Genomic DNA, 140,824 nt, shown 5'->3' with positions numbered 1-140,824 from the left:
CTGGATGAGCCTCTAGAAACGGGGGTGTAAGTGGGTTTCACTCCCCCAGTTAATCCTCTCTGTGTGCTGTGTACAATAAAATACCTAGGAAGCTTTCCACATAATTAATGCATATATCAAATATACACACTACTGGATTATGTGGGGGAGGGGAAGGGTCGTCAAAGAGCATATTTAATGGACACATGGACAGAGCTAAAGGCAAGCAGGATCGAGGGGGGAGGTGGGGATGGGTGGGGTGGGGGGAGTAGTGAGGAGGAAATGGAGACAACTGTACTTGGACAACATTTTAAAAATTAAAAAAAATAAATATACACACTACCTACACTAATAACAGGAATTCGTCAGCCCACATGTACTTTCAATTCATCAAAAATTCATGAAGTGCTTACTAAGTTTCAGATGCTGAGCGAGGTCTTGACGATTCAAAATCGCCCCAGGTACCCCTCCCAGCTTTCAGAGCCCACATACTAGGAGACCTGGGGCGGGACAGCCGAAGAAGTTGAAGGTAGGTGAAAATAGTACTATTACTCCAGGGAGGGATCCCTTTTGAACAGTCTCTCTCTGTCCGCCTTGAGACAGCTGCGCCGTGACGCCCGATCACTCTAAACGGATCTAAGCACCTAGGCCACCCCGCACTCCCCGCGCCCCTGCTTGGGGTCCTTTCCCGTGACCCTCACTCACTGAGTCTTCCTGCGACCCTGGTTTTGATGCAGCTCCCGCAGGTCCACCTCGGCGCGGCCCAGGAACTTGTCGAGGCCGAGCAGCGCGCGGTGCAGCACGGTCAGTTGCAGGGTGACGGCGGCAGCGGGCGCAGCCCCGGCGGACAACAGCGGCGGCAGCTCGAAGGTGGCCTCCTCCCGCCACACCGGCGCGCCCAGGCTGCGCTCTGACACCGAGGTGGCGTACTTCTCTTTGCCCACCTGGATCACGGCGTACGCATCGCTTGTGCCCCCAGGGCCCTTGGCCCTCAGACCTCGCGCCTGCAGCACCGTCACCTGCACGTGTGTTGGGGACCACACGGTTCCCGAGCCCCGGCCCGCCGAAGCCGCCAGGGACATGGTGACAGCGCTGTGACCAGCTCCAAAGCGAGGAGAAGATTGCCGCGGCTCGCGGCCTCTACGGCCCGCCCCGCCGCCCCAGCCGCTTTAAGGCTTCCGGCCACGCCCCCGCCTGGGCCCGCCTCTCCCAGGCAGCCCCGCCCCACCCACGCTACCCGCCCCAACTGCTGCGGGGCAAGCGGGGCGGTGCCCCGAGCTCCGGGGGCGGGGCTGGCGGGCCGAGGGAGGGGCGGGGCTTGGAGGATTCTGGTCTGTGAGGTGGTAGGTAGGTGAGGGATGGAATCCACAACCTCCCAACCGGAACTGGACAGAGAACTGACTTGGGAATCAGACCTCATTTCCAGTTTGGCATTGCCCACTGCCATGTGTGACTTTGCACAGATTACAGAATATCTTTTGGTCTCAGTCTCTCCATCTGTAAAATGAGTTAACAATCACCTCCTAGAACTGCTGCAAAAAAACTAACGTAGTCTGGCACGTGGTGAGTTCTTAGTAAACACTAGCTATGAGAGTAATAAATGAACACGATCAAAAATTCACTGCTCTTTCTACTTTGACCTCCCGGGTGGTTACCATGGAGGACAGTAGTTCTGGAATGGTGCCAGGTGGGTGGGGAAGGAGGAGGATCATTTCAAAGACTGAAAAGGGGAAGGTAAAGCGGGCGCAGTGGGGGGGACGTTATGAGGTGGTGTGGGGTGTCCTATTTTGCCCTGCCCTCACCAAATATGGTGCGGTTAAAAGGCTAAGTTAGGGAAGGAGAAGAAAGGGGGAACTGAACGTGGATTGCCAAACCAGAAGTCAGGAGTGGAGGGTCCGCCCACCCCCATTTCCCCATTTTTTTCCTGATGGACCCTCTTTGGTTCCCCTGCTCTTTATCTCTGGACTCCTAGTGAGTCACTTCCTTGTTCCAAATGTCCATGAGAGTGGCATCTTCCCTTCATTCCCAATATCCTGCTTCAAAGGCTCAACTGTGGATCTTTGAAGGTTTTTTGGTTTTATAGTTAAGAAAAGGCCCAGAACAGATAAGTGACTGGTTCAAGGCCCCACAACAAAGCCAGGACTCGAACCCAACTGTCCTGACTCTTATCCAATGTTTCTGTTGGCTGGAATTCTCAGAACCCCAATCTTGCATTTCTGTTAGTATCCCCCAATCTCTGGGCTCTCCTCCCTCCATTCCACACTGTGTATCGTTGCCCTGATTAACCTGCTTGAAATCCTACAATATTGCCTCGCCTGTATTAACTTCAGATAGAGATTTAAGGACATTCCAATTTTGACCCCATTCTGAGTCATTGTCCTCTAGTTCCTGAACAAATTGTAACCCAGATAATCTTCCCACGTCCAGGTCTTTAGCACTTGGCTGTCCTGTGGCTGCCCTGCCAACCTCTGCCTAGCCAAGTTCTTCCCACTGCAAGGCTTCACTCAGATTTCTCGACGGTTTGGCTTCTGATATCCCTCTTTAGGGTAGGGACCAGGTGGTGACTTATTTGACTTGTCTCTGCCACAGCCCCGTGCAGAAACCTGGGTACACAGTAGGTTCTCGGAAAGTGCTGTGGAATTGAAGAGTTGCAGGTTATTCCAGACAACCATTGCACAATGTTCTCTTTTACCATGTAGGAAATTACAAAGCAGACATTATACCTCAGGTTTGACCCTGAGGGCGGCTACAGTGTGGGAAAAGCCAATTTATTACGTTGTAAACATTTAATATGATCGGTAGGGAAAAGGAAAGGAGGCACCAGACACATAAGAGGCAGGAAAGCTTAACAGAACTTTGTTGTTTTTGTGCTGTTTTCCCTTCCTGGCCATCTGTCAACCTCACTCAACCTCATGGCTCCATTGATTACTGTAAAGATTTATTGAGAACTTACTTCATGCTAGGTGCTGCCTCCAAAGAGACTCAGTTCCAAGCAATGACAAATACTATAAGAAGTCCTGTATTCCTGGCTGGTATAGCTCAGTGGATTGAGCATGGGCCTGTGAAGCAAAGGGTTGCTGGTTCAATTCCCAGTCAAGGCACATGCCCGGGTTGCAGGCCAGGTCCCTAGTAGGGGACACATGAGAGGCAACCACACATTAATGTTTCTCTCCCACTCTTTCTCCTTCCCATCCTCTCTCTTTAAAAATAAATAAATAAATATTATTTTTTTAAAAGTCCCGTATTAATATAATGCTTTGGATGCTTTAAGGAGAAAGTGACTACTCTAAGCAAGTGGATTTCTATGAAGGAAGGAGTAGTGACCTGTGTCTTAAAGGATATACCAGAATTGAGGGGCAGAGAAGATGATGGCAGAAGAATACTTCGGAAGGAGAGAACAGACCAACCTTAGCAAGGGGTGGGGTCCAGCGAGTTCATGGCATGTTTAGGGGTTATGAGTCCATTGAGGCTGGAGTGTGGAATAATTTAGGAAGGCACTGGGGACAGATGGTGGAGATGAGACAGCCAAGGAACGGGTGCCCAGATCATGTAAATCATGAACTCCAGGCTAAGGAGTTTATACTACAGTGTTAACAAGGTGAGCCAGCTTTCGGAGCATCTTGGGCAGTGGCTGTGCTGTAGGTTAAAAGGCAGGTATAAGGAGTAGTTCAGCAGCAAATAGCATCGCAGGTCACAGCCAGATACCTTCTTCATTTTCACCTGGGGACATCTCCCCCATTCTGTCCCAGCCCTTATCCACCCTTGGTGTCTCTTGTGTGCTGATATTGTATTAAATAAAGAATATTCTTCCCCTTTGGTTGTCCTACCTGTCTACTGCTCCACTCCATCCCAGCTGGACAAAGTCAGAGATCTGGAGTCACAGTTTTTCAGCTCTGGCCTCCCCTCCCCACTCCCGACACTCAACTATTAGTACAGCGCTCACAGTAGAGTCAGGAATGAAACCTACCTGGACAGCCTCACGGGCTGAGCATGGCATGAAGCATTCCTTCCAGTCATGGAAAGGATTAGAGGACAAAGTGGAGGAAGGGCTCCATAGTGAGGGGAGGAAAAATGATAGTACCTGTGACCTCATCTGTTTGGGTTTCTGTCAGACACGCATAGGTTCTGTGGTTAAAGCAGAGGTGGTAGGTTGGGGGAGTGCAGGGCTACCTGGCCACCCCTGACAAATCGAGATCCAGAACTTTCTCTGTGGACACTGGGCAGGGGTAAACTCAGAGGAGTGGGGGTCTCTAGAGGCAGGAATTAGACATTTGTCCGAGAAGAGAGACACCGGGAGCTCCAGAGCAGGGCATGTTTGGGCTCCCTGGATTCCTGGAGAGTCCTCAATCCTGCTCCCTGGATTCCTGGAGAGTCCTCTTCTCTGCTCCTCCAGCCAGAGCGCATTGTCCCCTAAGACCCACACACACTGACTGCTCTGGGGTGAGAATCTGTCTTCTCCCCGCTTTACAGACCCACTGTCGTAGGCCCTGGGGCAGTGGACCCTGAAGGTTCGCTGAAAGCCCTGAGTGTTTGCAAACACCTCCCACAGCCAGGGCGCGGCCAGATGACTGCTCCTTCCTCTCACCCCGCCCCGCCTCTAGCTCCGACTGAAAGAGGAAAAGAGTTTCACTCGGCCCACAGCACTCTGACAAGGTGTCGGGCAGGTTAGACTGGACAAGTTAGCCACCTGTCCTCTCCCAAAGCAGCAGAACCCAGAGCACCAGGACTCCAGTCTGCAGGCCCAACCTTCGGCCTGCCTCTCCACAGGCAGCACTCACCTGTGCGGTTAGACAATGAGCAGATTGTCCTGCAGGCGCAGTTGGGAAGAATTCCCCTCCAGGACATTGTGTGGAGCCATGCATGCCTAGGGAGGGATTTCGACAGCCTCGCCACCTGCCAATCACTCCTTCCCACAGCTCCCCAGTACCCCCCAACTGCAGGAACACTAACTTAAAATCTCCTCTGGGGACTCTGGAGGGGCGAATGTGCTCTCCCAGAAAGGGGCTGGGAATGGCTGCTTGTCTTTCTCCTCTGCCTCAGACTGTGAGGTGTGGCGACAAAAGTCCGCACGCATGACTCATTCATTGCTGAGCTTGGTAAACAGCCTTCTGGCTTGTCCAGGCTCACTGGGCTGACCAAGGAGACTACCTTCCAGGTGTCGTCTCTAGGAGCAAGGAGTGAGGGTTTCCTGCCTCATGGACATAGGATGGGTCTCTACAGGCAAATGGCTCCCTATTTCCCATACACTCTTGTGGACGGCATTGTTTGTTAAGGAAACTTGCAGCACTGATAACACAAAGGTATTCTCTTCCCAATTTGTCAAGTCCCTTCCAAGAAGGCACTTGAATCCCACAATTTAAATGCCGTAGGGAATTTGTACCCCATTCCCTTCCCACTTTCTGCATAAGGCCTTCCCTCTGCCTCTTCCTCCAGAATTGTTCTTCTTTCTTAACTTTTCTCTTTCTTTTTTATTGTCACCTGGGGACAAGCTTACTGACTCTAGAAAGAGGGGAAGGAACTGTGCTTGAACAACAATTAAAAATGTGAAAAGAATAGCTAAAAAAAAGAAAGAGGTTTGGGTGGGGAGAGAGAGGGAGAGAAACACCTATGCAAAAAAGAAACATTGATAAGTTGCCTCTTGCACACGTACCTGGAATAGGGAATCAAACCCACAACTCAGCTATGTGCCCTGACTGGGAGTTGAACCTGTGACCTTTTGGTTTGCAGGACAATAACCAACTGTCCAGGGCCTAGCTCATTTCTTCTACTTGATTCAGCAATTGCTTTATTCACTTGTAAACATCTTAAAGGCAGTAAGTATGGTCCTCACCATTTTTAGCTCTCCCATTCCTTGCAAATAAAAAGCAGTTCAAGTTAAGCAGAAGAGGTATAAATGACTTTTAAGCCATCAATATTAACCCATTCATTTCTGCTACCACCACAATTAGCACTACCCTGCATAACCACCTTTTAAAAATATAAGGTGTAGCCCTGGGTGCCATGGCTCAGTGGATTGGGTGACAGCCTGCGAGGCAAGGGGTCGGTGGCTCAGTTCCTGGTCAGTTCCTGGTCAGGGCACATGCCTGGGCTGTGGGTCAGGTCCCAGTGGGGGTGTGCATGAGAGGTGACCACACACTGGTGTTTCTCTCCCTCTCTTTCTCTCTCCCTTCCCTTCTAAAAATAAATAAATATTTTTAAAGGACATAAGGTTTATTTTGTCTGGGTATAAAAGAAATATACGTTCATTGTATGCAAGCTATACTCCACCTTTTAAGAGTAAGTTTCACGGCATACGGAGGGAAAGCAGACGTTTTGAGTACACATTCCTCCTTGAATTTTCCCGTTAGAGTCTACCTCTCAGGCTCTTGTTCTTGGCCTCTCCTATACATGCCATTGAGCTTCCACCTTTTCAACTGCTGGGACTTCTGGACACGGACCCCACTGCAGCAGAGCTGGCCAAGGGCTGGGTGTGAGCAGACCCACCACCCCTTCACTCCTCTTCCCTTTTGATGCTACAATATGTAGCACAGAGATGACGAATCCACTGGCTTTTTCTTTAAGTATAGTTGGCATATAATCTTATATTAGTTTCAGGTATACAACATAATGATTCAACATTTCTATACCTTACGATATGATCACCACGGTACGTCTGGTAACCATCTATCACCATGAAGTTATCACTATATTGTTGACAATTTTCCTTTGCTCTGCTTACCTCTCCACGTCTTCCTTATTTTATAACTGGAAGTTTATAGCTCTTTTTCCCCTTCACCTTTCTCATCCACCCCCCAGCCCCGCCCTCCCCGCCGGCAACCAGGTTGTTCTCTGTATCTGAGTCTGTTTCTATTTTGCTCGGTTTGGTAGGTGGACTTTCGACCCTAAGGAATTACAAAGTGGGCCTAAAAGCTTAAAGCTGAGATCGATAGGACATTTCACCAAGTCCAAGGGGGAGAACCAGAAAAAGACTCTTTACCTAGGGGTCCCCTGGGGGAGGCACCACCAGGAGAGGAGAAGTGCCCTCTTCTTACCTGCCGCTGTAGTCCCTCTTACGACCACCTTCAAGAAACCTACCCTTGCCCACCCTAGTAGGCATAACACCTTTCCTAAGTCCGAATCAGTCACCCTGGAGCACTGTTTCCCACCGCCACCCCAACCACCCACACTCCAAGTTTCAGTAGGGAAGGTCGGGGACACTGAGTCTCATAGAGCAGTTCAGGACCAAAGTACAGCACAGCCCGCTCCATGCCCCAGTTGGGTCCTCCAATTCTACTTTTCTCCAAAATCTGTTAGGCTGAAAATATATACCCACATCCCAAAATCAAACGTTCCTGATAGGTGGTATCACCTAAACCCATGAGAAAATGTTATAACCATTCATAATTTTTAATACATATATGTATTGAAATCTAATATATTAAGCAAATGGAAGAAAAATGTTTGTATAACAGGGAGAGATTTTTAAAATCAACTTTATTAGAGTTTTACAGCATAGCTGTGATAAAGGCAAGGAGATGAAAAGAAAAAAGGGGTTTAACCATTATATGAGGAAAACCGTACAGAAGTGTTCAGCTCAGTGATTTTCCACCACTCAGCTCAAGAAGTGGAACGGTGTCAGCACCTGCAGAAATCTCTCTCGAGTCCTCCCAGTCACTAGGTGCCCATATTTCCAAAAGCAGCCACTGTCCAAACTTCTCTCTGCATAGATCAGACTTGCTACTTTTGAGCGTTATAGAAATGAATCGGACATTAGGTATTTATTTGGGTCTGGCTCCTTTCACTCACTATTATCTTTATGAGCAACACCAATGGTGTTCTTATAGCAGTAATTTATTCCTCTTTATTGTTTTATAGTTCTCTGTGATATAAATACACCACAGTTTATCTTTCATTCTACAGCTGATAGACGTTTAGACTGTTTCTACTTTGCAGCTTCTAGTGGGTTGAATGTTGGCTCCACAAAAGATACCTGCACATCCTAGTCCCTGGGGCCTGCGCATATTACTTTGTTTAGGAAAAAAAGACTCTTCGCAAATGTAATTAAGTTAAGAATCTTGAGATGAGGAGATCATCCTGGATTATCCAAGTGGGCTCTAGATCCAATGACGAGAGTCCCTAAAAGAATGAGGCAGAAGGAGACTTCAGACACAGAAAGGGGAAAAAAGGGCCAGGAGCAGGTGGGGGCAGAGATTGGAGTGACATTGCCACAAACCAAAAAGTGCTAAAAGAGACTAGGAACAGAACCTTGCCTGGAGCTTCTGGAGGGAGCTCAGCCCTGAGCACACTGGATTTCAGACCGCTGGCCTCCAGGACTGACAGCCAGACGCAAAATCACTGTTGTGTTAGGCAGCCAAGTTTCTGGTAATTTGTTATGATAGCCACAGGAGACTAATACAGGGCTACTAGGAATAAATTTGCTATGCATTTTGGTGTATATTGTTGGTACAACACATATGCATAATAAACACACACCTAAGAATGGAATTGCTGGATGATAGGGTGGCTATATGCTTAGCACTAAGAGACATTGTCAAACAGTTTTCCCGAGTGGTTACCAATTTACACTCCCACCAGCAACACTTGACAGATCCAGTTTCTCCACATCTTTGTCAGCCTTGGAATTGTGGGTCTTTTCTATTTTGCCCCCCTGGTGGATGTGCAGAGCTTTTAATTTGCATCTTCCCAAGGACTAATGGGGTGTGCGCTTGTTTACTAGCCATTGGAATATGATCTTCTGTGATGTGCCTACTCATTTTTTGTCAATTTTTCCAGTGTTCTGTCTTATTGATTTGTTATAATATATATGATACTTTTTTCATTAAATATTTGATATATATGTGTATATGTATATATATATATATATATATATGTGTACACACACACATAATACCTTTGTCAAAAATGTAATGCAAATATCTTCTCTCACCCTATGACTTACCTTTTCATTCTCTTCGAGAAGTTTTGGGGTGAAAGGAAGTTCTAATTTTTTATGATATCTGCGTTACTATTCTTTTCTTTTATGGTTAGTGCTCTTGTGTCTTGTTTTAAGAAATCTTTGCTGCTTGTGGAGATGAACAAGTGTGGTGACTGAGGGGGGTGGGGAGTGGGTGGAGGTAGGGGGAGAAATGGAAATGGAAAAAAACGATAAGAATGTAAAAAATATTTTTCATACCAAAAATCATTTAAAAAAATCTTTGCTGCTCCGAAGTCATGAGCACATTTTCATAATCTTCTAGAAGCCTTATTTACTTTATCCTTCACATTTAGATTAGCAATTTATCTAGAATTAATTCTGTGTATTGTTAAAATATAACTTTCCAATAAAAAAATAAAATCATGACTCATACCAATATAAAAAGAAATGTTAGCATTTTGTTTAATGTATTAATAAGGAAAACTGGCAAGGTATTTTCACCTGTTCAAAGGTGAATCCAAAGAACAGACACATTTATAGAGCAAGAATATTGAAATGAATATGCAAATTGAGGCAAAACTGGTTTTTGCATGACTGGAACAAGATTATCCCCCCACCAGACAGAATTTATTTTCATGAATTTGCATTGATCCCAATTATGCACAAGTTACAGAGTTATAAAATAGTTGCCAGAAAGTCAAAATTAGATAACCCGGAGGGTATGCTACAAAAAATGAAGTTTTCCATTGAAGCACAAAATTTTCTTGTCATATGGTATCAGATAGGGGTCAGGGTTCTTCATATATATTTTTTAAATAGACCTTGTGTCATTTATTGAAAAACCCAGCCTTCCTCCACCGTCTCTTCACTATCACCATTTCTCCACACATGTGGATTCACTTATGAACACTGTTTAGTTCCACTGGCCAGTAAGTCTATTCCTAAACTAACACCGTGATGTCTTAGCCCTCACAGCTTTATAATACATCTTGATATCTAGTCATGTAAAACCTTTGGTTTTGTCCCTCCTCCATCTAGATTTTTTGTCTATCCTTGGTCCTTTGCATTTTCATATGTATATTTTAGAATCAATTGTTAATTTCTAAAATTTAAATAACTGCTCAAATTTTGGTTGAGACTGCATTGAATTTATAGGACGATTTGGGGAAATTTCATATGTTTATAATATTGAATCTTACAAACAATGCACAAAGTATGTTCTTTTTAAATTGAATTTATTTCAATGTTTGTAATTTTTTAGATAGAGGTCTTATATGTCTTTTGTCGTTTGTTAGATTTATTTCTAAGTATTTGATATTTTAAATATTATAAATAGTATCACTGTATGTTTTCATTTTTTAATAACCTTTTATAATGTGCAAAACATCTCTCGTCCTAAGAGGAGCCCATCGGTCACAAAACACAGTGGTGTTTGGTTGTTCTCTCTCCTTCTCCCTCTTCCTCTTTTCTTCTTTGGCAGACACACCGCTCGGCGAGGTCCTTTGGGCCTTACCAGGAACAAGAAAGAAGGCTCCCTTAAGAACACAAAGAAATTAGCATTTGAAAATGGGCTCTATTAAATTCTCAACCTACAGCCCTCATTCCCCTCAGTGTCTCTCTGTTTTTTAAATCTCAAGCTTCTTTTTATTTACTTTATTGAGCTATACTTTACACAATATAGAATTCACCATTTTAAAATATGCAATTCAGCCCTGGCTGGTGTAGCTCAGTGGATTGAGCGCGGGCCTGCGAACCACACGATCACGGTTCGATTCCCAGTCAGGGCACATGCCTGAGTTGCAGGCCAGTTCCCTGCAGGCCAGTTCCCTGCAGGCCAGTTCCCAGCAGGGGACGCACAAAAGGCAACCATACATTGATGTTTCTCTCCCTCTCTCCTTCCCCCACTTCCCCTCTAAAGATAAATAAATAATAAAATATTTTTAAAAAATATGCAATTCAATGGTTTTTAGTATCTCACTATGCTGTACAATCACCATTGTATCATTCCAGAACATTTCCATTACAAGAAAAAGAAACCCCATGCTTCTTAGCCATCAGTCCCAATTCCTCTTCCCCCCACCCCTCAGTTAGCACTGATCTGCTTTGTGTCTCTGTAGCTTTGCCTGTTCAAAACATTTCCTGTGAATGGAATATATGTGGCTTTTGTGTCTGGCTTTTTTTACTTATCCTACAGTTTTCAACGTTCATCCAGGCTGTAGCATGTAACAGAACTTCATTTGTTTTTATGGCATTTCTTCTGTTTTAATCCAGGAAAGGAGAGAAAATTGGTTCATAGGAGACCTGGAAAATAAGAAAAGTAGAAAAAAGTGTCTAAAAATCACATATTCCATCTTGGAAAAATAACAACTGTTATCATTTCAGTGTATGTTTTCCAATACTTTTTCTGTGTACACATTAAATGCAGTTGGCATTATACTGTGTACAAAACAAATACAATTGTATGTCCTATTTTCCCCATGTTTTCTCATTTTATTAGACAATTTCATTTATTTAACTTCCACTGGTTGCTTAATTTCATTATGAGAATGTAAACTGGTATTTTTAACCATCTCCCTATTACCAAACATAATACTATAACACTTACATGAAAATCTTTGTGCATAAAACACTGTCTGCATTTAGCCCTGGCAGGGTAGCACAATTGGTTAAAGGTGGCCGGTTTGGTCCTGGTCAGGGCACCTGCAGGAATCAACCAATGAATGCATAAACGAGTAGAACAACAACTCTCTCTCTCTCCCTTTCTCTCTCCCCCCTCCTCTCTCTCTCTCTAAAACTCAATTAAAAAACACGTACATATTTAGATTTATTTCCTTAAAATAGAGTCTGGAAAATGGGTTAAATGTGGTAAACATTCTTAATGTTTATTATCCATCATGACAAATATCACTCCCTCAGTAATGTACTGGAAAAGCTATTTCACCCAACCTTTACCAATATCATACATTTTTATATGTGTTAATCTGATAGATTGAGTGGTAATTTCTGTGTTTATGCAACTGCAAAACAGTGTAATTTGCATTTCTTGGATGTCTAGCAGGGTTTAATATTTTCATGTCTGTCAATCAATTATTTTGTCTTACATGTTAACTATTCATTTGTAGCCTTTTTTTTAACTTCTCTGTTGGGGTCTTAGTACTTTTTTACTAATTTATAAATACCCTTATGTAGACATTGACCCTTTTTATAGCTTCTGATAATCTACTTTTTCCTCCCTTTTTGTCATTTACCTTTAATTCAGTCATTAATGTCTTATTTCTGTATAGACAGAAAGGTTCTTTATGGGGGGAGGAGGTGATGTTTCCCACCGCTCTAAGCTTAGACCTCCTTCCCTTTGGAGATCAAGTAAAATATTTGCTTTATCTGATTCTTTTTCACCTAGTCTGTTTTGGCTGGAATTTTTACTATTTTATGCTTTAATCTCTGAAATTTATATTGGTATATGATGTGGTATAATGATAAATTTTACTTTTTTCCACAAAATTCTTTTTTTAAAGATTTTACTTACTCATTTTTAGAGAGAGGGGAAGAGAAGGAGAATGAGAGAGTTATCAATGTGCAGTTGCCTCTTGCATGCCCCCATCCTAGGGACCCGGCCCACAACCCAGGCATGTGCCCTGACTGGGAATCGAACTGGCAACCCTTTGGTTCACAGCCCACGCTCAGTCCACTGAGATACACCAGCCAGGGCTACAAAGTTCTAATTAAATATTAAAACATAATTTATTGAATAACCTCACCCTCTGCTTATTGGATTTATGATCATTTTAATTGTATAATAAGTTCTTATATATACAGACAGGGTCTGTTTGAGACATCTAGTCTTCCCATGTGATTCTAACCATCTGATTACATAAGATCAGGTCAACCTATTTCTGTACATTCCAAGAAAAGAGAAGAATGTATATATCCCGGAAAGCCTCCTCTTTGCTCAGTTTTACTGAATCCAGATACCACAGGGTAAGAAAAAACTTTGAAAGGTCCATACCTGTCTTCAGGCTGAACTACACTTAAACCACCCCATAAGGCCTTCACGAGCTAAGAAGGACCTCACAGTCTACCACCATGGGGCACTTTTATCAAATATTATTAAACATTCATATTGTACTAAGGAAGAATCTTTATAAACTTTGATCCAGAAATAGAGTGGGATCTATATTTTGAGGATTTATATTCCATAGAAAAAATACAGTTAAATATATTTGATGTCACTTTCCAAACATACGTGAAGAGAGAAAGACTGACATATTTTAATGGCCCTTGACTAGATCCTTGACCTCCTATAGAAAGAGACAAAATCTCTAACAAATAGTGAAAAGTTTTATGCAGAAAATTGTTATACAGACAAAGATAAACATAAAACCATGACAAGTGCTATTAAGGTATCTCAGCATTTTTCGACTTGTTTTGACTATGACATCTTCACCAAATGCACTTGACATCAGGACATCAAATGCAGCTGAGCTTCTCCGAGAGTGGCACTGGAGGGTGGTAGAAGTTACGTGAGTGAAGAGGGGAAGAACCATCCTAACAGAGGAAGAAGTGTGTGCAAAGGCCCTGTGGCAGGAGGGAGCAGAAATAGGAGGCAGTGTCAAAAGTCTAACAACTAGATCCAAAGATAAGGCCGGGAGAATGGTAAGACACAGACCATGCACAACCCTGGAGGCCATAGCAAGAACGCTTGTTCTTAGGAACGTGTTGGGAACCCTACACCTGGCTTCTAGCTAAAAACATTGCATTGATTACAGGAACCTGTGCGCTCCACAAAGCCAATCGGCTACAGGCACATGAGGTGTGCATGTGCTCCCCAAGCCAATTGGCTACAGGCACATGAGGTGTCCACGAGTACCAGTTGCACCCAAGTAATCAATAAGCGGGCCCTTCTTTGTCTCAAGCTAGCCAATAGCAAGCAACCTAATCTCCTTCCTCTCCCTCCCCCCTATATATATACCCAGTTCGGAAAAATAAAAGTTTGCAGCTTGATCAGAATCTTTTGTCTTGCTGCCATTCTTCGCGCCTCTTGTCCCCCCAACTCATTTGTTCTAGGTAGGTGGTCGAGCCCCAGTTGATTGCTCCGCGGGCTGGAGCAGGAACGGATCTGTGTTTTGAAAAGATCACTGGCTGAAGGGTGGACACACAACAGGGCGGAGCATGGGTGAAGGGAGATGAGTTAGAAGGCTGGGGCTGAGTAGTAATGGTGAGAAGGAAGAAAAAGAGTGCAATCTGGAGACTGCAGGCTGTGATTCCACGGGGCTTATGAAATACCCACACTGCGCATGTGCTGTTGTAAATCTTGAAGCTGCAGCAGAAGACAAGAGAGAAGATTATGTTCCTTCTCTGGGTTTCTGGCTTGCATACTGCAGACAATGATGCCATTAACTAACACAGGGAACACTGGAAGGAAGATCAGGTTCCATTTTGGTCATGTTGAGCTTTGGGTACCTTTGAGACACCCAAGACGATGGCAAACAGACCGTGGGGTTTATGGGTCTGGAGCTCAGAGCAGAGGTTTGTACTGAGAATATTATCTACTTCATCAGAACCAAACCAAGAGATAGGAGACATGCCATTAAAATATCTTTGTGTAGGTAAAGCTGAGCTGGAAGTTGCACAAGAATTCATTCCAGCCCCGGTTGGGTGGCCCGGTGTCATCCCCTACACCAAAAGGTTGTGGGTTCAATCCCCCCAGTGAAGGTACATACCTAGGTTGCAGGTTCAGTCCCCAGTCGGGGCACATAATGAAGGCAACCAATCGATGTTTCTCTCTTGCATCTCTTTCTCTCTCCCTCTCCCTTCCACTTTCTCTAAAATCAATAAATATATCCTCAGGTGAGGAGTAATGAAAAAAATTTTTTCATTCCAAATGCCACCATCTCATGGTCTTTTTAGAAGTTATTTCAAATATTCCAATCTTACGAGTTTAGGGATTTAGAAGCTCTAAGGGGATTACTAGGGGAAAGGTCATGCATGAGTCCATCATAGCCCAACAGTTAAAGGGACGGAGCCTCCTCAGCCCCCACCTCGGCATCCTAAAGCTTGGTGAGGCGTCAGGAAGGCCAGGGGTCAAAAGTCAAGGCTGTGTGGTTCTGTCGCCTTTTCCCGTAAGGAGATGCTTTTCCTACCATGGTCTTGGAAGATTCCGGATGTTACGGTCACAAAGGAGGTGGTCATTTTCTTACATTAGGACAAGGTTCAGTCAATATCAAAATATCTAACCTTTCAGAGTCATGTTTTTCTTTCTATTTATTTCTACCCTGCCCTGTTTCAAAGAGAATTTAACGTGGTTTACAAAACCGCATAAATGAAGTTGAACGACATAAATCAGAGCAGCTCCAGGAAGGCGAGGCAGAGGGAAAACACGGGCAGGACTGAAACTGGGCTGGGAGGGAGGCCAACCTGCCGCAGAGTCCCAAAGGCACGTGGGGCCCCGGACTGTCGGGCTTTCTAAAACTTGCTGAAGCTGTCGAACCAGTGTCGTGTTTTCATTCTCCAGAATCCTAGCATTGTTGGGGACAAAGCCCAGTGGAACAATCAAACCCGGCTTCACAGGCCAGAAGGAGGCCTCCCACCTAATTCTGTGCCCTCACGCAGGTGGTGAGCACCACAGCTCACCAGCTGGTCCTCCCGTGTGCTTCCTGGAACCCGGACTCACCGGATACGCACCTGCGATTGAAAAGTCCCTGTAAGGAGATGTTTGTCCAGGTGTTTGGTCTGTTGGCTGTGGAGTCCCAGATTCCTAACAGCAGTTTGAGCTTCCAAGGACAAGGGGCTCCTAGGAGCAGCAGGAGCAGGCAAAGCCATTATACTACCTCCACGTGCGTGCCCACATACACACACGCACACAGCTGGGTGGACGGAGAGTCAGCCTGGCTGATGCTGGGGTGTGGAAGAATGCCTTTGAATTTCTTTACCCCTCCCAGACAAATACTCGTGGCCACCACCCAGGACTTCACCTGAGCCACATTCCAAAGACACTTGGGATACCAAGGCACGTGGGAAACGCACACAAGAGCAGATCTCAGCCCTCCCTCCTCCTCTGCTCTGACCCAGGCAAAGGGAAGGAGTTACCAGGGCAGAGGTGCCCTACTGCTCAATTCAAGCTCAGGTTTCCTCTTCCCAGCTCCCAAGTTTGCTAAACAGCGCCACCTGCTGCCTCAAAATGAGGAACCCCAAGAAAGTTTGTGTTTGTGTCAGACTTACAGGTTCTCATTCCCACCGTGCACGAGACTCAGAAAAGGCAGAGGGAGGGCAGGACATCCCACCCACACCCGCCTTATGCCCTCTCCTGCCCAGCCCCCGCCCACTCCACTCCAGCCCCACCCCTCTGTTCAACCACCAGCTTCCCACAGCTTTACACTAACTCCGCCATAATATCAGCCATCCCCCCAAAAACAGCTTACCACTGATAAAAACAGGTCCTGAACCCAGACTCTGCCATTGCGCCTCTGCACACCCAGACAGGAAGGGACTGGTGTGCTCTGGGTCTGTAGGACAAACCCTTCAAAGTTCTCATAGAAGACATGCTGCTCGGTCAGTGTTTAAAATTGTGGTAAAACACGAGTAACACAGAGCTTACATTTTTAAGTGTCCAGTTCGGTACTGTTAAGTAATTCACATTCTGGTGCAACCAGTATCCCATAAGTCTTTTCGTCTGAAATCCAGTCACATTTTCAACACCACTCTCCCCCCAGTTCTGACCACGTCCCCTCTCATACCTCAAGTTCTTCTTGATTACCACACATTTGTTTCACTGACGCCACGAATCCCTGTGGAGCTCACAGAATGTAGCCCACTAGCTCAGCCATTTCTCATTTCCCCACGGGCTGTCTATAAACACTGGTTTGTTTAGTTTCTGTCTCTACCCCTCCTTGAAGCAGTTTTTATTTCCTGGTTTTGGCACCTCCTGACAAAGAGAAGGCAGGAAAAAGGACAGCAGTTGAGGTTGGATTGTCGGCCTGCAGCTGCAGCTGGGAGGCACTGACCAGGAAAGGACTGAGCACTGTCGGCTGAGCTGCCTGAATCTCAGGGACACATAGGGGGGACTGGACGGGCTCTCGGAGCCCCACACCCCCGAAAGTGTATGCGAATTTCATGTGCGTGGGGGAACATATGTTTTTCCAGGGAGATTTTCTCTACCACTCCCCAGATTCTCAAGGGGTCCCGGACCTAGAAAAAGCTGAGACCACAGGAGGCGCCCTTGGCAAGTAGCATCTGGGCTTTCGTGGATGTATCCAGATCCTTTCTTGGACAATCAAGGCCTGTGAACCACAGGATGTTCAACAGTCTCCCTGCCCGTGTGTGACCACAGCTGTGGACCGAAGGGGCAAGGACATCACAGGAGGACAACTGGAGCCTCGCACTAGGAAGAAAGACTGAAGTGGAATCGTGAGGGAAGGGTGACAAATCTGCAGACACTCTCGGGAAGCCAGAGACACGAGGAGGCCACAGAGAAAGTGGTTCACGTTCTCCTGCAACCAGGCTCCCAAAACTCTTTCCATCTGAACCCCAGTAACACTTTCAACACCTTCTCCCCCCAGTTCCGACCATGTCCCTTCTCATGTCTCAAGCCCTTCTTGATTGCCATACATTTTTCTTTTCAGCGACACCGTGAATCCTCGTGGGGTCTTTCATAACCCACTCTGGCCTTGGGCGACTCCTTGAGTTCTCTCCTGGGGACTTGAGTGACCACAGAACTTTCCAGAAGACTTCCAATAATAACACTCATTATGCTCTTTGCAGACATGATCTTACCACAACCCATAAAAGTGGGTATTTCAATCCCCATTTTACAGAGGAAAAAACAGAGCCTTGAGGATAATAAGCAACTTTCCCTAAGTCAGATAAATGCAGAGCACAGATTCAAACTCAGTTCTGCCTCACCCCAAAGGGCATTCTCCTAACCATAAAATTATCCTTATTTTCAAAAATTGTGATACATTGGAGAAAAGCTCATTTTTCTTAAGTACAGAATATACCTTCCCTCCTCCCCATGCCATCCAAGGAAATCCCTTTTCTTTGGGGAAATAAGCTGCTCAGGTGTGTGGAGGGGGCGACACCCCCAGAGGGTGTGCTCCCACACCGAGAGGTGCTCTCTGCACTGCCTTCTAAGGCTGGACTGTGCTGAGTGCAGGGTATAAGTCTGGGCTCTGGACTGAGTTGCTCAAGGTCATTAAGAGGTTTGAGAGGTTGTAAACAGGTGAGAGGAAGGGGAGGAAAATGAGGGAGCTGGTAGCCAGCCAGGGACTTTGGGGGAACAGCAGGCAGGCCTACTGGGGATTTTACTGAGTGTGCCATGTTGGATAATTTCCCTTCCCCATGACCCCATGACAGCTTCGGCTTTGTGGGGTGAGAGGGATGTCAGAGGAATGCAGGGACACGCTGAGTTTGCCTCGAAGGGAGACGAGGAGGAGTCAAGGCTGTGACTGGAGGCTTACCTGCACTCAGCATCCCACAGTTACTGAGCTCCCGAGTGCCGGGCCCTGTGTGAGGGCCCAGGAACACCGCCCTGCAGGGGCAGCTGCCTCTTAGGCCTCAGAGGGAGGATTCGTGAAGGAAGACTGTGCTTCGGTGCCAGCCTTAGGCTGAAATGAACGGCAGATTCCCGAAAAGCTGAGTAGACCACCCGATCCCCAGAGGCATTTTCTGGCTCTAATGCGGTATGGAGCAGGGAGTCAATTACTTAATAAAAGTACCATCACGACAATTTGAGAACCTATTCAGTGAGGGTTCCAGGCTTGAGATGGCAATATGTCCCCTGCCCTATTTTACATTAAATTGTCAAAATCAGAGAATGACACAGAATAAATGCAAAGTGTGACAAGAGGTACGAAGGAAACCAGAAAGACAGGAGATAAATGTTAGTGTGGGAGGGGAGAACTTACTTGGTAAAAGGGCTAGATAAAAGCCTCTCTGGGGGGACATATTTGTGCTAAGAGCTGAGACTCACTCAATGAGACAGAGCTAACCTGGCAAAAAGCAGAGAAAGTGTTATTGGCAGAAGAGACAACCCGTGCAAAGGCCCTGAGACAGGAAGACCTGTTTGTATTGGAGGAACTGGAAGAAGACCAGTGTGGCTGGAGTGTGGTGAGCAAGCAGAAAAACAACACTTAGATCTTACGTCGTGCGGTAGGGTGAGGGTGTCTGTCGCATGTGCATGGGAGAAGCGCGGGCAAGAACGCGAGATTCGGCTGCTCTGGAAAACCCAGAGCCAGGAGAGGCTGAAACCCGCCAGGAGAGGCTATGGCCCGCTGGGAGCGCTCCAGAGTAGTTCCAAGTCCCCCTCCACCCACTCCAACCAACCCCTACCTCCATCCCACCCAGGTAAGATGCCTAGGTATCGCCTTTCTCTCCCCTCTGGGCTCCCACCTGGGGGGCAAGCTGGTCGTTGGCCCCATAACCCCGGCACCTGCGGTGGAAAGCGAGACCGTGGTTACTGCCCCGGGTCTCCGCGGTCCGTTCGGTTCGGGAGGCTGCACGCGTGGCGCGCCACAGGACACCATACTGGACTTTGCTCAGACGAAGCTGGGACGTCCTTCCGACCCTGGGCTCCCCATCCACCCTCCCACACACGCCCGGATTTGAGGCCGACCCTGAAGCCATCTCTGCCCGAAGAAATCAGAGAACAGGGCGTCCTGGACGAAGCGCCCTGGTGCCCGGGCTTACAGTGCATCTCCAGCGACCCGCCAACCAGGGCTGGCCTACCTAACCTCCCCACCCCCGTTTTCTTTTCATTTACTACCAGGTCTTGTGGGACCCACAGCCGATGGAAAAGGGGAGAAGGCAGCCCAAGAAACGCACCACAAAGTGCGCGCCACACACCGCTGGGCTCGGGCGCCCGCCCCCACCAGTAGACGCTGGGACACAGGTCCCTAGGATTCTCTGGGGCCTTCCCCCGCCACCCCCTGGCATCCCAGCGTGCCCCCGCGAGGAGAACCTCCGAGCTGCCAGGCACCTTCAGAGGCCGATGCACTGGACCACCCGAGATCCCAGAGGGCAGGTCGCGGCGCGGGGCGGGCCATGGGTTACAGCGTTTGGGAATTCCTGGTCCTCCGCAGGCGTCCTCTCCCCCAACAAGACATTTAAAGAAGCCTGGGCCGGCCGAGGTCGCGTCGGCCTGCGGTCAGCAACGACGGCGAGAAACCTGATTGTCACAGCAAAAACGGAGACGCCGTGTCTTGGGCACAAACCGCCTGCAGCCCCGGCCGGCCGCCCGCGGGACCTGGCCTCTCTGCAGCCCAGCTGGCCCGCGATTACTTTCGTGCACCTGGTGGCGCCTCACGTCCTTTCCCAGGACTTTCCCAGCCATCAGAAAAGCTGTCGACCGGTTCCTTCGTCCTGCGGTCCCTTCTCTCCTTGTGATACCAGCCCCACAGTGGGCAAGTTTTCCTCCCGGCAAAGAACAGTATCTGCTCCGCGGGGACGCAGTTCTGCAGCTCTGCATTCTCCCCGGATCTGGAGGCTCCTCTGGGCCTGCTCGGGGCGTGCATTGCCTCCCCAGGGTTAGGGTCAAGAGCCCCGGGGGGGCGAGGATGAAGGGGGGATGGGAGCAGCCTGGGTGGAGGGCGGCAGCACGGTGCCAGGGGGCAGCACCCAGCAGGTCGACCCCGGCCCTCTACTGTGGCTATGAACGTGGTTGGTCAGGTTCCTGATGCTCCCAAGATTGTAAAGCGAAGATGATAATATCAATAACCTACTTCTCTGACCTGTTAGGAAGGTTGAATGAGATGATGGAGGTGAAGCTCTTAGAACAGTACAGCTCCGGATAAGCACTCGACCGCCATGAGCTGCAATAGTAATAATGACAGTCTGACCCCTCGGAAGCGTCAGGGGCGTTTACTGAGGACTCACTCAGCCTAAGCCACCATGTCGCCAGTGTCCCAGGCTGGTTTGCAAAGGAGGGCAGGCACTCAACGTATTTTATCTTACTGAAAAGAGCTGGAAATAACGGCCAATCGAGTTCCAACAAGCACCTTAACAGCCCAGACTGTGGCTTATAAAAACTTTTATCTGCCAAAAGTGATTAGCGCTCCTCTGAGAGAGGGCTGATTCTAGGTCTGGGGTAGAAAATATTCAAAATTTTCTTGGAACTTTTTCTCATGCCAGAAAGTAAAGAAGCTATCAAAGAGTACTGTATGAAAAGATCTCACAAACGAATTTAAACTGGCTCCTACAGCTCAAAGTTCAGACATTAAAATTTTTTTAAATGTACTCAAGCAAGGTATCAGTCAGACATACTTCTGGTAATGTGATAGTCTCTGACTTACTATTCACTGTATTTTTTTTTTAATTTTAGATAGAGAGCAAGGAAGGGAAAAATTGAGGGAGAGAAACATCACACCCCAAAGCACAGAGACCGCAACCCAGGTACGTGTCCTGACCTGGAATTGAACAGGCCATCCTTCATTTTTCGGGGTACCACCATGCAGGCCAGGGCAAAGGCCACACAGTTTTTTTAAATTTCTTTAAAGATTTTATTTATTTATTTTAGACAGAGGGGAAAGGGGGTAAGAGAGGGAGAGAAACATCAATGTGTGGTTGCCTTGTGCATGTCCCCTACTGGGGGCCTGGCCTGGAACCCAGGCATGTGCCGTGACTGGGAATTGAACCTGCCTCCCCTTTGGCTCACAGGCAGGCACTTAATCCACTGAGCCACACCTGCCAGGGCTAATTTAGATTTTTATTTTTCAAAAATACAGAGAGAATGAAGAACATGTTAATGACACCATGGGGATGAAATTGGCAAAATTCATTCTGTGAGAAACATTACAGGATGAAAAATCCAGTTCTCAAATTTACAAAAAAAATTGCAGGATTAAAAAGATAGAGGAAGAAACTACAGATTAAAGGAAACACAAAAGATAAAATAATTGTTCCAGCTATTTAAACTCGTGTCACAAATCACTCCCAAACTTAGTGTCTTAAAACAGCAGCAACATTAAATTTTCTCATGAGTCTGGAATTTGAGAAGAGCTCTTCAGGACAATTCACCTTTACTCCACTGGAATGACATCAAGGTTCGGGACTGGAACCTTCACATCTACATAATCTGCTGCCACGTTTTATTACAGTCGGCCCTGAAATGTCACTTAACTGTTTCACGTGACCAAGGCTGTCTCCCAATAAGCTGCTGGAGAAAAAGGGCTGGACTACCCTTGATTTTTTACATTTGCTGGATGCCCAGGCACGATGGTCTAAATGTGCTTCCCTCCGATTCAGATGTTGAAACCTAGTCACCAAGATGATGGTATTTGGACATGGGCAGGTCATGAAGGAAGAACCCTCATGAATGGAACTAGTGCTCTCATAAAAGAAGCCCCAGAAAGATCCCTCACCCTTTCTGCCATGTGAAGTTACAGTAGAAGATGCTGGTTAGGAGACACGTGGTAGGCCTTCACCAGACTCTGAATCTGTTGGCGCCGTGCTCTTGGCCTGCCCAGCCTTCAGAAATGTGACAAATAAATTTGTTATTTAGAAACCACCCGGTCTATAGTATTTTGTTACAGCAGCCCGGATGAACTAAGACACCAGAGCAGGGTTTTAACGTAGTAAGTGTTCAATAGATATGAGATGGTATGTTAAGGTAGACATCCCCTTCTTCTCTAAACCTTTTCCCCCTCCCTCGTTGCTGAAGCCAGACCAGTGCTTTATAAGAAGATGGAGAGACAGAGTGCTTTGCAAAGTGCTTTGCAGTTCATTTCTCTGTTGTAGTGAATAATCAGCACAGGATTTTTGCAGAAGCTAAAGCTTTTATTCTAACTAGGAGTCATTTACTTTCTGAAGATAGTTCCCTGAGCCCTTAGTGAAGAGAATAGCCTCGTTGATGCTCTCAGTGATGTAATCTATGTTGCAGGCATTGATGCAGGTGAAGTTAATCCGACCATTCTTGGGGATGTAGATATGTTTCTTCTTGACCATGTATTCCACCTGTTGGACTGGTGATAATCATAGGCTCTCTCAGATCCTGGGGTGGCCACCTCTAAATCCCCTCTAGCCCAAGATGGATTGCGGGGGGATAGGGAATGTCAGCATTTCTGGGGGGCACAGCCAGAAGGGTCTTCGAAGCAGCTTCACTTTCCTCAAGGAAGAATCAAAATCTGGTGTGAAGCTAGAGATTGGTCACCTAATCAGCAAAGTTTAATATTCAAATATAAGCCCAAGGTCAGGAGAGGAAGAGCTGTCCCCTCCTAGACACTTACGGTCAAGTCCAAGGTAGCAATGGGTCCCACTCTGGTTGGTGATGTGGTCCCAGCAGCCAGGGGTTCCCAGGAGCCGGAGCTTCTCCTTGACCTTTTCTTTAATCAGCATGATGTCTTCTACAACCTCTTTCAGACTCTGCTTCCTGCCAAAGGAAGGACAGCAAGGAATCAGAGTGTGAGGTCTTTCCCTGCTCCCAACCTCCCTTGCCCTTCCACTCCTCCTGGCCCTTCAGAAGCCCCCAGCCAGAGTGCCTCAGGGCACACTGGTGGAGCCAGTGATCTGAGTCAGTTATGAATAGGAGAAAAGCGTCAGCCTGTAGACTTGTAGATTCAAGCAAGCCAAGCAGACTCTTAGCAGACTTTACCAGAGTAGCAAGCCCAAGAGGCTTCCTAATCTCCTGCGATCTGGAAGGCTTCAAATAATTTATCAGCCTGTGTCCCAACAGAATGTCCTATTACTTACTCCCCTATAATAGGGGAGTAAGTGTTGGCATAGTCGCTGTCGGAACACAGTGGGTCCTCAGTAAACGTTGATGGATGAATGGAGTGAAGGGGCAACAGTGGCAGGAAGAGAAGCCCCCAGCAGAACCAGGAAGTCTATAGGTATCCAGAGGCTCTGCCCATCCCTGCCTGCCCCCACCCTTCACCCTTACCAGGCTTCCTGCACAGCAGAGTTACAGAGGATGGAGGTGATGATGCGGGCACCGGAGGTAGGAGGGTTTAGCCACAGGGCCAGAGCTAATTTCACCAGCTGGGAGAGGACGCACAGCAGGAGCTGGTTGTTGAGCGCCACCACGACCAGGAGCCCCACTCCTTCATCTGCAGCATTGAGAGAGACAGCTTCGTTCTCAGCGTCCTCCACCCCCACCAGGGCTTTCCCTGTTGCTCTGCCTCCAGCCTTGAAGAAGAGCAAGGTACCCTACAGGGCCGTCAGCCCAGCCAAGCTGGTGTCCGGGCCCCAAGAAGTCGCCAGAGGCTCTTCTTCCAGAAAGAGTAGTGGTAAGTAAGAGTCTCAGGTGGAAGGGACTAGAAAGATAACTAATCTTAACCCCTCATCTTATAGATGGGAAACGAGGCCTAAGGGGGGGAAACAGCATAATGGGCGCCAGTTTAACTGACTGCGCTAAAATGATACCAAGAAGCCGCAGTCCACCTCTTCTCTTGGGTCTCCATGCTGCTCTCTCTCTGGAGGTCTCAGCTCTCCCCACAGGGTAAGGGATGTCAGACAGCACTGTCGCCAAGGGTGTGACACCCCTTTAGCACCAGACGCCCCTTCCCCCTCCATGCATGCCATACCGTAAATGCCAAAATTCTTGGACAGCGACTGGCTGCAGAAGAACTCCAAGCCTCCAGACACGAAGTATTTTAAGAATCCAGTATCTTCTTCTAGGTCACCAGTGAATAAACCTTGATTGGGAATGTCAAAAAATGGAAATATCTGCTTCTTCTGTAGGAGAAAGGAGAATGGGGGGGATGAGACTGAGGAAGGTGACGGTAGAGGGAGAGGAGAGTCGGGAGAGACATCGGGCTCACCTTCATGGCGGCTATCAACTTTTCCCACTGATACTGGCTCAGCTTGCAGCTGGCAATGTTCCCGATCACAAAGACACAGCCACCAGGGGCCTGCTGCAGGTGGAGACTGTCGCGTCAGGCACCGCCCCCCACCGAGCGGCAGTGGCACCAGGGGGTTTGGAGGAGAAGTGACCCTCCACGTTGGTTCCTACCAAAGGGCTAGACAAATCCAAGCCTAGGAAAGGCCTTGGATTATCAGGGGGGTGGGGAGGAAAGGAAAATAAAACTGTGAGTCAGGTCTGGGGACCAGATTCTGAGGGGGGCCCTCTACCTTCACCACATTGAGGAGCACGTTGGGGTCCATGCACAGCTGCTTGGAGTCCCAGAAGCAGTGTTCGTAAACTGTAAAGCCCATTTCCTGGAAGATGAGTCCATGCGGTTCTGTGGGAACACGGCGCCCCGCCAGCTGGTTCATGGGCAAAGGAGAGATGGAGGCAGACATGCCAGAGAACCGGCCTGAGGGTCACTGGGCGAAAGTGGGGCGATGGCGGGACAAGCGTACCTTGGCTCGTCCCCCAGTTGTCATGAGAGGGAGTGAGGAGGACAACAGAGAAGATCGTAAATGGGGTGGGAATTAGAAACAGGGGACAGGGATCTTCTGTCACCCTCATCTTGCATAACACTCACCTTTTTGAGAAGAAATGATGTAAACTATTTGAGAATCCTGACGCCAAGTTTTGAGGAACTGGGCCCCAAGTTGGAAAGCGCCACTGTCACCAACAGTGTGTATACCCCCTACCTGCCGGTAAACAGAAACAACGTTTTAAAAGAGTAATGGTGCCCCAGCTAGTGTGGCTCAGTGGACTGAGCCCCAGCCTGGGAACCAAAGGGTCACAGGTTCGATTCCCAGTCAGAGCACATGCCTGGGTGGTGGGCCAGGTCCCCAATGGGGTGTGCGTGAGAGGAAACCACACACTGATGTTTCTCTCCCTCTCTTTTTCCCTCCCCTCTCTCTAAAAAAATTTAATCTAAAAAAAAAAAGTAGTGGTGATACTAGTGCCACCTTAGATTCAGGGCCATTTTTTCCAGCAAGAGCTTGCACATCCACAGTGTGGGCTGGTGCCAGCAGGAGCATGGGCCTCGGCTTCCGATGCTGTCTCTGCCCTTCAGTGACAACCTTTGTGAGCCTCAGGTGTCTCCCTTGTCAATGTCAGGGGGCCCTCCACAGTCCCTTTCAGGTTTAAGACGGTGCCATCTCTGACCTCCACTCCGTGTGGCTGGGCGAGCAAAGAACAGGCCCTTCTTCTCACCCTGTTTTCCATAATGACTTCGCTGTGCTTTCCAAAGAGGAGTTCCAAGCAGGCCTGGATGAATGATTTCATGCCCTTCACCGGCACGTACTCATAGTTCAGCGAGGGATCCTGTGCAATCTGCAGGCGGGTCTTGTGCACCACGGAAGAAACCCAGGGCTGGCCTTCGCTGGTCATGCAGACTGTGACAAGAACCGTAGAGGGCGCTCTGGAGGCCGGGCCTGGGGGCTCGGCAGGCAGCCCGCAAACACTTCATCTGTCCTGGCTTTCTGGGGGCTTTGGAAAGTTGCCTAGGAAAAGACAACTTTCCTTTTTTCGTCTCTTTTATAAAAATAATGCACCATTAGTCAATACGTATAATTTTTGTCTTTTTAAAGAAGACAGCTGAAACCTATGCCATTTTAAAGGGTAAAAATGATATACACAGCCTGGGAGTTATAGATACCTGAGATTAAACAAAGGTAACATTGACGTTCACAGTGGCAAGGGCTGGCTGTGCATCTTGTGTCCATTTTGGGAACCATTATTGGCTGAGGAACAGAGCAGGGGTGGAGGAAGAGGCAGAAGAAAAGTGTAGGGCCCGTGCAAGCCCCACACAGAGCCGGGGGAGTAGACATGCCAGAGCGTATATCAAGTATCTAGAAGCCCCCAGAGAAAGGCAGAATGACCCAGGACATTTTCTGCTCTTTTCCCCAGTGGGCAATTTTGTTAACAAGAGCAGACTTACATCCTGATTCCTCTGCCGCAATGGAGTACTGCCCCCTAAAGGCAAGTACGATGTACTAAGTCTTAGGCATCTACCTCTATAGGCCAGGAATAGCTTGTCAGGGCAATCGTCTTGTTTGTAGGCCCTTAACAAGCAGCCGTCCAGCTTCTGGGCTGCAGGCACATCCAAGAATACTGAAAGGGTGGACATCGCCGGGATGAAAGTAGAACCAAGACTATGATTCCATTCCTATGTTCTATCCCACTTCTGGCCGAAGCCTTCCTCTAACCCGGAGCCACACAGGCCTTCCTCTCTCCAGAAGCCCCAGACAACTGGTCACCAGAGCAACAGAACCCAACTCCCAGTCCCCATGGTGGCGAGCCTCAAGGACTATGGGGATGCTCTATGGCACTGGAGGAGAATCCCCTGAAAGGTGACTGGGGCAGGGAGTAGAGAGGACCCGGAATTCCCAGGTCCTAAATCATTGCCTTCTCTTCTCCGGCTGCAAGTCACCCAATCCAAAATAACAAGTCAGTTTAGAAGGTTAGGGCAGCCCTGGCTGGTGTGGCTCAGTGCACTGAGTGCTGGACTGTGAGGCAAAGAGCACTGGTTTGATTTCCAGTCCGGGTACATCTGGTCTGGGTTGCGGGCCAGATCCCTGGTATGGGGTGCACGAGGGGCAACCACACATTGATGCTTCTCCCCCTTTCTCCTCTCTCCCCTCCCATCTCTCTATCAATAAATACACAGAATCTTTTAAAATATATATTTTAAAAAAGAACAGGAAGAAGATAGAGCAAGGCAGGCAGGCAATGAGCCAGGTGAGGGTCCCTCCAGCAAAAGTGAAAACCTTAGATCCGGTGAATCGAGGGACTGATTGATTGATGATTGACTATTCAACTATTCCCCCTACCACTCTCCTCCACCTTACCCACAAGGGATACATTTAAAAAGCTTCTACTTTCATTTTGCTAAGGGCTCCTGATTTTAACAAATTTTTTCCATGTGTTTTTAAGATTTTATTTATTTTTAGAGAGAGAGGAAGGGAGGGAGAAAGAGAAACATCAATGTGTGGTTGCCTCTCACACGCCCCCCCAACTGGGGTTCCTGGCCCACAACTCAGGCATGTTCCCTGACTGGGAATCAAACCCACAACTCTGTTTTCCAGGCCAGCACTCAATCCACCAGCCAGAGCTCCACAGTTATTTTAATAAAGGGTCCTAGGTTTAGGAACAGTATAACTTACAATCAAAGGAAGCCAGCCTGTTTCTCTCACCTATCTAGAGTCAAGACTTGTGCACTATGAACTGTTTCGGTGGTGGCCAAGCAGCAGGTTAAAAGGCAAAGGTCAAGGGTGGAAAGAGTCAGCCCCTGGAGGATCAATCTTGAATTTTTCTTCCTTTTTCTTTTACTTTTTTAAAAATAACTTCATAACCCTGGCTAGTGTGAGTGCCAACCTGCACTCAACCCATTGAACCGCACTAGCCAGGGTTATGAAGTTATTTTTAAATAACTGGTCACTGGTTTGATTCCCAGTCCGGGCACGTGTCTGGACTGCAGGCCAGGTCCCCAGTCGGGGGCTACGTGAGAAGCAACCTCACATCGATATTTCTGTCCCTCCCTTTCTCCCTCCCTTCCCCTCTCTCTAAGAGTAAATAAATAAAATCTTTTACCAAAATGTAAAAATAAAATAAAAATAACTTGAAATGTAAAAATAAAAATAAAGGGTTGTTGGAGTCTCACCAGAGGCCCTTTCCCAGCCCCGCTGGTGGGTTCAGCTTCATCTTCCAGATCCACTTTCTCTGGAGTATTGCCTTTGGCTGACAGGAGCCAACTGGCCTAAAAATTGCCTGGCAGATCACAGCCCCACCAAGACAGGTAGCCAATGACGGATCTAGGTGTCCAAAAGGCCAGCCCTTTGTCTTGGGGTAACTCTTGGGGTAACAATTTGTATTCCAGGGCCCATCCACATATCAGGTCAAAACTTGACTCGGGCCCCGGGACCCCCTCCTTGCAGGCCTCGTCCCCTTCACAGGTCTGCCCCCCTCACTCCCCCAGAGCCCCCTTCCGCAGGGGACGGCTCCTTCTGCAGATCGTGAGCCTGAATCCCTTCCCAGGCCTTGCTGCCAGGGAGCCCGCCTTGAGTCAAACGATTATGAAAGTAATCCCCATTGTTGTAGAAAACGTCCAAACTTTGAAAAACTCCAACGAAGAACACAGATTTCCTACCATTGATCCATAACCACAGTTAACATTTTGGTGGCCCCCTTCCAAGTTTTAAAAAATAATTTTATATTTAAGATAATTAGCACCAAATTGACATAGCATTTTCATTGTGCTTTCTTTGCATTTCACATGTGAGAATTTTAATATGTGTACCCATGAGAACTTTCTATGCTACAAATAATTTAAAATGCCTGACTCAGACTGCCTGGAGCTAGAGGGAGAATTTATTGGCTCTATCACTGGGCAGGCCCAGGGACATGCGACTTCATTCCCGGGCCAGTCCACTGTGTCACAGCGTCATCAGGGTTCCAGCTTCATTCTCTCTGGTCCCCTCGTCTCTGCTCTTCTGGATGCTTCAGCTTTGGTCTCTGGCTGACTCTGGGCATGGAGCGAAAGCAAGTGTAGCATATGTGCAAAATGATATGCATTGGAGGAATTTTCGTTGCAACTATGTGCAAATCAACTACATGCCAACCACTGAAAGAATGCTTCCATTAATAAGGGGCTATCCACAAAAAGGAATCCTGTGCCGCTGTTCCAGGCAGACCTTTATGTATAACGGTGAAAACTCTCCAAGAACATCAGTAAGTAAAAACAAGAGAGGCAGAGAGTAGAGAGCCAAGAGGGGACACTTGGGGAGGGATACAGGACATGGGCAGGGAAGAAGGCGGACTTGCTTTTCACTGTATATTCCCTTGTGCCTTTGGAATGTTAAACCGCATGAAGAGATTTCCCATTTAAAAACAGTGTTTATGTTTTTTAAAAAATGGCTGCAGCCTTTCCAGACATCACCTCCTTATTATCCAGAGGAAGACAGAGCATCTCTCCTCTTTGATCCCGGGGAAAGCAAGGTCGTTTCCTCTCCGGAAGCCCCAAGCCTTCCTTCCCCCTTCCTTTGGCTGCAGTGACTGCCGGCGCATCCCCGACCTTACCACGGCAGAGCATGGGATCCTCCAGTGAGTTTAACCCAACTGCCTAGAGCCGAGGGTGGTGTCCATCCCTCCCAAATTGCACAGTCAGGAATGGAACCTTGATTCCTGAATCCTGAGCCAGTGTTTGCTCTGAGAAGGGGAATGTGGTTGAGTCCGTTTGGAGAAGAGCCTTTCATTGCTCTCTAGTCATGCAGTTCTAAGGAAATGATCCTAACTAAAGCTTCCAGAAGTCACTACTTCTGATATGGAGGCAATTCCCCCCAAATGATGCCAACTGCCTGGAGAGAGAAGCTGGAAAGAACGTTAGCTGAATCAAGCCTTTAATTCCTGCCAGTATCAGTTTGAGCTCCTGGTTGTGAGCAGCAGAAACTGCCTCGCTGATTTGAGCATAAGAGGGATTCAGTAAAAGGATATCTGATAGCTCACATAATTGACAGGGAAGCTGGAGATTTTGGAGCAGAAGGAAGCAGGTGAGGGTGCCACTTCTGAACAACAGACAACACTGTGACCGGCTCTACCCGTATGTCCCTCTGCTGGCCCCAGTGCCGTTGCATGTCCGACAGACAGGGTTTTATTTCCACAGCTGCTGTGTCACACTGTGCTCCCTTCTAACTTCACCTGCCAGGCGCACGGTTGAGAAAATCTGTGTCTGATTGGCTGAACCTGCTCATGTGACCTGCTGGCCCCTCCCCGTGCTCTCACTAGGGGCTGGTAGGACTGAGGGTCTGACTATTTCAGCTCCAGTTGTGATGGGTGGGCTCTGTCTCCCATCAAGATTCAGAAAACACAGAATTCCCCAAAGGCTAGAAAGAGGTTCACAGGCGAGGCAGCCCCTAAAAGGACAAATATTCACAATCACATCACACCTTTCTCTTTCTCCCCCCCAGTAGATTCATCTACTGCTGGCACTTCTTTCACGAAGACAAGAAACGCAATTGAAAGAGGCTTCCACGTGGCCCCATTGTAACTGCCCGTCTACACAGGCACCCACCTACTCCGTCTTCCCTCTTGGTGCAATGTCTGAGCCGCCTCTCCTGTGGCCCTATCTCAACGCAGCCTTCCCCTTTGTGCCCTGGGTCCCGGCTACCACACTCCTGACGTTGCCCTTTTTCTTCTCTGTCATCAATTCCTCTTCTTCCCCGAACACTCTCTCAAGCACACAAACAAGCGGCGAAACTCCCATCTTAAAAACAAACAACACTCCTTTGGCCTCACATCCCCTCTGCAGCTATCACCCCGCGTGTCCACCCGTGTTCAGCCCAGGAAACATTTGCTGGGAGCCCCGCGGGTATTGCAGGAATCGGGCCTCACACCATTGGAGAAGGGCCTGGGGAAGTGAGTGTCCAGAGGAGGGAGCTAAAGAATCAGAGAAAAGTCATTCGTCAGGCTTCCTGAAGCACCGGGGTGTGGACAAATCAAGGCTTGTAGGAAAATTCAAGAAGCCAGATACACCCCGCTGCAGGAATGGCACCGAGGAGGGGAAATGCATGGAGAGGTCTACAGGGAAGATACAGCTTCTGGCGGCTGCCCCGCCTGTGGGTCTGCAGCCGTGTGGCTGGTGGTGGGCCCCGGTGCTCGGTGCTCGGAGGAATGGCGGGCGGACAGTCCCACAGGGACGTGGACGGAGGGCTGTCCAGAGACAAGCCGGAGCCTGCCTACCACCTCTGCCTCCAGGTCTCACCCCGACTCCTTCAGGTATCAGTGGGGACTCTGTTCACTTCTGCCTCTCAAATCTTGAGCAAGATCCTCTTTTAGAGAATCTCTGACCTGGAATCCAACAAGGATTCTTAGAAACAGAGTGCCCAGATTGATCATCGACCACACCACATTTCTCCGGCCTCCTTCAGAGCAATCGCTGCTGACAGAACGTCTTATATTCTCTGCCTCCACTTCTTCACCCCCCAAGTTCCGTGGAACCCTCTACGATCAGCATTTCATCGCCTCCACACCATCCAGTTGCTCTTGTGAAGGTAACAAATTATAGATCTTCGTTCTGTTAGTACGAAGGTGTATCGTCAGGTCTCCTCTCATTTGATGTTTCAGCAGCATGTGTCCAAACCGACCGCTTCCTCCTGAAAGCACCTTCTTCCCGTGGTGCCCAGGCTGCGGTTTGTTTTGCTTCTCCTCTCCCCTCACTGCTGCCACTTCTCGGTGGCATTCCTGGTTCCTTCTATTACCAACCTCTAACGGTTACCATGTGCCAGGGCTCAGTCCCTTGAATTCTTTTTTTTTTAATGCCTCAAGTCATTTTAGTTTATTTTTTTCCAGCTTTATTGAGGTATCATCGACATACAACATTGTGAGTTTGAGGTGTACAACTTGTTGATGTGACACAGCCTGAATTCTCCATCTGCGGTCGCCATGCAGGTGTGCTCAGCCACCTCCACAAGCTTCAATACCCTTCTGCCAACTTTGTGAATCCATCTCCCATGTCCCTTCTAACCTGCAGGCTTGGAAATCTAAGTGCCTACTTGATATTCTAAGACATAATTAATAGACTTTTCAAATGTACTATGTCCAAAAACTAACTCATGGTTTCCTGACCCCCGCACCTTTTCCCCATTTTAGTAAGTGGCGAGTCCACTCTGCCAGGTGCTCGGGCCAGAAATCTCGGACACACCCCTGACTCCTCCCTTTTTCTCTTATATGCCACATCCAAGCCATGTACAGACCTTGTCGGTTTTACATGGCAACACATCTAGAGCCTGTTCTCTGGATAAAAACTTATTGCTGGGACGAAGGGATGGGCGCATAGCAGGGTGTGTGACCTGTGTTTGGATGCACGACAGAGGGCGTGCTCTGTGTGCAGGTGCAGAGACAGCAAAAAGTAGAACAAGTTCTCTAGTGAATTTAAGCCTGGATGGAATCCAAAGTGGGCAGGGGAGGAGGGCGGGGGTGAAATCGGGTTAGGGAGGTAGGCATTGCCCATCTACTGCCAGACTTCTATGCTAAGGGGTCTGAATCCTACCCCAAACGCTTCAGCAAGCCACTGAGTGAGTTTTAAGAAGGGAATGACATTATCAGATTTGTATTTTAGAACACCCCCCCCCCCCACCAGCGCCTGTGGAGGATGAATTAGAGCACAGGCGGCAAACACAAGGCCCACTGGCCAAATTCCGCTCTCCACCTTGTTTTACCCGGCCTGGTACCTTGTTTCTACCCAGCGGCAGTGCCGAGCTCTCCCTTAACTGTTAAGGGATGGTTACATCTGTACAGTCCTAAAAATACATTCGGCCCTTTGAAGGCAACCACAAGGCTGATGCAGCCCCTGGTGAAAATGGGTTTGACGCCCCTGAATTAGAGAGAAGTCAGAACTAGGCAGGAAGGCCAAGTGGGGACTATTCTGGTTAACTCAGAAGTGATGAAAACCTCAGGCTATGGCAGCGGCTACTGGGGAGACTTGCCAGATGTCCTCCGTGAAAACACCAGGCACCAGACCAGGCCTGGAGGGAGATGCAGGTGTGGGGTGGTTCTGAAAAATATCTGCTTACTCTAAACAGTATCCAATAGTTACCACTTATTATTGCACCACTTGCACACCTCAGTTTTGTTTTTTCAAGAAACAGACATTCCTTCATTACAACTTACAAAGAAAGCCGGGTCGGAAGTCCAGTACCAGACCACCCAGGTCAATTTCAGCGAGCCAGCAACCCTACCAAGAGGATGGACATGAGAGTGGGTTAGGGGTAAGAATGAGTTTGCTGATACGATTAGTTCTTCCCTCAGTCAGTGAGGGGAAGCGGCCACAAGGCTAGCCTCTGAGGCCTGAGGTGGCTGGAGTAGTGAAGTTCCCCATCAGCCCGCGGGTTTCTCCTTCCCCAGAAATGACAGGAATTTCTCCATTGGAGAAGCAGCTGCCTATGCATCTGTCCTCCCAGCCCCTCTCCCTGATGTTCTGGGAGAGTGTTCTAATGCCTCTTAGCCTCAGGCGTGGGCCCAAGGGGAGGTCTGAGAAGAAGGGCGTGCTCACACGATGCAGAGACTAGGAGGGAAACTCGAGACACTGCGGGGGGTGCTGAGCGGATGCAGAACTCTCCTATTCCCACTTCTCTCCTCTCTGGGAGGAAGTGACCCATTTCTGCCCCCTTCTGGGAATGCCAACAGTGGAAGCAATAATATTTCATCTTGTTTTTCGCTAAACAAATTTTGAGAACTATGTTTGCATGCCTTTGCGTTGTAAAGTGTGGCACCTCACTAGCAATTTAGAAATGAAAACTGTAGTAAATGGGTTCTGAACCTTTAGCTCCTAATCTTAAAAATCTGTGAGGGGTGAGGTCAAGGTATAATGGGATGATTGCTCATTGCCTCAATGAAGTGAAGGATGGAGATGGAGAGACCCCGCCCCTGGGACACCCAATCAGAAGTCCCCAGGAAGCCTTTGGCAAGAATAGTAGGCCATGGCAGATCACGGGGTCTTCCTCAGTTCTTGGTCCCATGGTATTTTCATTTCTGATGGGGAACCTTTTCAAACACCACAGGACTGTTAGAAAGAATAGGCTTAGGTAGAATTGTGCAGTGAGTCTATACTCATTTTCTAATGTTGTGTAACAAATTACCACGACCTTAGCAGTTTACAACAACACACATTTATTATCTCACAATTTTCGTGCGTCATGAGTCTGCACATGGGTTAGCTGGGTCTTCCGCTCAGGGTCTAACCAGGCTGCAGTGGAGATGTCAGCCAAGGCCACGGTCCCATCTGAGGTTCAGGGTCCTCTTCCCACTCACATAGTTGTTGGCAGGATCCACTCCTTGCGGTTGCAGAACTCGTGGTGGCTGGCTTCCTGAAGGCCAGTAGGCTTGTCCCTCTGACTTCTTTCATCTCTGACCTCTGACTTTCTTCTAAAGGTCTCACCTCATTAGGTCAGGCCCACCCAGGATTATCTTCCTTTCTATTAATGTAAGTCAACTGATTGGGACCTTAATGGCATCTTAGAAATCCCCTCACCTCTTTCCTATAACATATCAAACAGGCAACATCCCTTCACTGTTGCCATATCCTGTTTGTGAGATTACAGGATCCACCCACATTCCAGGGGAGGGGGTTATCCAAGGACATGGCTTATTGGGGGTCATTTCAGAATTCTGCCTACTACCTTGTCCGAGAGAGTAGCCCTTCCCTGAGGGGTGCCTGGTGTGGATAATAATCTTATGAGACCAGGGCTTTTAGTTAAAGGGCTCATAAGTGTCTCTCGCTGTAGTGGGCTGGATGGTGGCCCCTAAAAGATATGTCCACCTGGACCCTCAGAATGTGACCTTATTTGGAATAAGGCTACTTGCAGATACAATTGAAATGAAATCATTCTGGATTAAGACAGGTCCCCAATTCAATGATGCATGTCCTTATAAGAGAAGGAGAAGACACACAAGGACACAGGGGGAAGTATAAGGAAGACAGGGATGAGAGGTATGTGGAAGTCAAGGAACGCCAAGAATCGCTGGAGCCGCCAGAAGGCAGGAAAGAAGCGTGGCCCAGATTCTCCTTGAGAGTCTGCAGAAGGAGCCAGCCTTACAGAAGTCCGACACCTGATTTCAGACTTCTGGCCTCCAGGATTAGGAAAGGACAAATTTCTGTTGTTTGAAGCCACCAAGGCTGTGGTCATTTTTGTGGAAGCCTTGGAAAACCAGTACACTTACTGATCCTTACCTCCGTACGAATCAGTGTCAAGGAGATCGACTTGGTGGTCTCAGTTACAACACCAACTCAGACTACAGAGATGCCAGTTCCCGGAGATCAGAGGTACCCTCAGAGGTACCACAGCAAGGCAGCTCTGCAACCCAACCTCCACCAATCACAGAATGTAGGCAGGTGCCCATTCATACTCTCTTTTATCATCTCCTCACTGATGTATTTGTTTGATTCTGCTGCTGTTTTTAAAAAGGTTAAAATAACTGTGGCTTACTTAAGATAAAAGTTTATTTCTCTCTTACTTAAGAGCCTTAAAAAATAAGCAGTCAGGGCCAAAATGCTGGCTCCACACCACTGGACACCCAGGCTCCTCCCCCTACCCGTTTTTTCTTCCATCTGCAACACATGGTTGCCGTCTTAGGACTCAAGGTGGCTGCATCAGTTCTCACTGTCACACCTGCCTTCCAGGCATCAGGAAAGGGGGAGGTGGATGTGGGGGATCTGCCTTCCCTCTTTCATGGCAAACCTGGGACCTACCCACTGCGGCTGGCCCGAACTTATTATATAATCACACCCAGCTGCAAGTGAGGCTGCAATATGACTACCATGAGACCATGTGCCCAGCTGAAACCTAAGGGATCTATCACTAAAGGATGGAGAGAAGCATGGAGAATGAGTGGCAACTTCAGCCCACAGGAGACAACAGACAGAGGTTTGACTTCTCAGTGGCCTCTCTAATCTGGGGCCCAGAGCGATGGGAGGAAAGGCCTAGAAATGGAAATCCAGGAATGGAAGCATCCACCACACTTCTGACTGAGTACAGGTTGGAACAGAGCCTTGGAGATGTGGGAACAGCAGGACTAAGATGAGCATGAAAAGGCTGGACATAATAGTGTTCTTCCTCCCCCATCACACCCCCTGTTGTGGGTTGAATTGTGTCCCCCTAACACATGATGCAGTCCTAACCTCCGGAACTTGTGAATGTGACCTTATTTGGAATTAAGGTTTTTGTAGATGTAATCATGTTAAAACTAAGTCTAATTGCCCTGGCTGGTGTGGCTCAGTGGATTGAGCACTGGCCTGCAAACCAAAGGGTCACCGGTTGGATTCCCAGTCAGGGCACAGGCCCGGGTTGCAGCCCAGGTCTCCAGTAGGGGGCGTGCAAGAGGCAGCCACACACTGATGTTTCTCTCCCTCTCTTCTTCCCTTCTCCTCTCTCTGAAAATAAATAAATAAAATGTTTTTTAAAAAAGCCACTAACAACTAATGTTTGAAAAAAAGTTAGGCCTTACGGATTAAGTTAGACCCTGATCCAATAACTGGTGGGTTTTTTTTTTAATCCTCATCCAAGGATGTTTTTATTGATTTTTGAGAGAGAGAGAGAAACACAGATTTAATAGAGAAACATCAATCAGTTGCCTTCCATACGTTCCCAGACTGGGGATTGAACCTGCAACCTAGGTATGTGCCCTGACCAGGGATCAAAACTGCAACTTTATTGGTGTGTGGGACGATGTTCCAACCAACTGAGCCACCCAGCCAGGGATGATGTTCTTCTAAGAAGAGGTAAAACTGGATACAGACATATAGGTGAAGAAGGCCATGTGAAAATGGCGGCAGAATTGGAGTAATGCAGCTACAAGCCAAGCAAACAAGGATGGCCCCAAACACCAGAAACAGCAAGAGGCAAAGAGAGATTCATCCCCTAGAACCTTCAGAGAGCACAATCCAGCCAACACCATGACTTTGGACTTCTAGCTTCTAGAACTACAAGAGAATACATGAATGTTTGGGGTCATTCATTACGGCAGCCCTAGCAAACTAGTCCACTATCTTTTTTTTTCCTGGCTCTCTAGGGCCCCTTTCTCACAAACCTGACCGTGTCCCATAAAGCACAGACATCTGGAAGTGTTCTCTATCCTAAACCTTCCATCCAACCTTAAAATTTAGCTCATTATAAATGCTGCGTGGGCAATGATAGGGTGAATTGGACCGGAACCACAACGTCAGGCACAGGCCAGACCAGGGTCTGAACGTGAAAAGAGAGCCAGAGGGGAAGATGTATATGATGACGTGAGTAAGGACCCAGCAGAATTAGCGTGAGGTGGGGAGGGGCTATAGAGACCAACGGCAGGTGGGTCCGAGATCCAGGCTGTGGACAGAAGCAGGGCCACACAAGAGTCAAAACCAGGTGACTGAAAACTAGTCCCAGCCCCATACTCTAATGATACCACTTACACTGGAGAAGCCCTCTCAGTTTCCAAACCGTCTTTACATCCAGTCCCTCCTTCAGTCTTCAAACACAGTCTGCGTGAGCTGAGTGGAGCACCAATAAAATCTCTGTTTGATTCACTGGCAGACAGAGTATTGGAGGTGCAAGGAACATGCTCAGTGTCACATGACTGATTATTAGCAGTGTGTGTAGAGGAAGGAAAACAAACTCTGGAGTCTGACAGACGGTCCTTTGAACTGAGACAAGCCAGCTATTTGATTTCTATGAGGCTCTGGTTTTTATTTGTGTCACTACAACACAACATTTCTGGTGACACCAAATAAAACAGTCGTATTTATTTGTGTTCAATGAATGATGATTTCTTTCCCTCCTCCCTTTCTTACTTGTTTTTCAGCTGTGAATTCTCTGCTCTTTCTACTACCAACCACAGTGTTGCATTCACTTACTAATCTTGGCTTCTCACAATTCGCATCTCAAGAAGTCAGTTTCTTCATCCATTTTATCAAAGGATTGCACTAAATCATTTCTGTGGTCTCTCCCAATTGGCTTAGGCAGGACGAGTTTGAGGGGTAGGGTGGACCACCCCGATTTATGTTTTCCCCAGATCAACCTTGACAAGCCCACACCTGTTGTACCTCACATCTCCATCAGGGGGCGCCTAGCATCACTTATGCCTTGGGTGGAGAAGATGCTAAAGGTGCTAAGCTCTGCCTAGGACTTCACAGAACTTTAGGAGAGAGAGCCAGTCATCCCAGAAATGCTCATTCCCCTTCTGAAGGCAAGAGAGGGGAGAAAGTTTTAGTCTCCATTTACTTTCTAGATAGGGGAAAGCATTTTGATTTTCTTTAATCTCATAATAAGATGAGCTCATGAAAGATTAGATTGCCTTCTGGAGTGTCTGCTAATCAAACTGAGTTATGCATTGTGCTCCAACCGCTCACTAATTAGCCCGAGGCCAATGATATTTAGGACTTTTTGCTTGGGGTGGGGGAGAGCATTAGCAGCACTCCCCACACCAGGCACCCACTTCCCCTCTGGGCAGATATGCAAACACAGATGTAGGCTACCAAGAGGCCCGAGAGGAGCCTAGATCTTTGGTTTTCAGGATGGAAAGATAAAAAAACACTATTTCTGTGGCCTTCACCTGTGCCCCCAGACAAAAGGGAGAAGCTGCTTCTGAATGGAGCTGGTGTGGAATTATAGCTGAGGACCACAGTCAGAACTTACCACCATTCCCCAGAAGAATCTACCATGAAGAGACACTCTGAAGAGAATCTGTTGTCAGCCTCCCCCTTGCCCTCATTCTGCCTGTTTCTTAGCAATTTCTCTGGAAAATGCAATCACTCCTCCTTTCCTCTCCTCCAACTCAGCCCCCTTCTCCCTGTCATTTCTGCCCCACACCCATCTCCTGCTAACGGACTCTGGCGAGGCCAGGGTTCCACGGGCTCCTTCATTCTCACTGGCCTGTAAGTCTTCACATCTCTAGGTTCAGAGGATGGTTGTTTGTCTTCCACAGTTCAAGTGCTCAGGCCTTATGCTAACACAAGCAGCCTGCTCCCCATCCAAGAATGTAAATCTCCCTTGGCCTGACACCTGGCCATGAGTTGCTGGAGATATGACCAGAGCGGCTGCTTCTCTGTCTGTCAGATACACTGGTGACAATTCACAGATGGAGCCCACAGCCCCAGTGCAAGTCTAAACACTCCAAAGCAGTCTGACAGCTGGCACACGGGTACATGTCAAGCAAGAGTCAAGCAGTATGAGTTCCTGGATAATGTTCAAGGACATTGCCACAAACCAGAATCCAGCTCCACTCCACCCCCCTGCCCCAAATCATCCTTCCCCCAGTGCCTAGGACTGACTGGGCAGCTTTCCTCAGTGATGTTGGGGAAATATTCAGAGATGGGGAGAGGAGGCTCTCTTATTTATTCTCAGGCTAAAGCAAGCCTTCCTTCTCCTGTAAGAGTTCAAAAGTTGAGCCCGTGCCCAGAAACCTTCTAACCTCAAACGGCAGAGATCTCGCACTGCTCTGGGTTGAAGATGAGAAGTCAACTTTGGTATGCAAACATCCTAAGAAATAAAACCTGGGCCCCCGGAGAAAAGAGAGCAGCCCAGGTCAGGCCCCATTCACAGGGAACACCCTTATGTGGAAATCCACCAGGCTTATCCTCAGGGCAGATCACGGTTTATAGGCCTGGAGCCCCTGGACCAGACCGAGGCATTGTGTGCTGCTGTCGTGCATCACATTAAACTCTCTATGATTTACAAGCTACCCTGTAAATCAGCCCGGACAATGGCCTCTGCTCATGGAGTTTAGAGAAGAACTCACAAAAACGATCCCGTGATTTCCATAGACATTTCCTTTCCATAGAAAACTGCCTGATAAGATTCATAAAAATTGGAATAAGAAAAAACCAAGTGATCAACTGGTTCGAACTTGTAACTCCAGTTTTTTACTCTCAGAGGATAAGATAGATTTCGGCAGCCCAGGAAAGGGAGTGAGAAGGTAGAGGTTATGAAGAGAATGGGAAACGTCAGAATATATTTATAACCCAAGGCATTTGCCCAACACAATGCTCTGTGCCTCCAGAAATGCACACGTACAGTGCAGAACAAAGCTGGCCCCTGCTGGCAACGGGCTCCTACGAAGCCACCACCGGCTTATAGCACGGGAGCTGACACGTGCCCCATGTGTCCCGAGCCCAGCAAACCCAAACCTAAGGACACTTTGCTCAAGTCCTGTGGGTACCGTGGCTTTGCTACTCACTTGAAGTGGATTCCAGGAGTTTGGGAAAGGATGGGGAGGCAGGCGTGTCAAAGGTTCAAGCTTGGTCCCCTTTACCCAAGCCGATGTTTCATTTTTGTTTCATGAGGATTAGGAAGAAAGGGACAAGGATTAGTCCTGATTTATTGCCTCTGTTAAAAGCCAGCTCTAAAAAGGGGGTAAGTGGATTATGAAAAGAAAACCAATGGAGAAAAAAGAGGGTGTAGATGAACTGCATTCAATAGTATTTATTAAGTTGACTTTAAAAAGTAAAGAAGGGATCCATTCTAATGGTTCGCCTTCCTATGAACCTCAGAGTCCCCCAGGCCCTTTTTTGAAGAAGCCCTTCCGACACATTTGTGAGGTAGATCAGAGCTGTTCCGTGACTACAGTGAGGCTGGGGCTCAGCCTCACTGAGCTGCGGTGAGAAAGCCAGGGACACGAGTGCCAAACCTTGACTTTTTTTTAGCTTCCTGCTCTCAGCCTGGGCTGCCGAGCCTAGAGAACACTGGTTCATCAGGTCTTGGGGGGGCAGGGTGGGGGTGCGGGCAATAGGTAGAGAACGAGGGGTGCTCTCCCTGCCCTAAGCACACGCACACCAGTGAGCAAGGTGCTGGCCCAAGCTATCCCCACTCCTCCGAGAACGCAGCTGAGCGCCGGCAGCTGGACTCTCCAGCTGCTGAGGTATTGGTGAAGTTCAGGGGTGGGGTTTAGGAAACCTCTCTCAGAAAGAAAGAGAGGGAATGGTAAAAACCTGCTCGGTAAGGGTTCCCCTCCCCCTCAGTCCCCACTTCCCCTTCAGGTGGCCCAGTCACCAGGTTCTGGAGGGCAGAGTGTTTCAGTTGGGAAGTTCCACGGGGCTCATTCTAAACAGAGGCCAGAGCTTTCCAAGGGTTCTGGATCAACGGAGCTGTGGTTTCTTGTCCTTCAAGGCCTAAGAAATCCCCCAGGAAGCCCTGGAAAAAATGAAGAAGGCAAATCTTGGGGTGGGACACACGGGGTGGGGACACACGGGATGGGGACAGGGAAACTATGGGGGAGGAGGGTCAGAGACCCTGGAAAACACATAGCTGTACAAACGCACCCAGGCCCCACCCACACCCACTGGTTCTTCACTCCCCTCTGTCCTTCATACCGTAAGTGGATTCTCACCTTCAGAGCTATCAGACCTTTCAAAGAAACCAGAACTGAGGCCAAGGACTTGGGAGGGGCTCCAGTCGTCTCTGCGAGCCCAAAGCCAGCCCAAAACGTGGCCGGGAATCCGGGTGACCACAGAGCTAAGGTAGAAACTCGAAACTTGACTGACCAGGCAGGCCAGAGGCCTCGGGCACAGCAGCACTTTCCTGGCGCTCACACGGGACGCTGGGGTGGAGAACAACTCGCTCGTCCTCCTCCGTTTCAGTCCTAGGGCCGAATGGATCGGATTCGAGAAAAGAATGGACCGTGGTTTCCATTTTTGTTCCCTAATCCATGTATCCCCTTCTTTAAATGCAGAGTCCCTCCCAGCTCCACCTTCTCCCACCAAACTCCAAACTCATAAAAGGACCCGAGGAGACACTCAGTGCTTCCTGATCCCGAGCTGTCCCCCACCCCCACCCCCACCCCTTTGCCTCGGTTACCTACCTGTCGAGCGGTGGGAACTGCCTGGACTCCGCGGAGCTGGTCAGGGGCGCAGGGGTGCGAGAAGCCGAGACAGCGGCGGGGTGCTCCTCCGGCCGGCAGCCGCACAGCAAGCGGCGGAAGGCGCGGCGAAAGTCGGGGCTGCGGCAGTAGATGAAAGGGTTGAAGGCAGAGTTGGCATAACCTAGCCAATTAAGGGCGAGGAAAGCCCTATTGGGAACCAGAGAGGGGCCCCCGAGGGCGCGCACCACGTTGGATACAAAGAAGGGCAACCAGCAAAGAGTGAAGGTACCCATGATAAGACCCAAGGTGCGCAGGGCCCGGTGTTCCCGGAGAGAGAGGAGGCGCGCCGGCCTGCGATCGTAGGAGGGCGCCGCTGCCGGCGGAGCGCACGGCCCCGCGGGGGCTGGGGATGGAGACCGAGACGCAGCCGGCGGAGACTCCTCTGACGGGAAGCGGCCCAGCTCGCGACGCAGCAAGCGCAGTTGGCGCCTAGCCACAACGAAAACTCGCGCGTAGACGAAGAGCATCACAAGCAGTGGAACATAGAAGGAGACGGAGGAGGAAAGCAGCGCATAGGGCATGTTGGCGGCGAAGGAGCAGCAGCTCGGGTTGGCCTGGCAACTCAGCGTCTCAGCGTCGGCCCCTGCGCGCCACCATTTGCTCATGATGGGCGCAAATGACACGGCGGCGGACACGACCCACACGAAGACCACGGCTGCCCGGGCTCGGCGTTTGGTGACCAGGGCGCGGTAGCGCAGTGGGTTGGTCACGGCCAGGTATCGGTCTACCGCCAGGGCGCACAAAGTTTCGATGCTGGCGGTAACGCACAGCACGTCCACCGAAGTCCACAGCTCGCAACAAGTGGCGCCTAGGGGCCAGTGGTCAGTCAGCCCCAAGGTGGCCCCCGGTGGCACTACCAGGAGTCCTACCACCAGGTCCGCTGAGGCCAGAGAAGTTACGAACACGTTGGTCATGGTCTGGAGTCTCGGTGTCCGCGCGATGGCCACGATAACCAACAGGTTGCCTCCCACGGTGGCCAGCACGGCCAGAGTCAACAGCGCCCCCGCTAGTGCTACTGCCCACGGCACCCCTGACAGCCCACTCGCGTTGGCAGTACTGGGTGCCAGGGTGGGGACATATGGCCACGAGGGCAGAGAGCTGTTCCCGTCTGGCCGCGGAGCCATTCCCACGTCGTGCACCGAGCAGGAGGGGAAGAGGGAAAGGAGCTCCCAGCTCATGCGACTCAGGGGAGGGGACAGCGGGGCGTGGGAGCGATCTCCCTGGCCTGGGCCATCTTCCCTAGTTGACTGGGAAAGAAAACTTAGCTTACCCAGACCCTCCCTACCCGCCACCCCACTCGGTGCCACCACTAGGGCGGGGGGCGGGGGCGGGGAGTGGCGGCCCTTAAAGGGGCAGCGGCCCATAGTATCAACTCTCGGCGTCCGGAGGGGAATTGGAGGGGAGGGAGGGAAGCGAGATGGATGCCTGACTTCTCCTTTAGCCAAATCTGGAGTACGGAGGCCCTGACTTCTCTGCCAGGATGTGCGCACTCCTGCCATGACCAGTCCCACGCACCCAGCACGGCGTTGGTCGGCCCTGGTCTCCTGGCCTCCTCACTTGCTGTGTCAGAGGAAAAAGGTAACCCTTTCCATGCGCAGGAGCCCTCAGCTACTTGGGAGCCCTCCCCTAAGATACAGTAAGTTAAGCAAGAGAAAGCAGTCAATATCCCCTCTTCTCTGGAGAGGTCATTTCAGTGAAATTCGTCCCCTTTCCTTCTATTTCACTTACCCTCCCCGCCCTTCCGTTATTCTGTTCTAGCTTCCCTCCCCCCCCCCACCCCGGCTACTGGTGAAATTTGTCGTTTTTTTCTAGCCCCCTCATTTGAATTTTGATTTGGCCTCCTGGAGCCTGGGATGCTAAGAGTTTCGATTTCTCCACCTCCCCCAGTTCACAGTGCTCCTCCACACACATTTCCATCTGGACATTTTCTAGATGGGCCCTTTCTCTGAAAAATCTGTCGTGCCCTAACCGGTGTGGCTCCCACTGTTCAGGGTTGGATTCCTGGTCAGGGCACATGCCTGGGTTACAGGTTCCCCAGTCAGGGCCCAGTGAGAGGCAGCCACTGCACGCTGATGTCTCCCTCCCTCTCTTTCTCCCTCCCTTTCCCTCTCTCCCAGAATAAATAAATACAATTTTTCAAAAAAAAAACAAGTAAATAAAACCTTTACATTTTTTTAAGTCTTCCACTGTAAAGATGTGTTAAAAACAAATGAATGGGTTTGAGGTTGAGGCTGCCTACATAGCCACCAACTATAACTACCCACAAATATCCCATCACCGTCATCCCAGTGGGGATGTGTCCACTCTACTTACTTGAAGATTTTATTTACGAACTTTGAAAAATTAAAAGACATTGAGTGGAGGAATTCACATGTGGCATGTTTGGGTGGACTGAATAAAAGGCCTGGTATCTGAATGCTCTGGAAGTCTCTCATGCAAAGCCCAGAGCTGACTTCCCCTCACCCAGGTTTATAGCTGATTCTCCCAGCAAAACTATTCCAATCTCTAAGCCAGTTCCTCTGAAATTGGGTGTGGGGAGGTGAGGCTGGAAAATAAGCCCCAGGGTTCAAGGTCAGGGCCAGGAAGATATAATACCTTTATTAAGTCCTATCAGAACCTGACTTGAGCTGTCTTGCTTCCTCCCCTGAAACAATGAGACAAAAAGGGGAAAAATTATCATGGAAAATGCCTGCAGGGCCATGCCTTAGCGTGTCTCTTTTGAACAGCACTATATTTCAAAAGAGCGCTGTATAGTCACTGGTCTAAGTAGTCCCTCTGGGAGGCTGAGCCAGGGGTTGGGAGTTTGAAAGCCTGGACGGCAAGTGAGGACCTAAAATTATCCCTGAGGAAAAAGAACCAGTTTCATCTCCCAGGGACCCAGCAGCTCACCCATGAGCAGGCTTTGTCACTGGCTCCCAAGCAAATGACTTCCGTGCCCATGCAGTACCCCAAGCAGACCTTGGGCTCCAAGGAAACGCCTAGAGGCTGGAGGTGGAGAGACTCAGCCCCAGCCCCTGCTCCAGGTCTGAGGGATGGAGGCCCCACTTGGCCTGAGTCTTGGCTCGGGCCTCCTGCTGATCCCCAACTCCCAAGTTGTTTTTGCAACACCCCAGAGTGTTGCCAGTTATCTCAAAGGGGTGTCATAAGATTCTTAAAGAGTAACCTCTAAAACAAATGCATGCCATTCTGCAATGTTTCCCCCCCAGGACATCAGGCTTGGTGGGGGAAGGGAAAGCCGTGCCAGGAAGTCAAGCAACTTGGAAGGATGTCGGTGTTTTACAGGTTGACCTTGTTATTCTGAAGAAGCATATAAAAATGTTTACATTAAAAAAAAATTCCTTAACCACGTGAGTGTGCCTGAGTTTGGGGAATGGTTATGCCGGTAACCACAGGAGGCCGTGAGGCTGTGAGGCAATTCCAGGCCTCGGTGAGTGGAGGCTCTTCTGAGCCGGCAGGGACACCTGGCCCTTCCTCCTCTGCTGGGGCGGGGTCCTTCCTCCCGGAATCCTCTGTCAGGCCTCCCCCCAGCTCACACTGATGGCGGGGTGAAAGGCTCTTCTTTTTGCCACTTTGGTTTCTTTTTAAATTTAATCTTTCAAATAGGTCATGCAGTCACATATCCAACCATCAAACTCTAAAAAAATGCCTTCCTCCTGGTTCGTCTGGCCCAAACAGGTAACTACCATTCCTCTCTTGTTTATCCTTCCAGTAATATTTGACATAAAAATAAGTCAATACAAATGCATATGCTTTTGTCCTTTCTTTTCTACACTGATAGTAGTAAAATGTACCCAATTTTCTGCACCTTAATTATTTTATTTTATTTTTTAAAAGACTTTATTTATTTATCTTTAGAGGGGAAGGGAAGGAGAGAAATATCAAAGTATGGTTGCCTCTCATGTGTCCCCTCCTGAGAACTGGCCTGCAACCCAGGCATGTGCCCTGGCTGGGAATTGAACCTCGATCTTTTGGTTTGCAGTCCTGCACTCAATCCCCTGAGCTACACCAGCCAGGGCTAATCATTTATTTTTTAAAGATTTTATTTATTTATTTTTAGAGAGAGGGGATGGGAGAAAGAAAGAGAGAAAGAGGAGCATCAATGTGTGGTTGCTTCTCACACCCTCCCTACTGGGGACCTGGCCCGAAACCCAGGCATGTGCCCTGACTGGGAATCAAAACCACGACCCTTTGTTTTCCAGGCCAGCACTTAATCCACAGCCACATTAGTGAGGGCTGCACCTTAACTGTTTTAATTTAACAATCTATATCGGTGACCCTTTCATACCAATACACAAAAGCTTCCCATTCTTAGTATTCTGCTGTATGGATATACCATAACCCATGAAACTGGTTGACTACTGATGGACATCCAATTTTCTGCCAATCTTTACTAATGAATGATGTTGCAGTGAATAACTTGTTCACGTGTTATTTCATATGTGCGTAGTATATTTGTAGAGCAAATTCCTACAAATAGAATCACTAGATCATAAGGCATCCACTTTTGTAAATTTAAAAGGTCTTACCAAATCACCCTTCCTGGGCAAAATACTGATTTGCACTCTTGCCTTCTGACCATTTTCCGATGGCCAGCCGGGGTTCGGAGGCAAATAACCTGCTGCTTTGGGAAGTCATCCTAATGACTGGCCCCAGGGATATAGTGCTGCCTGGCCTGTGGAGGTCATCCAACTCTGGACAGGAGCACATGTTGCCCAGAGGGAGTTTTATCCTGGCCCTGGGCCCCCAGATGACCTTTGTTCTGTGCCCCGGGAAACAGACAGTGAACCAGGGCCACTGAATCTACTGAGTTCAGGCCTCCAGGCCGCAGTCTATTTGTTGGGAGCCTCAAAGATGCAAGCCCTCCCACTGCATCAGGGGCGATTGTATGATGGTCTGTGACTCAGTATATGTGGTCAGCAGAGTCAGAAGAGGCAGCAGCCTCCTGGCGGGTGGAAGTTCCAGGAGCACAGGAGTTGTAGCTTGTGGCTGCTGTTATGCTTCTTACAACTGACTGCATGTACGTGTGCATCTGTGTGCATGTTCACGTAACAAGGCAGGAAGAAACGCAGGGGAGTTCAGGTGACTGCAGCCTGGTGCCTCATCTGAGACAACTTGTGTTAGAGGTATTACTGTCTATAATTATAACTTTCTCCTCTAGCTTTAAAGTTCTTGGAAGGGAGCAAAAACTAAGTGGAAGTCCTCCCCATACGCCACCCCCCCACCCCCGTACACTCTGTGCCCCTTCTCCACAGCAGCTATTGGTCTACTTTCTTTGAATAATCATCAAAATCCTTGACTATTGGAGAAGCTGCTCCCCAAGGGCCGGGACATGCAACACATCTACCAGCAGACCAGACAAGACTATCTTGGGGTTCAGTAAGGCACCCTCTCCCTCAGAGGGTGCCTCAGGGAGGGAGATCAAACCAGTGGGACAGGGAGAGAGCTGGAGAGGGTGCCCAGCAACCTGCAGATAAGCTTCTCTCATCGCCTTCGGAGTCACCCATGAGTGCTGCTGTGTGGCTGGTTTCTTTGTCAGGCCCTTTCTCTGACTGGGAGGAAGAGGCCATGTCCGCCATGCTGCTTCAAGCCACGGGCTCTCCTCCACTCTCCCCTGGGAGGGAGAGTTCATGCAAGCCTGGAGCCTGTCTGGGTCAGGAGGAGGTTGGTCCTCATGCTGAACACACTCCGGTCCCTCCTCTCCCATCGACCCACATCTTTCCCCCTGGAAAGCAGGTGCTGAGGGAAGGTGGCTGGAACTGGGAAGGAAAGAGTACAAAACACAGGACAGTTTCTCCTCCAACAGAGAAACCAAGACCTTGAGTAAGGAACTTCTGTGGCTGAAGGAGGAGGAAGTCAAGCCCCACAAACCCTTTTGGATAGACAAAAGCCCACTAGGAAACGAGGGGGCAGTCAGGGCCCAGATACCAGTGGAGAGGGGGAAAAGGGAAGTGTTTCCTGTTTTTGAAGAAGTCGCGATGGGGAAAATGCCACTCGGTTTTGCTTATTTGTTTGTTTGTTTGATTGTGAATCTCAAGAGAGACAACGTATTTGTTTCTAGTCAGGAGAGGACTGTCTTCCCCTGTCGTGACAGAGGCGAAATGGGAGAAGGAGGAGATCCCCTGGGGCCTGCCATTCAGCCTAAGTCACCACACGAGGACCTTGCCAGTGGGGCGCCAGCTCTTCAGTCACCACTGCGCACACTCTTCTCCTCTCCAGTCTCCATACTAAGCATGTTGATGGAGAGGCGACTAGGACGCAGCCCCTGCCCGCAGATAGGAGACTCCCAGCCTCATAGAGGGAGTGGGCTTCACTCTGTTCTCCCAGAGCACTCCTGCCAGTGCTGTGGGGGGCAGCTTTGTCTGAGATGGAGACGAGAAGGAACCAAGACGGGCACACCCAGGTGACATCTTTGAGGAGAGCCTGCTGTACTTTTTACTCAGCTCCCCTTGCCACACAGGCCCTTTCCCGCTACTAGTAAGATCATCGCATTACACGGTCTGTCTTCCCAGTCCTGGGTCTCTCATCCTGCCCTCTCTCACACCTGAGCTTGTTCCCAGCAGCCCTGTGACAATGTTGCTCCACAGATGCTTGGTAGCAGCCAGAGGCTGTCGTGATCCTGTCCCTTCTACAGATCATGCCGTTAAGATTTAGTGAGGAGACTGTTCAGGGTCACAGAGAGAATGGGCTGATGAAGCTGGGAAGAGAAGCCAGTTCTCTTGGGTCTTCAGCCTGACGATGTTCTCCTCTGGCCTTAGCTGGCAGTTCGTTCTTCCTTCTGGGCGGGAGAGGGGAGTGGCGTGTAGGGCAGTGAGGGGGAGATGCAGGGAGGGCTGAAGACAAAAAGCAAGAAGTTAACGCTGACCTCCTCTGCTTTCTGGAGGAGATGAAAGGGTTAATCCGGCAGTGAAGGAGGGTAGAAGAATGGGTGAAGGAAGCTAGACTTCTGAGCTGTGGCCGGCCAGGGCGTGGCCGGGCTCCCCCAGAGCTGGGAAGGACGGCTGTGTTTGTAGGGACACAGTTTATCTACAGGCCCAAAGGAAGGAGGTCCTGAAAAGGGTGGGGACCAGGGAGGCAAGGAGGCAAAGAGCGTAAACAGTGTTGGGAATGTCCGCCCTGTCCTGGGAGGTGGGGGAGTGGAAGGCAGCCCTGGGTTTCTAAAAAGGTTCTCCTTTAAGCCCTGGCAGGTGTAGCTCAGTGGGTTGAGTGCCGGCCTTCAAACCAGAGAATTGTGGTTCAATTCCCAGTCAGGGCACATGCCTGGGTTGCCGGCCATCTCCCAACAGAGAACACACGAGAGGCAACCATCCTTTGATGCTTCTCTTCCTCTCTCCTTCCCTTCCCCTCTAAAGAAAAATAAGTAAAATCTTTTTTAAAAAAGGTCCTCCTTTAATTAATTAATTAATATGAAAATAAAAAGATGCCATTTCTTTTTGGCACCTAGATCCCACTGAAATATTCCAAAGGATGCCATGGACACTCAAGGCCCAGGGCTCCTGTGGTTCCCCAGCCCGATCAGGACCACAAAGTACCAAAAAGAAATGGCATTATGAAGGCAAAGAGCCCTGGCGAGGGGCAGCACCGGCCTCCTCCATGCCTTCATCCTCATCTCAAGAAGAAGGACGCCAATGAACCAATTGAAATATGTTTCATGTGGTCAAAGTTAGGGTTTGAGGACAAGAAGGAACGAGCAGGAGAGACACTTCGAATGGCCATACATATACACGCAAAGGTGAGACACACTGATGCACACACCCAGCATGGCAGAAACTCAGATGGGAGAGCTGTCACATATGGTCACACACAAAGAAGGGCGAAAGTGTCACACCCACACGGCACACACATGTGCGGATACGGACCCCCCACCATCAGACACACAAACTCAGGGCTGCATCCACACAGTGGACAGAAACTCAGAGACTCAGATGTATGCCCCTCCCACTGAAAGAGTCGTCGCATTCATATGCCTAGACACGTGCGCCCAGCCCAAGTCCTTACCCGCTTAGAGATGCAAGCCCACGCCCTGCACCAAAGCCCAGCTAGTACCCACTGGGCACGCTCCATGGGTTGAGCTGGGAATGAAACACCAACCCCCTTGCTGCAAAAAGCGCAGAGCGGAACCAGGTCAGAGGTTGGCGCGCTTGGCTGCATCTCTCACCACTCATCGCTCAGTAGTGGTGCCGATGGCACCGAACCTCAGGTCCTGAGTGTGTCATGGGAAAGTCATTCTAAAGCAAGACAGGCAGAGCAGCCTAAGCCCAGCAGCAGCCCCCTTTGCTCAGGGGGAACAAGTCACTGACTAGCCAGTTCTCCATGTTCACTGTCATTGTCCCAGGGAAACTCCTCAAGCAAGTCCTTTTTTTGGAAGAGGACAGCTGAGAAAGAATGCCTGCCCTGTTGCATTGACTAGTTACTCATCATCAGCCCTCACTGCACACAACCATGTGCGGGGCACCAGGCTGGGTCCTGGGGGTACCAGGAGGCATCAGGCACGATTGCTACCTTCAAACAGATCCCACTTTAGAAGACAAGACCTAACACAGGAAAATCACTGCCGAATGACAAGGACAGTAGAAGGGAAATGAGCATCTGTGATAGCCGGATCCCGAGAAAGAAGAAATCACTTCCAGATGAGGGTAATCAGAAAAAAACTTCACGGATATGGGAATTGAAGTTGAGTGTTAACAAATGATTAGGACTTGGAAAAGCGTTGGAAAAACAAAACAAAACAGCCTCCCAGATGCTGGGACTATCATACACAAAAGTGTAGATAGATATTTGCCAGATTGGTGTGGTTTCTTTAAGCTGCCGGGTCTGCTTTGCTTAATATACAGGGACCTCAGAAAAGGGGCCCATTGGCATTTACTCACCATTCTCAGCCTCAGTCCGGGGCACTTCACCTTCACTTATTCATTCCTAGTTACATTCAAATGTACAGGCTTAATACTCATTATATTGGGTTCTCACCTCTCATTTTAAAGTTGACCAATGTAACCCCTTCCTAGTGAAAGGTTTTCTTATTCCCAAGACCAGTTATTCTACCACAAACTTCCTGGAACACGCTCTTTCCCTAACTGACTTGCCCCTGGGACTCATCCACTACCACCTTCTCTAAGGGTAGTTTTCTCCCCTGATTCACCAGCCTAACTTGACCGCGATGAGCCCTCTCTGGAGACATTTAAAGGCGATCTTTCTTTCATACAGCTTCCAAGAGGCTATAGAACACTGGGAAGAACAGTGGATTAAAAAATGTTGTTAGAGCCCTGACCAGTGTGGCTCAGCTGTTTGGGCATTTTACTACAAGGCAAGGGGTCACTGGTTCAATTCCCAGTCAGGGCACATGTCTGGGTTTTGGGCTCGGTCTCCCATCACTGTGGCACATGTGAGAGACAACTGATCGATATTTCTCTCTCACGTCAATATTTCTCTCCCTCTCTTTCTTCCCGTCTTCCCCTCTCTAAAAACAATTTTTTAAAATGTTGTTAGAAAACAAACTCATAGACGTAGATAACAGGGTGGTGGTTATAAGAGGGAAGGGGGTTAGGAGAGGATGGAGAGGTTAAGGAGGTCAAATATGTATTGTTGGAAGGAGACTTCGAATGGTGAGTGTACAGTAAAATATACAGATGATATAAAATTGTATCTGAAACTTACATGATATTATTAACCAGTTACCCCAATAAATTTAACTTTAAGAAAATGTTGTCAGCCATGGCTGGTGTGGCTCAGGAGACTGAGTGCCAGACTACAAACCAAAGAGTTGCCAGTTCTATTCCTAGTCAGAGCACATGCCTGGGTTGCAGGCCAGGTCCCTAGTAAGGCAGCATGGGAGAGGCAACTACACATTGATGTTTCTTACCTTCTCTTTCTCCCTCCCTCCCCTCTCTCTAAAAATAAGTAAATAAACTTTTTTTAAAAAAGGACCCTTTAAAAAAATGTTGGCAGAACCATTGTCAGGCACACTGTTTTAAAGATGATGTAGCATATGATTGGAGGGAGATAGAAAGATGTCTTACTCCAAGAAAATAAATTCTCCTTAAAATTCCACCATTATACAGTCACACTTTTTACTGCAGGTTTTATCCCTTACTCAAATGAAAAGACCTCTGAAAGAGAAGGTCTAGGTCAATTACACCTCAGAATGAATGACTTTACCAGACCCTTCCCTGAGAAGAGTTTGCCCAAGGTGGAGAACATGTGAGGACACTAGATGCTCTCGGGAGAGTGGAAGGAATTTCTGCCCAACCCAAGTGTAGGCAGTGCTTTAGGGAATGAGCCCTTTGATAAAAGGAGGGGTGGTCCCTTTGAGCAGCTTGCCTGGGATGACGTCTCCTGTGATAAGTATAAACACTGAAGTGCAATGAATTGGACCAGAATTCTTGCAAGAAAAATGCCACTCATTTTACAAGGAACATTTTTTAAAATAAAATGAGTGGCAGGAACTAAGGGGTAGGTGTCTTGAAAGCTGACCAGTCATAACTGTGATTACATGTTAAGTTAAAGGAATAGCTCTGGCTGGTGTGGCTCAGGGGGTTGAGTACCAGGCTGCAACTGTGAACCAAAAGGTCCTGGTTAGAGTCCCAGTCAGGGCACACGCCTGGGTTGTGGGCCAGGTCCCCAGTAGTGGGCAACCACACACTGATGTTTCTCACCCTCTCTTTTCTCCTTCCCTTCCCCTTTCTAAAAATGAATAAATAAGATCTTTTAAAAAAATTACCATCTTAACCATTTTAAAGAATAGACCTCTGAAGGAACTTGGACAGGTCATCTTGTCCAGTGACCTACTTGTGGAGACGGTAGCTTAAAGAGCCAAGTAATTAATCTAAGATCTTACCCATGTGGCTGGTCTCCATGCTCTTGGCTGTTGGATGTGTTTCTTTTCTACCACATCAATCTTCAGAACTGGAAAGCTGGATATGGAAAATGCATCTTTCATTCTACCTTGGCATGTCTGATCAGTTCATTGAAATATGTTCTTCAAAACTTCAGCATCCCCCTATGAAATAATAGATGTGGGCAGTGATCATCAAAAGCTATGAAAACCATTAGGTGAAAGCTAACAGAGAGTTTTATAATGAATGGGTCAGGCTGACAACACCCAAACCCCACTGAGCAATTTTAATATCACCAAAAGAAAGACAGCCAGATTTTACATGCCTCCCAATGTAATGTAATGTAAAAGTACATGGCACCTTGACTAAGGAAAACACAAAAGACTCAAATTATTAAAATGAGAAATAAAAGAAAAAACATTATTACCAACTTTACAGAAATAAAAATGATTAAAAAGAATAGTATCAATGCCAACAGAATGGATAATCTAAATTAAATGGGCAAACTCTTAGAAACACAAATTTCTACCAAAAGTGACTCAAAAAGAAATAGAAAATTTAAACAGATCTGTAATAAGTAAGGAAACTGAATCAGTAATCAAAACCTCCCAACAAAGAAAGAAACTACATGGGTTCACTGGTGAATTCCACCAAACATTAAAGAAGAATTGCTCCCAATTCTTATCAAACTCCTCTAAAAAATTGAAGAGGAGGGAACACTTCCTAACTCATCCTGACACCACAGATAAAAATACTACAAGAAAAAAAAACTGTACATCAATGTCCCTTATGAACATAGTTGCAAAAAATCCTCAGCAAAATACCAGCAAACCAAATTCAGCAGCATATTTAAAGAATTATACACCAGGACCAAGTGAGACTTCTCCTAGGACTGAAACATACGAAGTCAATGTAATGTGTGACGTTAATAGAATGAAGGGGAGAAAACGCATAATCATTTCAACTGATGCAGAAAGGTTAGATGTGGACAAAATCTAATATGCACATGTTTTTATAGTAAAAAACATTCAATAAAGTAGTGGTAGAAGGGAACTGCCTCACCATGATAAATGCTTTGTGTGAAAAACATCAGACTCAATGGTGTTTTTCCTCCCTAAGATCAGGAACAAGACAAGAATGCCCACTTTTGCCACTTCTTTTCAACATGTAACTAGAACAATGTGGGGGGAAAAAGAAATAAAAGGTATCCAAACTGGAAAAGGAAAACTATCTCTAATACCCTAAAGAATCCACACAAAAAATTATTAGTGCTAATAAGCAAACTCAACAAAGTTGTAGGATACAAAATATAAAATCAGTTGTATTTCTATACACTACCACTGAACAATCTAGACAGGAAATTGTGAAAATAATTTCATTTGCAATAGCATTGAAAAGAATAAAATATTTAGGAATAACTTTAACCAAGGCGGCCCAAGACATGTACACGGAAAACTACAAATTACTGAAAGAAAATAAATGGGAAAACACCCCATGTTCCTGGATTGGAAGACTTAATATTGTTAAGATGACAATACTACCCCAAGCAATATACAGACTCATTGCAATCTATATCAAAATCCCAGTAGATTTTGTCATCATCAACCTTTTTCTGCAGCAGTTAAAATGATCACATTTCTTTCTCCTTCATTCTATTATTGTCACATGTTACATTGATTTTATATGTTGCATATGTAGGCATTTTTTTTTGCAGAGATGGAAAACCCCATCTTAAAATTTAGATGAAATCTGAAGGCATAGCAAATAGCCAAAACAATCTTGAAAAAAAACCAAGTTGGAGAACTCATACTTCTTCATTTCAAAACTTACTACAAAGCAACAATAATCAAAACTGTGTGGCCTTGCCCAGGTAGCTTGGTTGATTAGAGTGTCATCCTGATATGCCAAATTTGCAGGTTCCATTTCCGATCAGGGCACAAACAAGAAGCAATCAATGAATGCATAAATAAGTGGAACAGCAAATCAATTTCTCTCTCTCTTTCTCTCTCCCTTCTCCTTCCTCTCTCTTTCTCTAAAATCAATAAGTTAAAAATTAAAAAAAAAACAGTGTGATACTAACATAAGGATTAGTATATAGACCAATAGAATAAAATTGAGAGCCCAGAAATAAACCCTCGCAAGGTCAAATGGTAGTCAAGAAGGGGGACAATCATTCAATAGGAAGAGAATAGTCTCAACAAATGGTCCTAGGAAAACTGGATATTCACATGGAAAAGCACAATGTCGGGCCTTTACATTACACCTGTTAAAATCAAACACAAACAAAGACCAGATCTGAAAATTTCCTGAGCAGACAAAGCCAGGTTAGTCACACAGCAAAGTTTAATTTAGTTTATTTTGCAAGAAAAGCAAGACTAACTTGACCTGTATCACTTCTTGCTCATGCCTCTGAAAACCATAAGTGAAATTTAAACTGTTTCCTAAAATTTATATGAGGTGACCGCTAACCAATTTGCTATCATTTAAGAAAATTCAATAATTTTCTTAAAAATTATAGAATTATTATTGATTGTATTAAATTATATAACTGAAGATAGAATTATAACTGATTATAACCAGTCACTGCAAAGAATAAACGGTCACTGTCTCCTCACTATATAAGCTGCTTTATAACAATATACTTCTGAGCCTCATTCCATAGATAACAATTAATTAAAAATAGATAAGTTTAAGAAATAAAACTACAAAACCCTTACAAGAAAACAAAGAGGCAGGTCTTCACAACCTTAGATTTGACAACCATTTTTAAAATATTACACTTAAAAAGCATAAGCATCAAAGGAAAAAGATAAATTGGACTTCATTGAAATAAAAAATTTTTGTGCATCAAAGAAAACCATCAAGAAAGTGGAATGACAATCCTCAGTATGGAAGAAAATATTTGTAAATCATATGTTTAATAAAGGTTTAAGCCCTGGCTGGTGTAGCTCAGTGGATTGAGCACGGGCCTGTGAACCAGATAATCGCGGTTCGATTTCCAGTCAGGGCACATGCCTGGGTTGCAGACCAGTTCCCTGCAGGCCAGTTCCCAGCAGGGGACGCATGAAAGGCAACCATACATTGATGTTTCTCTCCCTCTCTCCTTCCCTTCCCCTCTAAAGATAAATAAATAAAATCTTTAAAATAAATAAATAAATAAATAAAGGTTTAACATCCAGAATATATAAAGAACTCCTGCAACTCAACAACAAAAAGACAAACAGATAAACAACCCAATTTAAAAATGGGCAAAGGACTTGAGTAAATATTAATAGAAATATCAAATAGATATTTCATGCTCATACCCAGTAAGAACATGAAAAGATGGTCACTATCAGGGAAATGCAAGTGAAAACCACAATGAGCTATGACTTCACACCAACTAGACTATAGTCATTCACATGACTATAACTTTTTGAAAATAGAAAAGTAAGTGTTGGAGGAGATGTGGAGAAATTGGGACCCTTCCATCACTATGGTAAACAGTTTGTCCACTCCTCAAAAAGTTAAACGGAGATTATCATATGGCCCAGCACTCCCCTGCCTAGCTATGTACCCCGAAGAACTGAAAACGGGGCTCAAACAGGCATTTGTTCACCAGTGTTCACTGAAGCATTATTCACAATGACGATGGAGTGTAAACAACCCAGTGTCCATCAGCAGAAGAATGGATAAGCAAAATGTGATATATACGTACAATGGAATATCACTCAGCTTTACAGCACAATAAGTTCTGATACATGTTAAAATATGGATGAAACTTGAGAATGTGATGCTAAGTAAAATAAGCAACATGAATAATGATAAATACAGTATGGCTCGACTTATATGAAATATCTAGAATAAGTAAATTCAAATTATCAGGGCTGAGGTCAAGGGGAAGGGAGACTTATTGCTTAATGGGTATGAAATTTCTGTTTCAGATGATGAAAAAATTTTCAGAAATAGTGGAATGATTGCACAACATTGTGAGTATGATTAGTGCCACTGAGTTGTACACTTAAAAGTGGTTCAGATGGCAAATTTCGTGTTATATATGTTTTACCACAATAAAGTTTTATAAAACATAATAAAAATGAGACAATCTAAGTAAGATACTATAAGTGAGGCAAGATTGGCCATATACTGACCATTCTGGCAGTATGGGAAGGGAAATATCGATACTATTCTCTTTACCTTTTTGTGTGTTTGAAATGGCCCACAGCATAAACTGAAAATAAAAGCACTAACTTGAAACGTTATGTACACCTTCATGTTCATGGTAGCACTGTTCATGGATAGCACTGTTTATTCCATGTATACAATGGAATATCATTCAGCCATAAAAGTGAAGGAAATCTTGCCATTTGAGACATGACTAAACCTCAAAGGCATTATGCTAAGTGAAATAAGTCACACAGAGAAAGACAAATACCTATGATCCCTCTTATACATGAAATCTTATTTTTAAAGTTTTTTAAACCAAGTTTACAGAGACAGAGAACAGATTGGTGTTGCCAGAGGTGGGAGTGAGGGTGGAAGAAATGGGTAAAGAGGTCAAAATGTTAAAAAATAATAATAATAAGCAAGCTAGAGAATACAGGATACCAAACAGAATCGGTAACGTCTATGTAAAAGTGTTAATCAAAATAAGTGGAAGGAAACATTAAAAAAAAAAAACAGAACAAAAGCCTCAGCTGCTTCGTCCTTACGGCTGAGCTAAAAGGAAAAGATCCTTGTTTATAGCCAACAGCTCTCTGAAGGAATGCGGAGACGCAGGTGGTGCCGGGCACAGCCCCGCCCTCCGGGCTGCTCAGAAGGAGCAGACCCGAGAGAAACAGAGAGAGGGGGGGCCCTCCCGCACAGGAGAAAGGGCCGGGTTCGTGCCAGCTTGAGGCTGCCGACAGAAAGCACGCCCACTTAGCTCCTCTCCCTCTGCCCCGCCGCAGCACCAGTCTACTCGTTTTACATTTTTTCACTTCTAAAGCTGTCATCTGTTTATTCTGCCCTATTCACTTTCCATGTAAACTTACGAGGCCAGCTTACACAGGTGGACAGCTCAGGGCAATGTTCAGCTGTGTTTCCAATGCCTTCTCTATGCCTGGTGCCTTGCTTTGTGCTTAGGAAAAAATAAAAGACAGTTAACATGTGCTTTCTGCCCCTTCGGGAACTTACAGTCCAGAACATCAAAATGTTTGTTAATGTTCATATCTCAGTAAAAAAAAATAATAGTGTTCTGTATGGATCCTCTCAATGTCCATGTATGCATACATGCATATGTAAAAACTACAATTTCTGTATGTACATTTAAAAGTGGCTAACTTACTGACTGCTTGTGATATGCTATGCACTGTTTTCTGTGGTCTATATATATTAATACTGTTCTCCAAGCTACTCCAGGAGGAAGCTTGAGAGTAGAACGGAAGTGGTAAATCAAGGTGTGCGCTGCACCGCCCCCTCACCCCTTCTTTCTGGAGCCCTGTGTGAAGGATGTGAGAAAACTGACAAGTTGAAGGGTGGAAGGGAAGTCACCTTCAATACCAGTAACTACTCAGATGACAGTGGGGAGGGAGTCTTCTCTAGGCACCTCTGGCTAAGCCGCCCCACCTGTGCGGGGTGTGGAGGTACCATGGAGGCACGGACCAGGGACCTTGCAGGACAACGGTGGGTGAGAGCTGTAGAAAACAGGCAGGGGGCAGACCTGTGTGGAACCGACCCACTCAGCCCCAGGCCATACTGGACCATGACAGCCATCCTATCCACCCTAGTCTTGCTTGAGCAATTAAGCATCATTAGCATTCATTTCTTAGTTATGCTTCTTTGCTTGGTTGGGCTTATCTTACTTTCCACTCACACGCCTGGACTCACATCTACCCGCCAGATTAGAAAGTAATTCCAATGTCATGATACCATTTAAGACCAAAGACAGTTCCAGGAGCCAGGAAGGCGTTCCGGGATGGTATGGCGGAAGTAAGGAATTCCTGGGCTTGCAGGGGGCAGGGAGAGCACTAAGACATCATCTGGGATCACTGGGGAAATATAATGGAGCCCACGGAATGGGGCAAAACCTCATATCCTACAGAGGAGGGGGTTGTCTTTTTAGCTACGTCTGTCCTCGCCGTAGGCTGCAGGAAGGAAGTCCCTCCACTGTGATCCCAACATGAAAACCAAGGGCTGCCTCTCTAAATGTGCCTCCAGCCTGGAAGCCAGAGTCACTGGCACCCGCCTTTCATTCCAGTAGCTCTTCCCATTTCTCCTGGCCCCTACCCAAACCCTCCACCCCTTAATGACCCACTGAGTACCCGAAGAGGAAATGCCAGCAGGACTGGGGGCTGGTCACCTCACTGGCTCCAAAGCAGAGCTTGGCTGGGGGAAGGAGGGCTATCTTGATGTCATTGCTATTCAAGAGCCTGAGCTCTTCCTGCCTAGCTCTCGGTAATGGGCTCAGCAGCTGGTACTGGGAAGAAATGAAGCTCCTGGATTCTCAAACGGAGATCCTGGGTTGCTGATGCCCTCTGGAGACAAAATGGCTAGAGGGAACCAGGAGGGCCCCAGGGTGGTAGGACAAGGACGGAGACTTGACTTGGGGCAGTGAAGGCACAACACAGCATACAGATGATGCGTTGTAACCTGGATAATTTTTAACTAGTGTCACCCTAGTAAATACAATAAAAAGGGGAAATAAAAGAATAAGACAAGAACATTCATGCCATCTGTCTGCAAAATAACCAAATACTCACTGGGTAGAGAGCACCTTCCTGGGCCTCGTGAGATACGCATAAAAGTAGAAGACACCATAATCCCCTCACCCAGCTCTTTGTTATTATAGATTATTGTGTACATGTCTAAAAAACAGGAATACTCACCAACTCTCATGTTAGTGAAAGCAAAATAATTTGATGTGATTCATGTAGGGTAAATGCAGGGGCAAGATAAGTACAGGAGCTAATCCAGAAAGACTTTTGGGGGGATGTGAGCCTTGAGTTTTTAACTGTTTCCTGATGGACAAATATGTGTATATGATTAGAGATATAAGTTATACCCCTGCAGAGAGAAAAGATGTTACCTGGAGAAGGAAGACCATAAATGAAAAGTCTTCAAACCAAAGGTATCCCTACCCCTTTGCAACAAGAAATGTCAAGTGTAAGGTCATGAAACACTCGCCAGAATTATTCAGCACGAATCGAATGTTCTGGTTAATCAAAAGCCAAAAACTCTTAATTATTCAAATAAGTACAAATTCAGGCTTATTAAGAGTCCTGGGATGATTTTATGTGTAGCCCAAGACATATGGTAGATATTCTGGAGGTTATTTTGTTAAACAAATTCCTCAGAGGACAGGAGGTCCCTACAACATGTAGGACTGGGCTAATGGGAACGGGTCTCCTCACCCTACAGACATCTAAATGTCAGTAAACCAGGTCCCTCTCTCCAGACAGACAGATAGATAGAGATATGGATATATATGGACATATATAACCAAAGTAAAAAACAAAAACAAAAAGGAAGGAGAATCATCATGTTTCAGAACCAGAGAGGGAACGGGCAGCCAGAGAGAGCTGTCACATGAGCCCGATGTGGCAGTCAGGGAGGGGTGGGGACCGGGCCTGGCTGCAGGCTGGAATCTTGTATAAAACCGCCCAGAAGTGACTTGCAGAACTCTTCCCAGCAGTCCAGAGAAACAGAAGGCAAGATCGTTGTGTCTCAGAGCTTGAGACAGGGAGGCAGGGGATGGTGGTGGCCGTGGGAGGGGGAAGGGGAATTCTCCTACAAGAAATTACCGAACCAAGTTTATGCTGCGTGGGTCCAAAGTTCTACTACCTGCCCTATGGTAATGAGAATTCTAGGCCAAGAAATTAACATAGGAGTTCATCTCTGCTCTGTTCAACCCTGGGGCCCCAGCAGAAGCAAAGGCAAAATGGCTTTACTTCTAGAGCACTCTCACTGAAAATAAAACAGTCCGAGCTGAAGACGAGGACATAATAAAAATTTAGAAAGCACAAGAAGAAATGAGCCACCTGAGTAGACACAGGTGGTTGGAGAATTGGCATCCCAAGAATTAGAAATGATGGAGCGATCTGAAAGGCAATACAAAACAAGGAAGCTTAAAGTTACTAAAGGTAACAGATAGAGCCTGTATGAAAAAACAGGAAATTTGTAGAAAAGGACAGACAGAGGTGGAAAAGAGACTGATGGAATATCTAGAAATTAACCATCACTGAAATTCCTGATTTCACCTTTGTGTGTGACTTGCCCCAATTCCAGTCCTGCCTCTTAATCTAAACTCGAAGCAGACTCTACATCTCTTCTTTCTCCTATGAAAAGTTCACAGAAGGCACATGGACAAATGCCATGTTCAGGATCAGGTCTGGCACACAACCATTAACCAGGAACTCGAAGATATCGGTCTGCCTTCAAATTATGGATGCACCTGGGGATCAAATGAGAACACGTGACTTTTCCCATGAGACACCCCAAGAAACCAGTAGCATTTCAGATTCTTCCTCCTAAGCACCTCTCACTAAAGTCCCTGCCATTCATGAAGGAGTTCGAAGAGGATGGGGGATTTTCTCTAGGAAATAGGACTTCCCGTGCCCCCTATGGCCTTCGAGGGTCCCCATGACCGTCATTGCTCCAGCCATCAGATGAAGAGAAGCCTTCTGAGGCTCCTTCACTACTTTCTCAGGAAAGGGCTGACCAGGGTTCAATCCCTCTTTTCTTTCATCCTGTTCTCCTGTTTTATCTCAGTATGAGATGGAGAAATTCTTCCCACTTTCTTCTCTTTTTGCTTTAAGATTGTAGTAATTATTCTAGACCCTGTGCTTTTCCATCTGAATAAACTTGCCTATGTCTACAAAAACACCTTGCTGGGATTTCGATATAAATTATATTAAATCTATAGATGAATTTAGGAAGAATTGGCATCTCTGCTATGTTGAACCTTCCAGCCCATGCCCACAGTATATCTCCCCATTTATTTAGGTCTTTTTAAAATTTGTTTCAGCAGCATTTTGTAATTTTCAGTGTACAAATCTTTTGCATGTTTTTTAAAAACATTTTATTCATTTACTTTAGAGAGGGGAAGAGAGGGAGAAAGAGAAGGAGAGAAACATCAATGTATGAGAGATACATCAACTGGCTGCCTCTCAAACACCCCTAACTGGGGACCTGGCCCACAACCCAGGCACATGCCCTGACTGGGAGTCAAACTTGAAACCTTTAGGTTTGCAGGCCAATGCTCAATCCACTGAGCCACATCAGCCAGGGCCAAATCTTATGTGTGTTTTAAGTTTACACTTAAGTATATATTTTTTAATGTTTTATTTGTTTATTTTTAGAGAGAGGTAAAAGGTGGTAGAAAGAGAGGGAGAGAAACCTCAGTGTGTGGTTGCCTCTCATGCACCCCCTACTGGGGACCTGGCCTGCAACCCAGACATGTGCCCTGACTGGGAATCGAACCAGCAACCCTTTGGTTTGCAGGCCAATGCTCAATCCACTGAGTCACACCAGCCAGGGCCAAATCTTGTGCATGTTTTAAGTTTTCACTTAAGTGTTTCATTTTCTTTATAACAATTATGAATGGTATAGTATTTTAAATTTCAGTTCCTACCTGTTTGTTCTTAGCATATAGAAATGTAATTAATTTTAGTATGTTGACTTTGTATCCTGTGACCTAAAAACTATATAGCAGTCATAGTTTTTATTAATTTTTGTAGGTTCTTTCCATTCTGTATGCTTTTAATTTATTTTTCTTTCTCTATTGCAGTGGCTAGAACTTTCAGGACTTGGCTGAGTAAGAGTGGTGAGAGAAAACATCCTTGCCTTGTTTCCAGTCTTAGGGAGGAAACGTCAGTCTTTCACCACCAACTGTAGTGTTGGCTGTAGGGGGTTGTAGATACTCTTTATTATTAAATTGAGTTAGTTCCTCTCGATTCCTAAGTTGCTGAAACTTTTTATCATAAATGTGTTGGATTTTATCAAATGGTTTTTCTGTTCCAATTGATGAGATTATATGGTTTTTATCTGTTACCTGTTAATATGGTAGACTTATAAAAAATATCTAAAGTTTATTGACCACTTACTTGAGATGGTGCACTTTTGAATATTTAAACAGACTACATATCTGGAATAAATTCTACTTGCTCATGGTATGTAATTCCTTTTATATTATATTTACAATTGTTTTATAATAATGATGGATTCAATTTGCTAATATTTTATTGGAGATTGTGCATCTAAGTTCATGAGAGATACTGGTTTATAGTTTTCTTTTTCAGTACTGTCTTTGTCTGGTTTTGGTATCAAGACAATCTGGCCTCATAAAATGAGTTGAGAAGTGGTCCCTTCTCAGATTTCTGGAGGAGGTTGTATAAAATCAATGTTTATTCTCCTTTAGGCATTCAAAAGAATTCTCCAGTGAAACTATCTGAGCCAGGGATTTATCTTTGGGGAGAAACTCTGTTTTGATCACAACCTCTTTGTCCACTGGAGTCACGAAAGCTTTAAAGACTTTGGCTAAGTTATAGAATCTAGAATTGCAGATGACCTTGGAAATCATCAAGTCCCACATCCCTCACCACATGTGAATAAAATGAGGCCTAGGGGTGAGGGAAATGACTTGCCCAGAGTCACAGAGGTAGTGAGCAGCAGAAGAGCCTGTGGTTTGGTATGCTCAAGCCAGCTTTTTTTTTTTTTCCTGCCGAAGCAAAGAAAATGATAATGGCTCAAAAAGTAAAGACTTTCAACTTGTCAGACCCCCTCACATTCATTGCCTACTTGCTCTCTCATAGGAGGAAGTATATGCTTACATACACTTCCCTGTGTATAAGTTATTGATAAGCAAACCGTCCCCTCAAGTCTCTTCTAGCCCAAAGTCAGAACTAGAAAGGGCAGAGGTCAAGAGCAGAGTGGGCCAACCCAGGGCAAAGCAGGTAGAGAGGCAAAGCTTTGGCAACCAAAATCTCCCAAGGAAGAAGCAACCACAGGGCTGTGCGGCCTGGGAACCAGCTCCCTTTGTTGGTCTGATGCACATTTGGATGATCAGCTCGGCCAAAGGGGAACAAAGAAGGTGGACGCCTCTCCCAATGCTCAGTGAACAGTAGGAAGTTAGGTCTTTCAGCTCACACACCCTCTGTTTTTCTCATGGTGTCAGCTGGAGGCTACTTTCTAACTGCAGGTTAGAGGACAGAAGAAAGGAGTGAATGAATTACGCCTCTATACTAACATAATGCAACATTCCCAGAGCTGAATTCCCTATCACAACATTGTCGTTCATTAGAACCTTCTCTGATGGAATATGTCTGTACGGCCCAACGAGATAGCCACCAGCGATACGGGGGCATTGGCCACTGGAAATGTTAGTAGTGCAATTAAAGAAATAAATTGTAAATCTTATTTCATTTAAACAGTCATAGGTGACTATTGGCTATTGTATTTGACAGTGCAGAACTAAAGGAACCCTGCCCTGACTGGGTAGCTCAGTTGATTAGAGCATCATCCTATTACCACAAGGTTGTGGGTTCTATCCCCAGTCGGGACACAGAACTGATTTCTCTTTCTCTCTTTCTCTCTCTCTCTCCCACTCTTCCTCTCCCTCTCTAAAATCAATAAATTAAAAAGAGAGAGAGAAACAGAGATTTAAAAGAGTTATAATACATCACATATTATATTAAAAAAAGAACTAGAGGAAACTCTGCAAGAGGTAAATACATCCATAGACAAACCTAAACAGCATATGAAACTCAGAAGTATACTCTATAATAAAGGAAAGAAGTACTAAGACACAATGGCAAGTCACATAAAATTGAGTGAAAAAGGCTCATTCCTCAAACTTACATCAGTGTTTCATGATGCTCTTGTTTCATTTTATTTGGGTTCTATGCCTGCTCGTTTTTTAAAATTCACTTTTTGCAATACATAAAGTGGAGCAAATTATATGCTTCGGGGCTGCAAATGTAATTTACTAATGAGATACTGAGTCAGTTTAAAGAAAGAACATTGCAGGAATTCTTTTTAAGATTTTAATCATTTATTTGTTTATTTTAGAGGAAGAGTGGGAGAGAAACATGCATAGGTTACCTCTCCCAGATCCCCAGCCGAGGACCAGGCCTGCGACCCAGGTATGCACCCTGACAGGAATCAAACTGGAGACCTTTAGGTCTGTAGGACGATGCCCCGACCCACTGGGCCACACCAGTTAGGGGTGCAGGAATTTTCAATACCGCTATATCCCCCGTGCTTAGAATATCCCCTGGCAAGAAATAACTCTCAGTAAAACTTTGAGGGACTGAGAAAAAAACTGATCTCATTAAAAGAAGAAAAATTTACAAAGCAAATCCTACAGGGTCAGCGAGTGGACCGCTAGAGGGCGCTCCAGCCCAGTAGCTAACAGGCTGGGGAACAGCTCCGGGTGAATCACTCTCCCGAATGGAAGAATCTCCGGTTCCCCTAGCACCTCTCGTGTTGTACGGGTGGCTTTAGAAGAGTAAATCCTAGCTATTTCCTTCACATCACACCCCACGTCTTGCTTCCCTTTTTACCTGTTTGCTGTCTCATGCGTCAGAGCCAACCTTCTGACCCACAGGTTAGGACTGCAGGCTACCCACGTGCAGGGGCAGGTCCCCTGGACGCTGCGACATTTAACACATGCCACATCTTGTGCTTCAAAAAAAGGAGATGCAGTGTCACAGGCAGAATCCCAGGCCTGGGAATCAGGGGGCAGGCGACCAGACAGTTCTTTATACGCACTGGTCTCTAACCTTGTGCTGAAGTTTTACATAGGTAAATAGTGCTACTCCATTTTACAGGTGACAAAACGGAAAGTCAGAGTTGCCTGGCAAGGGCTACCTAGATCATCAGAAAATTTCAAACCCAGGACATTTTGTCTATAGACAGATGCAATTAACACTATACCATCAGCTCTAAGTTCAAATATGTCACTAGGAAGAGCATTCATGCTTTCTGTGAGATCCACTGAGGCTAGAAGACTGAATGTCGGGGTTGGACTGGAGTCAAGGGCAGAGAAAGAGGAGGCAGTTACATTGGAGCCCGTCCTGGGATGTGGGGAGGACACAGTCACTACCTAGCAGCGGAGTGGACCCACCCTAGGCAAGAGTCTTCAAGGTTCCTATCTGCTTGGACTGAGTGTTGGTGTCTGGCCCCAAATTCTCATGTGATGTTAACCCCACCAGGATGGTACTTAGAAGTGGGGCCTTTGGGAGACAAGTAGGTTTAGATCAGGTCATGAGGGTGGGCCCCCATGATAGGACTGGCGTCCCTAGAGGAAAAAGAAACCAGAGCCCTCTCTCTCCACCGTGTGAGGGCACAGCCAGAAGGTGGCCCTCTGCAACCCGGGAAGAGGGTCCTCACCAGGAAACACATCTGCCTGCGGGCACCTTGATCTTGGGCTCCTCCCCGCTCCAGAACTGAGAATTAGTCTCTGTCATATAAGCCTCCCAGTCTGTGGGACCTGCTAAGACAGCATCCTCGCCTGCGCCGTATCCTCTTCTCTTCTTCGGGATGACTTTCCCCCTCTTCTCACATTAACACCTGCTCTCAGTTAAAGGCCCCACCTTGTTCACAAGCCCCTCTGCCTACCTGAAGCACTCTGAAGATTGGGAATCACTGGGGTATCGGAGTGCATGGCCTTTGGACTAAGCAGGTTATAAAAATATTTAAACTGGAGCTCTGAATATGGGCAGGCTGACCCCCACCCCCACGCCTCATTTTCTTCGTGTGTGAAATGCAGATAGTAATACTTGTCTTAGAGGGCTGTGGTGCAATTAAAGTGATTTTGTCAGTCAAACCTCTTGCACAGGGTACAGGCACAGAGTAGGGACTCAGGAAGTGTTTGTTTTCTTTCTTCCTTACATGTAGGGTCATGAATGCCAAGGACAATGTCAAGTTAGCAGAACCTTTTAGTTCAAAGAAAAAAGTTAAAATGGGATCAACCTGTGAGTGATGGAGTGTTAAGGTTTGGGGGTGGGGAAGAACATTTAGGGACTGAGGACCTTGATGGCTCCCATTATGTGTTAGGGGATTGCGGACAGGGTCCCGACCCTAACGCCAAAGCAAGAAGAATGCCTCAGCACACCACCTGCGCAGGCGCGGATCTGCTCAGGACCAAGATTTGCTCTGGACACTCTCATACACCCCCTCCTGATCTCTCCTCTACTCCACTGTGCTGGAATCTTCTGTTGCCCCTTTCGATTCACTCTCTACCCTTTTCAGCCCTGCTCTGTGCCCCGGGAAGCTGGTCTATAGGGCAGCATCAATGTGCTGCCTTGTCCTTTGTCCTTCAGCTGGATTAGACCACCAGGGAATAGGGCAGGACAGCAGAGGGCAGGAGGCCAGCGAGGCAGGAGTTTCTACTTCCTGCTCCTACCCTGCTCCAGCCAGGACTGAAGGTGGCCGCTCCATATGGTGCCTCTCCACACACTCCTCATGTTCACACACTCTTGCCCCTCTCTCCTCCCGCCTCCCATTTCAGTGATTATGTTCTCCCTTGTTTTTTCCCCAAGTACCAGGGTTTCCCTGCCTCTAGTTCATACCTTTATAAATTGTCCCTTTATGAAACCTCCACAAATTACACAGTTATAAATTGTCCCTTTATGAAACCTCCACAAATTACACAGTTTGAGTGACACTGACTGACCATCCATGAAGGCTGGTCAGGTCCAAGAAGCTGGCCTCCCGCTGGTTCCTGGTGACTACAATGCTACTGTTCTTTGTTGCCACCAAAGGATCCCTTTGCTGTTTCACTCTCCTGGCCAGCACACAACACCATCTAAGAGATCTCAGGTAGACACACCCAGAAGGGCAACCCCAGGTAAAGGTATCATGGGCACTCCATCCACCCTCCAGCGTCATTGTGTTATTCCCGCAATGGGAAGATGATTCACAAGAAATTCAGCCTAAGAACCTGCTCTTGAGGTCAAAGTAAAGACTGCAGACCCTACTCTGAGCCACTAAAATGTTTTATGAACCCTCGAGCCCAGGAGCTATAGTAAAACGTTGAATCCTCGGTTGGGGATCCTTCACACTCACTCATAGGTCCAGTTGTCATGGCCACATGACCTTTAAAGGCTCCTGTGCTTTTTTATATCATGAGAGCTTCCTGTACTTTCTGCCTCAGACCAAGATTCAATCATTTAAAAAAGGCATTTAAGGAAAACAAGCATGTTCTCCACTGACTAGAGAATAACAAATTATGGTTGAAAAGGAATAGCTCTTGCTGTGAGAAATCGCCTTGCCACTGAGTCTTTAAGAGGCAAAGCAGAGCTGAAAGGCATGGTGTCACCGCTGATGAGCACCAAGGGGCTGAATGTCGAGACGCCTGAAGGTACAGAGTGGAGATATTCTTCAGCCAACACCTGGGGTTTGCAAGCAGGGCTATCTAAGTAGACCCAGTACCACAGGGAGAGCACCAGGAGACAAACACGTTAACCAGCATCAAATGGACAAGGACCAACACGCCCAACAGGCCCCCCCCCCAGGCCTGCACAGGGCAGTGTTCATTCCATTCATATCCATTAACCTCACCAAGCTTTTTTTTTTTTTTTTTTTTTTTTAATTTTTTTTTTTTTTTTGAGAGAGGGGAAGGGAAGGAGAAAGAGTGGTCTTGGGTTCCAAGCTTTCCTACCAGAAAAGCCAGGCCTACGTGCCTGCGGGTGGGTGACACTGTGAATCCATCCGGGATGGAAGCCAGAGCTGCAGAGGAAGGCTGAATCTGTACTTGGGGCAGGATGCACAGAAGAGCCCTTGTCATATAAGAATGGGCCGGGGCATTCGACAGCAGCACTGCTAGCTGCTGTGAAGGACTCCCAGAGCTGAAGATCAAATAACATCCGGAAGGATTAAGACAGACACAAGAGGTCACTTCTCTCTCACTACCTCCCCACAATCCCTCCCTAGCCTGAGGGCCTTTGGAAGTCAGCCTCCACTGTAGTCTAACTCAGCGAAGTGAAGCACTTCTGCCTCTCGGGGTTCCTGCTACTTCCTTCTCAGGCAGCCAGCCCCTCCTGGGGACCCTCTCGCGGCACTCCTTCCCCACCCACACCCGACTGGTCCAGCTCAGCTGTGTTGAGATGAACACCGGGAGGGCCAGTGCCTGCTTAGGGCTCTTCTTAGTTTCTGTTGATTATATATATATATATATATATATATGTGTGTGTGTGTGTGTGTTGATATATATATATATCAACATATATATATGTTGAATATAAACAAATAAATAGATATATTTAATTTTTATTTATTTATTTTAACATCACAAAGCGTTAGATACCAGAAGGACTGGGCCTGTATGACCGGTGGCTACCCAGATAAACTCCACTTGAAATGATATACATCAGCCCCGCTGTCCTTGCCTGCCTTGCTCCACTAGAGCAAGATAGGACGGAAACTGTTCTCTCTGAGCCCCCCTCCTTATCTTTCTTCTAGAAAACATTCTGCTTTTGTTCGTTTGACCTCCCGCTAGAAGCGCTACAACAGTCAGAAGCTAATAGGTTTAAAAGAGCCTCGGAGGGAAGACAGAAATAAACAGTTCTGGCTTTGGCAGCTGAGCACCCGAAGTGGTGCCGGTGGCCTCTCCAAGGTAAGTGCTGTCCCCAGTGAGCTTGAGTGAACACACGCTCTGGGTGCCACCGCTCACCCTTCTGAAAGACAACTCCCGTGGTGTCCCTGCCTGATGGGAACTGATCCCTGATTACATGAGTTGATATGAATGAATCTCTGCTCTATAAAGAGGCAGAAACCACTGCAGGTAACCTGGCTGGGCAGGGAACAGAATCCAGAATGAGTTTGTCAAAGACATAAAATGTCACTGTTTCAAGGCAACGAATAAAATTTCAACTACGAAAGAAAAATAAAATAAAATGTTGTTGCCGAGGGTTCTCTGATATCTTCACATCTGCCCGTCTCATCCAACAGATGATGACACTGAGGCCAGAAAGGGAAAGGGACTTGTCCGAGGCACAACAGCTGTTTAGCAGCAGCACTAGGGCTAGAACCCATGCCCGTTGCCCCTGCCATTCCTACTGAGTGTTAGCTTTCAAAGCAGGCCTCTTCCCTACAGTCTGCGCTAACCAAACACACATGTCAATGTGGCACCAGAGCAAACCCCCTTTCAAAACAGTTCCTCCCAGGAGAGGAGAATGGGCCACTTTGCTTTCTAGTGTGGGGAGGAAAAGGACCAGCCTGGCCTGGAAGCGGCTCCGGGTTCTAGTGCTGCCTCGCTTTTCACAGCTGGGGGGTCTTGGACAAACCCCTGCTCCTGTTGGGCCTCTGGTTTTTGTTTTTGTTCATTTTTTAACAAAATGGAGGTGAATATTGTCCTTGATGAGGTATAAGGTACCTGGACAAAGCTAAAATTTGACAAGTCCATAGTTTTCTTGGAGAAAAGTTCTGAGAAGAACGTTGGGATTGCTTACATGTTGCCTCATTCTAGAGCAGCACTATCCAGTAGAAATACATTATAAGCCATATGTATATGTGTATACATAAAAAACACTTATAGTCCCACTACAAAGAATAAAAAGAAACAGGGGAAATTAATTTAAACAATGGATTTCACTTAAGCCAACATGTTCCAATTATTATTTCAACATCTTTTACACCATTTTTACTCTAATTCTTTGAAGTGGAGTGTGTATTTTACATCGCGAATGTGGACTTCAAGGGCCTCGCAAGCACACGAGCCCAGAGGCTACCTTACTGGACGTTGTAGGCCTGGAGTTGAACTCAGGAGTGACCTTCCTCAGGCCTCACCTTCCTGTGGTCCATGCTAACTCCAGTTATCTTTCTAAACAACATTAAATCACGTCATCCCCCAGCTTTAGAAGACCTCTGGAATCTCCTGCCCTCGAGGGACAAAGGCTGAACACCTCAGCATATTTAAAAGATCCTTCACAATCTAGGCCCAGTTATCTTTTTAAACCGTTCTCTCCTTGCAAGTTGTGGCCACAATGACATTAACTGTTCTCTCACCCAACAGGCTTTCCCCTCCTCCTTGCAGTTTTCTCTCTCCACTTAGGGATCTCGAACATTCATGCCTCCATCCATTCAAGGACTGCCTACGAAATGTCAAGCAGCCTGCGGGGCCTTGGACCCAACTCAAAGAGCTACAAAGAAGCTTCTTTGATCAACCCCCACCCCTCCCCCAACCTCCACCGATTGTCCTATCCCTTCCGGCTCCACCTCGCTCTACGTTTAGCCTTATCGCTCAGCTGGCTGGTTCGTTCGCGCGGGCTTCTCCCACACCCTCTCCAAAGCCAGGGAGGGAGCATTCTCAGCCATTTCTTCAAAGCCTGCCACGTCGTGAATGCTCAGTAAACCAAGGACGGGTGAATGCCCAGTGAACCCCCACTTTCTATGTGAGGAACTAAGGCACAGAACAGGAAGGGCTGAGCTGCCCGATGTCGTCATGCAGGCCTCCCAGAGTGGCCCCGGTCGGCTGGGATCCCGGCAGAGGGGGGAGACACACCCCTGACCCGGGGATGTACTAACCCAGGCAAGCCTCCCGACACCCCCACGCCCACCCACCCCTGCCAGCGAAGTTGGGAGGGACCCAGGAGCGAAAGTGGCAGGAAAAAAGGGGTCGGCGCAGCACCAGCGGGCGAGCGACGGTCGGTAGAGGGCCTCCCATCGGGGGATCCAGAGGAACCCAAGTGCAGGGAGCAGCTGGGCGGCTGGAGGGGCTGCGGAATGGCCTGAACTACAAATCCCAGGGGGCTTGAGAGAACCAAACGGAAGGGACTGCCTTGGGCGGGGCCGGCCCGAGCTAGGCGGGGCGAGGCTGGAGCTGCAAGAGGGCCACGCTCCGGCTACTGGCACAGTGCGCGGGAGACCATGTCCGGGGGCAGCAGCTGCAGCCAGACCCCAAGCCGGGCCATCCCCGCTGCTCATCGGGTGGTCCTCGGCGACGGTGTGCAGTTGCCCCCCGGGGACTACAGCACCACCCCCGGCGGCACGCTCTTCAGCACCACCCCGGGAGGTAGGCGCGGGCTCTCGGGGTCCGGGTGCGGGCGGTGGAGAGGACGGACTGGGCAGAGCAGGCGGGATTGGGATCCGTCCACTGGACGGGGCGACCAGACCCAGGGTCACGGTGACTGGGAAGAACGGGTAAGGGGCATCAGGGAGGCAGCGAGGGTCACGGAGGTGGCCACAGGGAACGAGCGAGTGGCCGTGTCCCGTTGCCTGCGTTCTGCGTGAGTCCTCCAGAGCTGGGTTTGCAAACTCTCCCATTAGTTTCCTCTTTATGGGAGCGACAGCTGAGTGTCCCCCACGCAAACAGAAAGGCACGCTTCCAGGACTGCCACTGGCTGAGGCGTGCTGTCCCTTGTGGGTGTTGGGGGCACTCGTGAGGCGGAATACAGTGGGGTCAAGGCGCCCACCGATCAAGGAGAGGACTCGCCTGGGAGTTTGTTGGGATGGGACGGGCGTCCTATGTTGGGGTAAATGACTCTTGCGGAGCCTTTTTCTCCTTCCGGAGATACCCCCAGTTTTGCATCGGGCGGAGATACCACCCTCTGACGGAGGCTTTGGGCTGAGGGTGCTCGCCCGCTCCGTCAGCACGTCGCCTGCACCGGTGGCAGATTGCCTATTCGCGGTGTGGGAACTCCTCGGAGGAACCTGGGGCTTCGCGCAGGGCCGAGCAGAAAAACACGCTCCCCTGTCCGGGAGGGAGGGGGTGCCCCGTGTGACCTCCCTAAGAGTGGATGAGGAAGAGGAAGCTGAGCTGGCACGGGCTGGGGCCAGCCTTGGGCTGCCCTCCGGAGCCAGGCATTGCCTCCCAGCCCCGATCCCCCGCGCACAGGCGCTGATGAAACCTGCGCGCCTGTTTGCATAAGGAAATCCTCTGCGTGGCTCACCAAGTCCCTCCCATCCTCGCACTGCCCTCACCCCTTTTTGCCCTTCTTCCCTCCCCAACACCCTCCTCTACTGCTCCTGCCCAAACTACTCGAAAAGCGGCCACAGATCCTGGCGCTGCACTGAGAGACAGGGGTGCGGGCAGACGCGGGCGGGGCGGGCTCGGTGCAGCCTCATCTCTTGCCAGCGTCCGGGGCCACGTGCTTATTTTCTCAGGCAGCTGTCCCACCACCGGCGAGCACAGCCAGATCCGAGGTCTTGGGCTGTTTGATCCAAAACACACAACGTTGGACTCGTTAGGGGATCATCGTCCAGCCGGGCTGCCTTATGCTACAGAACATGGCTCTAAGGCCCCAAAGCTTAAAATGCGTGTCCTTTGTTTTCCAATGTCACATCGTTTTCCCAAGTGGGGCAAGAAGCAGCAACCAAGCATAGAGGGGGAAACTGTTGTCTCTCCTGTTAAAACGCCCCAAAGAGAAGTTGCTGGGGAGTCTTCTTGCCACGTTTGTCTTCAGTTCTCTATCCTGGCTGACCTTTGTGTAGTCCATGCTGCTCTGCTTTTCTGTGTCCTGATGTGTCTTTCAGGATCTTTCCCAACAGTTGGGGGTGTGGGGTGCTTCGAGCAAGGGAGTGAATCTGTTTGCTCCTCAGGGTGGGCACTGGGGCAGTTCCGAAGGTTCCAGAAGCCCCTTTTTTTGTATATTTTGTTGCTGCATGGGGACAGATCAGATTGGAAGCAACACCCAGCAGCACTGTTTATGTAGCGAACTCTCCACTTCTCACTCTGGACTAGGAAGTGGGTGTTTTCTGTCAGATCCTCTTCTCTTTGAGGGTCTTTAGGTGGGAGAGAGGGGAAGGAGCTTCTGCATCCGAGTGTGACTTAGTTTCTGAGCCCAACTGGGAGAAAGCTGGCAGTGCCAGGAGCCTGAAGCCAGGCCTTTCTTGACTGGGGTGTCCAGTGCAGCAGGCACAGCTCTCAGTCTATAACCAGGGAACCCTGGCTTGCCTCTGCCTCAGTGAGCCAAGGTGTGAAATCTTCCTCCAAAACACACCTCACCCCACCCCTTTCCCAGGGCAAAAAAGCTTGAACTAATGAGGAAAGGTCTTTCTGGTGCCCATCTGCTCCCGTCTGAAGTGCTGTCTCTCAGTCTTCAGTGTGCCTGTGAATTACCTGGGGACCTCCTTTAAATGCAGATTCTGATTCTGCAGGCTCTGGGGTAGGGCCTGAGACTCTGCATTTCCAGCTAGCTCCCAGTGATTGGTTTAAATACCACACTTGAACGTGGTAGTTCCTTGCTTACCCATGGTTTCACTTTCCTCCATTTCAGTTATCTGTGGTCCGAAAAGATTTAGTGAAAAGTTCTAGAAATGAATAATTCATACATTTTAAATTGCACATTATTCTGACCATGATGAAATCATATGGCATCCTTCTCTGTCCCACCTGGGCAGCGAATCATCCCTTGGTCCAGCATATGCAGGCCGAGTATGCTATCCACCTGTTAGTCACACAGGGTTCAGTTCTGTGGTTTCATTCTCCACTAGCGCCTTGGAATGTGTCCCCCATGGATAAGGGGGCACTGGTGTACTTTGAGTTAGTAGAACGTGACTTCCCTCACTTTTTTAGACCTTGGGGTCCAGCGGAAAAGAGATGCTTCTATCCAGGCCATGTTCTCTTGAGGTTGGGTTTGGCGGCCATCTTTAAATGGGGGTCTGGGGAGAGAGGCTGCATGGGTGCCCACACTCGTTCGCTAGAGCTGTCAAGAGCTGAGGAAGTAGGTGTCCAGCGGTCACCCTTACTGGACATGGCACTGCAGCGCTCGCCCCTGGAGGAAAAGGAGAGCAATCGATTTGAGCCGTCTCCGCCCGGATGACTCCAGCTTACTTGCCGGGGTCATTTGCCTGCACCACTGCCGCCGCCACCGGACACATGCACGCACACATGGGCTTAGCCACGGATGTGAAGTTAAATGTCTGGGGACCTCAAAAGGAATTTGCTGAACGGAGTGTCGTTGATGAATATGTGCCCCTGTGGAGCCTTGAAAATCTCCAGTGGCTCCATAAACCAGCAGGATGTTTGTGCGGGTCAGAAGCCTTCCTTGGCTCCATCCCACCCCCACCAGCCTCCGTGTTCCAGGTTCCCTGTTGCATGTTTGGCCCCAGAGCCTACAGGAGTTCTTCGGGTTGGAGTCATACTTAAACCCGTACCCGGATAAGGTTAATCAGAGGTAAGCAGGTAGAGCTACAGGTGTTAATGACACCTTGTTTGGTTAGACACACACAGGTTGTGCCCAGGAAGCTTATCTTGGAGCAGCTCCCAAGTGTTTGTCTGTGGAACAGACAGTGCCAGTGGCGGAAGGGCGGGGGCGCGGTTACTGGGCGCTGAAGCTAGAGCACAGCCAGCTCCCCAAGACCTCAGCCACAAAGATGTCTCATCATTAAGGACAGGTAGAAAGGACTCGGACATTGAAGCAAGGAGGGAAATAGGGACCTCTTTTCACATTGACCTAAGCTTCCTTTGAAAGCATTACACAGGGGTGTCCAACCTGGGGCCTGTGGGCCCCATGCAGCCCAGGTTGGCTATGTATGCGGCCCAACACAAAATCATAAATCTACTTAAAACATGAGATTTTTTTTGGTGATTTTCTGTCGCAATATATTTAATGGATGGCACTAGATAGCTCTTCTTCCAGTGTGGCCCAGAGATGCCAAAAGGTTGACTCCCTGCCCAAACATTCCACACTATGTCCCTCATTAGAGACTTTGATGGGGACCGTGGTGTAGGGCACCCCAAACTCCCTCAGTTGCCCATGAGCCCACCTGCTTTTAGGGCATTCACCACATCCAGAATTGGAAGGCGGTTTGACCTCAAGGGCTTGGATTTCTGGTTGAGGAAAATGAACTAAAAGCTTCAAAGTTGTATCCATAGCACAAAGCAATTAGACAGACAGCTCCCAACCCTAGAACCAGTGGAACCAGTAGAACTTGTATGATACTCAAATGAGAATTGCCCACTCAGAGAAATCACCCTGGTGGGCCTCACATTCTAACGATGCACACAGAGGAGTTAGATTTTAATTGCATTCAAAGGTTTACATATGTTTTTCAATGTTCTCAAAGGCAGTGGGCCTTTATTAATTGAAAGAGGAGTTTGATTATTTTTTTCTTGAAAGAGTAAACAGGTCTTTACTACCAAATTTGTTGAAAAGGCAGGCAGGGTGGTCCCATCTTTATCTGTTGGTAGTGAGGCATTTTCTTGTATGAGCCTTTATTTGATGTCTTTCCAGAAGAGAAGTCGGGAAGGGGCAGCAGTGTTGAAAACAGGATGGCGTCCCAAGGTGAAAGTTCTTAATGAAAATTGCTCATTTGTATGCGCAGATTCTGGCGTGTTTGAACAAATGGAAAACCTGTTACTTTCTGGTCTTACCCAATCCATGCCCGTGCTCTTCCTGTGTTATCATTCATAACGAATGGCTCATGTGTGTCTGTTTGGTGTGTGTGCTCACTCGCTTGGCTCAGAGTCCTTTCAGAGCAGTCTTACTCATCTTTGTATCTCCACGGCTGAGGGCCAGGTCTGGTGCCTAGAATGGGAAAGGTGGAGAAGAATCCCGGAATGAAAGCGTTTTCAGGGTAACCTGCTTTCTTTCCCACCAGGCCCTGGTCTGAGCTGTCTTCATGATAACATTTTCAGGGCCTCATTGTTTATCTTGGGATGTCCCGGGCAGAAACTTACTTTCTCTGGACTTTCCCACTCAGTCCAGTATTGCAGACAACAGTATCACTGATACTACTTTTCTGTATTATGACTGAGCAGAAGGAAGTGACTCTTTTCTGCTGAACAAGTCAGTATGGGGGCCAGGGTCTCAGACGCAGGGACTGATGCTCCTGACATACATGTGTGTACCCAGTATCACCAACCAGGCAGGAGTAGATGACATCTGCCCATGATATCTGGATGGCAAAGACATGGGTAACAAAAGGGACCTTGGAACCCAATATCTGTGCCCAGGAAAGTTCACTGGGAGGGCTCAGAGTTCAGGCCCTGAGTGCCAGGGCTCACCAGCTGCCCAGAGGTGCTTGTGTTGATGAGAAGGGCGGTGCCAGTTAGTTGTTGCCGTCTAACATGCCATCGCGAAACTAGGAACTTCAGCAGCACCAACAGCCTGTTGTTTGTCCATTCCTGGGGCTATCTGGGCAGCCCTTGGTGGTCTTGCCTGTGCTCGCTTACACTTGGCAGCTGGATTGCCCTTGGCTAGAGAGGGTCCAGGATGGCCCCACGCACAAATCTGGGCATTGCTGGGGACACTAGGGAGGCTGGGAGCTCCCTCTGTCCTCTTGGCCTCACTCTCTTCGAGTCTTAACCTGAGCTTATTTCGTTGGCAGTTTGCAAGGCTTCTTAAGGCCCAGGCTCAGAAGTCACATAACATCACTTAAACGTTGTGTTCTGTTGGTCAAAGCATGACACAGGGCTAGCCCAGATTGGAAGGGTAGGGTTGGGGTGACAGCAGCCTTTGAAAGAAGGAAGCCACTTGTGTGAACAGGGATGGGAGGAGCTGTGGGGGCCACAGTTTCAGACCATTTTCCACTAGGGCCAAGGCTCCAAAAACGGTCCTTCAAGGGAACCTAACCGGCCGGCAGAGCCAAGGCCGGGTGTGCAAGCACACTGCAATCACCATCCTGTGCATCTACTCCGGCTTCAAGGGCAGAGGACACCTTCTGGGAAACACTGAGTCGTAGATCCCATGCCGCATTTCCAAGGGCTTTTGTCCAGCTCCACCAAGCAAACCACACAGATGGCCACGAAGCCAGACCCCTGGGCAATAAACACATGTCACTTTCTGTCATGCCTCTCCTTAGACACCGCCACCCGGCCTACCTTCTCTTCCCCTTCAAGTGGGCGGGCTCTGGGAACGCTTCAGCGGAGCCCACCCTTGCTCTGCCTAGCCGTTTGAATATCCTTGATTTTTCTGGAGTACTGACAGTAGGTTGGAGTTGAGTTTTTGAACCCAGCAGTCCAAAAGTGGGTAGGAGGCAGAATACCAGGAGGTGCAGGACAGGTGGACAACTCTCTTTGGTTTCCTGGTGATGCATGTAGTGTGGAGGGTAAAAATTAGGTCTCTTGCCTTAAAGAGGGTACGTGTGTGAAAACAGATTTCTGCCATCAGCCCTTCGGAATAAAAGGGTAAAGTGGGCCTCGTTCACTTTGCCAGGGCCACCATAGCAAAATGCCACAGCCTGGGTGGTTTAAACCGTAGAAATTTATTTTCTCACAGTTTTGGTGGCTGGAAGTCCAAGATCAAAGTGCTGGCAAGGTTGGTTTCTCCTGAGGCCCCTGTACTTGGATTACAGACAGCCATCTCTTCCTGCCCCTCCCATGGCCGTGGTTTGTTCCTCTGTGGTGTCTTTCTGTTTTACAAGGACACCGGCATATTGGATTAAGGTCCCACCCCAATGGCTTCATTTAAAAAAAAAAATTTTAAGCCTCACCCAAGGATATGTTCATTAATTTCAGAGACAGAGGAAAGGGAGGAGAGAGAAAGAGAGAAAGGAACATCGATGTAAGAAAGGAACATTGATCAGTTGCCTCCTATACACACCCTGACCAGGGATTGAACCCACAACCTAGGTAGGTGCCCTGACCTGGAATTGAACCCACAGCCTTCTGGTGTACAGGATGATGCATCAACCAACTCGGCCACCCAGCCAGGGCCCCAGTGACTTCATTTTAACTTAACGGCCACTTTAAAGACCTTTCCTCCAAATATTGAATACATTGAGGTGTACTGGGGGTTGGGACTTCAACGTGTGAATTTAGGGGGACACAGTTTACACAAACACAGTGCCCCTCCCCTTTCCAAGGGCAGCGTGTATTTCTGTGTAACAGGAGGCATGTCGGAAGGGCACTCCCTGTTGGTAGTGAATTACAGGGGACCCCCCACCCTGCTCTGCACAGGTACATTTTGAAGTGTTTGGGGGAATGAGAGAAGAGGAAGGAGCTTGGCCAGCCCTTAGAATAATTATTTTAGCTTTTTTGTTTTGCAAGGCTCTGTAAAAACCTTGTTCCTCCTGTTCATTTTCAATGCACTGGCCTTATTCCCTTCAAGGGAATTCCTTTGAAAAGAGGGACTAGCTAGAAGGGCCCTTGGCCATTTGCTGATCGCCTCTGGTTGGTATTCGAGCTTGGTAAGATTCCTGGCATGAGACATGTTGGGATCTTGGCTGTGTTTGCAGAGCTGGTGGGGGCAGAGGTGAAGAAAAATCTCTGCTTCTCTCACCAAGACTTTCCCCGACAAGTCAGGCCTGCTTGCCAAACAGCTCAGCCAGAAACGCTGCCCAGACACTTGCGGTTGCTGCCCGGTGGTAGTGGTGGTGGGGAGATCCGTGCCGGACCAGGGGTCGGTCCGTCCGTGCACTTGCGTCCAGGTTGACACAGAGCTGGTGAGAGCTGAATTTAAAATTGTCCGGATTATTTTGACCCCAGGCTGCCAGCTTCCATCTGGTGAGCACAGGCATTCAAACCTCCCCCTGACCCTGTTGTGAAATGCTCTCCCTTTCCCTGGAATGGGAACAGCAGTTCTAGGAATTCCATTCTTGTACTCTTGCTGGGCCTCACATCCCGCTCAGGCGAAGAATGCTGCCAGGGGAGGCCCGGGGGGAAGCGAAGGATGAGCTAGGCTCAACTTACAGGAGTCAAGTCCAGCAGCATTTGGAACCTGAGTGTGGGCACTGTGTGGAGATGGAGAAGTTTAGGCAGGCCTCCTTCTCAGAGAACATCCTGTTCCAGCCAAACGCTCAGAGGAAGTAAAAGTCTGAAGACCCCTGTAATTCTTCCAGTTGTCAGGGCTGGCTGAGGCTCAATAGCCCATCTGCCTGGCTAATTTTAAACAGAGGTTGGTGTTTAGGATTGGAGATAAGACAATCCTAAACAGGTCTGCCTGTTTGTCCGCCAGTGGTAGGTCTGCCACTGGATGTCCGTCTGGGTGGCTGTGGGGAGCGCCTTTCTGAGCCTCGGTTTCCTGTCTGTGAGTTGAGGGTAATGTATCTCCCTCACCCGGCAGGTTCTGGGGTCAGCGAGACCCAGCATGCCAGGCTGTGAGTGCAGAGTCTGGCCCCCAGGCAGGCAGTGATCACAGATGGAGATTGCTAGTCACCTTACCTGAAAACCTTAGCATTCATTTATGCGGTACATGTTTTTGAGCACCTTTTCGGCACTGTCCTGGCTTCAGAGAACATAAGTAAACGTTCTTCCGTCTCCTGCTTATGTATGCTTTCCTGAGTGATTTTCTTGTAATATCAATTGTGTGGATGTCATGGTTTATTCTAAAAAAAAAAGAGTCAAGACATGCGTTATCTTATCCTCCACGATGCTCCTGTGAGGTGTGGACTTTGTTAGTACTGCCTCTTCGTGCTGGGGAGCGAGGCTCGGAGTCGAGGGGCTGGTGCGTGGCAAGCCCAGGTCTGAGCCCAGGGCTTCTGCCTCCGGCCCGTGCTGTCTGCACCACTTTAAGCTCCTGCCAACAAGGAGATCCTAAAAATAAATGTGAGCGTATCAGGGCTGGAACAGACCCTGGAGATTACCTACAAAGCCTGGTACAGCGTTGATGCTTTAAAAATAGTTCCACGAGCCTAATCTACCACCCTTGTTTACAGGTGAGAAAACCAGACCCTGGGGGAACGTCTAAGTCACTTTATACCTTCAAGTAAACCAAGTAACCCGTCCTCACCACAGAGCGTGCCTTGGGAAACATGCCCCTCCCGCCAGGTCTCCTCCCGGGGCTGTTTTTCTCTCTCCTGTTTTGTCCCAGCTTTGACCATAGATTGGTCCCTGGCGTGGATAGGACCCAATGAAGGGTAAAATATGTCGCCTGAAGCCATACTGGTCATGGTAATAGCTAGCATTTGTTTGTAGAGGGCATACTTTGTGCCAGCCGCTGTTCTAATCCACATAACCACCCCTCAGAGTTAGCATTGAAATCGTCATCCCCGTGAGGCAGAAGAAGAAACCAAGGTGCCAGGAGACCGAGTAATAATTTGCCTGGGGCGATTAGACTGGGTTTCTAACCACTGGCTATGGGAAGAGCAGCAAGTAGTCTTCCTGAGGTGTGGTCCCTACCTGCCTCTCCACAGGGCAGGGAACTCTTGCAGACCAGTGAGCTTTCATTTCCCCCACGTGTGCTTGTCCAGTGGTTCATTTAAAAAGGCTTTCAGCCCTGGTCGGGTGGCTCAGTTGGTTGGAGTGTCATCCCACACACTGAGAGGCTGCAGGTTTGATCCCCGGTATGGGAAGTAACCAGTTAACATTTGTCCCATAGATGCTCCTCTCTCTCTTCCTTCCTCTCTCTCTAAAATCAGTAAACATATCCTCGGGTGAGGCTGTAAGTAAATAAATAAGTAAATAGGCTTTCAGTTAGAAAATAGCGTCAGTTCTTCTCTACCGGTAGTTCAAGACCAAACCTTGACCTCTACCTTCGCCCCCCCCTCCCTGCCTGCACCCAACAGCTACGTAGGCGGTTTGAACCGAGGGGGAATCCACCCCAGTTCCACTTCTGCCCTGCTGGGGGATAAGGCTCTGGGTTCCCCCCAGGTCATCCCCAATCCACCTCCCCCACAGCCCCTCACCTTTCGGAGTGGTCTGGATGTTTCTCTGGTTCGTGGTTTAGGATCAGGCTTCCCGGAAGCTGGAAGAGAAAGCTGATGGGGGCCCTGGTATCTCTGTCCCCACTGGCGCGCACAGGGTAGGTAACTCCCCGTCCTGCTGTGGTCCCCACATACGCCTCTGTTGTGGGACGTCACACAGTTGACTGTATTCAGTTGTTTACAGGTTCCTCTCCACTCACTACGCAAATTATGGGTGTCTGAGGTCAGGAAGCTCTAGCTGTTGCTTGTGTCCCTGGCCCCTAGCATGGTGCTGGTGCACAGCACTTCCTGAGTAATTACGTGACACCCGCACACCTGCTTTTGGGGCATAGGATTGAACAAAGAGTGCTGTTGTGTAGGCGACGGTTAGCACTTGTCCCTGGGTGGCAGTAGTGCCCATCCTTGAACACAGTTTGTGGGAGTCAGGTCTAGTGTGGACAGAGGCTAGTTAGTACACACCAGCCCAAGAGGTGCTAAGGGGTGAGCTCACCAGGCTGCTTCTCCAGCCAGCAGGGGGCGCCCTGGGCTTCGGGGGTGGGGTGGTGGACTCTACCTAGTTCTAGCCAAAGCAGTTTTAACTTGACTTACTAGAAAAGAAAATTCTGTATCCTTAGAATTTCCCTATATCTTTATTTGTTGCTTATTGCCCATATAACCTAATTAGAATTTTGCATTTAAAAAAATGCTCAGTGTAAAAGATGTTTGGTTGGGTTATTATTTTTTTGCTTTAATCCCCAAACATACACAACATACAGTTCTGTGACTCTTTCTCATACAATATATTGTGAGCAATGCACACTTTTCTTATTTCAATTAGTAGCTTCAAAGCATCATGCTGTAGGCCTAATCCATAATTTATTTAACCTGTTCCTTAGTTTTAAAAAAAGTGTCTTTTTTGTGTGTGTACAATTATATTATTCTGTCTACTTTTGTACATACTTGATTTTTCATAATAAAAGTATTTTAAAGGTACTACATGTAAAGAGTTTATATGTGCAAAAAGTTAATACTCGTAACTACTAAAAGGCTTCTAATAATATAGCAGCCTCTTGTCTCTCCCACCCCTGTCTTAATCTCACTCTTCAGAAGCAACTAATAACATTTTTAGCCCTTCTCGGGGGGATTTACCTCCATATTTCTAACTTTTTATTGATTTTTATCTATTGACTTATTTTTGACAGATTCTAATTTATTAGCATGTGTACATTCTTGTCTTCTCCTCCCATTCTCCCAAAATAATTACATTGCAAATTTAAAAAAATATGTATTCATTACTTTCATTGCTGTGAACAGATGAGCCAAATAGTTTACAATAATAGTGTTTACATTTTTAAACAGCTTTAAAAAAATTGCTTCATCTAAACATGTGCTTAGGTTTCATTCGCTAAGTCTTCCCACACCCTCCAGCGCCTCTTAGTATGGTTTTGCGCACACAGTCAGCCTTCGAACATCACGGGTCCGTTTTCTCTGCCTCTTTCCTGAACTAACACGGTCTGGCTGCTCTGAACCTGCCACGCAACTGACTACACGGGATTCCCAGATGCCTGTTGTCTTTCTCTCCTTTTGGTAGAATACATCCTCCTGTAGCTCCCTGAAAAGATCTCTATTCTACTTTTACTTGACTAGCTTCTGGCTGAGTATGAAACTCGACTGACACAGTCTTCAGCCTTCCAGCGTTGCCGTTAGGAAATTTTGTAGCATTGTTATTCCCAATCCTTGAGTGCCCCTGTTGTTTTTTCCCCCCTTTCCAGGGGATTTTACAATTTTCCCTTTATCCTTGGTATTGTGAAATATCACCATGAATATTAAATCGGTGTTTTTTAATTCCTTGCACTGGATACTCAAAGGGCATTTCAAGACTCATCCTTTACTTCAGGACAGTTCTCTTTCTTTTTTCTATTTAAGTGAATTTCTTTTACCAACTTCTTCTTTCTCTCTTTTTTCTAATCCTCACCTGAGGATGTGTTTATTGATTTGAGAGAGAGAGAAACATCAGTTGCCTCCCATACTCACCCCAACCAGGGATCGAACCTGCAGTCTAGGTATGTGTCCTGACCAGGGATCGAACCTGCAATGTTTTGTTGTACAGATGATGCTCCAACTAATTGAGCCACCCACCCAGGGCTCTTCTCTCTCTTTCTTGACTTCCTGTTATCCAATATTGAGTCTCTAGTTTATCTTTTTGCTTATTCCTCTTTTTGTCTTTCTGTTCTTTAAATATTCTGCTTCCTTTATTATATATTTCCTCCTGTTAATTTATTCTCAGGAATGTGTGGAAGCATTTGGCAGTTCATATTTAAGAGTGAGGTACCGGCAGCCCCTGTGTGTTCTGGAGACTGGTAGGTTTGATCTGGTGGCCAGCTGGGTTTTTTCACTGGGGAACCCCCTCCCCAAACCAGTTTCTATAGGTCTCTATTTTTACTCATTATCCCGAAGCATGGCAGGGCAGGGGAGTTGAGGGTCACCATTCAGGAGGTCAACTTCAGCTCACCTTCCCATCCCTCCTGGGGTGAGGAACATAGAGACTCTCAGCCCCCTTCTCATTTCCCACAATGCCTCTCATTCCTGAACTTGGGGTTCTCTGGGCCAGCCCCACTTGCTTCTATTATAACTTCCATAAGACCACAGCTGACCTATTATAACTTCCATAAGACCAGTTGCTGCTGCCCAGCTTTTTGCGGGGACCTTGGCATCCCCCTCCGGTGTCATTTCCTGTCCCCAAACGCAGGCCAAGTCCCCAACACCAGGAGACCACAGCAATGATTTCAGCCACAGGTTCCTGTCTTTGACCGTATGGAACTGTGTGTGTCTTGTTAAGTTTTCTTCATCTGTGGGAAGTTTAGGGAATTTCCAGAAGATCACTGTTAAACTGAAGCTGGGCAGTGGTGAATCCCATGAAGGGACGGAAGAAAAAAGGCTTAAACCCCAGCCAAAGACCTTTGTGGCGAGCATTTTTACCACATGGGTCTGTAGCTTCCGTTCCTCGCCTGCCGCAGCCGGGTCAGAGCGGCTTTGTGCGCCCCGCCCTCTCCTGTCCTCCTAGGCCCGGTGCCTTGTCAGCTGATTTTCTGGACACCGCTGTCCACCCTCTGCAGCTGAAACACCCTCCTGGCAGCACTGCCTCTGCCAACACTAAGCGAATGGACTTCATTAGCACAAATGAGGATTTTGATCTTTAATTAAGTGCTCTAGCTATAAGGCAAAAGGAATGCCGAGCCTGTTTCTTTTCCTCTTTTAAGTATAATTAAGGATTTAAAAATTACCAGGGGCCCTTCTGGACATATACCACTAAGAATCAAAAGCAAGGCCTCGAAGAAACACTTGCACAGCTGTGTTCATAGTGGCATCGTTCACAACTGCCCAGAGGGGGAGCAGCCCAAGTGTCTGTGGATAAACAGACTGCGGTATCTCCACGCAATGGCGTACGACTGTAGGATATGTAAAAAGGAAGGGCACTCTGCCCCAGGCCGCCACCACACGGGGGAACCCTGCGGCCATCACGCTCGGTGAAATCAGCCAGTCCCAGAGAGAAAAATGCTGTGCCGTTCCACCTACGTGGGGGACCTAGAGGAGTCCGAGTCCTGGAAGCGGAAAGTGGGATGGCGGTGCCGGGGGTGCCGGGGAGGGGAAGTGAGGGGTTGGTTCATGGTTGCAGAGTTTCAGTTTTGCAGGAAGAAGAGAGTTCTGGAGTTTGTTTGTGCAACAGTGTGAATGCACTTAACACTGCTGCACCGTACACTTACATGTGGTTAAGATGGCAAATGTTGTTATTTATATTTCATCACAGTTTTGTTTTGTTTTTTTTAAAGATACTGGGTGCCCTGTTTGGGTTGCTCAATTGGTTAGAGTGTCAACTTGGTACGCCAACGTTGTGGGTTCGATTCCCAGTCAGGGCACATGCAAGAATCAACCAATGATGCATAAATAAGTGGAACAGCAAATTGATGTTTCTCTCGCTTTCACCCCCTTTCTCTCTCTTTCTCTCAAAAAAATAAAAATTAAAAATAAATAGTTTTTAAAAGTCACCGAGGGCTGGTGACCTTTAAAGGAACTTCCCAGAAACTGCTGGCCTCAAAGTTCTTTTTTTGACTACGGAATCCCCAGCTCTTAGGTTCCATTCTGATAGGCCAGTTCCCTACTCTGTAGTGAACGAACCAACCGAAAAGGCAGAGTTGGGGGGAAGCAAGGAGATGAGGGGGTAAGGTGGAGGATTAAGAAACAGAAAAGTGGTCCAATCTCTGAAGCCAGGACATCGCCCCACAAAGAGAGGGGACCATTTTCCATTTATAACCTGCTTGGTTCATTGGCACACAAGCCCTTGGTGTTACAGTTGAGGAAACTGAGGCCCAAACGGGGGAGGGGCAGGCACAGAGGGTTGGTCGCACAGCTGCCTGGTAGCAGAGCTTGAAGGGCAGCCCCCCCCCCCCACCCCCGGCTCTGTGTTGTTACTTACCGCCCCTCCCCCACCGCCCTCCAAGAAATGGGAACTGTGAACTTTAGCCACCAGGTGATGAGAAGCAGGGCTGCCCGCTTCGGTATTATTGCCTCCCAGACAAGGAGAGCAAGAACGAGGTGACGGCCTAGACGGAGCCCGAGTCAGCCTGGGACAGCCGTGCGCGCAGGCGGAGCTCCCGCTCCAGGGCCTTCTGCATCCGGGATCCTCCCGAGCACCTGGAGCCCAACCGCGGGAACTCCTGCTCCGAGGTCAGAGATGCAGCCGGTTCCTCTCCAGGGGTTATCAGAGAGGCCAGCTGTTGGAATGTCACTCCTCACAGCTGTCCCATGTGGGAAGGGATAGTTCAGGGCTATTGACAACTAGGGGCATTCCTGAAGCCCTGAAGTCTTGGCTTCTAAACTCTGGGCATTCATCTTCCCGCTGCGGTTTTCATTGTGCCTTGCCTTCTGCTTGCACATGTGTTCAATATATTCTTATATCACCTTACCTTTCAATCTCATTTTTATTATACTTTATTACATGCCTTATGTACTATATAACTTAGTATTACACAGGGTGGGGCAAAAGTGGGCTTAGCGTTTGAGTACAGAGTTTATTCTTGTGTTATTATTTATTTATTGTTGTATTATTTTCCATACAAATAACTGTAAACCTACTTTTGCCCCACCCTGTGTTAAATGATATCCTATTATGTATTAAAAGGAAACTTGATACCATGCCCATATATGGAAAACCAGATTCCCTTGCCATAAATAGAAGGCAACTATAAAAAGAAATACAATGACAACAAGACAGTTTTAAATTCTTGCTAGATTCCCCTGCCTGCTGAAGGCTTTGAACCTGAGCCTGCCCTTCGTTGAAAAGGAAGCAATCAAAGCCCTGGCTACACGGCGGGGGGGGGGGGCCTGCGAACCAGACAATCGAGGTTCGATTCCCAGTCAGGGCACATGCCTGGGTTGCAGGCCAGTTCCCAGCAGGGGACGCATGAAAGGCAACCATACATTGATATTTCTCTCCCTCTCTCCTTCGCTTCCCCTCTAAAGATAAATAAATTTAAAAAAAAAAAGAAAGGAAACAATCAGCAAAGGTTAGTGAGGAATCCCGCTTCAGAGGGGATCCGGATTAAACATCCTCTCACTGTTCCCTGGTGTCGGGCGAATCAGCAGGTCTCATGCCTTAGAAAACACTCTGCTTTGAAGTACCACAGGATGGGTCTCAGCATGGTTTGAGGATAGTGAATAATTCCATAAGACACAATCCTCACCCCAGGGTGCTACCTGTGAAAGGAAGACAAAAAGAACTATGAGTGGGTCGTGGACCGTGGGTCGCGGACCGTGGACAAACCCTGACGCGCGGTGACACTGCGATTGATGGGTGAACGGGGGTCTGGGCAGAGCTGGTCTGCGCAGGGAGATGCGCTTGGCGGGGCCTCTGCGTCACTCCTCTCCACAAGCCCAGGCGGGAAAGTTCTCGTTTTTGCTAGCCGGAGAATCATTTCATTTTCTATCCCTTCATTTGTAAAGTGGAAGTTTAAGATTCTGGATACGCCACAAGGGTCCTACAAGGATGGAACTGGAAAGTGAGTAAAAACATAGCTTTTCCACTGTGGGGTGGGATTGGCACAAGTAATAGCATCGAGCACCTATTAGGTAAGTGGTCGGTGGGCTTGAAGGAGCGAGCACAGGGTGTGCAAAGCCCTGAGGGAGAAAGGACACAGTAGGGTGGCCCGTGGGCCTTTGGTGGCCTCTTCTTCCATCGGAGTGGCCCTCATAACAGGTCGTCAGGGCGGTTTGGTGGCAGCAGAGTCCTAGGCTGTAGCTAGGCGCCTGAAGAAGTTTCACTCCTTTTATAGGTCCAGCATTTACAGGAAAACCTGCTGCCTCTGCCGCAGCCATGCCTCAGAGAAGGGGGGAAATGGGCCCGCAGGGAGTTCAAGATGGCTTTACCGACGTCCCTGTTCCTTTCCAGGTACCAGGATCATCTATGACCGGAAGTTCCTGATGGAGTGTCGGAATTCACCTGTGACCAAAACACCCCCACGGGACCTGCCCACCATTCCGGGGGTCACCAGCCCTGCAAGCGATGAGCCCCCCACGGAAGCCCGCCAGAACCACCTGCAGAACAGCCCCGCAGAAAAGCCGGCAGGCGGTGAGTGGCTGGGCTCGGCCAAGCGCTCAGGACGGAGCTGCGTGCGGCTGAGAGTTCTGCCCAGTGGGGGGAGCTCCAGGGAGGAAACGGTGGTGACTGCCGCCTGCACCTGTGCAGCAGCTCAGGCTCCAGAAGCTCGGGGTAGGGGTTGGGGGGACGGTGGGGAGAGCTTCCATCAATACCAACGTTCCCCAAGAACGGGGCCCAAGAACCCCAGGAAAGATGATTCGGCCTCTCTGGGTGATCTAGTCAGCAGGGCAGCCAGACTGGGATGGGAGGGGCTCCGCACAGCGATTTCCTGCGTGTGCCCCTTTACAGACTTGCCCCTGAGGCAGTGCCTGGTATCTGCAACACTTGAAACACACCCACGACGTTCATGTGCAGGAGATGACTTTTCAAACACATGGTGTCCTCGTCCTGTAGGAAATGACATGTCTAACTGGCTCAGAAAGGCACCCAGGATGCCTTCTGTCAGGGTGTTGGTCCACTAACGGATTGTTGATGAAAACAGGTTGAAACAATGCAGCCAGTGGTCTCTGCAGGTTTGCCATGGGGTCTCTAAAGCCTTCTGGTCCCCGCCAGTAACCAGAGCGGCACCGCACCGCAGGCAGAGGTGGGTGTGGGTGTAGTGTTTGTGGCCCTGTGCCTGGCTTGTCAGAGCATCTGAGCTCGCCCCCTGCAGGAGGAGGCGGTGTAAGCATGTGCAGCGAACCGCCAGCCTGGAACCCGCTGACCCTTCACCAGGAAGGCAGAGGACCAGACCAGGCAGGAAGCAGCTGGGGCCTTGGGTCGGGCTGGCTTTGCTGACAGCAGCAGAATCTATCTACCCAGGGCCTGCACGACACACTTTATAATTACCTTGGGAACCCCACAGCCCAAGACAGGAAGCGGTTGCCTTGCCATGCAGACTTGGAGAGCAGTAGACGGCAGGGAGGTGACACACAGCAGTGAGGATGGCACCAGGCGGTGGGGTTCCCTGCTGCGTGTTAAAGGAGGGAGAGAAGGAGGGACAGATGTACAAGGTGGCACGGTGCCTCCCATCCCCACTCTTTGCTTCAGAGCCTGGAAGTTGAGGGTGACGGTGCAACTCCTGAAGTTGCTAGGTCACCACTACCTGAAGGCTGCCCCGCCCCTGCTCGAATACCTTCTTCCCTCCCAGTGTCTCGAGCTGCCCTGGCCCATAGCAAATGCAGGGCTGGCCCAGTGGTGCCCCAGGCAGCGGCTCATCCACAGCAATGCTGGGAGTTTCGCATAGTCGGGATGGGGTGTGGTGGGGAGGAAGTGACATCGTTTTTCATTTTGCTGAACTGGATGTAAGAAGCCAAGGCTCCTGGTCTTGGACCCAGGTGTTTGTGTAAACGAAACAGGAAGAAGAGCCCAGTTGTTGTTCTGTGTGGCCAAAGCAGACATCTTACTATGTACAACCTCGGGCCTTGCCTGGCAGATGCTGAATGAGGCAGTGGCATTAAAAAGAAAAACGACCTGCTACAGCACAAATGACTTGGAATTTTTAGTGGGAAGGGGGGCGAGGGCAGTGAGTGACTGACTTACCCAAATGACTACTATTCCAGGCTATTCCATGAGCAATCAGATGTATTCCTCGTAGGTGTGGTACCATTTTCTTAACCAAAAGCTGGTGTGGTACCATTTTCTTAACCAAAAGCTGAGACACGTGCTCAAAAAAGCTGTATGCTTAAGGACTATTTTTCTTTTCTCTCCTTTTTTAAAAAAAGATGTAACTATTTATTGTTAGAGAGCGGGAAGGGAGAAAGGAAGGGAGAGAAACATCGATGTAAAAGAAACATCAGTCAGTGGCCTCTTGGACACACCCTGAGCGGGAATCTAACCCACAACCCAGGCATATGCCCCGATTGGGAATCGAACCTGCATCCTTTCTTTGATTTGTGGGGTGATGCCCAACACACTGAGCCACGCAGGTCAGGGCTTAAGGAATATTTTTCTATGAAATTATGTCAGTTCACAAGTAACCATTCTTTCTTATTCAACGTAGGAAAAATTATGCGGAATTCAGGACTGTCACCTGTCCTGTGGGAGACGAGGTCTCCGCTCTTTCTTTGGGATGGGGGAGGAGGGCCCAGCTGGACAGGGCGCCTCCGGGCCAGGTTTCCGAGAACGCCTAGTGCAGTTCTCTCCCTGCCCCTCGCTCTCCTTGGCAACATGGGCCTGGCCTCGGCTCTTCCTGCAGCAGGAACACCAGACTGCAAAGCTACCCCTCTCCCTGGCCTCTAAATGTCAGTCCTACCAATGGCCCGATGCTCACCTGACCTTCTGTCCTTTCTCTCCCCAGGTGAAGAGTCACAGTTTGAGATGGACATTTAAGGGACCAGTCATCAGATTGAGCAATGCCTCTGGGCCCCTCTGGCCCTTCTCGAGAGAAGAGTCACACCAGCCAGTTATCATCCCGGGCAGGCACTGGGTGTGGGGTCGACCACCCCGGTCCTCTGCTCCCTCGGTCAGGGCACCTGCTCCCCCTTCCACTTGGTGACCAGCAGACACCTCTGTGTGCCTCCATTCATGCAGGAGCTGGCACCCCAAGGACAGTGACTCTTGAGCACACACCCTGCAGCCTGAGGCCAGGAAGCGGACTTGGAAGAGCCATTCTGGATGATCATGGCTCTTCCTCTGAAGACATGCCCACCCCTTCCTTACCTTATTGTGCCTGGGAAACTTTCCTCCCCCCTGCTTCCCCAAGAGAGGAAATAAAAGCCACCTTGGCCCCAGGGCCAAGAGTTGGCCCTGTCTGAGGTCTTTCCAGCTCCGTGTGGGTAACTAACCCCAACTACCATGCGCACAGTGCATGTAACACTCTTTCCTGTATAGCATCTCATTCGATTCTCCTGCCAATCCTGCGACCTAAGTAGGGCACGTGTTATCCTCGTTTTACAGCTCAGAAGTTACAGTCGCACACCAGAAAGCAGAGACGGGGTGGGACCGAGTGGGTGTGGACGGGGCGCTCTCCACTTCTTGTTTTTCAGTGGCGGGTGCCACCTCTTTTCTGGGCTTCGCTTCCTCGAGCCTGGCAGCGAACCTGTCACCTTCACTCTGGGCTCCATGCTCCACAAGAGTCAAAGGGAAGAGCCTGAGCCCTGGCCAGCATAGAGGCTCTTTGATCCACGTGCCTCTGGTGTTTGTCAGCTGATCCCATTTGTGTCATGAGGGACACAAATGTGAGACAAGCTCTCCTCTTTGACCATTTCATTGAAACACATGATTTACCCGTAAGAAAAATCACACAAAAGAGATTACAGAGGACTGGTCACCGGCAAGAAGTCTATACAAAGGGAGGTGATGCCACAGAAGTCTATACAAAGGGTCCTGGGAATGAGTGGGCTGGGGAGAGGCAGGAGCCCAGTGTCGTTGCCAGGGTCAGCCGGTTCTGCAGATCAGGATGTACAAGACAGGACATCAAGTTGCTTGTTTTGGCCAGAGCAGGCAGTTTATGTGGTTGGAGATGGCTTTTATAAACGGGCAAAAAAGGCCGCCTCTCAAACCGCCCCGGATGCCAAGCAGACGTGGAGGAGCCTTTCTGAGCGATTGTCTGGCTCTGTAAGCACTTTCCTATACATTATCTTATCTGGTTCTCATGCTGATCCTGTGACGCAAGTAGGGCAAGTGTTACCCTCGTCTTCCAGCCTAGAAGACCGGCTCAGAAGTCAAAATCGCACTCCAGTAATGAGAGACCGGACTGGGTTTGGACTGGGTCTTTGCTGAGAGAGAAGGTATGGCTCTCATCACAGGATGTGCTCGGGGTGGATGGCCTTTGACCAAGAGGCAGTGGCTGACCTGAACTTCAAAAGCTCTGGGCTCATAGCTCTTGTCAGTCTGCTGTAGGGAGCAGCGGGCCTTAGTGGCCTTTTCTATAGCTCAGTTGGAGTCACCTCCCCTGTGAAGGCAGCTGGAATCCGTGTGCTGATGACGGTGGTGTGGGTAAGGACCCGGCCACGATGGCATACTGAGTAGACACACAGCGTACCCTTTCTGTATAAAGAGACAGACTATGGAGGGGCCACTGCCAGGGCAAAGACAACTAAAGCTCTAACTAGAGATGGGATCACCCTTCCCAGTCCCTTAGCTTTCCACTGAAAGCATCTTACTCCTCCCCTGACATCCAGCCTGAGGTCTTGCTCACAAGTCTATGCGGTCAGATCCATTCCTCTTCTAGGTTTTGTATTTCAGGGTCCAAGAGATGGGGGGAAATCAGCTTCTCTGGCAAAATTGCTCACAAGTTGTGTACCTTTCCCACTGAACGAAAGTTTCCTCCAGAAAACCTAGGTATTTCTTGCGCATCATTCTGGCCGGATGCTGTGGAATAGCAAAGATCTATGATACAGCCCCGGTCCTCAAGGAAGGTAAAATCTTGGGGAGATAAGTCTCCTGTGACCCAATTTAACATCCCAGTGTACAGAGTCCCAGTGGAAGACAAACTGTAGGAAACCATCACAGCTTGGCCTCCTCATGCCCTGGCATCACCAAAACTCTTGTTTTCCCAACTGCAAAACACAACTGTGGGACTGGCCCACATGCTGTGAACCAGGAAATGCAAAGGAGTGTTTTGAGCTGTGATGTATGTTCCCAAAATGCTTACAACCTGATCTGGAGGTGAGAGGCTCTTTGAATAGCAGAAGGACACCTGGAGCCCTGGCTGGTGTAGCTTAGTGGATTGAGTGCAGGCCTGTGAACCTAGAGGATCAGGGTTCAATTCCCAGTCAGGGCACATGTCTGGGTTGCAGTCCAGTTCCCAGCAGGAGACACGCAAGAGGCAACCATACATTGATATTTCTCTCCCTCTCTCCTTCCCTTTCCCTCTAAAGATAAATAAAATCCTTTTTTAAAAAAGGACACCTGGAAATGTCATAAAACAATACGTTATTGTCCAAGGCTGGAGGCTGCATCGATGCCATGAGTTAAGGGAATCAGAATTCTTCCCAGAGGAAGAGGGACTTGACAGGACCGGAAGGATTTTAATTTGGGGAGTGCCTTCCTGGATCATGAATGGCCGGAGGTACAGAAAGCGGGAGAGTGGGTTAGCTGGGAGCAGGTTGAAGCTGTTGGGTTTTCCACACATGAATGAGGAGGCTGAACCAGGTCAGTGGAAATGGGGACAGGGGGTCCTGACTGTACTTGGTGGGGCTGAAGGAGAGAAGTGTCATGGAGACTTCTGGTCTGGGTGCATCAGAAGACAGGTCAGAAAGAAGTGCCGATTTAGGAGCTGCACAGAGTGAACAGTGGCAAGGCCACTAACACACTTTGGGAACTGTTCCCCGTGAGCAGGAGTGGCATGTAAGGGCCTGAAGGTCCAGTGATTTCCCAACCTCCACGCTGCTGTTGGCACAGCTGTGGGCATCTCTCCAGCTCTCAGGTAGCCAGGTGAGGTATGGATGGAGGCCATCTTCATACTGGCACCCTTTAGTGTGACATCCATCACTGCTGAAACAACTCAAGGAAAGCCCAAGAACACATGGCCAACCAAGAAATCCCAAGGTCTGAAAACCAGTATTTCAGGAAGAGCTCGGTTCACTAAGAGACCCAGCAAGTGGTCTTTTTCAGCTAAATCTGATATTCTGACTCAACAAGTCACTGCTAAGCCTCTTATCCATGCCCAGCATGGCGCTGGATCTTGAGGCAATACAAGAGAATTTCAAGACAAACACCTGAGAAAAAACTAATCCCAGGAGGCAAGATTAAGCGCATATAAGGAGAGTATGACTGGTCAGCAGGACAGGAGCAGCTGAAGAGTGCAGTGCAGAGGGGAAACTACCTGAACAAAGGTGTGGTGTCTGTAATGAATATAGCCCGTGTAGGGATCTATGTGGGGCTGAGGTGTGTTGGGCAGCACAAGGTAAATGTAAGTAGCACAGGATTAGATTGTTCAAACAAACAAACACTGATGGAATGGATGTCTTCTGTATTCTAGAGCTTTACTGCACTCCTATTTATGGTCTACATAGCTTAAAAGCAGGTGTTTGTATTCCCACTTTATACATGCCCATGGCTAGCACATGTCAGAATTAGGATTCCAGCTTTTATCTGTCCAGCACCAAAATCCGTGCTCTTTATACCCCATTGGTGGGAACTGAGGTCTGGGCTGTATAGATTCTGAGCTGTAGGCAACTAGGATGTTGGTTGGAGGTAATAGAACAAGTCAGTAACAGACTGGCGTTCAGGTAAATCGGGTGAAAGGAACTAGAGTCATTCAGATGTTCGGTGCGTTGCTCAGACTTGGGGTAGGGGGACAAAGGAGTGAAAAAAGATGAATAGCATTTTCTCATTTCAGAAGGTCTATTTATTAAGTACCTACTGTGTGCCTAGGTGCAGGCACTGTTTTAAGCACTAGAAAGAGCCATGGGCAAAGCTAAGCCTTCCAGAAGCTGATGTAACATACCTTTAAGGATTAAAGCCCTGTGTGAGTCTTGTTTTGTACATGCAGCTTTCATTGGTGAAATCAGAAACCTGGCCACCTCAAAACAAGGTTCAGAATTTAGCAAGGCCAGCCCTCCCTGCCCCTGCTGAGCAGGGGACATGTGCTCCTGGCTGTGGGGACAATTAATCCTGCATGGAAGAGCCAGCACCCCAGTGACAAGCAGCAGACACCTCGGTTTCTGGAAATAACTCGAGCAAAGCCTCCTCATCTGCAGTAGATTAAATAAGCATGAGAAGGAAAGGAAGTGCAGGTTCACTGGGGAAAAGTGCAACCCCTGAATACTAGGTTTTCTTGAATGAGTGTGACCTGAAAGTACCCTGCAGGGAGAGTCGGACAGGAAGCCCCATTGCCACAAGTGGAGGGGAATCTCTCCTTCCTGCAACTGTTCAGAGGCCATAGCACAGGAAAGCAGATTTTGGCCCTCCTTTTGTTCCTTACTCTTAAATACTCAAGAGGAAAGGGAGTTATTTAGCTTCCAGTGACAATACTCAACACAGTGCTGCCTCCTGCTGGAAGCGTTGGTTAGAACAAGAAAGGAAGCATACCCCTCGGAAACAGTTGTTCCATTCCATTCCTCTAGGTGTAGAAGGAAAGTGAAGGGCGCCACGTGCATTCTAGACTTCTCCACATTATCTCAAGATTACGCAGGTGGACCCTCATTCTCTGAGAAGAAGACTGAAGGAGTTTTCCAGATAGGGTGACCAGAGATGTATTGCTGGCGGAACCAGGGTAGAGGACAACACGCCCGCGCTGCCCCTTGTGGAACAAGCTGGTCAGAACCTTGCCCCTTCCCTCCAGCCAAACAGCCATGCGTACTGCCCTCTGACCCTCAACTCGCACTCACAGCAGTAACCAAGTGGCTCTACCCACCAAGGAACTCCACCTAGCGTCAAAGTGTACCTATTTATAGGGTTCTTCCCAACGCGAGCTTCTGCCATTAGGTTGCATTGAAACCTTTTCTAGTGATTCCACCCTATCATGGGAGAAGTAAGATTGCTTTCCAAAAGGACAGTCAGGACTTTGAACTGTTAAAAACTCCTCCCTTAGCCTCGATCAAATAATTTCAGATTTGCATCAGTATTGTAACCATAAATGTAGTCACTCAGGTAATCCCCCAGCTTCTGGATAGTTTCAGCTTCTGTGACCTTCAAGAACCACCAAAGCCCTGGCTGGTGTAGCTCAGTAAATTGAGTGCGGGCCTGCGAACTAGACAATCGCGGTTCGATTCCTAGTCAGGGCACGTGCCTGGGTTGCAGGCCGGTTCCCTGCAGGCCAGTTCCCAGCAGGGGATGCAGGAAAGACAACCATACATTGATGTTTCTCTCCTTCTCTCTTTCCCTTCCCCTCTAAAAATAAATAAATAAAATCTTTAAAAAAAAACCACCAAGAAGCCCAGCCACAGCTGTGTTTCCTAGCTCCCGAGCTGAGTCTCTTAACTCCAAGGGACATTTACAGCATACGAGGAAACCCTGACATCCAAATCAGAGGCCTGGATGCCCAGATACTCTGTAAGCCTGATGAACTTTGCCATGCTCTTACTCAATTTGCTGCCAGAGCTTGTCAGTGGCACTGGTCTGATTAGGGGGGAAAGTGGCATGACTTCATCGCTTCTTCCCTCTGTGGATGGCATCTAAACCAGACCAGCTCTTTGGCACTGCCCAGAGGCCAAAGAGATTTTTTCAGTGCCAGCACCTGGTAACACATGAGCACCCTTGGTCCACCGCCTCCACCTATTCAGCCCTAGTTTTGGGAGACCTCAAACCACGGAGGAACAAGTTAGTACTTCTACTATTCTTTGCTGTAGTCAAGACGCAGCTGGAAATGCCACATGCTCTTGAGGCCCTCTGTTGACAGGATGGTCTGTTTAGCACCTCCAGCCAGAAACTTCAGCCACTGCCTCTGCCCACCCTCCCAGACACTCCAGTTCTTCCTTACGTCAGACGTGGCAGCTTCCTTCACGTTCCTCCAGGGTTGAGCACGGGCCATCACAAACAGGATCTCATCAGCCCAGGGGAGAGCAGCCAATCCTGGCCTGGCAGACAGCTGGCCTGCCGTGCGTTGCGCTCACATGGTGCTACACTAAGTGTATGTGACCAAATGGGTGTTTGGACCCAGGGGAGGGCAGGTAGCAGAGGGCCCAGCTTTTGAGCCAACATTATGGAAACATAAATATCTGAATGAGTAACCGCCATTAAGGTTTATGCTCACGGGGCTTTTACAAGTGGTTATCTCTGAAGGAAGGGAGGTGATTACAGAGACTGCCTGTTCTTCCACAATATACTTCTATAGTATTTTAGATTTTTCTATGAGTTAGATTTTAACATTGCTTTTTTAACATTTGCCGTTCAAGCCAGAAAGAATACAGCAAGCAAAGGAGGCAAAAATGCACTGAGTGTCGATCAGGAAGCCGAATGCTTTTGAACCTTTCGAAGAAGTATATTCTGAATAAGCAACTGGATTTGTTATAAATAAAATGATTCCCTGTATCTGTCTTCATACAGGTGAGCCAAATGGGATTATGGCCATCTGAATCCACCATAAAATGTTCTACTTACTCTATTACTGAGGACTATGCTCACATAAAAACAAAGGTTCTGGAGGAAGTAACTTTGATGTAGGCCTTGCTGTAATGGACATGGATACAAGGAGCCAGGCACAATCCAGATGGGGGAAAGCAGGGACGACCAGACCTAGGGAGCTGAGGACGGGGTGGAGTGTATTGAGAATGGGGGGTTCCAACAGGACAGGGAGGTCATTTGCTGGGCAGATGAACCTTGAACACAGACCTGAGTCTGAGTTCTCTCTGAAAGGCAGTAAGTAGCTTCCGAGGAGGGATAAGGTGATGTGGAGGGGCCGAAGGACTGGCCAGGGTGGACGGGAGTGGGAAAGCCTGCAACACAGAGTCAGTTGTGGTAAATCCTTGTGAGGAGATGAAACTCCGAATAGTGGGCTGGTGAGAGGCAGCAGAACTGAGGAGGGACCAGGGAGCATTTCAGATCGTGCTCCCCAGCATATGTCATCACTTTGGTGCAAGTAAGCGCTTACAAAAAATTCAAGAAATGAACTGAGAAGGGACGAAAGTGAGACATGGTGGGGAAGAGTGGGGAAGAAGACAAAGAGCACTTGTTTAAAGACTTCATTTACTTCTGATTAGAGCAACAGACGAACACTGTAGAACACTAGGAAAATATAGAAAAAAGAATAAGCAGTCTTTATAAACCCACCACTCAGAAATAACAACTGTAAGTGTTTGAATAGTATATTTGAAGATGAGGGGAGAATGGACTCTGTATTTGCACCACAGCGAGGCGAATAACAGTCTTCAGCAGGCAGCTGTATCCAGTCAGCTTTCTGGCAAGCCACTGAGTTCTCTGCTAGGGACAGAAAGAGTTTCTAACACTGTTTCTCCTGTTTGTCCATCCTAAACACCCCACCTAGTGCTCCGTTAGTGATTTTCATTAACCTTATCTTGGAAAGGTGCCCCATTGGGTGGATGCCTTGCTTTCCCATCTCAGAAACTAGGCCTGACTCTTAGCCTGGCCCCCTTATACCCACAGGTAAGTTGGCTGTGAGAAAGAGGAAGGGAATTCTCCTAAAACCTCGAAACTCAAATGTTCTCTTCTCTCACCGCAACCTCTCACCATCCCAGTTCCTGCCTTCTCATGTGGACTTCTGGACACCGAATTCTCCCGTTTTTCTGTCCTTTTGTTTTCTCATGCACCATGGTTAATCATCTGGAATGCTTTGTCACTATTGGTGAGAGAGAGAGAAACATCAACCTGCCACTCCACCCACCCATGCATCCATTGGTTGACTCTTGCACATGCCCTGACCAGTGATGAGACCTGCAACCCTGGCACATTGGAAACATATTCCAGCTAACTGAGCCACCTGGCCAGGGCTTAGTTAGGAAGTTCTCATTTCAGACCATCCTGTGTGGTTACTCTAGAATCTAGTTTAGATCTTGAGTTTGTAAGGCCACCATGCAGGCCTCCCCTGAGCTGTTAGGTTTAATATGTGGCCCCTTTTTCATCCACACTGGTCAAGTATTTTCTGGAATATCCCTGTTTGGATTTGGCTGATGTTTTTCTTTTGATTAGACTGGGTTATGAATTTTAGGGAAGAATGAAACAGAGACGAAGTAGCTCTCTCATTGCATCATATGAGGGTGCAACTATTAGCATGACTTGTAACTGGTGATGTTAACCTTGACCACTTGGTTAAGGTGGTGTCTGCATTTCTCCCCTGTAAAAATTAATGTTTTCCTTTTCCATGTTCTGTTGTTTAGAAGTAAGTCATTAAATACAGCCCGCATACTCAAGGGGAGGGGGGATTCCATCTCTGACTCCCGGAGGAAGGCTCATCAAAGATTTTGTCGCCATGTTGCCCTGACTGGAGCGGCTCAGTGGATTGGGCATAAAACCGAAAAGGTCACAGATTTGATTCCTGGTCGGGGCACATGCCTGAGTTTTTGAGGGCCAGGTCCCCATGTGGGGGTGTGCTACCAAGAAAAAAAAATCTTTAAAAAAAAGGTTTTGTCATTGTGTTAAAACCTCCATTATAACAAATATTTTGGGGTATGTACTTTGAAACTGTGTAAGTGTTCTGTTTTTTTTCTAAAGTTTTACTCAATACTATTAGCACTTGTTTCCAACAATTTAAGAAATAATCTATCACTTGGTAATTCAATTATATCCTCCTTCGGTTTTGTTGAGAACAAATAATTGAGGGCCAATTGGGGAATCAAAATACCTGCACATTACCAATTGTTCTTGTGCCTAGTATCCCAGAGGTTTGTACACCCTGGGGCAATACATCATAGAAAGATTTAGATGCAGGACTGGGGAAAAGTAGTTTTATTTTATTTTATTTTACTGGCCAAGTGAGACGAAGTCAGCAACTTTTTAGTAAGTAGATTGTAAACACTGATTTCCTGAAAACTGTCTTGGCCCGAATACTTATACGGGTTTGTATTCTCGTTTGAAGGCCATGGCTCTGAATGATTCCACTCCAATGATTTCACCTGCCAACAGTGTCGCTGTTACCTCTAGTCCGTACCTGGTCCTTTTTCTAATGACCAAGCTTTTCTAAACTCTTAAGCCCCACAGAACCTGGTTCCCTAGCTTGCGGGCTTCATTTTCCGCTTCTTCAAATATAAAGCGGCTTGCAGCTTCTAGAAGACACAATGCTTCTTGCCTCTCCCGCCTGCATACTCCATTCACATCCTCTTCCCGGTCCTCTCGTCGTAGCTGAGGCTCTAGATTCAGACTGTCTAGGCTCCCATTTCTAAAGGCCAGTTGGAAAGTTGTGCCAAATGGCAGATCAGGGCAGTGCAGCTAATAAACTACTTCTGCGGCGGGGCAGTCAGACTAGCTAGCTTTTCCGGAAGACGTTTCCTACATTTACAGGTAGGTACATTTGCAACGCACACGACCGCGTTCAAATCTGTAGGAAGCCAAGGCTCTCAGGGAGCGTCTGCCCCGGGAATGAAGTTACTACTGGAGGAAATCCCACTAAGCAGCAAGTCTCCTTCGCCTTCACGTTGCTTTTTTGCCAGTGGCTAGCCAGGCCCCGACGCCCCGCCCACTTCTGCCTGCCCTGGGGACCTTAAAGTGGGCCGGGAGTGCTCATTACTCAGACAGGCAGTGGACCCACCTTGAGCCTTTACTATTTGAAGATTTTACAGACTGTCAGCAACTCGCGCGAGACGGATTTAGTGTTATCGCGAGAAGTCTAGGAAGCGGTAGTGATGGCGGCGGCGGGAACGGGACCTGGACCCGGAGTGGGTGCAGGACCTGGTACAGCAGCGGCTGCGAATGCAACAGCAACCGAGGAAGCGGAGACGAAGCAGGTGGTGGCGGCAGCAGCGGCTCCAGCCGGAGATGGGGCATCTGCTGCCCCAGCAGCGGAGCCCAGTTCCGGAGAGGCCGAAAGCGGGTAAAACGCCCTGCAGCCACTGTAGGGCAGGGGAAGGGAAGCCCGCCCCTCTTGGAATCCCGCGGCTCCCGAAAGCCCTCCTGCCGGCCCCATCCGAGCCTACGCCCTGCACCCAACGGCTCGCCCTGCCCCCTGCGGGACCGTAGTCCCGCCCGCCGCTTGGCCCGTCCCTTCTGAACTGTATCTCAGACTACGCCCCTTTCCGCACCTTTTAAGGTCTGTGAGAGCCAACTTTTTTGTTAAGTCTCCGGTGCTTGCACACCGGTGGGGGGCTGGTAGTGCAGTCTTCTAGCAGCAACCCCTCAAATATCCCAGAGAAGAAACCACTTTGCATTGCCAGGCTGGAAAAAGTGGCGGTCTCTCTGAAACAGTGGGAGAACTGTACGTCTGTGAACCGCCCCCAGGACCAATTCCATCCCTTGTAGTTTTGTCTGTAAGGGCCGATTAGGCATCCTTGTGTCCCGTGGGCCTCCTTGTGTCTGAACCACATTCTTCCTAACCCTGGGCACCGAGTCTGAGAACGGGCTTAGCTGAAAAGTCTGAGTGTGAAGTTTAGCAGTACTTTGATCATTGTCTTTGGGAATAGGCGTTTTGAGGTTTGTTTCGAATATTTTTACTTGACTGCCTTCATTATCTTGTAGGGATGCAAACTCTGTTGATGTGAGTGGTGGTTTAGAGACAGAATCCTCTAATGGAAAAGATACACTAGTAAGTATTTCTCTTCGGATGTTTGCAAGGCAAAATAGAGTTTGTTTTTGTTTTTGTTTTTGTTTTAGTTTTTAAGCGAGTCAAAAACACAGTCAGGTCCACTAACTTGATTCTCTGATTGCTCTCGACACAGGAAGGTGCTGGGGATACGTCCGAGGTGATGGATACTCAAGCGGGCTCCGTGGATGAAGAGAATGGCCGGCAGCTGGGAGAAGTAGAGCTGCAGTGTGGGATATGTACAAAATGGTTCACAGCAGACACCTTTGGCATAGATACCTCGTGAGTACTTTCTGTAGTCTTTGTAAGAATCGCTTGTGACATACTGTAGTCTTTGTAAGAATCGCTTGTGACATAGATCTGAACATGTTCAACAGTTTGTTTGTAGGTCAGTATAAATGTATAGTTTTTCCTGTGGTTCCTAACCCCTGTTCAGTGAGTCAGTAGTAGGACTTCAGTCAGTTATTTTAATACCATGATCGTGTTTTCTGCCTACTGAGAGCACAGCCCTAATAGGTACAATGGTGGGTACTGTCCCTGCTTTTGAGCTTTACAACCATTTTGAGACAAAATCATGCGGTTACAAAGTACTGTATAAACAGATTTGAATCAGTATCATTTGAACCTTGTATTGGGTGTTGTGGATTTTGGGGAAAGGGTTGTATGTAAGTGAACACAGCCTGAAGTCAAAAATTTCAGATGACCCTTCATGCCTGAGCCATCCTTTTTCAGCTTTTGCTTCTAAATCATTCCTTTAGGTATCCTGAGTTCTCTCCTCAGCAAAACCTATTTCCAGTCTTTTACCTCTTCTAGTGAATTAAAATCACTTTGGGAGTGAGAATGAAAGGCTTCTTTCCTTATTTATCAACAGCTAGCAAGTGACAATTTCTGTCTGTGGCAATAATTGTACTGCTGGCTCTCTGTGGTGTTGTGGTCCATATAATACCAGTAAATTTACGCAGGATTATCTCAAAATAAGGGTGCATTATTAAGTTAATTTCCTTGGGCGGGATTGTGGAGAAATATCCTTGTTTGTAATTTGTTGAATGCTTCCTAGAGAAAAAGTTAAAGTGTGTTTTAGAAATGCTAATGTTCCATTAACATGTGACTGGTGAGTTAGGATAAAATGTTTGCAAAAGGAAGAAAAGTACTAAAGAATCAGGAAGAAAGAATTGATTTTGGTAGAAATATCTATAGGGAAGAAAATAAACTAGCTGAGCAAATCTTGTTGGTTAGAAAAGACCTAAAATCTGACCACTTGTGGAGGTTTGGATTGACAGGACTAGGAAAGGAAATTTACCAAAGAGATAACTGGGGAGTAATTCAGGGAAGAATCAATCCACAGTTCAAAGTTTTGATCAAGACCAGTTTGTACCTGTATTTGAGAAGTTAACACCTGAAGCCCAGATAAGTGGGACAGCTTATCTTCTACGCTGAGAGGAGGAAGTGAACTAGAAAGATGGGGAAAAGGCTGCTCTAAACACCTGATTGTGTTTGGATTAAATAACTGTATTTAACCTGCTTCTGGCATGAGGCTTTGCCTTCTGTAAATGTGTATCACACAGGCTATTTAACAGAAGGGTTTCTAGAGAGAAGTGAAGGTAAGGGATGCGATCTCAACATTCATAAGAATGTTTCGTAATCCCATGGGTGGTAGCAGTGGGCACACACTGGGAACCTCCTTTTTGAGAATGCCTTAAGCTAGTTTTAGTCCAAGATAAACCTGCCTTTATTTTGATTTCTCTTCCAACTTACACTGATCTTTTATTTTTCTGTTACTCTCTTTTTTCCAAGACTGAGTTCTCCCCGTGCTTTTCTCGTCATCCGGTGTAGTCACCACCCCCTTTCCTTCTCTAATGCATCAATTTCTCAGTCTCTGCCATGTTCAGTCTCTTCCCTTCTCCCGGGTTCCTCCTCTCTGTCTTCACACAGACAAGTTTGCAGGAGATTGCCTCTTTATGATACAAGCCGTCTTAAGTGGCTGGGACTCCTTTCATTTCCTGCCCACTCCTCCGTTTAGTCAGCCGCCAAGCTTTACCAGTTTTTATTCTTCTACACTCATCATTTCCATTTTTGTTACTATCACTCTAGGTGAACCCTAGAATGTCTTATTAAATATTTGTGAGAGAAAAACCCAGGTATTTGTAAAAATACAAGTCCTGTTTTGATTTTGGTTACCTTTTGAAGTTTTAATTGTATATAAATATATGCATATTAACATGGCGGTGTTACTTGCACTGTTGTTTTACTTCTTATAAAGAAGTGTGTGTGCAGAAGTTCTTATAAAGATCGCTGATTTGTACAATTCGGCTGTTCTGCAGATCCTGTCTACCTTTCATGACCAACTACAGCTTTCACTGCAACGTGTGCCACCATAGCGGGAATACCTATTTCCTCCGGAAGCAAGCGAGTAAGAACAGAGTATTGCAACAGAATGGTCCTTTGTTAGCTGGGACAGAAAAAGAGTGTGGGCTTAGCAGAATTGGGAATCCTTTGCCTGGTAGCTGGTAGAAGTTGCATTGGGGTTTAGCTCTGAATAATTGCTATTGTTGGTTTCAGGTCAAATGATGACTGTAGTTGTTCATTTGTAGACCATGTTGTTGAATATTCTTTTGGTAATAAGAGTTGGTATTATAGGTAACTTTTTCTTCCTTTTTGTTTTTGGTAGACTTGAAGGAGATGTGCCTTAGTGCTTTGGCCAACCTAACATGGCAGTCCCGAACACAAGACGAACATCCAAAAACCATGTTCTCCAAAGATAAGGTAGAGATGCAGTTACTGTAATTGCAATTATGCCAAAGAATCAGGTGGAATGTCTACATATACTCTTTAATGCTAAGTACTTTCCCCCCCAATTTGTATGAATATGTTATTTGATTCAGTACTTATTTTATTCTTATTTTATGTGATTTAATAACTTCCTAACCTGTGTACAGTATGTCATTTGGCTTAGCTATTAGGATGAATCCTTAAGTAATTTTGGCTGGCTTTATAAAAGCAAATGACTGTCTAGCTTACAATTAGTAGTCAGAGTTTGAGGTGAACCTTTTCAGCCTAGTTGGGCTATTTTAATAGATGCCATCACAGATTTTTGTCATAGGGAAAGGCGGCCAGTTTATACATGCCATGTATTAAAAACAGTTATTTTTTATTATTAAGTTGGAAAACCACATGACTACTAGTCAGGATTCAAAATTACTTGATTATTCCATCCATGAGTCCTTTCTGCTGTGATTCATGGTTAAGAAATATGAAAATTAAGTAATTTAAAATAATGTCTACACCCTGGCTGGTGTAGCTGAGTGGATTGAGTGCAGGCCTGCAAACCAGACAATCGCGGTTCAATTCCCAGTCAGGGCACATACCAGGGTTGCAGGCCAGATCCCAGCAGGGGACGCATGAAAGGCAACCATACACTGATATTTCTCTCCCTCTCTCCTTCCCTTCCCCTCTAAAGATAAATTAAAATCTTTTAAAAAATAAATAAAATAAAATAAAATAATGTTTACTTTGTGACCTAGTATATATTCATACCTACCCACTCTCATTTACAACTGAAAAAAAAACTTTCATCTACCAAGGCTTACCATCTGATCTTTTCCTTCTGTGCTCTGACGTTTGCTATCCTAGTCTATAGACCAGTTTTCACCTATAATCTACTAGTAGTTCTCAACCTACAGTTTGAAAGACATTGCTATAAGATGTGCAGTTAGATCAATATAGCCAGGATCAGGCTTTGGCGAGGGCCTTTTCTACTAAAGAGAAACTAAGGCTTAATTCTGGAAGCTGCCAGAGTTGGCAGAGGTCCTCCCCCTGCCTCCTTTTACCCCAGTTATTAAAAGTGCTTTAAATAGAGGTGTGCTGTGGTAGACTTGGGGTTTTCTTCCTTGTGGTTTTATCTTTTTCCCAAATTATTTTGAAATTTCCAGTCATACAGAAAAATTCAAATAGTACAATGAACATCTATTCATTCTTTACCTAGATTTGCCAGTTAATATTTTGCTACATTTGCTTTATCTCCACATATCTATATTTCCCCTCTATGCTGTGTGAGACTAAATTACAGATATTACACTTTACCCAATATTATCTCATAACCACAATGTGGTAATCATACTAAAAAAATTTAGTTGATGCAATAAAGTATCTAATATATACAATTTGTATCCTTTTATATACAATACACATACATATTTTTTCTGTATTATTATTGTCTTAATATTATTCATAGTGTTTTCCTCTATCCAGGATCTGATCAAGGATTACACATTACATTGAGTTGTAATGTCTCTTTTGTCTATAATCTGGAATAGTTTGTTTACTTATTTTATTTATTTTTTTCAGTTTGCTATGACATTTAAAATTTTAAAGAAAAAAATTTTTGAGGAGCCTAGAACATTTTATCATGATATTCTTAATTTGCATTGTCAACCAGTGGTCAGTGGCCATTCCACGCCAACAGGAGTCCCCAGTTTGGTATGCAGCGAAGAAGGAAACTTGTCATTTATTTCAAAACAGCTCAGTTGTGATAAGCAGGGCTCTGAAAACAGCCTGGCTATGAAGCAGCTCTAGAGCCCCAGGCTTTCTACTCTGGCAAGACATAGTTGATATTTCAGCTAAGCAAGGGAGACACAGCCTTCAGTGACAAGGGAAAGTGTTCTCTGAGAGCCCACCAGGAACTGACAGAAGTCTCTGTCCCTGGTCCCTGATTGGTCTATCCTCATGCAAATAAGGATTCCAAATCCTCCTAGTTTGATTGGTGCAAAAGGCACTGCCCTGATTGGGCAGAATAGAGCCACTGTAGTTGGTCAGAGATTCAAAGCTCTGATTGGATGGGGAAAGCCTCAGTCCCATTGGTCCAAATACACACACTGCAGGCAGGTAGTTCAGTGCAGACCTCTCCCTGAAGTGCAGTTGTTGAGGCCTCTAGAAAATGTCTGTTAGACTCTTTTATTTTATTATTATTTAAAAAATTTAAGCCTAGTTAGCCGTGTGGAGCCGTTTTTATGGTAGGTATCTTCTCTCTCAGGGTTCACAGCATTTAGCTGATATTTTCCTCATGGCTAGGTTCAAGTGAAACATTTTTGGTAAGAATATTATTTATGTAGGTTTTCATGGAACTAGCTCTAGTGGAAGATGTTAGTGGTGGACTCTTAATTCTGGTGGACTGTGGCAAAATGGCCTGGAAAGGGGAGAGTTGATGCCAGAAGATCAAGCTCAGACATCAGACATTGTTTTAGTCATGCAGGCAAGAACTGGTGAGGATCACAGTCAAGGCGGTGGGGCTGGAAAGGAGGCCTGATTGGTGAGAAATTTCTGAAAATTTAAAATTCATTTGGTGCCCTGGCCAAGTAGCTCATTTGGTTAGAGTATCGTCTCAATTTGCCAAGGTTGTAGGTCTGATCTCTAGTCAGGGCACATACAAGAGTCAGCCAATGAATACATAAAATAGTAGAACTGCAAAGTGAAGTCTCTCTACCCCCCTCGCTAATAAATAAAGGAAATAAAATTCATTTGATTACTGATCAGTTGTGAAGGATCCAGGATGGCTCTATGGTGTCTAGGTTGGGCTTCTGGGTGATAGTTGATTGTAGTGATAACAGCAGGCATAAAAAGCTGCAGAGCAGATGTGTGAGGTAAGAAACAGAGTTCGGTTTTATTCACAAGAAGGTTGAGGTGCCTGTGGGATGTCCAGATGGAGATGTCTTGGGCGGGTGGAAATAGGAGCTCAGAAGACAGAATAGCTTTGTAGTCATCTTTCTGCGGGGAGCCAAGGTTACAATCTAGTTCGATTGTGAGCTCTGTGTCGCTAAGGTTTGTATGTACTTGTTTGAATTCCCCACAAAAATCTGTGTCTTGTTTGCATGCAATTGTTTGTTCAGTCATTAAGACTAAACATGGATTTTTCTCTTGACAGTGTCTTTGAAAATGTTGCAGTTTTCTTTCCTTTTTGTGAACATAGCTTTGAAACCAACTATAAAGGTCTCAATGTTTTGTTTTAAAAATTAGGATATCATACCATTTATTGATAAATACTGGGAGTGCATGACAACCAGACAGAGACCTGGGAAGATGACTTGGCCAAATAACATTGTTAAAACAATGGTAAGTAGGCAAAAGTTGACCGGACTTGACATTTAGGCAGGGTTCTTTATATGACTAAAATTCTCTTGAGTCTCACTGAAATAATGCTGTGACTAAGAACATGAGAACAACTTAGTATTAAGTCTTGGAGAGTGCGATATAACTACTTGTCCATCTTAATAGTTTCTACACAAAATCAGTAAGTTGCATGTCATGTGTCATTGTGCCTGTATCACTTTGCATTACATGATGCTAAAACGTTTACTGTACTCTTGCAAATACAATTTTATATTGAGATTGGAGACAGTTTTTTTTCTTTGATTTTAAAAAAAGACAACGCTGTTCTAGACATTATTGTCCTTAGAAATAAAGAGCACTTGGCAAGAAATCAACAGCAAGCTGTTAACAGTGCTTGTCTCTGTGAGGTGGAGGGGGACGTGGGGACTATGAAGGCCTTTGGCTTTCATTTTACATTGCACTGTTTGAATTTTTTGATAATCATGTATTAATATTCTAATCAGAAAAACAATACAGCCTTTCTTTGGAGATTGTACCTAGGAGTTAAAATTGATGGTTGATCATTCAGTACTACTTTTAAGAATAAAATTTTCAGTAATAAAATACTGTTTCCTTGTAGAGTAAAGAAAGAGATGTTTTTTTGGTAAAGGAACACCCTGATCCTGGGAGTAAGGACCCAGAAGAAGATTATCCCAAATTTGGACTTTTGGATCAGGTATGTTCATATTCTTTATCATTTTCCTTTTGATTTTAGGCCACTTGGGGACCTGGAGTCTGGTGTCACTTACATTCGTATATTTGCCACATACCACACACTGCCGTGACATGCCCCTGGCATGGCAGGCTCCAAGTAAATCATTATTGGCACGTGGAAAGAAAGAACACTGACCCTTTACCAGGAGATTAGTGTTTCAGTTCTGGCTCTTCCCAAAATGTTACCACTTTATGCATATCATTCTTACATTTTTTAACTTTAGTTTCCTTACGTAAAACACAAATATGCCATTCCAAGTTATTTTTTCTTTTCTTTTTTTTATTGTTATTCAGGTACAGTTTTCTGCCTTCCCCCCATGATTTTCTTTCTATTTCTAATTTCACTCTTGAAAACATTCGTTATTGTGAAGAAAATTTCACATGAAGAGTTTCTGTCACATCTACCAGAACATGAGGAAAAAGTATATTTCCACCCTGTTCAATAACGGGTCTCAATTGGCATCTCAGGAGGTCAGATCTTTCTGCTGTGCCTTGAAATGCTTTATTTGCTAGCCTTGAAAATTTAAGATTTCACATAGAAATTCAGATTTCAGTCTTGTAAAATGAAAAGATGGGACTGCACTGGGCCTGCCCGAAACCCTGCAGGAAGCTGAGTGGATGGGCCTGGGCACGCCAGTTTGCCATGCCCACCGTCACCCCCACTCCCTGTGATTGTCACTCATCATCAGCCTTAAACCACTTTGCTTCTTACACTTGAGCTGCTTTACTTGTTACTTGCTGATCCCTGAGGCATCCAAGTTTGGGACCCCTGCAAGTTTCAGATTTTTAGGATCGTCAGTTTCACTTCTAATACTATGAGAATTTCTCCTGGGTGCTTTTTTTAGCCTTGCCAGATTGGTTTGATTGTATAACTCCCTTCATAATTGAGTATGTTTCTCTCTAGGATCTTAGTAACATTGGTCCTGCTTATGACAATCAAAAGCAAAGCAGTGCTGTGTCCACCAGTGGGAATTTAAATGGTAAGTGTTTAAATGTCTCATTGATGAAATATCTGGATGCTGTTTAACTCAGATGTGCCTAGAATTGGGTATTCTTTGGTTTACTCTTAACTGGATATTTAAAGCCCCAAACTCAATGTTTAGGAGCTAGCTAAGGTTCTGATAGATGGTAGAGGAGAACTGTTTGGCACTTTATACCACAGTTCGGTCTTAAGTGAAACAGGTGCAGCGTAAAATAAGGTACACTTTTAAGGTCAGATTTACTGTGTTTACATTAGACTGTATCCTTGTAACTAACAGTTTAGATTCAGTTGCTTTCCATTCTTTATCTGTAACTTCAGTTACTTCAAAAACTTCCAATTCCCATTGTGTAACTTTCTCACCCTGGAACTTCAGCTTATTTGCATGACAGCATTTTCTGTATTGATCACCCATTGTAGCATGCTTTTTCTATCAGTAACCCATCTAATAGCAGGAATGCCCTTCATTGCCAATGTAATCGAATGAGAGCTGGGATTGCTGGGTGGTAGCTAGCTATTTCTGTGACACACGGCATCAATAACTTTGTTTTTGTTTTTGGTTTTTTTTTTTGAGTGGTGGCATCTTAAATATGTAATCATTTTCTCTGTTATGCTAAAATAGGAAATAGCTAAGTGTATTGTTTATCTTTTTACATCATTTCTTCCCCTCTTAATTGTTAAAATTTGACAAATATATGGTGCCACTTCTGTTCTTACAGGTGGAGCCTCTTTGGGAGGTGAATTCCTCCTCTGTCTTCTTTCAGCCTCTCAGACTTAAGTATTTTGTGGTTTGGAAAAACGCTTTTTTGCTGAGTTGTGGTGGAAGCTAAAACTGAATTAAAATTTTAAAGCATTGTGAAAGCGGTGGCAATAGCATTTAATATGAAACAGTAGTTCCAGTTTAATCTTAGTAATTAAAAGCTTGTACGTTGTCATATTCTGCCTAACAGGGCCAGAATTGTTTTGTTCAAGATAGATCTAAAACTCCCTTAAAATAATTAAAATGCAAATGACAATAAAAACCTAACAGTGTTTGATTAAGGTAACTCAAACTAGCGATATTGATGTTGCAACACTTGTAATATTAAACCTTTTATGAGAACTGGGAATCACACCTGATGTGTTCATAAAAGGAAGTCCCACATAAATCTGGTCCTGTGTATGCAGAATATGGCCTGCCCTCAACGTCTCGATCCTTTTCATTGCAGCAGAACTGCTGATGATTTCTAAGCTTGCCTCAAATTAAGATACAGTACTACATGCGGTTGTTTACCTAAAGGTGTTTTCCTGCAGTTCAGGGACTTTTCCTAGAAGACCAACTAATTGAGGGGCATGACAGCATTGGACAAAAGTTTAAAGTGCCTATTTCAGAAATACACAAGATGGTGTTCCTTGTGGCTTTAGTATGTGGCTAAACTTTTTTAAATTAAATATGTAAATTATCTACTGATATTTGCTGTGAATTCTACAAGCCAGGTTCCAGTTTCAGTTAGTCCAACCTGAATTTTATGCATTGGCACAGTCCTAGTAATTGTCAAAATTTCCTGCTAAATCTAAAGCCTTCTTTCTTCAACCACACTAGCTACCACAGTAGCAGCACTGGAGAGAAACACCTTTCTAGTACTTCTGTTTTTGTTTTCCATGTCCAATGTCCTTTTGTCTTGTTGGATAGTCAAGTTAAGTGCTTTTGCAGATACTGTGCCTTTATTGTGTTCATGGAATATATCATGTGTAGTTGAAGCAAGAAAACATCTCCTTACAGTGAGGATGTTCTCTCTTTATGGATGTTTGTATTGACTTGGTTGGGAAGAAGAGCTTTGTTATTATTGCAGCTGTTGTTAGCTGTGGGTGTTGGGAATCTGAGTGAAAATGCATTTGTGTCACATCCTCAGAACGTGTACTGGTAGTTGCAGTACTTTCTTAGTTGCACTAAGAAAGGAAGGTTGGAAATGTAACCCAGATTCATTTGAACTTACTGCCGGAACTCGGCGTTCTAGGCTGTGAGACACTTAGCGCATTCATTCAGAACCAGAGCGAAATCCGATATGCTCTTGGGAAGGAAATCCTCCTGTAGGTGTTGCACAAATGCACAGTTGGGATTGTTAGTCTCCATGGAATTTCAGTGTCCACATGGTGCTTCTATCACAGCTCATTGAAAGTGATCTTCCTTCTCTTCAAAGGGGGAATTGCAGCAGGAAGCAGTGGAAAAGGAAGAGGAGCTAAGCGTAAACAGCAGGATGGAGGGACCACAGGGACCACCAAGAAGGCTCGGAGGTGGGCAGAGGACCCTCACCCCCATTCACCACTGTTAGAGTATTGTTTGGTGCTGGCAACGTCCACCAGAGGGAAAAGAGCCATACTTCTAATAGATCACATGTCTGAGGTTAAAAGCCTGTCTGTTTTTCTCCAATATTGAAGGGGTAAAATAACCCCAGGCTAGGTATCCTGATTTACAAACTTGGTACTATACAAGCCAGCCCCGGCAGCACTGTGTTGACTTCCCTGGGGAGTAAGGTTCCAGTAACCTTGACAAAGACCAGATGGGGGAGAGGGAGTGAAACCAGTTATGAACGCTGGCTTCCATATGCCTCTTCCTTTCACTTTGTTCGATGCTACGACAAAATCCAGGTCATCTCTCATTTAGACAACAGCTAGTAAGTGCTTATATTGCTCAGTTTCTGTTTATTAGTTTATAATAGTAAGTACAGTAAAGGAAATTGCCTTCATTCGTCTTCTCCCTTCCCTATGACGTACTTACTGAGTCACTGTCATAGATACAGGTAACCGGAACGGACTAAAGTGATTGAACCAGATCTATTTTACCAAATAGAGACTCTTTTTCATTGCTCTGTTTTGCCTGCAGAGGGCAGGACGATCTGTTTGAGTAATAAAACGCATTTGTGAAGTTGCTTGTGTTCTAGCTGAAGTAAATCACAGGCCTTTCTTACAGAATTGAAGGCAGTTGAGCTAGAGGGGTTTTAGTTTCTTGATTTTATTTTTTCCTTTCTGCAGTGACCCTTTGTTTTCTGCTCAGCGCCTCCCCCCTCATGGCTACCCCTTGGAACACCCGTTTAACAAAGATGGCTATCGGTATATTCTAGCTGAGCCTGATCCCCACGCCCCTGACCCTGAGAAGCTTGAACTTGACTGCTGGGCAGGAAAACCTATTCCTGGAGACCTCTACAGAGCCTGCTTGTATGAACGGGTTTTGTTAGCCCTGCATGATCGAGGTATGTAAGATACTAATGTTCGTGTTGCACCCAGAATTACCCTAAACTACTGTCGTCAGCTTTGTACAATCTAAGGTTAGATACATGTGTCAGTCTAACTCCTCCACACCCCATTCCTAGACTCAGCAGAATGTGCAAGAAGTAACTTCATTTTTTCTTATGTAGCCATTATATACACACATACACATACATGCATATACATGTATATGGTTTACTAAAACTTTGTTTTGAACTAATTTTAAATGTACAGTAAAGTTGCAAAAATAGTGGTTTCCATATATCCCTCATCAACCTTCTTCTGATGATAATGTCTTATATAACCAAAGTATAGTAATCAAAACCATAAAATTAACATTGGTAAATGCTATTAATGGAACTAAAGACTTTATTTAAATTTCACTAATGCCTCTTTTCTAGGCTCTCACATTACATTTAGTTATTTCTACTTAGTCTGTTGCAATCTTCACCAGGTCCTCGGTATTTGCTGGTTTTTCATGGCCCTAACACTTTTTAAGTGTATTAATCAGTTATTTTGCCCAATATTTCCCAGTGAGGGCTTGTCTTTTTCTCACAATTAAACTGAAATTATGCTTTTGGATAGGGGGAACACTTCAGAAATGGGTCCTCATTGCATCATCTCATGGAGTTCATGATGTCACTGTGTCTGCTGATTGCTTCTGTTGCCCATAATCATTTGGTTAAGGTGGTTTGTGTTGGCTTTCTCTACTGTCTTTGCCTTTGTACTTAACAAATATCTTGGGGAAAGATACTTTGAGGCTATGCAAATAACTTGTTTCTTTTTTTTTTTTAAGATTTTATTTGTTAATCTTTAGAGGGCAAGGAAAGGAGAGAGGGAGAGAAACATCAGTGTATGGTTGCCTTCGTGGGTCCCCTGCTGGGGACTGGCCTGCAGGGAACCGGCCTGCAACCCAGGCATGTGCCCTGACTGGGAATCGAACCGCGGTTGTCTGGTTCACAGGCCCGCACTCAATCCACTGAGCTACACCAGCCAGGGCTCTTGATGATTTTTTTTCCTCCATTTATTATTAAATTGATTTATAGCAGTGTGGACTCATAGATAGTCATTTTATTCTGTGGAGTTACTTTGGTATACTGTATTTTGTTGGTCAAATTATTCCAGATATGGCCATTAGAAAATTCTTGAGGTTCCTGTGTCATTTTTTCTCGATGTGTCATTTTTTTTTTAAAGTATTTCCTTACTTTCTGGTATTACAAGATGTTCCTGGTTCACCTGGTATTTTCCGTGCCCCAGGCCAAGTGTCAGATACTTCTCCAAGGAGCCGTGGCTCCTTCGATTGGAGAATGGTATTTAGAAATTTTATTTTCTAAGACTGTTACTAGGTGTCACTTCTAGATGCTCAGGAGGCAGAAGGAAGAAATGTGTGTATGTCCACTGACACGTATGTACATGGCTACACGGAGTTTACATTGTGTGGATTCCACACACCACAGGTTGTTCCACCCATCCACTTTACTTCTTTGTGACTTCCTTTTTCAACAGTGAGAAACCTGACTCTAAATCTCTACAACATATTTACTTGTTTGTTCATTTCTAACATGCGTATGAAGTAGTTTCAGAATGGCTGACCCCTGTGAGAAACGTTCACGAACTAGATTGTAACATTTATGTGCAGCTCCTTATTTCCTTGGCCTTGCAGTGTCCCATTAAGACACTGTTACCCTGGATTAGTTCCTTTCTTCCCCACCTCCTTCATTAGGGTTCTGTTTTCTGTTTGTAACACAGGTTCATTTGTTAGTGTTTGTTTGGGTTCTCCTGCGTTGTGGGGGTGTGTGAGGGGGGCGAATGTGAAACATTACTGTGGTTCTGGGGGTTCAATTTGTACAGAAAGGTTTACTCGGTATCACTACCTCCTCCACATCACCCTCTCCACTCCCTTCTTTCCCCTTTTGCCACCATTTTTCTCACCCATCCTTTATAGATAACCATTTTCATTCGTTTCTGGTTTGTCCTCTCTGTATTTCTTCTGCACAAATGAGCAGAGACGTGTATATTTCCTTTTATCTCCTTTTTTTTCATACATTCAGGGCAGCACACTATAGATGCCCTTCTGTGTTTTGCTTCAGACAGTTACTCTAGATCAGTTACCTCCAAGACATCATCCTTATTACTTTCCTTTTTAACTTTACGAAGCCCCACTATGTAGATGTACATAGTTTTTCAGCTACTCTACAAAGGGGCATTTAGAGTGTTTTTCAGTGTCTTTGCAATCACAGGGAGGCAGTGACTAATCAAGAGTGAATGCATTTTTGTACTGTTGGTGGTATATTTTCAAGGTAGACGTCTACAAGTGGAATTGCTGCATGCAAAGGTAAGTACGTGCGTAGTTTGGTGAGATATTGCTGCCCAGTTTCCCTTCAGAAGGGTGGCTCACTGGCATTTCCACCAGCAGCGTAGAGTGTTTGCTTTCCCATAGCCTCACAAATAGAATGTGTCGTCTGATATTTTAATTTTGGCTGGTCTGATGGGTGAGAAATGGTATGTGTGCTGTTTCAATTTGTGTTTCCTTGAGTTTGAACATTTCCTCAATGTATGAGTCCTTATCTCATGAAGTACCTGATTTTTTCCCCATTTTTTATTGGGATCTTGGGCCTTTGTTCCTGTGTATATTGGGGATATTAGCCCTCTGTCCGTGCTATGGGTCGTAAACATTTTCTTCCAGTGTGTCGGTTGTCTGTGACTTTGTTTATGACTTTTTTGTCATGCAGAACTCTTTAATAGATAGTAGCGTTTTTATTCACTTAACAAATACCATTCATTCTTTAGTAGAATATGAAAGTGAATTTAAATTAATTGCTTTTTAAAAAGATTTTAATTATTTATTTTTAGAGAGAGAGGAAGGGAGGGAGACAGAGAAGGAGGGAAACACTGATGTGGGAGAGATACATTAATCCGTTGCCTCTCTCACGCTCCCAACTGGAGACCTGGCCCACAACCCAGGCATGTGCCCTGACTGGGAATCGAACCAGAGACCTTTCAGTCTGCAGGCCGGCACTCAGTCCACTGAGCCACACCAGCCAGGGCTAAATTAATTGCTTTTAGAGGAGTATACTTCATTAATTTTTATTGTTGTCGTAGACTATCAATGCAAATTCCAGATAGCGTATTCCTTTACCCATAAATACCTTGGTATTTATTTTTAACAGGGGTTTTTAAAAAAGATTTTATATACTCATATTTATAGAGAGGAAAAGGGGGGGAAAAAGAGAAATTGATGTGTGAGAGAAACATGAACGGGCTGCCTCCTGCATGTACTGTAATCAGGAACCAGGCCCACAGCCCAGGCTTGTGGCCTGACTGGGAAACGAACCAGCGGCCTTTTGCTTTGTGGGATGATGCCCAGCAGCTGCGCCACACCGGTCAGGAAGGGCAAACCAGGGCTTTAAAAACATGACCACTGTGTCTTTATCATACCTAAGACAAATAATAAGTCCTTAATTACCTAATACCTCATCCAGATTCATGTTTCCATGGTTGTTTAAAAACATGCCTTTTATTCTTTACTAGAATTGGATCTAAACAAGTTCACGTATTTATTACATTTGGAAGGCCATTTCTTGATTTAATGCTACAAACTGTAACCCTTGTATTGGTTGCTAGTCATTTGGAGGTGAAATATTGCAGTCCTGTGGTGTAAAGTCCATTATGTGTGGATTTGTTTGGCATATGTCACTGACAACATACTTTGATAGTAGAGAAGGGTCAAATAATTGGCTTCTGGCTTTAAAAAGCGAGACTTGTCTTGCTTCACTCTCCATCATAGCTATAATCCTGGAGGCAGGGGGAGTGAAACACTGGCCTAGTGCTCACTTGTTAGTGCTTGGTGCTTGGGGGTCGCAGCGGCTGCCCGCTGTTGATGCTGAGCCTTGTACAAGGTAGGTCAGTCTGTATCATGTCTTTTAAACTTTATTTTGAAATAACCTCAGACTTACAAAAAAAGTTGTAAGAACAGAACAAAACGTTTCTCTCTTTTTAAAAAATTTATTGATTTGGGGGGCAGGGGAAGAGAAACATTGGTTTGTTGTATTACTTATTTATGTATTCACGGGTTGATTCTTGTATGTGCCCTGACCAGGGATCAAACCCGCAACCTTAATATATTGGGATGACGCTTTCATCAGGGCCCCAAACTTCTTCTCTCTGAACCATTTGAGAGTAAGTTGCTATGATGCTCTCTCATCTCTGAGAACTGTGTTCTCTATTTCTTAACAACAAGGACGTTTTCCTAATGCTGCGTAACCAATTACTGTAAAACTTAGCGTTTGAAACTACAAATGTGTAGTATCTCCCATGGTTTCTGAGAGTCAGGAATCAGGAGCAGCTTGGCTGTGTGATCTGTTTCAGAAAAACTCAGGAGGGGCAGTCAGGCTGTAGCCGGGCTGCCATCTCGGGGAGACTCGATGGGGCTGGAGGACCTGTTTCCAAGCTGGCTCACTCACGTGGCCGTGACAGGGTGCCCTCAGACCCTCGCCGTGTGGGCCTCTCCATAGACTGCTTGTTTGTCCTCGTCCATGGCAGCTTCTAGAGCAAGTGACCCGAGAGAGAGTAATGAAGTGTTTAAGCACCTTTTGTGACCGATCTTTTTCATTGGATAGTCACTTCCACTGTATTTTGTTAGAAGTGATTCACTAAGTTTAACCCACTTAAGTGGAGGGAATTTAGGCTCCACCTCCTGAAAGGAAGAACATCAAAGAATTAGTGGGTATTTTTAGCCCTGGCTTGATGTGGCTCAGTGGCTTGGGTTCACTGGTTCAGTTTTAACAGTTGTCAAGATTTTGCCATGTTTGCTTTATTGGTTCCTTTCTTTTCTTTTTTTAAAAGATTTTATTTATTTATTTTTAGAGAGGAAGGGAGGGAGAAAGAGAAGGAGAGAGAAATATCTGTATGGCTGCCTCTGGTACGCCCCATATGGGGGACCTGGTCTGCAACCCAAGGCATATGCCCTAGACTGGGAATCAAACCAGTGGCCCTTTGGTTCCCAGACCGGTGCTCAATCCACTGAGCCACACCAGCCAGGGCTGTTCCTTTATTTCTATGTCTCTCTTTTTTCTGAATTATTAAGAAGTAAATCTCTATGTACTCTAAAAAATAAGCATTTCTAAGACGTATGCTAAATACTTCTATATAATGCTATTATCGCACTTAACAAATAATTTCTTGCTATTTTGTGACTTCCATTCATAATCAGATTTTCTTGATTTTTCTCAAATACCTTGTTATCTCTCCACACAATACTTATGAATTACAAAGGGGAAATAGTAACCATGTAGTGGGGAAACCTGGGAGGCATCACCTTGCCCAAGCAGTCCGAGTTTAACACCACTGCTCTGACATCATGTGCTTCCTTCTGTGACGCTCTGAGGCATAGCATTACCTCAGGGGCATTCCTGACAAAAGGCGTAGCCTGGACTTAAATAGGGAGAAACAGCCAACAGACCAAAGTGAGGGATAGTGTACAAAGTGAAGCATCACTGTCATGAAAGGCTTGAGAAACTGCCCCAGATTTGAAAGACATCGAGAAGATATGACAACTGAATGAATTGTGGGATCTTGGAATATTTCCAGGACCAGAAAAAGGATATTACATTGATAATTGGCATGTTTTCAAGACCTGTTGGTTAATTAGTAGTATTGTATTAATGTTTTCTGGTTTTAATAGTTACATTGTGGTCACAGATGGTCTTAACATCTGGGGAAGCTGAGTGAGGACTCTTTACTCTTTGAAAATATGAAAAAAGTTTCAAAGTCAAAAGTTACATCTTAAAGGATGGTTTATTCAAATCAGGATCCAAGCACATTATAATTGGTTTATTATATTTTAGAGAATAAATGGTACAGCTCATTTTAATGTGTCCTCTTAAATAAAATCACATGTAACAAAACTGGATTGATTACCTAATAGCTTTCTTCCTTTTTTTCCCCTCTCTCTGTCATCTTTACCTCATGTTGAGATTTGAAAGTCCTGAACTAATATTTCCAGTTCCCGACCTGCTGTTGCTGATCTCTCATTGTGTTTCACTGGAGTATAAGGGACCCTGGTTTTGTGGCAGTTGTCTCCAAGTATCTCAGATAGGTTGCAGACATTTGCTTTTCTCTCCATTTCTGCAGCTCCCCAGCTGAAGATCTCTGATGACCGGTTGACTGTGGTCGGAGAGAAAGGCTACTCTATGGTGCGGGCTTCTCACGGGGTGCGGAAAGGTGCCTGGTACTTTGAAATCACGGTGGATGAGATGCCACCAGACACTGCTGCTAGACTGGGTTGGTCTCAGCCCTTAGGTAAGCTGGGGCTCGAGTATGGACGTTGAATCTAGTATAGAGGTGTAAGGCTGTATGACTAGGTTTTACTACTTTGGTACCTATCGAGTTGTAGGCATAAAACTCAATTCCTGGGCGTTTAAGTAGTTTGAAATTCTTGGAATATTTTTCTAATTCTTTGTCAGAAGTAGTTTGTTAGAAATTTTACAAAATCGACCACTCCCCTCCCCCTAAAAAAGAGTAAGAATTTTTTTCTTTAGCAAACCAGAGTTAAGTTGCAGGCCTCTGACTTCCTGCATGTCTTTTTATTGCGACAGGTAACCTTCAAGCTCCCTTAGGTTATGATAAATTTAGCTATTCTTGGCGGAGCAAAAAGGGTACCAAGTTCCATCAGTCCATTGGCAAACACTACTCTTCTGGCTACGGACAGGGAGATGTCCTGGGATTCTATATCAGTCTTCCTGAAGACACGGAGACGGCCAAGTCACTGCCCGACACCTACAAAGATAAAGTAAGTTTGTCCCCCTGCGGTGTTCCTGGGTTCGAAGGCCTGGGGCAGCCAGTGCCTGCAGCTGCGGCCACTTGTGATGCTGACCTACTCTTCACATGTTTTTCAACATTTCGTCGTGAAAATTTCCAGACATAACAAAGTTGAAAGAATTTAAAAGTCAGTGTCTGAGTACCCATCACCTAAATTCTATTAGTATGTTATCCGTTTATCCTCCACTCGCTCATCTGTCTATTCATCTTTTTTTAAAGTCCTTCAGAGAATATTGCAGACATCAGTACACTCCCCCACCAAGTACTTCAGATGCACATCGTCAGCTGGAGTTCAACCTTTGTTTAGTCTTTTTCTTTTGACGTAAAACTTAGGTAAAATGAAATACACAAATTTTCATTCACTCAGTTTTAAATTTAACCCAAACCCCTCTTGGGACAGATTCTGTTCTCATGACAGGAAGTTCCCTGACGCCCCTTCCCAGTCGGGCCCCTGTTCCACACCGGTAATGGCAACTCCAGTTTAGAATTTTTCCCCATTATAATTCTGTTCCGTAGGTTTTACTCGATCTTATATAAACAGAATTGTGCAGTGTGTTGTCCTATGTTGGGATTTTATCATTTGGCTTAATGCTTTTGAGATTCATGCATGTTGTTGTATGTACCTCTGGTTTGCTTTTCACTGCAGAGTAAAAAACCACTGTGTGAATATGCCACAGTCTGCTTATCTGTTTTCCTGGGTTTTTCCAGCTTTATTGAAAAATAACTAACATGTATAACATCCATTTTCCTGTTAATGGACACTTGAGCTCTTTCAAGTTTGGGGCTGTGAACATTCTTGAACAAATCTCTTTGTAAACACGTTTTCATTTCTTTTGAGTCTGTGCCTAGAAATGGAACTACTGGGTCATCGGGTAGTTACGTGTATATTTCATGAGAAATCAGTCGCGGGACTCTTAACATTCCCACCAACCATATCTGAGAGTTTTAGTTACTCCAATGTTGTGGTGAGAGTGTATATGTACTTATACATATATATTTCCTCACAAATCTTATTAGTCAAGGCCTTTTTAAAAAATGTTTAACACAGATGTGCCATCTGGTACTTTTTAAGAAGCACATAGTTCAAAATGTAGCGAAGCCAGCTCGCAAAGATTTTAAATTTCTGTTGCAGAGCACATGACTCAGTGCTATTTGTGGATGTTCCGGATGCCTCAGTAAAGCCCTTTTCCCCTTTTTCTTTTGGTTTTCAAGGCTTTGATAAAGTTCAAGAGTTATTTGTATTTTGAGGAAAAAGACTTTGTGGATAAAGCAGAGAAGAGCCTAAAGCAGACTCCCAATAGTGAGGTGAGTCACGGTCCCAAAGTGTCAGAACTAGAAGACCTTGAAGACTGAGACCAACCCCCTAATTATAAGTGGGGGAGTGGGCTAGCAGAGCAAGCTCACGCTCTGCTGCTTCTGTTCTTTCCGGGATGCCTCACTACTGCCGTGAGAGGGATGACCAGGGTTCTTTAGAAACACTGTAGAAAGGTGAAAACAACGATTTAAGGAGGACGTCTGCCCTGGCTGATGTAGCTCAGTAGATTGAGCACGGGCCTGGAAACCAAAGGATCGAGGTTCGATTCTCAGTCAGGGCACATGCCTGGGTTGCAGGCCAGTTCCCAGCAGGGGATATACACAAGAGGCAACCATACACTGATATTTCTGTCCGTCTCTCCTTCCCTTACCCTCTAAAAATAAGTAAATAAGTAATCTTTAACAAAAAAGACCTACACGCAATTGAGGAAGCAAGTCAGAGATGTATGTTCTTTATTTTTAAACATTTTTAAATTTTTTATTTATTTATTCTTAGAGGGGAAGAGAGAGAGAGAGAGGGAGAGAAACATCAGTGTGTGAGAGAACCATTGACGGGTTGCCTCTCACACATGCCCTGACTAGGTACCAGACCCATAACCCAGGCATGTTCCCTGACTGGGAATCGAACCAGCCACCTTTCACTTTGCAGGATGACACTCAGCCAACTGAGCCACACCTGTGGCCTCTACCAGTCCGGGTAGAGATGTGCACTCTGTGTCAGAGGAGGTGTGGAGTACAGAGGCAGGAACACTGCAGTAGGGGAGGAGAGAGCCTTGCTGTGTAACCTGGGAGCAGCTGGAATGGCTCATTCAGGGTCCTCCGACGGGGGTGTCCAACCTTTTGGCGTCTCCAGGACACACTGGAAGAAGAAGAGTTGTCTTGGGCCACATGTTAATATATAAACCCTAATGAAAACTGATGAGCAAACGAAGGTGTGAAGTAAATTTATGATTTTTGTGTTGGGCCACAAGCATAGCCACCCTGGGCCGTGGGTCGGACACCCCTGCTAGAACTTTCTCTACTTCCCTGACCCAGAATTGTTGGAACATGTCTGCCCAAGGTCAGCACAGTCAGAGAAGGGCCAACACATCTTGAACCAGCCACAGGACCAAAAACACAAGGGGAAGGCAAAGAAGAAAGTCCTGCACTGGAAATATTTTTCCATAAAATGCTGTGAAGCCACCTGAGTCAATAATAGAAACTAATGAGGGGAAGTTTTGAAAAACGAAGGTTCCAGTTGAAAAAATTGTGAGGGGAACCAGGTAATAGCTCCAAGGGTGATATAGCCAGAAAATACCGCAAGTCCTCAAATAACGTCGTTTTGTAGTAACATTGGTAGGAACTTAACTGGTTTCGAAATGTGTTTTGCTGCAGTTCCAAGAACCTATTGATTATGTTAAATAACAAGTTATTGTACAGCCAAGGAGAATATCACTCTTGCTGGGAAGAAGACACAGAGAAAGGTAGTTACTTCAGAAAAAGGAACTTTTCTGAAGTCCAAATAAGTAATGATTAAGAGAGAATATTTAGAATAGTTTGGGGAGATAAAGGACAAAGAAAATGAGGATTCAGAGACTGGCAGAATATCCTGAAAGATTTTCAAAGTAGAATGCAAGGGAAGGATAAGCTTACAAATAAAAATAAGCTTAATCGGGTATTGGTAGAAAAACAAAATAGTTTTTAGACACTTTTTTGTAAATTTACTGAGTTAAGAGAGAAACTCTCAAATTGTTGTTTCACTTATTTATGCATCATTGGTTGATTCTTATATGTGCCCTGACTGGGGATCAAACCCAGGACCTTGGCATATCAGGACAGTGCTCTAAGCAGCTGAGCTACCCAGCCAGGGCCCAGATTACTTTTTATAAATACAATATAATGAATAATAGGAAGTCTAACTGGTAGAAGTAGCATTGGAACATAGAAAAGAAACCTGAAGACCACCTAGAATGGTGCCCGTAAGCAGGCCAGAGACCCTGGTCGCGTGAGATGTCACTCCAGACGCCATGTGCCACCCTTAGAACACAGTGTGGTGGCAGCACTTCCGGAGGCTCTCCAAGTCAGTTCTTCCTCAGGTTGTTTGTGTTTAAATTCTAAAGTAAAACCGTGGTTTTTGTTTCAGATAATATTTTATAAAAATGGTGTCAATCAGGGCGTGGCCTACAAAGACATTTTCGAGGGCGTTTACTTCCCAGCCATCTCGCTGTACAAGAGCTGCACGGTAAGTGTTCTCTGCCCCTCCCACGATCCAGTTCTAGAAAGAAATGTGAACAGCCTCAGGGAGACAGGAGTGGCGTCCGGCTGTTCCTGTTTGTTCCAAAGTCAGTTGGGTGTTTTAGGAAGTGTTTGCTTGGATGGTGCAGTTAGTGTGCCCCATGCTTGTTCTGTGAACGCACTGTGTGGTCATGGCCACGGTGGAGGCTGTAAAGTATGTGCCTGTGTAAATGTGGTGTTACATAGGTCATGATAACCTACTAACCCACTACCATTAGCTTGTAACTGGTGTGAGTGTGAGAGAGAGAGAGATTGAGACTCAGTGTAAAGGGGACTATCATTAGAGCCTGTTAGTGTGTAGGTTTTTTTTAAGTCACTTGAAAAGGTAATGCCTGGAAGTTTCCATGTATTTTTAGTCTGTTGGTTAGGCTCCATGGAAGTAAAATAAAAAAATCAGTTATGAAAAGAAATCAATATGTCTATTTACCTAAGGTGTTGATCACTTTCAGCAATATCAATATATGTGTCGTTGTTCCAGTTATACCCTGAATGACACTGCTACCTTTAAAGAAAATACTTTCCCATGTCCCATTAGCTTTTTCACTATATATTTATTTTTTGTGTCTGCTCAAATTACCCCAGGTTTCCATTAACTTTGGACCATGCTTCAAGTATCCTCCAAAGGACCTCACCTACCGCCCTGTGAGTAGCGTTAAAAATGCCCGCGTGCATCCCCAGCATCTTTGTTACTTCCCGCTGTAGTCGTCCTGATCACCTCCTTTCTGTTTCTCGTTCCCCCCGCAGATGAGCGACATGGGCTGGGGTGCTGTCGTGGAGCACACGCTGGCTGATGTCTTATATCACGTGGAGACAGAAGTGGATGGCAGGCGGAGTCCCCCGTGGGAACCCTGACCGGGTTCCCCTTTCTTTGCAGACGTGGACTTTCTGGGGTGTAACGGTGGGTTTTTTCCTTGTTGTTCAACTGTCGCGAATGTTATCCCAAAGATACTGCAGCACGTAGCCTCCGCTGTTAGCAAGTGAGAAGGCCGGTGGCTCCGGGAGAGGTCCCCTGCCCCTCAGCTCTCCCCGCTTCTGGTGACTGCTCTCCGTGTGCCATACGCCAATGCCTGCTGACCCTGCCACCCTGTGAGCTCCCTGCGAAACTGGTGCTGTGCCATGTACCCCACCACTGGGGCTTGTTATCTGACTGTATTTTCTAAGGAGTGGATGGTACTGTCCAAGTGGCTAACTTATTTAAGACTTGTTTTCCCCCTGTGGGCATTGACTGTGTCCCCCCTGGTTTCCAAGGAAGTGGTAGGCCTGTTTCTGAGACTAGCTGAAGTCAATGGTCGTACATTCCAGAACCAATCTTAAGAGCTTTTCCTTTGGGTGTGGGTTCGTTTTTGTTACTAGTTTTGAAATACGCTTTTGAACACTGGGGTCTCTGAAACTACCACATCTCTAGAACTATAATTGTGAAAGGAACTCGCTTGCAGCTTTAACAATTAGAAACTCTTCCCAAATAAAACTTGTGATCAAATGTGGTCATTTGCTTCCCTTTAAATTTGGGGTCCTCCTGGTGACTGTCAGAAACGTGGGCCGTCTGCCGAAGGGTAACCTGCCCTGGGGGAAAGAGCCTCTGACTTGCACCTCACTCCTCTCCTATTGCCTCCCTTCTGACCGGCCGCCTCGGCCGCCCTCTTTATTCTGTGAAAGTCGGTCTCTCGAGAGGTGAAGGAGAATAAAGGGTTAATGGTCTGCCTCCAGTGTTTCTCCCTGAACGTGTGTATTACTTACTGTGTACAGGTGGTTTTCCTGCTTTGCATATAGTCCTTAGTGTGGCTGATGATTAAAACTGGTCTGTGAGAGTGAGCCTTTCCTTGGGGCCCCTTTGTGGCTTCTCTGTCCCTTTTTTACAAGTTACTGGCAATGCAGCCCTCCCAGGACGGGCCCAAAGACTCTCCCACATACAAATTTCTGCCTGTATTTTAATAGGTAGAGTAGTTCACCATGAGGTAGGTAACATGTTGCCAAGAATCACCATATATTATTCCTGTTAAAGAAATTTCCAAAATTTCAAGCGACTGTTCGGATCCTAACACGATAACTTTGATTAGTTTTGGCCATTCCACGTCTCTTAACAGGAGACCTGAGTCAGGATCATCTTAGGCTGGAGCCTTAGCCTCTTGCCCCTTGGTACTCAAACATTTGTGGCTGGAAAGGGTACACATGGTTATAAAGCTTTTGGATCATCAGTTTAAAGAACTTTTAAGATGAGGGTAGTGTAATTTAGAGAAAGCTGGGGGTAACTTTATGATATAAATCACCACGTATATTGTTGGGAACTGCCCTGCATGGTTTCCGAAACTGTAACCCTACCCCCCACCCCCCTCATGGCTAAGGCTGAGTAAAGGACCTTGGAACCATAAGCTACTAAGGAGACAAAGCTTATCTCCCTGGCAGGGGCACCACCTCTCCCCCCTTTTACTTCACTGTGCTTGGCCCTGGTCAGATGACCGGTTAGTCAAGGATGGGTAAGATTCCTCAAGGGAGGGATGACCTAAGATAGGCACTTGAGAAGGGGCCCTCAGGGAAGGACTTGGGAGGCTATAGAAAAGGAGGGATGGGCCCTCACCCCCGGGCTTTGACATACCCTGAGTCCTCATTCTGTCTGCAAGAAGTCTCCTAGTCTCTTGGCTGCCTGACTTAACCCTGAAACAATGTTGGAGGGCGGTGCAGCCCTGGGCAGGAATGGACTGTTCCCCCGAGGCAATCGGGCCTAAAAAAAAAAAATGCATAAAACCCTGTGAAAACCTGCTTTGCTAAGCATGTCCTCAGTTTTCCAATAAGGGTCTAGCAGGAAATGAGTTTTGTTTCCCAAACTTCTATAGCCCTTAGCTAACTGACCCTGACTCAGAATAAGCCCTCATAGTTCTTCGTATGTTATCTATTATTTGATCATTACTGACAATGATTGATGAGCTTTACCCATATTCCTATGCAAATTGAACCCAATAAAAGCCCATTGAGGAACAGGCTCCTGGCCCTTCTCCTTTGAGAGATTGGCCACATTTCCTCCCCAAGCAGATCCTGTCTCGGTAAACTTATTCTTGTCTGTGGTAGATGGCGGGGTTCTGTGGGCAAAGCTCCTTCACAGTATATAATTGTATAAGTTATAAAATATAAACATAATTACCACATATACAGCTCTTTTTTTAAATGATAAAATTAGTTTCTTGTACATTTGGCTTTCATAAATCAGATAACAGGAGTAATGATTTTATCTGTTATACTTCATATTCAAAATGTGTGTGTGTGTTTTGATAAGGTTCGTTTGAAGGGCTCAAAGAATACCCATTCTCTGTATAGTCCTATATAAAATGGTTTCTGGTGTTGGCCAGTGTGGCTTCCTTGTTTGGAATGACTTTCTGTGACCAAAAGGTGGATATAATTCTAGGTCAGGGCACATACCTGGGTTGCAGGTATGTGCAACCCTAGGGAACCTATGAGAAGCAACTGGTAGATGTTTCTCTCCCTCTCTCTAAAAGCAATGAAACAATGTCCTCAGATGAGGTAAATAAATTAAAAAATTGTTTTTGAAAGCAGATCATCACAACTTATTTTATTCCAATATAAAGTTAAACAAGTGGGAGAATATCTCCACAGTCATCTCAAAGATGTGGTTGTGTAGTTTCGAGAATGTAAATTACAATCAAACTCAAAACTGTGTTGTGTGTTGAAAGCCCATTTCTTTATTATCATCCTGTTTTCTTTTGAAACTAGAGTGTATATTGCTCTACACATCTTTAAACACATAATCAGTTTCTCCTCGCTGGGAATAGATGATAATTCTGTTCTAGAAATACTTCTTCAATTACACTCTCACACTCTGAAGCTCCTGGACAGATAAGCCATAATTTCATCTATGCCAAAAATAGATTAAGAAACAATCAGAATAAATAACAATAAATATCTCTACCTGTAAAATTTCAGTGCCTCAATAAATACCAGAATGTCTGCTGCTGCTAACTTGTTGAATAAATAAAATAGAGCTCTATTTCCAAATGGTATACATCAACAATCTATTAGCACTAGAATGGAAAAGCTTCAAGTGGTACACATTTTAGCAAATTAATCCCATCCCAATTTATATTTTTAAAACGTAAATTCTCTAAATCTTGGAAAGGGAATTTGCTATCACCAGAGTACCCCTTGTTCCAACCATCTGTCACAGCAGTAAAACATTGACCTAGAGCAGAGAGACTGGCGGGCCTCAGGCAGGCTGAGAGCTGGTGTGATAAACAGACTGAAGTACAGAGTCAGTTGCCTTGTTAGATTTAAACAGTCACTGGTGGGAAAACAGTTTGTTTTTAACTTTATCTTAGTAATATTGTTCATTCATTGGTATTGGCACTATTCTTTTTATTGAATTTATTAGGCAGATATTGGTTAATAAAATGATATAGGTTTCAGGTGTACAATTCTATAAAATCTGTATATGGTATAGTATGTTCACCACCCCAAGTTACACTCTCCTTTCTTATAATTAACTAAATAAAAATCCTCAGGCATAATCTTCATCATACAATACCCATTAATCAGCTACCAGTTACAGAATTCTTAAAGTGTAGGCTTGTGCCTAGCATGGAAATTAAGTTTTTGTGAAAGGTTCTGATAACAAATTCTAAATAATTAAATGACATAAGTCCCCAGTAGTTTTTACTTTTAACGAGCTTGGGGAATTTAAATTTAATTAAGATTTTTTGTCTAGGATTCAAAGCTTTAGTATGAAGTTGCAGTTTAATGAAAGATTTCTTCAGAGTAGAACTTTAAAACAGGTACAGACCGAAGTTCTTGTATCTGTCATGATTCTTTATTCTGACTAGTGCTCATGGAAGAAGTAAGGGAACCAGCCTAACGGTTCTGTTTTCTTTCATCGGGAAGACTTGAACTAGGTCTCTGGAAAGCCCCTGCTGGGCAGTAGCCTGCACTTTGGTGCAGCTCTCTGTGTACTTGGTGGAGGGGCAGAGAGTTGCTGGAGCCCCTGCTGTAAGACCCTGCTATGCCCACACCCACCACCTGCAGGGAGAGGAGCTCTCAAGCCCATGAAGCATGAGGGTCCCAATCCTTGTATTTAGCATCCTCTCTGCACCTTCTCTCGGCTACTAGCATTTTGAGATGTTTTTAGGTAGACATGTAAAGGCCCAGAGAAAAGTTTTACAGATATTTGGGAACCTTGACCTTCATTTCACAGCTAAGTGGTGAATGAAGTTAGAAGGCTCATCTTTGTATAAAAGCCCCATCCCTATTTTCTTGGTGCTAAAATTGGACCAATCTGAGTCCTACTATCACAATGTAAATACATTGCCACCCCAACCCACTGTCCCCAGATGAAGATCTCAAGCAGCCTTGTAGGCTTCTGGGAGGGATTTTCCTGATGAGCATGCAAGACAGTGCAGCTAGAACAGCTGGAAGCAGCAGGCTGGTCTTCAACACCTGGCTTCAGGAGGACTGGACTCCAGGTGCTTGCGCAGGTGGTTGGCAAAGTCTATCTGGGTCTGCGATAGGACCTGATTGATGATAGTCTTTGGCAGCCATCCCTAGAGTAGAAGACAGAAGGATTTGGCCATCTTGTGGGCTGTATTCCACTCTAGACCTCTGGACCCTATCACAAACGTTATAGGTTGGTATGGTCTTGGTCTTCCAGTTCTGCAGTCAGCCAGGGTCAAGGGCTGGAGGAGTCCTTTGCGGTTCTGCCTGCCACTGTGAAAGTGCCAGAAGCACAGGATTTGCCCTCAGGACAAATTTCAGACCTGTCTCCAGCTGTGTGACCCTGAGCTAGTTAGCACACCTTTCTGGGCCCAAGTTTCCTTTTTTTCTAAGATAACTATAGATTTGAAATTTCATGTGAGAAGGTAAGAGGGACCCATTGCAGGCTGTTGAGATGTGGAGTATCAAGCCATTACTCAAATCTCTTCCCTCGTCAACTGTCTATGAGTCTCTCGAAATGGAAGGACTTTTCCTATTCTGTGTGGGAAGATGTGGGAGGGGTAGAACCTGTTGTTCTCTCCCCAGCTGCCCCAGTGTGCCGCCTCCCATGCCCCTCACCTTCAGGTCAATGCTGAGCAGCCAGGTGAGTTTGGTCTTTGAGGGACTCCCAGTCAGGGGACGGAGTACCATGCAGGTGGGACCGTGTTCAGCTCTGGCGATGGAAGAGAAACCAAGTCAGGAGGACAATTCCGAGTTCTCGCATGCGGGCTAGTTCTCCTAACATTTCTCAAGTGCCTTGTCTTTCCAAGCATCAGAGAAGCATCCTTCGCCAAGGGTGATATTTAACAAGTGGCCCGGTTACCAGCTTTTCGGAACAGAGACATTAGAACCGGACCTGGACCCTGGAGGCTTCCTGTGGTGCCTTTTAGTTGCTGGGTAACAGGGACGTTGGAAAGGGTCCAGGGTGGTGGCAGGGCCCCTGAGGAACTCAGCAGCCGAGTTCTAAGAGGTGTGGCTTATATTTTAATCACTAGTACAGCCTTCCCTGACCATACCAGCCACCCCTCAGCCCTACCCCTTGCTTTAGTGAACTGTTAAGGCCCTTAAACTTTCAGAGGGGGCAGGACAAACTGGCTGTATAAGTGAGGCTAATCTTGTCTTCATCCGCTGCTATGGAACACGAGAATCTTCCTCTGTAACGGGAAGCTGGGAGTAGGGACCAAGGATTGCTTTCTTGGAGCCCGCATTCATCGCATGCACGGCCCCCAAGCCTGTGTTCAGAAACGGAGCTTTCGAGCCTGCTGCCGGTATTACCTGATGACGCCTTTCTGCTCCGGCATCTCCCCGAAACGTGTGGCCATGCCAGCCAGCACACAGGTGGAGCCTCGGCGCTTGGCGCAGCGCACACTCACGAAGTCACGGGGCCCCACGAGGTTTCCTGCTGATTCCGCAGCCAACTCGTGAGTGATCACCGTGTCTTTCCCAATCTTCTGCAGGACCTGCCGGGCCCCGGGGAACCGGAATCAACTTAGCCAGGGTTGGGGGTAAGGCACTGCCACCCACAGCTTTGGCCACCTTTCAGACCTGCCTCCCACGGGCCCCTGCCACTCGCCCCCGGGCTCCGCCTCACCTTGATCTCCTTGACATTCGGGTTCCACTCTCCCATCACCTCCATGCGTTCCACAAGCTCTTCATAGAGCCTCTCCACGGGCTGGTCCACCACCACCTCCAGCCGGAATACCTTGCCCACGTCTGGGACCACTTTGCTCAGCACTTTGTCCCCATTGGCCTGTCAGGGAGAGAAAGGAGCCCCGGGATGAAATTAGAGAAGAATATTCCTGCCCCGAGACAGACAATATCAGGCAAGACAGGGAGGGGGCGGGGGTAAGAACTAAGTATCCAGAAATCTGGAACTATAATATTGCTGACTAAGAAGAGTAGGAGATCTTTCCTGCCACGAGCCTTGCACATCTGCTGAAGACCAGAAGTGACCTGTCTGCCCCTGGGCGCCTCTGTCTTGGTGGCGAATATTCATGGGCATCGGCAGGCCCAGCTGAAAAGAACTTTACTTGACTTAAATTTAAAGATCCTGGGAGAGACAGACTTCGAGTGTGAAAAATCTGGTCTACAACCAACTCATTACGCACATAGAATGTTGAGTGGGATCTTCAACACTTTCAGTCCAGTACCTCATTTCACCCGAGGACGTAGGGCCAGAGAAGGGCAGTGATTTGCCCAGAGAGCCTTGGCTAAGAGGAGTGCTGGGCTTCGATCTCAGGTTTCTTGACTCCCAATGTAGTAGTCTATTAACTTGAAGAAGGAGAGGTTTTACTGGAGCTTCAGGCAATGGGCAGCGTGTAAACTTTTTGTGAAGATAAAACCAGTCTCAATAGAGCCGTTGGCCTGGAACATGCGCCTCATTACTGTCTTCCAGTGAAGGTGTAGTGCTCAGGAGCAGAGAGCCCAAAGGCTTGGGCCACTTGTGTTTTGGTACAGCCCAGGTCACCCCTGCAAGCTCGGCCACAAGGAAGGCTGAACCGCACAGACACTGCCTTGGCACTGGAACCTCCAGCCCAGCGTGCAGAACCCCCACTGCATGGTCTCTGCTGCGTAGGTGTACAACGTACTTAGAGGGGAGGTAAGGACACAATGTTTCTCAAACCTGAGTCTCTAGGGTGTCCTTGGTAGCAGAAAGAGTACCTGAGGGTATATGCTCGGGAAAGGAGACTTCTCAAAACTACTTGTTGCCCAGCGACTACTGCATAAGGTAGGAATTCTGAGAAGAGCAGGGGGGCCCCCAACCCCGCTCCAGCTGGCCTTGGGGACGGCAGTGGGATGGTGAGGAACCGCGCATTCGTTCCCACTCTCCCTTACCTTCTGGTCCTCCTTCTTCCAGCCCTCCTGGCTGCTGAGGATGCCCAGGGCCTTTTGCATAGCCTCCTCTCCCTGGTGGATATAGGCCAACTCCTGGTCACTATAGAGAGTGTCTTCCAGTCGAGAACCTGGATACACAGCCAACGAGAGACCGAGCTTCCTACCCGTCCCCTAGCTTCCCACCCGCTTGTGTCCCCTCGATTTCTGGATCTGCTCTTTCAAGAGCCAAGACCAAAGCCATAGGATTCAGCCTGCAGGTCAAGTTAGACACAGCAGATGCAGATGACAAGGGAGAGGGTATGGCTGTCAGGAACTCCATTCCCATTCTCTCAAAGGTCATGGGGGTCGTGGGGACCAGAGCCACATGTACAGTGTTTGTACTCTGGGAGCCCGCTCTCCCTGGCAGAAGCCCACAAGCCTCCCACTCACCGAGTAGAGAGCTCCGACGCCGGACCTGGTTAATCCACTCACTGGGAGTCGGGCCTCCCAGCGCCCTCCGGTTCAGCTCCTGGCCAATGGCCCGCATAGCTTGCTGCCGCAGTCCTGCAGGAAGAGAAGGAAAGAGTTGCCCAGGGGTGGGAAAGTCCCCTCCACCCCTTCAGCTTGTCACAGATGGGGAACTGGCTGGGAGAAGGAAGTGACTTGATCAGGAGCATACAGATTCCTAGTAGAGACCTGAACTAGAACCAGGTCAACTCCCAGTGCTCCTTACGCTGCACCGGGCTGCCTTCGGGCCCAGAAACCTGCCTTCTATCTGGACTGGCCAGGCCTGGCCCTGCCTGGGAACGGCAGCCCATACCAGAGTGTCCTTGAAGGGAAAGAAGCTTTGTTCGAACCAGAAAAACCCACTACAGCAGGAGAATTAAAGACACCTGCCCCCTAGCCAGCAGCTAAGGGTCTAGGCTACCCTGCTGTCTTGTTCTCCTTTCCTTCCCTCCTCCCCCCACCTCCTTCCCTGAGCATGTCTCAGGCTTGCCAGCACTGCTTGTTGCAGTCAAGGCTTGCTTCTACCTCTCCCACTGTGGCTAGGACCTCCCCGGTACCCTTGGGACCAATCCTAGAGGAAGGCCAGGTCAGGAAGAGTCCAAGGAAGATTGCAGCCCCGGAGGGGAGACCAGAAATCACAGAATCTGGAAGGGACATAGGCATCTTCATATTCAGCCTATAGGCTCCGGTGGGAAAATTGAGGTCCAGGAGGGACAAGAGTTGTGCAGATTTGCCCAGTAAGAGGCACGGCTGGGATCAGAACCCGAGTGGCTTGCCCCCAGTAACTTTGCCAGTAACTTTGCCACCGAACCACGTGCCTGAGAACTTCTGGTCGCCATCACAAACACCCTCTCCTGCAGGGAACTCACCCTTCATGTTGCGCACATGTCGGTAGGAGCTCCCAGCACACAGCTTAAATGTTGCTAGGAGCATTCTTTCCTGGGGGCTGGTACTGGTAGGGCTGCTGCTGCTGCTGCTGCTGCTGCCTCCGCCTGCCTCTGCTCCTGAAGGTGGCTTCAGTCCTTCCCGAACACGTCAAGGTCTGCTTCCGGGGCCTGCAGCTGTGGCTGGGGCCTGTGTTCTGCGTCTTAAATGCTCCCAGCTGAAGGCTGTTCTTCATCACTGAGAGATAAAAAAGCCATTATTCACTGTGCAAAGGAAAGGGTCAAGGATAGAGGGATTGCCTCACACTGCTGCTTTGGCCATTTGTGGGGAGTGGAGGGGGTAGGACGGTGCACAGAAAGGAGTAGGGAGGGTGCTGCCAGACTCAGTGGATGGAGGGGAAAGAAAAAGCAGCAGCTGACGTAAAGACGGTTTAGAAGAAAGCACACGCCATCTGACAATGGTTCTCAAATAGCACATGGGCTGCTCCTTGGAACAGGTTTCTAGCCCATGTCATCAGAAACTCCAGATTTAACAGGTCTAGAATTGAGGCTTTGAAAGCTGCGTGTATGTGTGTGTAAAAATTCCCAGGTGACTGCCATGCAGGTGTTCTGTGAACTGCACGCCAGGCTTTGGGCAATGCTGCCTAGGAGATGCCCAGGGTGTCTGCTAAAAGCTTAGTGGGTCAGAGCTGGTAGAGGCCATCCTGCCCTGTATGAGTAGCCCAAAGTCCAGAGAGTGGAAATGACCCGTTCAAGCTCAAACATCTACTCAGTGGGAGGGCTGGGAAAACCACACAAACACTCTGACCTTCAGCCCACGCACTGTTCCTCTGGCAGCCCCCAGGCACTTTCTGTGTTCAGTTGAATTACTCACTCGGCCATTTATATGAACACCTTTACTAAAACCCTGCTCAGAGTTCGTTCTCCCTGCTTAGGGGTTTGTGCTGGTGGGAGAATGATGCCTCAGGGCCCAGTCCTGTAAGGCTCCAAAGCAGAGGGGAGAACCGCCCAGAGACACAAGGGCAGGGACCCGAGTCCAGCTGCACCCTTCACCCTTCCTCAGACTTCTTCTGAGTGCCCAGGTAGGGCAGGCTGTGCCGCAGGGCTGGGCGTGGTCCGGGAGTGCTCACCCTGTCTTTGCACTTTGGGGGCCTGTGCTCTACGCAGAGACTCATAAGGCAGCTGAGTCTTCCCTGCTGTCCCCACACCCCATCCCAGAGGCCCAGTGAGGGAGATCCCCTCCCAGCCTGCATGCTGGTCTCTGGTGAAATCTTTTCCCTTTAAGGTTGACCTTGCAGTTGTTTTTAAGCCAGACTCATCTGATAAGAATTTTGGGAGGTCAGAGAATCACGCTGATTTGGCCCTGGCTCAGAGCCTGCCCCCTGTGCGAGACTTCTGTGCCCTGTCACCATGGCCTGGAGGCAGAGGGGAGGCCTAAAAATCGAGGCGCAGCAGCAGGTCCCCCGTCTCCCTCCTTATAGAAAGGATGAGAAAGACAGGACCTGCTCAGAGCCAGGCCTGTTCCCTGGAGCCCACACACAACAGGGTGAGCCCCACACCCTTCATTTCAATCCCTGGTGAAGTAGTGAAAAGGGCCCAGCAACTCAGAGAGGCCCTGTCTGTCCTCTCGTCTCTCACCAGGGGCTGGCCCCTCCTCCACGCAACCTTCTGGAATGGCTTATCCCTTTGACTTATACCCTTGTTGCCAGTACCTCGAGAAGGGCATATCTCCAGTCCTGATTTGTGTAATGGTTTGTGTGTGTTTGCTTGTCTCTTCTGTGGGATTGTTTGTCCCTGAGGCTCCTTGACCACATCCATCCCCACCCCCCAGCACTCAGCTTCAGGCAGGGTACAGAGCAGGCTCTTGCTCCTTCCCGTGAAGCAGCTGGGGCAGGTACGGCGGGGCAAATTTGTCTTTTGAATAGGAAACCCGCCTCTTGGCTTTGTCTCCAGCCCTCAAAGAGCCCCGGATAGAAGATAGGCTGTAAGGGAGAGGACTTGGTCTCTGTTGTTCATTGTGCCATAGGGGGTGAGGATGGGGGTTTTGCTGTTTATAGACTTGGAAAGAGAAGAAGGCACAGACAGTGCGCTGGGACAGCTGCTCCTCCCTTCTTGGTACACGTGCATCCTCATGCACATGTGTGTTCCAGTGGAGGTGGTGAGGAGTGGGGAGGGGGTTATTACGGGATAGGCCCTGCAGATAATAATGTTCAAGGCCCCCGCTGTTGCCATCCTGGGGAGAATGATGGCCACTGTGAGAGGGGAGGAGGCTGTGCAGGGAGCCTGGAGGACTGAGCCGCTGCTGATGTCAGAGGCTGCCATTGACTCAGAGGAGGAGATGCTGGTGACCTCCCACAGGGCCAAGGTTTCCTTCTCTTCCTCATCTTTTCCAGGCTGAATGACTAGTTAACTCTTACTGTCCCTCTGAGTAAGGGCGGAGAGAGGTCGGCGAATTTCATCTGGTTCTGCATGTCACCTGTATCTGATTCAACATTGTATCTGGCTTTGCTTTTTTTTTTTTTTTATTGATTGTAAAGAGTGTGGAGGGGGAAGAGAGAGAGAGAAAAAGAAACATTGATTTGTTGTTCCACTTATTGATACATTCACTGGTTGATTATTGTATGCGCCATGATCGGGTGTTGAACCTACAACCTTGGCACATCAGGATGACACTCTAACAACTGAGCTACCAGGCCAGTGCCTACCTTTGCTTTTGGTGATGGCAGAGCACCCCAGGGAGATCAGATGAACACAACTGCTCAGGGAGGAAGATAACAGAGCTCTGGCTCAGGCTGTGCAGAGTGCTGGAGAGGAAGGCTCTGGGGCCTGGGGATGGAGTCAGGTGGGCAAAGGAGAGGACTCCACTCATTCATTCAACCATCTTCACCGGGGGGGGCACTGTGTGGGTCTATGGTTATGAGAAAAATGAACCACAGGACCCATACGGAAAGTTGTAGAACAGCCGAGGAGGGGGTTGGGAAGTACAAGGGGATGGAACCTAATCACACAGGGAGAGGGAGGAGTGTTACGGAAGGCTTCTGGGAGGAGGTGACGTTAGGGCTGAGTGTGGGGAGTACAATAAGGAGTCAGCCGGGTTTGAGGTGGAGGATGGGGTGTGGGTATTCAGTTAAAACAAACGGCCAACAGCATGGAGAAGGGGTCTGAGGGTGGAGAGCTGGCTGTCCTGGGGCACTCTGGTTGTTCAGCCAAATGGAATATTTACAGGGTGTGGTGGAAGATTCCTCTGTAGTCTCCTAGGAGGCAGAGGCTGGGGGTTGAGGACAGGGACCTTGAGCTTGTGTGGGCCCTGGCTCAGAGGAGGTGAGCACCGGGCAACACCACCTGTCTTTGGGTTTATTGGAATGGTAGTGGGGGGTCCCATGAACCGGAGTGGACAAAGCATAGGTTTGGGTCCTGGTTCCCCTACTTTATGATCCCAGGCTCACTTCTTCAGTCTGACCTTTCTTATCTGTGAAATAGGGATAGGTTTTCTTTCTCTTTTTGTAATCCTTGTAGGGTGGTTGTATGGCTTAAGGGGGTAACAACACATCAAGAGCGCCTAAGACGAAGTCCAGACTTCTCAGCCAGGGCACAGGTGATTTTCAGGGTGTGAGGTGACAGATGGGCAATGGACATATACTTTTACTTCCTAACTGCAATAGCACATAACGATTTACTAAAAACTGAGGCAATTTTTCAAACGTTTTTAACAGCCACCCACAGTAACAAATATATTTTTATACATGCATACAATATTCATATACACACATGTAACATGTTTCACAATCTATTTTTATTATGTCATGTACTCTATTTTCTAATCATTCCAATTTTTAAAAATGCTGGTTATAGCCCTGGTTGGTGTGACTCAGTGGATTGAGTACTGGCCTGTGGACCGAAAGCTCACCAGTTTGATCCCCAGTCAGTCAGGGCACATGCCTGGGCTGCGGGCCAGGTCCTCAGTTGGGGGTGTGAGAGAGGCAACTGACCAATGGTTCTCTTACACATCCATCCATGCTTCTCTTCCTCTCTTTCTCCCTCCTTTCCCCCTGCTTTATAAATAAATAAATAAAATCTTTAAAATGTCTGTGAACTAATTAATCATAGTCTGTCTGATAAAACAGTGATTGATGTGTATCGAGATCTAAATTGTTCTGAATATAAGAAAAATTTTTAAATTAAAAAAAATTTAAAAATGGGACTGCCTTTGACCCAGTGATATCGTTACTGGGATTATACCCTAAGCATCCCAAAACACCAATTCAAAAGAACTAATGCACCCCAATGTTCATAGCAGTGCTATTTACAATAGCCAAGTGCTGGAAATAGCCTAAGTGCCCAGCAGTAAATGAATGAATCCAAAAACTGTGGTACATTTACACAATGGAATGTACACAGCAGAAAGAAAGAACTTCTACCCTTTGTAACAGCATCAGTGGAACTGGAGAGCATTATGCTAAGTGAAACAAGCCAGTCAGTGAAAGACAAATACCATATGATCTCACTTATAAGAGGAATAAACTAATAAGAAAAATAGAACCACAGACATGGAAACATGGAGCAGACTGACAGAGGCCAAAGGGGTGGGGGAAGAAGGATTATGGTGGAAAGAAGAGGAAGGGACTAGTCAAAGAACATGTGTGAATGACTCATGGACATGGGCAACGGTGTGGGGATGATTGACTGTGGGAGTGGGGGGTGGCTGGATGGAGGGAGGCAAAGAGGGAAAATTGGGACAACTGTAACAGAATAACAATAAATAAGTAAATAACAGTACAAACGACAAAAAAGAGTCAACATTAAAAAATGTTCATTATAACCCACTAAATTCATATTAGGACCTAGTAGGTTGCCACTCGGGTTTAAAGTAAGTTGTGTTCAGCCTCTTTTGCAAAAACTTCACCTCTCCCGGACTTACTGTGGTCCTAATGGATTGAGCATCATTGTTAGGAGTCCTTGCATTGGAACAGCACATGTGCGTATCAGCTGTATCACTGATTACATTCCTGCGCAGCTCACAAAGAACTCCCAGGCGACCGCTCAGACTAGAGTCTCTCCTGCTATTCTTTCCTTGATTATGAGCAGGGTTGTCAGCTACCAGCTGGAAGGTTGGTTCAGCATTAAAGCATCAGCCTGTAACATCTACAACTGAAATGTCTTCTCCGTACCTCCCTGGGAATGACCACTCCTTATGAGAAAGGTGGTTGAATGGAGCTCATTTTGTAGTATGACTTGAAAGGTGAGAAAATGCTATACACACAAACACACAGCCTATACACACATAAGTACATACAAGGGGGGAACATAAAAAAACCCCTGGAATTATCTTCTGGAGGGCATGCCCCTTGTACAGGATTCCCCTACTAGGTGAGTGTTCTAGGAACCCATCTATATCAGTGTACCAGCTGGCATTGTTGTGAGAGGGTGCATTTGGCTTCAAGGAATATATACATACCTTTTTATTTTTATTTTTTAAAAATTTATTTATTTATCTTTAGAGGGAAAGGGAAGGAGAGAGGGAGAGAAACATCAATGTATGGTTGCCTTTCGTGTGTCCCCTGCTGGGAACTGGCCTGCAGGGAACCGGCCTACAACCCAGGAATGTGCCCTGACTGGGAATTGAACCGCGATTGTCTGGTTTGCAGGCCCGTGCTCAATCCACTGAGCTACTCCAGCCAGGACTATACATACCTTTTTAATACTCAATGTGTTTGCCCATTTCATGATGGGCAATTTACAGTGCACCTGCCCACATCGTGCTGAACGTTCAGTAGTTTTTGACCACAAACGGCATGACCTCTATGCCCCACACTCCCTCGTAACCCTGTCTTGCCCTGAGCAATTTTTTTTGTTTGTTTCCCCAGATGAATACAGTCCTCAAAGGGAAACATTTTGCCAGTGTGGAAGCAGTGAAACAAAAAATGGCAGAAGCACTAAAAGGCATCAAAATCGGTAAGTGCAAACTGTTTTAAGCAGTGGAAAAAATGTCTCGATAGGTGTACTGCATCAAATAGAGAGAGTACTTTGAAGGAGACTGAAGTTTAAACATGTAAAAATAGTTTTTTATAAATAAACTCCAGTTTTTGGGTCCTCCCTCGTATGTATAATTTGGGGGTAGGAATCAAGGGGTAGGAAATGGTTCATAACTGCCTCCCCTCTAATATTTGCTTGCCAGGTTCAATTCCTGGACTCCGTGTCTTGACCTGTGCAGTGGTGCCATGAAGACTGGAGGTCAGGAACTGCCCACAGCAGTTGCCCAGTGAGTCTGCTTGGCCTGCTGCCCTTCGCTCTCTGCTGTCTACACTGCCCTCTGCCTGAGACAGCCAGCCAGCACTCGAGAGAAAAAGACCATTTTCCAGCCTTCTTCACCTCTTTGTAGTACCTCTGGGGTCCACGCTAACACGGCTTCCCTGAGAAACCTTCCACGGTGGACAGCATAAGGGCACCTGGCTATCATTAAGCATCCAGGGACTGTTGGGAGTTAGTTTTATCAGAGTCGGGGAGTGGAGCAGATACCGTGGTTTACACTTAGCCAAGAGCATGTAATGTAAGATCAAGGGCCAAGGAAGGGGAAAGGGACCAGCTGGAAGAATAAGAGATATGCTGGGTACTCAACTGTATCAGAATAAAGATGGCCAAGAAAGGGGCTTTGGTAGATCTTCCTTATTTGTCTCCTTTAAAAGCAGTTTCATGGGAACCCTTATTAGAAGAAAGTATTAAAGATAAAACAAAGGTATGGACAAGGTAAAAATGTGATTTTAATATCTGCAAAAATCCTGAGCTGGGCAGAGCTAAGGACCAGCCATTTTGCTGAGCATCCTGGAGACCAGTAGGAAGTGAATAGTCTAGTTTCGTTTACTAGTTGTAATTCTTTGCTGCTGCCTGTGTAACAAAGTTCTGAAAGATCAAAACCTTGCTACAGGTTGGGAAATTCTTGACTTGTCGAAATTCAGTCCCTTCTCCTCCTTTAACATAAGAATAAACTGTGTAGTCGCGGTTGGATTCCCAGTCAGGGCACACACCTGGGTTGCAGGCTGGTTCCCTGCAGGCTAGTTCCCTGCAGGGAATGCATGAGAAGCAACCATACATGATGTTTCTCTCCCTCTCTCCTTCCCTTCCCCTCTAAAGATAAATAAAAATCTTAAAAAAAAAAAGTCCCACAATGTCTTAAGTACTGATCTTAAAATTACCATTTACTTTCATAATATGTAAATAAATACTAAAACATCAAAAAAAAAAAAAGAATAAACTGTAACTCACTATTGCATTTGGAGTTTTTAGAGGCTGAAAAAAACAAGATAGAGTTAGTCCAAATTCTTTCAAGGTGTCTGTCAGATGTTTTGAAACTGGCCCAGAAAAGCTAATACTGTAATCTTCCTGACTCCCAAAGAATGTCATGTAGTTAGAAGTGTTTTTCAAAAAACACTTTTTTCAAAAGTTGGTTGTATTTTTCCCCCTTTGTGTGAGTAGTTAAAAATAAGTTCTGGTGATTAAATAGTAAGATGAAAGGCAAGACACATGTGAAAGGTCATTAGGTACAACTGTTTCTTCACAAATTATCTATTTTAAAGATTTTAATTATTCTTAGAGAGAGGGGAAAAAGAGAGGGAGAGAAACATCAGTGTGGTTGCCTCTCCCACACCCCCTACTGGGGACCTGGCCTGCAACCCAGGCACATGCCCTGGCTGGAAATCAAACTGGCCACCCTTTGGTTTACAGGCCAGCACTCAACCCACTAAGCTACACCACACTGGGCACAAATTATCTATTTTAAAATGAATTCAATGACTAGCTCAGCTGTTAAATGGTTTATAGGCATTTGGAGCTAACACTTGAGGTCATAAAATGTTAAGTATATGTAATGATATAAAATAATTCAGACATAGAAATTGCATATAAATATTATGAAAAGGAAGTCTCTTCCCAACAGATTATGAAAAGGAGAAACCTCTGGAATAATTCTCGTTAAAAAAAGCATCTGAGAAGAGAACCGACTTGCTCAAGCCCAAGGTGCCAGGGGAGGAACGAAGGCAAAATTTTAACCTGTCTCTTAAACTCCTAGTTCAGTACATTGTCCCCAAACTACACTGCACTCTCTTCAATGTTACCCTCACTATGCAGTCAGCATCACACCAGAAAAGTGGCACCACTGTGGGTGTCGGCCAGAATAACCTGCATGTATCAGTCACTGAAACACCATTTGGTTAGTGTTCCTTTAAAAAAAAATTTATTTATTTATTAGAGAGAGGTGAAGGAGTGGAAGAGAAACACCAATGTGTGGTTGCCTCTCATGTGTCCCCTACTGGGGACCTGGCCTGCAACCCAGGCATGTGCCCTGACTGGGAGTTGAACTGGTGACCCTTTGGTTTGCAGGCCTGTGCTCAATCCACTTAGCTACACCAGCCAGGGCTATTGGTGTTCCTTTTTGATAACAGCACAGAAGCCTCAACTCAATCGTAAGGACTAGAAAAACGAACTAAATGGACAGTAGATTAGGAGAAAAAGTCACCTTACTAAAATGTTGGATCTCATGGGAACCTAGTTTCAAAGCTGTTCGTGAGAC

The 140,824-nt window shown here is 46.8% G+C and overlaps 6 protein-coding genes and 1 long non-coding RNA gene across 10 annotated transcripts in view; 2 read left to right on the top strand and 5 right to left on the bottom strand.

The window, feature by feature from the left end:
* The window catches only part of RAB11FIP1 (RAB11 family interacting protein 1), a 26,637-nt gene extending 25,505 nt beyond the window's left edge, over nt 1-1,132 (bottom strand). For both annotated transcript variants that reach the window (XM_037166906.2, XM_037166905.2), the window contains exon 1: nt 685-1,132. In XM_037166906.2, the coding sequence (XP_037022801.2) occupies nt 685-1,061 (377 nt within the window). In that variant the 5' untranslated portion in view covers nt 1,062-1,132. The remainder of the gene's footprint in view (nt 1-684) is intronic.
* A 9,050-nt stretch (nt 1,133-10,182) lies between these two features.
* Nucleotides 10,183-15,677, bottom strand: LOC128626630 (uncharacterized). 2 transcript variants are annotated; one of them, XR_008390618.1, is made up of 4 exons: nt 15,575-15,677; nt 11,499-11,593; nt 11,086-11,194; nt 10,183-10,428 (listed from the first exon to the last, which is right to left on the bottom strand). It is a non-coding gene; the product is annotated as an uncharacterized LOC128626630 (long non-coding RNA). The 2 variants fall into 2 exon arrangements; XR_008390617.1 differs by lacking the exon at nt 10,183-10,428 and having other exon boundaries at nt 10,856-11,194.
* Nucleotides 15,678-22,666: 6,989 nt separating this feature from the next.
* On the bottom strand, nt 22,667-26,844 carry GOT1L1 (glutamic-oxaloacetic transaminase 1 like 1). Its single transcript, XM_037166931.2, has 9 exons — nt 26,730-26,844; nt 25,929-26,110; nt 25,306-25,417; nt 24,950-25,059; nt 24,640-24,732; nt 24,403-24,553; nt 23,760-23,925; nt 23,107-23,249; nt 22,667-22,842 (listed from the first exon to the last, which is right to left on the bottom strand). The coding sequence occupies exons 1-9, from the start codon at nt 26,842-26,844 to the stop codon at nt 22,667-22,669; spliced, it is 1,248 nt and encodes a 415-aa protein (XP_037022826.2).
* A 14,047-nt stretch (nt 26,845-40,891) lies between these two features.
* ADRB3 (adrenoceptor beta 3) lies at nt 40,892-43,331 on the bottom strand. The gene is made up of 3 exons (XM_037166940.2): nt 42,042-43,331; nt 41,725-41,822; nt 40,892-41,374 (listed from the first exon to the last, which is right to left on the bottom strand). The coding sequence occupies exons 1-3, from the start codon at nt 43,277-43,279 to the stop codon at nt 41,346-41,348; spliced, it is 1,365 nt and encodes a 454-aa protein (XP_037022835.1). The 5' UTR covers nt 43,280-43,331; the 3' UTR covers nt 40,892-41,345.
* Nucleotides 43,332-71,231: 27,900 nt separating this feature from the next.
* On the top strand, nt 71,232-90,785 carry EIF4EBP1 (eukaryotic translation initiation factor 4E binding protein 1). The gene is made up of 3 exons (XM_037166937.2): nt 71,232-71,900; nt 87,837-88,016; nt 90,325-90,785. The coding sequence occupies exons 1-3, from the start codon at nt 71,756-71,758 to the stop codon at nt 90,354-90,356; spliced, it is 357 nt and encodes a 118-aa protein (XP_037022832.2). The 5' UTR covers nt 71,232-71,755; the 3' UTR covers nt 90,357-90,785.
* A 9,386-nt stretch (nt 90,786-100,171) lies between these two features.
* ASH2L (ASH2 like, histone lysine methyltransferase complex subunit) lies at nt 100,172-124,075 on the top strand. 2 transcript variants are annotated; one of them, XM_037166938.2, is made up of 17 exons: nt 100,172-100,395; nt 101,037-101,103; nt 101,237-101,382; nt 103,422-103,510; nt 103,769-103,863; nt 107,110-107,205; nt 107,822-107,917; nt 108,860-108,935; nt 109,654-109,671; nt 111,115-111,208; nt 111,947-112,164; nt 118,313-118,480; nt 118,777-118,970; nt 120,212-120,304; nt 122,436-122,534; nt 123,170-123,229; nt 123,332-124,075. In XM_037166938.2, the coding sequence occupies exons 1-17, from the start codon at nt 100,208-100,210 to the stop codon at nt 123,437-123,439; spliced, it is 1,905 nt and encodes a 634-aa protein (XP_037022833.1). In that variant the 5' UTR covers nt 100,172-100,207; the 3' UTR covers nt 123,440-124,075. The 2 variants fall into 2 exon arrangements, with proteins under 2 accessions (XP_037022833.1, XP_037022834.1); XM_037166939.2 differs by lacking the exon at nt 109,654-109,671.
* A 2,130-nt stretch (nt 124,076-126,205) lies between these two features.
* STAR (steroidogenic acute regulatory protein) lies at nt 126,206-132,355 on the bottom strand. Its single transcript, XM_037166941.2, has 7 exons — nt 132,247-132,355; nt 131,321-131,434; nt 130,892-131,019; nt 129,648-129,806; nt 129,332-129,516; nt 128,636-128,729; nt 126,206-128,127 (listed from the first exon to the last, which is right to left on the bottom strand). Exons 1-7 carry the CDS (start codon nt 132,308-132,310, stop codon nt 128,017-128,019), a joined length of 855 nt encoding a protein of 284 aa, XP_037022836.2. The 5' UTR covers nt 132,311-132,355; the 3' UTR covers nt 126,206-128,016.
* Nucleotides 132,356-140,824: the final 8,469 nt, after the last annotated feature.

This window comes from Artibeus jamaicensis, unplaced genomic scaffold (genome assembly GCF_021234435.1).
Source record: "Artibeus jamaicensis isolate MK-2021 breed Jamaican fruit bat unplaced genomic scaffold, CSHL_Jam_final scaffold_833, whole genome shotgun sequence".
NCBI classification, from domain to species: Eukaryota; Metazoa; Chordata; class Mammalia; order Chiroptera; family Phyllostomidae; genus Artibeus; species Artibeus jamaicensis.
This window is presented reverse-complemented; position numbering and strand designations above follow the sequence as displayed.

What these genes read in the sequence shown, in the direction of transcription:
- ADRB3 (XM_037166940.2), bottom strand. Translation starts at nt 43,279, where the DNA reads ATGAGCTGGGAGCTCCTTTCCCTCTTCCCCTCCTGCTCGGTGCACGAC. An exon ending in CAGTTCCCACCGCTCGACAG is followed by an intron (nt 41,823 to 42,041) that starts GTAGGTAACCGA and finishes ATTCGGCCCTAG; the next exon opens with GACTGAAACGGAGGAGGACG. An exon ending in CGAGGCCTCTGGCCTGCCTG is followed by an intron (nt 41,375 to 41,724) that starts GTCAGTCAAGTT and finishes CATTTTTTCCAG; the next exon opens with GGCTTCCTGGGGGATTTCTT.
- EIF4EBP1 (XM_037166937.2), top strand. Translation starts at nt 71,756, where the DNA reads ATGTCCGGGGGCAGCAGCTGCAGCCAGACCCCAAGCCGGGCCATCCCC. An exon ending in CTTCAGCACCACCCCGGGAG is followed by an intron (nt 71,901 to 87,836) that starts GTAGGCGCGGGC and finishes GTTCCTTTCCAG; the next exon opens with GTACCAGGATCATCTATGAC. An exon ending in CGCAGAAAAGCCGGCAGGCG is followed by an intron (nt 88,017 to 90,324) that starts GTGAGTGGCTGG and finishes TTCTCTCCCCAG; the next exon opens with GTGAAGAGTCACAGTTTGAG.
- ASH2L (XM_037166938.2), top strand. Translation starts at nt 100,208, where the DNA reads ATGGCGGCGGCGGGAACGGGACCTGGACCCGGAGTGGGTGCAGGACCT. An exon ending in CCATGTTCTCCAAAGATAAG is followed by an intron (nt 103,864 to 107,109) that starts GTAGAGATGCAG and finishes TTTAAAAATTAG; the next exon opens with GATATCATACCATTTATTGA. An exon ending in AATTTGGACTTTTGGATCAG is followed by an intron (nt 107,918 to 108,859) that starts GTATGTTCATAT and finishes GTTTCTCTCTAG; the next exon opens with GATCTTAGTAACATTGGTCC.
- GOT1L1 (XM_037166931.2), bottom strand. Translation starts at nt 26,844, where the DNA reads ATGTCCACCCTTTCAGTATTCTTGGATGTGCCTGCAGCCCAGAAGCTG. An exon ending in AGTTGATAGCCGCCATGAAG is followed by an intron (nt 24,554 to 24,639) that starts GTGAGCCCGATG and finishes TTTCTCCTACAG; the next exon opens with AAGAAGCAGATATTTCCATT. An exon ending in TCTGCTGTGCAGGAAGCCTG is followed by an intron (nt 23,250 to 23,759) that starts GTAAGGGTGAAG and finishes TTCCTTTGGCAG; the next exon opens with GAAGCAGAGTCTGAAAGAGG.
- STAR (XM_037166941.2), bottom strand. Translation starts at nt 132,310, where the DNA reads ATGCTCCTAGCAACATTTAAGCTGTGTGCTGGGAGCTCCTACCGACAT. An exon ending in GCGTCGGAGCTCTCTACTCG is followed by an intron (nt 131,020 to 131,320) that starts GTGAGTGGGAGG and finishes CTGTGTATCCAG; the next exon opens with GTTCTCGACTGGAAGACACT. An exon ending in GGAAGAAGGAGGACCAGAAG is followed by an intron (nt 129,807 to 130,891) that starts GTAAGGGAGAGT and finishes TCTCCCTGACAG; the next exon opens with GCCAATGGGGACAAAGTGCT.